A 103,965-nucleotide genomic window follows, 5' to 3' on the forward strand; every position below is an offset into this window, starting at 1 on the left:
CCTTTCTACTGACCTGACCCTCATAAATGTAATTGGCAGGGTTACAATTTGTTTTGTCCGTTCACAAGCCTGTCATTGGCCAAATAGCACATATTCTATGTGTGAAAGTAAAGATATTTTTGTAGAAAGACCAACACTTGGAGTAGGGTTTTTGTTTTTCTTTTATATTAAGCATTTCTGAAGAAGTATTCAAATCTTTTACCTAGGTAAAAGTACCAGTACGACAATGTAAAAATACTCTATTACAAGTAAAAGCCCTTCATCCCAAATCCTACTTAAGTAAAAGTGCAGAAGTATTAGCAGTAAAATATACTTAAAGAGTCAAAAATAAATGTATTCATTCTGCTGTAAAATGAACCCCATGACTGATATATTATTATATTTGATATAATTAGATTGTTAATACTGATGTACTAATACGTAAAGACCATTTTCTATAATCTTAGGGGTTTTTTTGTAAATTATTGACACCTCTTTGGCCTAGTTATTTAAATGAAACCACCAAAGAAATAACTATTTGGTGGAACTGCTAACAATTCAGAGACATCTGAAACCTGATAAGAGGCCCCAACTACACATTGCTTTTATTTAAAGCGTCACAAGCCAAAACGGTTCAATCTGTAACTATGTATTGCATTTTATAAGCTTATTATAGTCCTTTGTTTGTTCGTTTTTAATCTGAAAAGTGACCAAATAGTTCTCAAATGAATGTAGTTGAGTAAAAAAGATACAATATTTCCTTCTGAAATGTAGTAGAGTAGAAGTATAAAGTATCATGAAATGAAAATACTCAAGTTAAGTTCAAGTACCTCAAAATTCAAAACTGTACTAAAATACAGTACTTGAGAAAATGTACTTAGTTACTTTTCACCACTACAGGCCAGATGTTCAGCTGTAGACTGACACTGGCCTGTCAAAAGCAGGCGGTCCTTTGCTGCATTCAGGGATCGTCGTAAATTGGAAAAACTTTAGACGAGTGGGCCTTTCATTGATACTTTTTTTGTTCTTATTTGAACAGACTTCTTAAAAATGTCTAAATGGGATTGTGGTGTTTTATTTCTTATCTTTAAATTCCTAAGCGAGTGCGTTTGTTTGTTGTAACAGTTGTAAACAACACAAAATCCAATTTACGAAATCTAATCTGACAAGTGTTCCTTATTTACTTAAACTGCTAAACAATAACATCTAAAGGAAAAAATATAATTTAACCGCCTCTAGTTGCAAGGGGTTATCTATTTCTATCACATTTCAATCACCTTTGTTGGGCAGCTGACTTGCGCTGAAATTGTAGTTTCTATATTTCCAACAGGCGTGAATGTAGCATTAGCTAGCTCTTCGCCTCTCTTCAAAGATGCAGCAGTGACTGCTGGCTGGGTTCAGTACGAGCTGTTGACCTGCTCTGGGATGTGTGTGACCGTGTCCGAGCGACTTTTAACATGTGAAAAGAAGAAACTAAGCGGAGTAAACACATTGAGATTCTCAGCAAGAAACTACGGAGAAAAGTTTTACTTCTGAACAGAGTCGTTGGAAGGAAAAGAAGTTGGCGACTTCGGTACGTGAACTGCTTTTTTGACAACTTCACCATATCCAAGCTAACACAATTTAGCTAACAAGTTATATATCATAAGGATTTATCTTCTGGGGTTATTCTGTCGATATTAATGGTGTGTTTGTTAGAGATGATGAGAAACACTGGATTTTTTTAACCTTGTTCCCTCCACTTGGGTTGTCGTTAAAAAAGTGAAGAAAATTTATCGTTACCAGTTTGCCGTTGCTCAATTTCAGCAAAACAAATTGATTACGCTCAGAGTCACAGTGTGTGAACGTTACTCAACATCTGCATGCGTGTATTTTTCTCTTATGAATTTAGCCCCTCAGGAGTCATGATGTACTCGTGTAAAAACACTGCACCACATTCCTCCAGCTCCTCCGCATTTGACGTGCATTGCTTGCAGACATTGCATAAAGATTTTAGGTACATTTTGTGTGTAATGTAATTTCACAATAACCAAGCTTAGAAGCCCTAGAGGGGGGCGGGAGTTTCAGTAAGATAAGGGATGTTTGTCTTTCAGTTGAGTGAACTTTGATCAGCTGCTTGAATCTGGTATATATATTTTTTCTTTTTTTAGGGAATGAGATTTTTCCACTTAAGCATTAACTTGTGAGAAAAACTCACCTCCACGCTGCAGTTGAATCATCTGCTATTTCCTCTTTCCCTGCATCCCAATTCCCCCCCTACGGTGCCCCTACTTGGCCCCAACAAACCTAATTGTTTTTTCTAATGAGCACCCCAGTGAGACACAGTGAGGTTTTAAATTCAGGCTGTTCATAGGTCATTGACTTTCCCCACCAGCTGTTAAAGAAGAATGGAGCCAAATCAATCAGTTACCAGTGAAAAGTTCCATCTTTTGCTTATTTGACCTCACTTGACCTCTTAGACAATAACGTCTCAACTTCATTTAAGATAAATGTTGCCTCGATACGATTAACAGCGCTGTCTTCCAGGTGGTCCAGACAGGAAACTGCCCAAGTGTGTCTTGGATCTCAGAGTTGGCACTTAATTCTCTTCTTCCCGAGTCTTGGTATGCTGCATCTGTGATTAAAATTACGAAAGCTGCAGAATTCAAAAGTGGTTTCAACTATAATTTTGACAACCTGCGTCTGAGCTTTTCATAAGTCACCTTCTGTATTATTGGTGTTTATTTGACGCTGCTTTGAAGACAGTTCAGGATCTCACGAGACCCCGAAGCTTTTGCAAGTTCCAGCTAGGGTTACACTGTTAGAATTAAAGGTCGACTTTAAACTAGACCTGACAACATGGTGTATGTCTGAAGGTGGAGAGTGTGTGTCATACGTAATTAAGCATTCCAGACACCCGAGGGAGGTCAAACTCTGTGGTTTTGTTGTTATGACGTCGACAAACCCCCACGAGTGCACGAGGGAGCTGGTTGCCCTGAAGATGTGGTGTAATGCACCTTTAAATGGGCACCGTCCAATTCTATTTATTTCTAAACTTGCTGTCTAATTTTAACCAGCAGCCCCGTCCTCTTCCTCCCTAACACTGGAGGACATAATGGAGGACTGCTTACCCTCTTGTCGTCTACCATTTATAGTTTTTAAGAAATGGAAGTCTTCATTTGTCATTTGCCAATTAAGATGGCGCTTGCCAACTTCACTTGCCAGGTATGCATTTCAAAGTCTGCATTCTGCGGTTGTAGGTCGTCAGTGGGGAGGTGAAAATTGCTATTTCTCCTTTTTCACCACAGCGGGGAATGATTATTCTCCCATTAAGGGCTATTTTGGCTGGGTAGTACGTGCACCATATGGGCAAAGCTCTTCACAGTGCTCTGTGGGTGTTCATCGGGATGGATCACTTATCGCCACATCTAAGCAGCATGCTCAAAAATGTAGTGGGCTAAAATAAGAGGCTCATATGCTGTCGTGTCTGTGGGAAGTCACTGGTTAGGGCTGCGCTTTTGTAGATTTTTTTGTGGATTTGATTGAGGTGAAGAGAGACTGTCAGGGTTTATTGTTTACCCCAGTGAATGAAGAGCTGTTAGTCTCTTAAGGCCTGTGTGTCGGGGGACAAACTGCAGGAGTAATGTGGGAAAGAGGGCACTCACAGAAAGGCTGTTTGTCAGGGGGTATTTTCTGCCGGGGTAGACGGGGTAAGAGGGTAAGAGAGAGGTCATGCAAGATAAACATAGCACCAATGCTGAAATAATAAAGACTCTCTGTCTCAGTTAACCAGTAGGACCCTGGACCTCTGCTTGCAATGCCAGGTTGGATTTTTATTTGTTCTGAATGTAAACATCCGTCCTGACTGGTGGCGTCTCAAAGAAACTCGCACCACCATGTCTGACTGACGACATCTCAGGGGACTTATGTCATACTTCCACATTCTCTCGGGCCTTGTTGGGGCAGACGGTGAATTGCGACTGAATGCGGTAGGTCTCCGACTGTGAGAGAGCGGGGCAGCAGGAATTTTCTAAAACTATTTTTAGCTTCTCCTCCCATCAACTTGTTTTGCACAAGGAAAAATCAGTTTTTGTTGTTAATTGTTGCACAAAAGGCTGATTAAGTTCCTTTTTGTATTCAGATGCTGGTCCAGCCTATATGTCATCAGTTGCCTGCGCTGTCAATTGGCCTGTGGATTGGCAGCAATCTTGGTATCCAATTAGGGCTGCAATTAACAATTATTGTCATTATCCCTTTGATCTTCCACTTATTTTCTTGATTATTTGATGTATCCTTTAATCTATGAAATGGTGAAAAATGCTAATCACAATTTCCTGGAGCCCAAGATGATGCCATCAAATTGTTTGTTTTGTCCAAAAAACCACGCAAGAAACTTAAAGAAGTTTACTATTACATAAGACAAAGTTGAGCAGAAAATACTCACAATTGAGAAGCTGCAACTAGGAAATATGTGGGGTTATTTGCTTGAAAAATAACTCAAACTATTAATCAGTTATCAAAATCTTCAGCTCTACATACAATAAATGTTTTTTTGATTGGATGTCCTGTCACTTCCTTAATGTCTTGTCTGTGCCCTCTGTAACCCTTCCTGAGGAGACGGAGAAAGTGACAGCAGAAGTTTCATTTTCCTCTGGCTTCCTCTCTAGACATGTTCGCTGGTCTCACTTCTCTCATAATCTTGACAGGCTGTCAATGGTGAAAAATACTCTAGATAGTCATCACCCCCCAGGGACCTTTTTTTTTCTTTAACACATCAGGCTTGAGGTCTTAGTTCAAGGTATACGTTTGTCTGCGGGCAAGTGAGGCTTTTAACACATTTGTGGTGATGACTCAGTATAAATGACCTCTTTATTTGCATGAGTGCTGTATCTTGGCCAGCATCTGTCCCCCTTAATCATCTGTTTTGTTGTGCTTTAAAGAAAGGAATTCAGGCTTTGACCGCGTGGATCAGTGTAAAGCCTGGCGATTAGAGGAACAAGGAAGTTTATCAGCCCATCTGAAGAAGTGATCCATTGCAGGTCTTTCTTTTAATAACCATCAGATTGGCTCTTGTAGCATCTGTCTTCCATTAAGGGGCAAATTGCGGATTCCCATGTAGGGAGGTTCATGCTGCGGGTAATGCAGTCATCAGCTGTGGGAACCAAATGCTCTCCATTTGTGTGAAAGGGCAGCTAATTCAAGCACAGGTGGCCAGCTTAGCATGAATGTTAGCCTGTATGTAGTGTTTTCTCTAGGATTTGAAATTAGGCCATGCCCCCTCCCTATGAAAACAATGATTTGGATTTGCCATATGTCAGCAAACAGGAGGTGGAAGTTAATGAATTACGATTGTTGAATTCTGTCCAGATGCGTTAAGATTGTAGGTTACACTGACTAACCGTGTCCAGTAAGGCGTTTTTCACTTTCTCCACCCACACCATCTTACTACACCTACAGACAGCCTTTGATAAGACACTGGAAAAACAGTTTTAAAACCCAGACATCTACAGTATATCTAGGTTTTGAGCCCAGTAATTCTAGTCTAGCCTCTTGTTGACCGAAGACAGATTAGCAGAGTTTTGGTCTGGTCATTAAGTGGGGTTAGCTCAGAGGTCATAGTAGGTTGGATTATCAGAGGATTTTATTAGTTCACTGTTCACCGAGACAAGTTCAAAGCCTGCCCCTCAACATGAACACCACTCCTACAGGTTAGGCAAACTAACCCACCACTTCAAACTCAATCGGCCGAGTTTGGTCAAAGACTGTCTGAGGGGGCTTCATTCGTGAAGAATGTCATTGTAGCAGTGCTGCATTGACTGAGCATAAATCAGCATGTCTTACAGCGTTTGTTATCCTTTTTTCCTCTCAAAGATGCAACAAGATTATTGAGCAACAGACACATTATATGGATAAAAGTTCAGTTTTTATTCTCTGGTCACTGACTTGTATTTTTAATTGAAATATTTTCCAATCTGGGTCAAACATAGTTGGTATATGTGTCCAAAAGTGAACATACATTTCATTTTAGGGTAAAAGAATTGATCCTTTTATTCATTTGTTGTGCTTTGCAGTAGGGTGATCAAAAACAGTTTAAAAGCTGCTGAATTATTTTTGTCCAGTAAGCTTTACTTTAGTCCAGGCTGCAGCTGCACGGACCCTACAGTCAAGCAGTAATCTTAATGTGCAGATCCAGCGCTGTGACTTTTCTCCTTGCATTCCTGCACATCTTAATTGGCGAACCTCCGGGCAGTGGGATCGGTTTGGCCTCGGCTGGCCTGGCTGTCAGCTCGGCACAGTGGCCAGCAAATGCACAAGGAACAATGCCCATCCTAATCCCTCAATAATTCCTGCTCCTCTGATCTAGCTGGCCCAAGAATGTGATGTTTAAAAGGCCAGAGGCTCACCAGGAATCACAGGGAGCCAAGTTCTCATGCACAGTCTTCCATGATGATTTGCTGTAAAGAGCCAGAGAGGCAGTGATGTGAGAAACTGGCAGCACAGTGGCTCCGAAGGGACACACCTCATCATTAAGAGCACCACTGCCTGGCATGAAAGATTAGAAAAATACATGCCACCAGGGGTGAACCTGTAATCTCAGTGGACGGTTTTACTGATAATGAGAGACTTGTTTTGATGTAACAGAGATATTTGTAACACTTAACTATTTGTTTCAAACTGGTCAGAATTATATCAAATTTATTTGTTTGTGGTGGGCTCCTTTGTTTCATTCTTTAGTTATTTTACATTCAAGCATTCATAATATCATATTTGTGTTGGTGACTTTTTTGTGGAGCACTTTGAAACGCTGGTTTTACGGTACTTTACAATTATAGAAGAGATACTCAATATGATTGTGGTTCAAAACGCACTCACAGAGGTTCTCAAACCCTCTCGCATTTGCTTTGTAGCGTCCATTCATCTCCCACTCCTGCCCTTTCCCTACCGATTAGCATGAGCTCATATCACAGTCGCCCCTACATACCTCAACCCCGGCTACACTATACATTACCAAGTGGCTGACATGAGCTAACCCAGAGCAGCGAGCAGGGGAATGGGAAGAATTTCCCTCTTACAGTAAGACATGATTAGACTGTGGCTTGTTTGCCTCACTGCAGTGAGCCAAGCCAGTGGAGAAGGCATGGGTTACTTGACAAAATAATAAAAGACTAACTTACAGTCAAAGCTAAACTTAGAGGGTTTTATAATAAGAACACTCCAAGAAGGATCAACATTTCTATGCTTTGTGTTTTTTCTTTTGTCAGCTCCAGAGGCCAGAGTGCCATGCCAGAGGGGTCCCATTCTGCTCTCCACCAGGGCCCAATGGGGGAAGGTAAGATCAATGCAGTTATATTCGGTATGACCCATTCTCTTATGATTGCTACCTATGGATTGACCAGTCTTACAATATGGAGCTTTAATATGTCAGTTTATTCCTACTGGTATATTTGGTTACCCAGGGCAGTGTTCTAACATAACACAGAGGAAGCAAATGGAAAAAATGCTGGAAATGGAAGAAAAGAGGAAATGTAGGGGCTTTGAGAGGCCGAGCTGAGAGAGCAATGAACTCCCCTCCTACAGTCCCGGCTGGCAGAGAGGTTCTTTGTGTGGCTGTGGAGCTCGGCCAACCCCCTTCATACAGCTGAAACTTCTGTACGCTCACACATATCAAACCAGAGTCTGTCAGAATCACCGACAGCTAAGATGGTTAGTCTAGCCAGCGGTGCTGACCTTGTATGCTGGGGGCCACTCAAATTACATATTATTTTAGTGTTCATTATCTTCAGTCACAGAGCCACAGCATTGACACAGGGCCTCTTTGTATCTGTTTGCCTGTTCTGTCCCTCAACCCCCCCCCCCCCCCCCCCCCAACGCCTCCTCTCCTCTCTACTGAACACATTTGGCACTTGGCTTCCACTTTGGCTAAAGAATACCAATGTGTCAGTGGTTCCCTTTTTCTTCTGCGCCTGTCCTTTTGGTTCAGCCTTGGCCAGAGGAGGCTTTTGGCCTGAGGAGACGTGTGCCGCCTTCATGAAAATTTCTCTCTTCATTTCCTCAAAAGGCCACTCTGCACCGACTACACATACTCACAGTTCATATTGCAGCTTAGATGTCTAGCATGAAATCACCTTGGCATGACAGAACACCCACTTGAAGTTGAAACATTTCCAGGTGGATTTTTGTTTGCGGACCAGTCGGAGTTAAAGCGTGACTGACCTAGTTCCCCAGATGTGGATGGTTAGATGGTAATTAAGGGGCAGGGCAGCTGGTAATGCGCTATCTGTGTGAGGTGATGATTGGATGTGGTTAACAGACAGGAGGAATGCACACGGTGAAAGGAAACCCCCCAGTCTGTCTGGTCAAGGTAAACAACAAAAACGTTGTGGTGACCATCCAGCTCCAACTGCTCCGAAGGGTCAAAGGGTTATGAAATGAACAGAAGCTGTTATGATTTCACCACTAGTAGGCTTGGTATGGCACCGGCATAAAGGCAAATATTTCGGCTATGCTCCAAGGTGCACCCAGATGTTCTTTTTAGTATTTGTTCACAGTGCTTTGCTTTGAATCCTTTTTCCAGACGAACTGGATGACAAAAACCCACATAAGAGTCCTCATAATTTCCACCGAAACTTCCTGAACTTTCATCACCATGGTGGAATGTGAACCAGCAATCATTGTATCCCGTATATGAAATATCTCCCGAAAAGCTAGTGTACGTCCAGCCTGTCAATCCAGAGGACCGTGGCTCAGGCCTGAGGCAGCATGGAGCAGCTCTCTCAAAGATAAGGACTCCCTCTGACCTACTTAACCCCTGGCAGGAATGTAGCTGTGTGTGCAGAATGTACAGCTTTAAAGGGGTTCTGGGGGGACGGACGGATCATCTCCATTCTCTGCAGCTTTTCCAGACCAGTGGGCATAGGGTTGTGGACATAGATAGATGATGGCAGGGATGGCTGCGTCTCTGAGTGGGCTTGTTAATGGAGCTCCTGGACTAGAACTCTTTCACCGCTTAATTGCCTGTGGTGTTAAATCACAGGCAGCCTCAGGTGAACCTGCAACAACTCCTGTTCAGCAAAGTTTTGAAGTCATGCACAGAAACCCAATGAAACTTCAGGCAGCCCCTTGTTCTGTACTCTAACTACTGTTTCATATGTTTATGTAAATCATTACACAACATAACCACCATTGTAATGGCTTTTATACAGCCCCACATTCACTGTATTTCATTTCATTGTTTGGCTCAGACTCCCGTACTCCTCACAAAATAATTTATTTCAGTGTAAATCATTTTACAGCCCCCTACAATAGCATTCCTCCTATAGAGCTCTTCCGCTAGATTACCCACATTAGTTACAGGCTTTCTGTTTTGAGTGTTCCTGTTAGATGGCCTCTTAGAAACTCATTTAAATCTATAAAACTCCTTATCAACTTCCTCCGTAACACTTAGCACTCAGCTGAGGTTTGATAAGCAAGCGTGCAGCGCGTTCAAAGATTTTTATCTGTTTGCAGATATGGTGTTAAAGTACAGTAATGGCTCAGTCATGTTTAATGTAGTGTATTCAATACTTTTTCTTGTGATTTATTATAGCATGAAAAAAAAAAACAAAGCTGCTCTGTATTCAGTAATGTATGCAAAAAACAGATAAAAGTCCCAAAGCAAGATGTCAAATTCCTCATTTGACTGCCGTGTATAGAAAGTGTGAATGTCTGAACCGCAAGAAAAACAGCATCACACCCTTTATAACGTAGCATGTGATAAACAGCTTGATGTGAAGTAAATGGAGTCCTCCCTGACCTCCTCCCCTCCACACTTCACACAGCTGTCCTGCCACCAGCCTGCGTGGACTCTGCAGAAAGGCGCTAACAGGACAGCAGTTTGGTTGTAAACTGTCAAACTGGTGGTAGAGTTTACAATGGACTCACACCTCTGGCCTCCGTCAGGTCCAGATGGCGTGTGTTGTCCAGAGGAAATGGTAGCTTTGAATAGATGGAGGGCTTGCTGTGTGTGCTAGTGCCTGAAGGGCTCCTGGAGGGAGGGAGAGGGGGGGGAGGGCTTGTTGATGGTGGAGTCTCCTAAGTGGATCATCACATGCCTATGCACTGAGGTCAGCTGGCACGGCAGGATCCTTTAAGAGCCAGGGGAGGTTTACAGGATTAAATTTGAGCTATTTGATGAGTTTTGAGCTGTTGGTACTTTGAGAAATCTACCTCTTTGAAACATGTCACTCTTAAATGCTGGCATGGTGATATTGTTTCCCTACCTCACATCCTGTTTTTATCTGCATATTATAAGGTTGAATCTACAAACAGAAATGTTTTGGTTTTTTTTCCATTTCATATCAGGCTTTCTGAGAAACTGTAGTAAGATAAGACAGTATTTTGCAATAGTAGCCACCCTTTTACCACATGTTTGTCTGAGCATTTCAGGAATCAAAAAGATCTTTTAAAGTACACAAGTGTCAAAGTGTTTACATATACTTGGTAAATGAGTGAAAGCGCAGTTAGTTTCACTTTTGAACACTAGAATTCCCCTAAAATTTCCCAGCACAACATTTTGACCTTGACTGTCACTGTGGAATGCAGGTTCAGTTTGCATGTGTGAACTCAGCCTCTGTCATCCAAAGCCATATATTTACCGACTTTCTGGCTAATTATTAACTCAGCATTAAAAGCTCCTTGTGAAGCCAAAGGCAGGTGTAAATCAAACAAAATCTTTTATATGTAAAAGGCTGTTGAAGGCAGAAACTCCTTGATGTGACCTAAATTCTTCTCTCCATCAAGGCATAAGAAATCAATCCAGTCTCAGTGTCTAATTGTTCTGACTCATGCTGTTTGATAATGGTCTGTGAAGACCCCTGGAGGCACCCTCTAGGCTTGTGCCTCCTGCCCTCCTGTGGGGCAGCCATTCACCGTTGCCAGGTGGGGAGGAGTTTTTCCCATGGGGATCAGTACATGACTACCTCCCCTGTCTCCCAACACCCACTGGGGGAGGAGCTGAATGCCAGAAGTTGTGGAGGGGTGTTGAAGAAGGAAGTTCTGAGTGGATCTTGAGGGGCGGAAGGGCTTTATTAAGATGTAGCGCAAAACATCATTCTCTCTTTATCCCCTAAGGAAAACAGGGTCACACACTGTGCCCTTGGCTCTGAAAGATAAGTTAGCAGATTAGCAGTCGCCTCAAGAGCCAGTTTGATGTTGTGTTTTTGTTTCTTCCTTGCTTGTGAGTGAACATACTTAATCAGCCAACGAGGAAGTAAGATTTTCCACCTTGTTACATGGTTTAATATGGGAGGTAAAAGTTGTCTTTATGGCCAGTGGGAATCTCCACAAAATAATTACTCTTTTCGCAAGCACAGTAAAGGAAAACAGATGGAAAGACAGCAAGAATGTGCTCCAAACTCTTTTTTTTTTTTTTTTAAGGAAGTTATGTTGCAAGAAAAGTTGTAAACTTAACTGAAAACACTTTGGGTTGTGTAGACTCATCCCAAATTACTGGCACTTGAAAAAGTCAATTGTGTCTTAAAGGTATAAAGATATGAAAAGACAAGTACCAGGAAATAAGGGATCAAACAATATTTCACATTTTTATTGTCAGTGGTCATGCGGTTGCATGTGAGATCAAGGTGTTCTTAGGAGTTGTATCACAAGGGGGACTTTAAATGTGATTCATTGTCCGCTGGATTCAAATTCATCACCATTTGGTACATGAGTCACTATGAATCAAGCAGGAGCGGCTGTGTGACGGGCTACTAACAGAGCACGCAGGGGCTTGTTCTTTGTCAGTGGGGTGTTCTTGTCTCTGATGCTGTCACTCTTACTCTTATTGCTTGTTTTCTGTGCTTAACGCTAACGCAAATGACAGACTTGCCATTGGCAGCGTCGCAGTGAATACTTAGAGGAGCCAAGCTGCTTCAGAGATGTGTCTGTTACCCACTATCCGTTTTTCAGTGGTAAGAGAAAGTCCTTTCTGATGCTGCCTTTATGCAGCTTTAGGGTGAGGATTTGCATGCTGAACATTGATATAGGCTGTGTTGTTCCTGTTTCTTTTCCCCTAATTTGGTTAGAAAGCAAAAGGCCACAGGCCAGACAGGAAAACACAGCGGAACTTTAGCACAAAGTCTGGATTATTGATATTTATAGGCAAATATTGAATGAAGTTTGACTGAGGGTTGTAGTAAGTTCAGTAAAAAATAATCATCAAGGTGTGTCTCACTGGGAGACAGCGCCTCTTTTCGCATGTAGTGCTCACTCATCATTCATCATATTAAAAGTGTAGTTATAGGAGTCGGAGGGATTATAGACAGGCTAAAAGGAACATATTGAAAAATCATCCTGGACTTTGACACCTTCTCCTTTGGTGGATGAATCTCATCACTGCCGTCTTCTAAGGTATGCAACGATCGGTACATTAGAACATGTATCAGTTACAACAATCAACAATTATATGTTGTTTTACTTTATAGAAATATTTTAAACATATAATTAATACAACTTGACAGGGATTATTATAGTCTGTTGTTTACGCTTGTAACAGCGTCTATTGTGCTCTTTGGAACCTGCACTATAATCTTTTGGCTGACGTAATTATTACTCTTGTTTGTGTCTACTTTGTTTCCTAATACCTTAAGATAGTAGACAATGTGTTACCATATTTCCATCCTGTCATGAGTGCAAAACAGACACGTGATAAGACAGGTACGTGGACAAGGCAGTTTTAAACGATGGAAAAAAGAAGACTTGAGTCCGTCCTTGGTAGGATTTGCATGGTTATCTGCATAGAGGCTGGTTTGCATGAACTGATGAGAAAATGCGAGTCACATCATCACAGGATTTTGCAAGCAACAACTAACGTCATAGCTTATATGCTGTGGCTTATCGTGTCCTCAGAGGACGTGGTAATATTTAGCTGGAAATAGTTGTTGCTCTGGTTTGCCAGATCATGTCAGTGGACGCTCTGGTTGGAATATTAGCGAGTCCTTCTTAGATGTGTCTGTCATTAATCAAGCACGCTAAGATTGTTTTTACACAAGCCAGAAGGTTTTCTATATAAAGGAATGCTTTGTGTCCCACACGCCAACAAACTCAGACAGATAGAGATCATTTCTGTCATTCGTGTGACTGTTGCCTTTTAGAAAAGTTAATAACCAGGTGCTCGGGGTATTCATTTCAGTGTTTCTGTTCACCTCTTCCACCACCTTATTAGGCACTTCATGTCATTCATATAAACATGATGTCAGAGGCAGAATAGTTTCATGAATTGTCTGCATTGTTAAGCTCAGACCGAAACAGCAAAAAGCGTAGACTTTACATTAGTAGCTCTAGACTGATTAGTCATCGAGCCCTTCGGACGGTGAGTGAATGTCCTGACTGTTTTCAGCGATGAAACAGACACGATGAAACATTCACTCTCAATCACCTGTCATAATCCTCACACTCACTTGCTTCTCATCAAGTGAACGGTCCTGGACAAAGATCTTGTTTTGTTCATTGTTCAAAATCACTTTCCATTAACTTTAACTTTACATGGTAACTTGGTAACTGGTCGTATTAGTGCGCGGTGGAACTGCATTAAAGCAAACTACTGTCCAGGGGATTTGGGTTCAGGGAAGCAACAAAAGAAAGAGGAAGGTCATGCCTGTAGCATTAACACACCTTTGTCTGTAAATGTTAACCTCGGCTTAACAGCCAGGAAACTGGAATTCAAAGAATTACAATGAGGGGTTGGGAGGTTTTTTGGGGGGGAATTTCAAGCATTTTTCTTTTAGTAACAACATTAGTAATCTGTTCACATACAAGCAACTGATCAAATGTTCACATAGACTCTACACACTATGTGAACAGTATTGCTGGTGTGTTTGTTGAGCCTAAGTGGACTTTGAAAAACTGCTGTAAGTTGTTGAAGTTAGAGGGCTGTCTGAAATGCAGTCCAAATACTATACTATCTCTGTAGCCCTGATTTTGTTAATGATTATGTCTGTGAGTTAACAACTGTACCGATGCAGTGCTGAAACAAAGGAGAGTGTTGTGTTTTGTTGAGGTTGTATACTTTGTGAAGTCGTGGTGTGTGAATGAATGTGGAAGCCCATGGCTTGGCTTAAATGGAAATTTTGCTCTGGACCATATACTTAACCGTCTTCGCAACCATGCTGTGTAAGTTATGATTTAACAGGTCAGTCCACTGAGCTGTTGTTGTCAATAAGTGCAAATATGCTAAAAATTCTGAACTATATACAGTACCAGTCAAAGGTTTTGACAAACCTTCCCATTCACTTGATTGAAAAAGTGTGTCCTAACTTTTGAATGGTACTATAGATGTGAAGGCATCATTCCCTCACATATGACCTGTATGAACGTTTTGTAGCAGTCTTCTCATAACAAATGTTATAAATTAATTCAGAACGTGAAGCACAGACTTTCTTCACACCAGAATGACTTTTACCTGCATGTGTTAAATCTCTCTGATGATTACCTTTATGACATACCATATTTAGCTGTTGACAGTGTGTGGATTTATGCGCGTTTTCCAAAGATCTCCTGTTTCAAACAGTTATCACTTTTTAAACACAAAAGTGTGTTTGCTGATGTTATATATGATCGTTTTGCAGAAAACAGATGGTTTAAACTATTCTACACTGCTCACTGCTCCTGTTACGGTGGTTTCTTTTTATAGACCTTTCCCTGCAGTTATTGCCAAAACATCATTGGCATTTGTGCTTTAAAGGGTGAATTCCACGAACTATTTTTCCTTCCAATAAAGTTAATGGCAACAAATTTGCTGTTAAAGCGGTCAGAAAGCTGTACTTATCTTTGATCCATTTGAGTTGCTGGAGAGAAAAACTATGTATGCATGTATGTTTATTCTTTCTCAATAATTACTCTCCATTATGGCAACAAGAAAATTGCAAGATCAACAATATTGAACATAGAAATCCACCCTATAGATATATATCACATTAAAATATGACAGTGACAAAGAACACCGTTCATACTATGTATGGATATATACTGTGCATGGAACAAAACACCAGAAATACAATTTAATCATTATTTTTCAAGTGAAATCTTGTTTTACTGTATATTTTAAACTAAAGTTAAAGATAAATGTGATACCAGGCAGTTTGCATTTCTCCACATCTGACAACAGGGTGGCACAGTAATGGCTATGGCCTTGCCACTGTGGCTACAGATCCCTCAGAGATTAGTGATAAATGTTTGCAGATGCTGAAGAGACACTGTGGCACCGAGCATGACCAGACACTCTGCTTTTACACCGTCTGTAAGATAATGGTTGCTTATTATTTAGTATATCGAGAGGACTGCAGTATAACTGATGCGCATTTGATTGTCTGTAAATGCTTGATAAAGTGGAGTCATAGAGGATGTAGACTACACTGCAGATCATGAGTCATCTTTGTCCCGAGTGACTGGAAGGATGGAAACACTTTGCACCGGATTGCATCGGGAGCAGGGCTTATCGTAGACCTGCATGTTGACCAGGTCATTTGCATTCCTCTGCACGGTCTGTTTCAACAAAGTCAGTAGTGAGTGGTCCATCATGGCTGTTTTCCCCTTAAACATGTGGTGTGTGATACCAGCCACAGATAATGCATGCCTGCAGAGGCCATATCTGAAGTGACCAATCAAAGCTGAGCTTGTGATGGAGTCAAGTATGTGCTCAAATCTTGCAAGATAAGTCAAATGTTACTTCTACACTACTACTGTGCACTCTTTAGTACAGTTCAGGTAGATCTGCCCTATTCTAGCACTTCTGAATTTAATTCTGAACACAGATAAGCTATATAAACTAGAAAATTGTGAAAATGTGCAAGCACTGTGTTGATTTTGGGCTACTCCTCATTGTGCTGTTCCTCCCTTTCCCTTTGACTTGGCATGGACTGCAGTTTGCAGCACAGCAGCTTTGTTATAAAGGGATATTGGGTGGGAGGAAGAGAAAGGAGGAAGGGAGTTTCACACACCAGACACGGTGCAGGTCAAAACCAAAAGTAAAGACAGAAGTGGCAAAGGAAGCAGATGCCTCATTTTAATTCATTGTGGTGTAGTGAGAGTAATAGCCCACCACTACACTCCTTTTACACCATCAACCCTGTGATTTGTCACGGAGCGTAAACAGAGTTTTCTCTAGTGGTCAGCTCCTGCTTGCCAGCTCATCCGTTTCTCCCAGTGAGGTTTAGCATGGGAACTGTGTTGTTGGGACGGCTTGGTGTGGATTGTGGAGCAAGCAGTGCAGCGTGAACGAGGCTCTCATGAGCTCAGTACTGACTCATGGAAAGTTAAAGGATGCCAGAAGGTGGGTGGGTGTATGTGTGTGTGTGTGTGTCTGAATAAACTGGAAGGCAGTTTGATTCTTCATGTGAAGCCCATCATCCAGCTGCCTGTCGCACTTTTTTCAAGGCTTCATAAATCACAGACTTCAGGCACTTCCCAGGCTCTCATGAAATATTTTGCTTGTTTAGCATAATTTATTCCAAGGAGAACAGTAAAAGGTTATATGTTCTCTATAAAACTGTATATGGGAGATAAGTCAAGTGAGTATGCTGGTTAAAAGTGAATCCATCAGCCTCTAACAGACTGCTGAAATACCTTTTCTCTACAGCATCAGGTTTGTGTTATCGGCTGTGGGCTGCTGACCAATGATGCAAATCTAATGATGAACATATTTAAGCTTAAGCTTGTCAACACCGGAGTAGGGGAGTGTATTTCAAACTCATGATATAAACTACATCTGTAGGCTATCAACACCAAATTATGCTCTCCATCCCCACTTGGCAATATCACTTACCTGAGTCATTTCATTAATGTTTTGCTTTATGATGGTTTGTGCCTCATACAACCACATTTATTAGCCTGAAGTCAAATTACACGACAAAGCCTCATTTCTTCAGCTTGGCAAAATGGGTTTGACCCTTTTTGCCCTCCGAATATTTCAGGAAATGGAGTTCTACACACAGTGGCCACTCAGTGGCCCATTCTCACACCGCCATGACTTCATATATTTAGGAAACTTTTGTGAGGAAAATTCCCCATCTGGCCAGGAAGGATGTGAAACTGAATATGGATGCCATTTCTCTTAAATTCAAACGTAGCCCAATAAAGACATATAAACAAACCTCCTGGTCCCTTTCCCCCCCTTTTTTTTCTTCTCATCAGTTTTCCCTCTCTCTGTTTTTCCAAGGTTAGTCCTTCAACAGTCAGGAGAACAAGAGGAAATGGCTGGATTTTCCATAGAATATGCAGTGTTGTAATTGGGCAATGTCGGTAATGATTTGAGCAAGGCTTTTTACCGTAAACCACTCCTCGCTGCCTCAGGCTGGGAGTAGAAATGCAGAGACTTGTGTTTTATTGATTTCTGAATAGTGGTCTGTTCAATGTAGCTAGAACGTTTACAGAATTATATTTATCTGACTTTCCAGACCACTGACTATATAAAATTGAAATTTAACCAATAAAAATAGCAGATGTTTTAAAGTGAAACTCAAACCAAACTGTATCTTTTGAAATATGAAACACTCAACCTCTTAAGGCTTGAAAGGTTGCCATAATAAGTGTGTAGTGTCTCTTTTACAGAAGTCAGTTGGATACACTGTTTTACTGCTTATGTCTCAAATCCTGACACCTGTCCTCTGTCTGTGTCCCTCTCACCTGTCCCAGAATCTCCTCAGTTGTCCTCGCCCCTCTTCGCCACTGAACATGACCGGGCAAACGTTGACTTGGGACCAGACTGCTACAGCCAGCTATGTGTGGAGCCACTGGACGGAGAGGGTGAACGTCCAGTGAGCCTGGTGTCCACCCTGTCCTCTGGCTCATCCCGTGATAGTCGCAGCCTTTTTGGGAGCACCGTTGCCCTTCCTTCCTCCAGCACCCCACCCGTACCGTGCGAGGAGGACATAGACTTGGTGCTCAGCCCAGCCGTAGAGCAGGCAGGGGACCACAGTCCCACCCTCACAGGCTCCAGAGGTCACTGGCGGGAACAGCTGGAGCCCAGGGTGATCAGCAACCAGTGGAACAACAACAACGCCACCTCCAACAAGAAAGCAAGTGATAAAATACTTCAAACCCCTGCCTCTCCTGTCGTCACGGACACCATGGCACCCAACCCGAAGCTGACCTATGTGGACCGTGTTGTCATGGAGATCATTGAGACAGAGCGCATGTATGTCAAGGACCTGCGCAGCATCGTGGAGGTGAGGGTTATGCTGACTGTACTCAGATTGAATTTTCTGTTACAGTGACTGTTTTTCACTTTCAGCCAAGTATTCACTGCCAGCCAACCGTTTGATAATATAGAGGGTAAATCATCAGTATTCTGTGTATTTAAAGCACATGTTTGGCTTGGATTAATATGAAACTATGACTTAATGTCTGCAGCACACTGCAGAGGTGATTTACTGAATTTGGCTAGCCAGGAGCCAAAATAGAGGAACTGGACTCAACGGCTGTTGAGACCAAATAATGTCTCCTCTATTCCAAGCAGCTGTCTGTGGCCACAAATGATTTTGGTACTTGTAAAATATCCAATCATTTTTTCTTTTTCTTTACCAGGTTCCTTTCAGATCTCCTGCTTTCTAAACAAATAAGTCAGTTTACAAAAATGCATGTCTCACATCTGGCAGTTGTATGTATTGTTTATAGATTTCTAGCTCATACAGATCAAGGCTGTCGAGCAGTTTATGATCTGGTCGTAGTGTTGTATATAAACCATTTTGTATATTTACAGTGCACTGAAAGTTTACAGCCTGTAGTATAAGATCACAGATTGTGCTCATATCTGGAGTTCAAACACAGAGTCATATCTGGGACACAGCGCAGGTCTTCCGTGGCCTTGTGATCTTAGTCAAAGATCGTAGAAATCTCATCTTAGAGATGTAAAGCATGGAAAGTGGGCCAGGGATGATATCACCACTCAACAGACCACTTTTCTACCTTTTGTAGTCTGGAAACAACTTCCAGACAAAGAAACCTCCTTGGCTCTCAATCTTCCTCGGTCTTGCATAGAAACAGGAGTACTCTGCTGTCAAACAGTCGCCGCTGCGCTGATGGTAATGTCTTTAACACGTGAGGCATTTCTGAAACAGACTGGCAGTAAACCAGCTAGCACCTCTCCTCACCTTGTCTCTGACTGTGCTGGCGTCTGGCAGTTGCTGCGGGAGGGAGCGCACCCCTCGCCTCAGCTTGAATAACGGCTTGCTCCTGACAAACACTTCCAGGACTTCTAAGTATTTCAGTTGACAGGCGCAGCAGCCCTGCTTGGTCTGGCCCCGGTCATACAGGCCCTGCAGCGAGCTCCAGACTAGCCTGAGCTCTCAGGCCCTCCCAGCCAACACAAACACGTCCATCTTTGCGCCAACTGGAGAAATAACACAGATGAAAGGATAGCAATGGGGTTTTTCCATAGAATACCGTGTGGGAACTTGGTTTACTACAGATATATCTCTTATCCTTTTGTGATTACACTATGGCTTCAATAACATTGATTCCATATGACTTACTTTAATGTCACACCAGGGCTTGAATCTGACAAAGGTGTGTGAAAATGTTTCTTCAGTAAACTAATTCAAAGTTTCAAAGTGATATTGACACTGAGCCCACAAGCAGCTGTTGAGGCTGTGTCCATCCTTGCCTTTGGATGTATTTTATCACTCACTCGCAGATCTCTCACTCTCAACTGTCTGTCCATGGAATAAAGTTTTGAGAACAGCTGTTCGACCCAGTTGGTCTCACATGTCTAAAAACATCCCCAACACCTGGCCTGAACACACCCACAACAATCATACTCAACATTGTTAAAGCAAGAATGTGGTCTGTGCTTATGAGCTCAGAAAGAGCTTGCTGTATAATTCTTAAATCTTTTTAAGAATTTTTGATTTGTCCGCTTTGTCCCAAAACAGTCCTGCTTATTTTTTCATAAAGCACAGCTTGTAGCGCCATAAGCTAGGAGACTCCACACACAGCAGTATATCTCTCACGCTATGCTATAGGTCACGTGTATATGGTGTTAACACTTGTGGTTAGTTTTTCTATAGGAGACTATGAGACGCCCTGCTGACTGCAAGTCAGCATTGCTCTCACTGCACTGGAATTCTCCATCCATCCACGACCGGCTACAGTTCATTCACTAGTGCGACGTGATGACTCTACTCTTAATCTGGTGTCCTGTTAAGTGTGTGTGTGTGTGTGTGTGTTTGCACCACATCGTTAGGACAGATGGGTGTGTATACAAGCTGTTTACTGGTATGCTCTTTATTTAGTCGCTGCGTGTGTGCGAGTTTGTCTCTCGTCAACATACTCCTCTACTTGTGTGGAGTTGTTTGTGTAACACATGAGTGTGTAATTGGGCATGAGGGATGGTGATCATCCAGATGTTGGCATATTCGGCTTCTGTTTTTAAGATATTTTTATCTGCTTCAGTGTACTCCCGAGGCCCAAGGGTAGCCGGGTCCTGGGAGGGGAACAAACTGGTGATGTTTATGGTCTGGGTACAACAGAACCTCTTCCAGAAACACACACACACTGACCATTAGTCAATGGAACAAATCCTTAAAAGGGTTCTTTAAAGATCACATCACTTACATGTGAATTAATGATGCTTCTTTTTAAAATCAGAAAAGCCTTGAAATCCTGATACACTTGACTATTTATGTACATTAAATGAAAAAGATGTCATACACTGTAGCAATCAGTTGGACAAACCAAATGTCTTTGATGATTGTTCATCAAAGAGTATATAAGGAGGACACAAGTGGAGAAATGTCTCTCTATTATTATACTCTTTCTGTTGGTAAGAATGTGCGAGTGCTTGTGTTACACATGTCACCACATATTGAAATGAGCTGTCTGTTTTTTAACTCAATTTTTAACTCAATCACTACTGTTTTTCCAGGACTATTTGGCTCACATTATCGATATGAGTAACCTTCCCATACGGCCAGAGCAAGTGTGTGCTCTGTTTGGAAACATAGAGGATATTTATGAGTTCAACAGGTGAGTTTTTTTTTTTTTTTTAAAGATATTTTTACTTAAGAACAACTTAAGCTACTGATTATACTTGAAGAGACACTGATTCATGGTAGCCTGGCACGGCAGAGAAGACAGGCATTGAAAAATTATGACTTCCTCATATACTTACTTTGGGCGAGGAATACTTTCACACACTTTGAAGTGTTGAAAATAAGATATGAGGAATGTTATGAATGCAAGACGCGTATTTCACTCGTTGCTGATACTTCCCCCAGTGATTCAAAACGGATACAGTGAGTAATAAAGAGCAACACACACTACAATAAACACACTTTTTGCACATATCTGAAAGCCATGGAGCTTTACATTTAATCATCTTATGTCAGCAAGTGCTCATTGCTGACCACGCTGCTTGCCAAAACACACATTAACATTCCTCTCTCCTCTCACAGTGAGGACTCTGCCTGGTAATGCCAAGGCTATCATACAGCACTGACGCCCATATAGGGAAGATTTGATTCTTATTACTTTTTAATAAAATTCTAACCAGCTGTACAAGAGCGATAGAAAGTTTTTTACAGATTTTGGATCCAAAGGGCTTCTAGTGCTATTTTGAGCAAAGGGATTACATCACAGTTAGAGGGTTGTGCTCTTTTTAAGTAATGCTTAGAAATCAAGATAGCCTTTTTCAAGCTTTAATCAAGCCTTTTTTCATGTCACATTTGGGTCATGGCATGCTCGTGTCAGCCTGTGAACAGGTGCCACATGTTTACTTAATTTTGCAACACAGGTGTGCCAGTTTGCAGGAGGCTGCCCAGGGGAAAGCATATTTTTGCTGTGTGAGAGAGATAAGTCTCTCTACAGTGTTTTAAAAGCTATGTGGTCATTTTTTCACCCTTCCAGGGATCACATAGACCATCTATTGTACACACTGTACGGTACAGTATGTACAGTAGATGACTTGCTAACAGTATGTTACTATGCTGTAATTCAAACCCTTGCAGAACCAACATTAACTGATGATTAACTGATGACCTGCTTTGCTTTTATCCAGGAGTTTCTGTTCTTTATAACACTTAATCCTCTCCAAACCTTAAATATTGTTAACCAAGTAATCATGTGGTATGAAAAAATATTGACACTGTGTCCAATTTGAGCTTCAAGATTTTTGTCATTGTACCATAAACATGTTGACACAGTTGCTTGTAGTCAAGCGTCATAGATCGCGTCTTTGATCTGACTCATGGAACATGGTGTGATGAATTGTGTTTGATTGTCATAACTTGATCTGTTTTGTTAACGATAGCTTTCGTGCCAAGAACTATTTTTCCACATATCCAGCCCTCATTTACACGGTGATGTCACACTGTGTAAAACGGTAGAATGCCGTACAAATGTCAGGATTCGCTTTCCCAAGCAGAGAACAAAGCTTGTATTTGATGGGACTATAAGCATGTATACTTCCAAGTCAAATGCATGTTTGTCATGCTCAGCCTTGACATGCAAGAGGGCTCATTTTTAACATGTATGTATGCTGCCCTCTAGTGGTGATGTTTCTTAACAAGGGTCAAATCTCACTCAAAGCAAAAATAGTCAATAGCAAATAATAATCAGTTTCAAAGTATTAGTGTTGATTTATTTATAGTAGCCACCAATCATTATTCCCTCCTTCTTTTCTTCCTTCCTCCCTTTGTGGTTCATTTCTGTTTTTGCTTTCTTTCCTAGATGTTACTTTTAGATTAACACGTCTATTAACATTCAACTTTCTCTTTTTTTTTGTTAGTGAACTACTGCAGTCCTTGGACATGTGTGAGAATGACCCTGTGGCTATCGCCCGGTGTTTTGTAGATAAGGTGAGTATAGCCATCTTCCTCACAGCAGTATCAGCTCCTCAAGGAAATAAACAGTAGTGATGTTTTGTCTTCCTTTTGTTTCCCCAGAGTGAATACTTTGAAATCTACACCCAGTACTGCACCAACTATCCAAAGTAAGTAGCTAGGAAATATCCTTTTTAAAGGTGGAGTGTGTAGGATTTAGTAGCATATAACAGTGAGGTTGCAGATTGCAACAAACTGATTACCCCTCCCCTTCCAAGCGTGAAGGAGAAGCTATGGTGGCTGTGAAAAAAAAACACGGAAGGCCCTCTCTAGAGCCAGTGCCTGGTTTGTCCATTCTGGGCTACTGTAGAAACATGGTGGTGCAACATGGCAGGCTCTTTATGTAGATATAGAGGGCTCATTCTAAGGTAACGAAAACACAACAATTCTTATTTTCAGGTGATTAAACACTAATTAAAACATTCTTGTGAATATTATTTTCCATTTCTGCCAAGTTTGTTCCGCTAGATGCCACTAAATTCTACACACTACTCCTTTAAGTATCCTTTTGTTGATGACACCAGATGCGACGTGTCCTTAAATGTCATTCTCTGCTCCTCCAGCTCAGTGGCAGCACTGACCGACTGCATGAGGAGTAAAACTTTGGCCAAGTTCTTTAGGGATCGTCAGGCTGCTCTGAAGCGTTCTCTCCCTTTGGGCTCCTACCTGCTCAAGCCAGTCCAGAGGATCCTGAAGTATCACCTGCTGCTTCAGGTACAGAATGCCCTCAGTGGTCATTTTGCTTTTTATGCTTTTTTATGCCTAAAGGCTTAAAAACTATTTAGTATTTTACAAGGCAAAAGTACAGAAAAATCAGAAAAAAGACTGTTTTAGACTCATCTTTGTTTTATTGTGCCTGATCTCTTTTTAAAGGAAATTGCAAAGCACTTTGACCCATATGAGGAAGGATATGACGTGGTTCAAGAAGCCATAGACACTATGACAGGAGTGGCCTGGTACATCAACGATATGAAGAGGAAACATGAGCACGCAGTCCGAGTGCAGGTCAGTTGGAATTACCATACAAACACACATACATGCAGTGTTTGGATATGGTACATAGACAGTGAAGATGTATTTGCATGCAGTATTCTCCCTCTTTTTCCCCCTTCTCTCTCTTCACAGTCAGACGTATTCATTCTTTTTGTTTATTTTACTTCTGTGGTCCTCTGAAACACTCTCAGTGCCACTATAACTCTTCCTGCTCCCATGGGAGCCTAGAGGGCCCAAAGTAATTTCTTTCATTTATTATTCCACATATTTGTTTCTCTTAATGAAGCAGCCCTGTGTGACTTCCATCATGTGTAAATATATATTTTAAAACTCCAAATCTCTGAGCAGATATTGTCTAAAGCAAATCCATGAACCCTCACAATTTGTCACAATTTGACATTGACCTGTAAGCCTTCTATCAAGTCTAGTTGAGTGTTAAAGTGAAGACTACGGCATTTTAATGATTTCCTTGGTTTGAGTCATTGAGTGGCTTTTTCACCTCTCTGATTTTCTTTGTAGGGATGTTTTATAAGGATTAAAAATAAAAGTTGACACTGAGCTGCATTTTCTTTCACGCCGAAGGAACACGGCTGACAGTGTGTTTGGGGGGGGTTTGTGCTTTCATGTGCATCTGCAGGAGATACAGTCTCTTCTGATCAACTGGAAGGGTCCTGACCTGACCACCTATGGAGAGCTGGTGCTGGAGGGCACCTTTCATGTCCTACGGGCAAAGAACACCCGTACCCTCTTCCTCTTCGAAAAGATGCTCCTCATTACCAAGAAAAGAGGGGAACACTATGTCTACAAGATCCACATCTCAGTATGGTTTTTGACATTTTTTTATTGATCAGTGATTTGATAGTTTAAAAAAAAATGTAACGTGGAAAAATGATGACATCTGTGTGTAACAGAAAACCGAATAAGATCATATTTCCTGTCACATTACATGAGATTTATATTATAAAGACACATTTTTTAATAAGCAAATTAATAGCTTACTCAGCTGGGTTTAACCTCCACTGCATCACTGCGTTCATTGTGATTTCAGTGCTCCACCCTAATGCTACTTGACAGTGCAAAGGATCCCCTGCTCTTCAGTGTCATCCATTTCAAGCATCCCAAGCAACCCCATACAGCGCAGGTAAATGTGAACTGTAGTACACCAGTAACTGTCAACCCTTTTCACCCCTGCAGCACAGTTACACAACACATAATATTGCATTTCAGTCAATGAGTTCAGGATTATCACAAAACAGTCATTTTTTTCAAACACTTCAGAGCCGCTGGCTCTGACTGTATAATGTCTCTATTCTGTATGCATGTGTGTATTTGATGTATCTTTATTAGCATGAATGACTCTTTCTAAATGACAAGAGCTTGTTGTTCCAGGCCAAGTCAGTAGAAGAGAAGCGTCTCTGGGCCCATCACATTAAGAGGCTCATTCTTGAGAACCACAACACCATAGTCCCACCGAAGGTAAACAACATCGTCGCCTCACACAGGATTTCTCTCTCCTTAGATACTGAAGAATCACCTTGTATTAAAACACACTCTCTCTCTTTAAAGGCAAAAGACGCCATCCTGGACAATTCTAACTGTAAGTGTTACAAATGGAGTAACTTTTGTTATGCTGGGACCAATTTAACTGTTGCCATAGCAACCGAAGATGCTGCTCACCAAAGAGAGGGTGGTTCATTTTGAGAGGAAAATATGGAATGCCGTTAAAATAACCAGGCGTAGCCGCCCATATCCTATGTAGAGAAAATTGTTTTTGTAATTGGGATTCTGAGTGTAATGACATATCTTCTCACTGCCTAGATCCTGGGAAGTACCACTATAGTCCTGAGAGGCTGAAGAGAGCCGAGTCCTGTCAAGCTGAAGACTTCCATCACGCAGGACGAAATGGGAGGAGGAGATCAGGTAAAAGAACCACCCCTACTGCATTTTGTATCCATAAACTCACAAACAAACATTTCTGTCTGTATCTATTTGTAATAGTAATAGGGTTTCATGTTTAAAAAAATGTTTGTAAAAGAAAAGCATTGTTGATCTCCCCATTTTCAATTTCTCTCTTTTTAGAGCCAGCAAAACAAATCATAAGGAGCACAAAAGGTTGGTACATTGTTGTCACATCGGATTTTGGCAGACGAAAGGGCAGATTCATTAACAGTGGGTCAGTTAGATCCACATTCTGGGCACCGACCAGTCGCCCAGCAGCCCCACAGCCCCCCCTTCCCCAAGTTTATTTTCTATCTGTCGAATAAGAGCTTGACATGTCTCCATCTCGCTTCTACTTTGTTCTCCCACAAAGACACCTGGAAAACAGATCAAAAGACACACACACTCACACTCACACCCATAATGAAGTTAATTATATGCCACATTGGTCGAAAGCTTTGTCATACACAAGCTCTTTTCAGTAGTCAAATTCAACCTTGCCTTCAGATCTGGGCGTCTCCCCGCTCTCATCTATTCTAATTGGCCATTATGAAAGAGAAAACCTCAAGAGAGAAAACCAGTGTAATGAAGAAGCAATTTTCATGTCAACCTTCCCATCATGGTGAGGGAGTAGGTCATCACATCCTGGCTAATTGCATCATGTCCAGTTTGAGTCTGTGAGAGGAAGATGTTTCTAATTGGTATTTATCTAATCACAAGGCCTCCCTTAAGTCTGGGCCAGACTAACTGCTGCCCCAATCACTCTAGAGGTAGAGATTGTGTCCTGACCGTAATTGTACAAGATGCATGTGGTACTCAGGTTATTTTGTCATACAATGTTTGACTTGAGCGTGCTTTGTTTTTTCAAGGTTATTGACTCTCATTCATTCTTTTATCTCCTCCACTTCTTTATCTTTCTACTCCATTCAGCTGTTTTGAAGGTAAGTATGAAATCCAAATGTAGTCCTTTTTTTGAAACCTTGATAAGCTTTTTCATTTTGTTGTAGAAAAGCAGTTTATTTAGGTCACTGTGCTGTGGTGAGATATGGTTTGCCCGGTTTTGACTCAGCAGTTCAAACTTTCCATTCTAAATGCAAAAGAACTCCAATCAAAAAATGAAAAAAGTGCAAAACTAATCTTCACAGAACATACTTTGACTTGCCTTGGATTACAAAAACCATATCTCACCCAAAGCTAAAGCAGCTTTATGAGTATTCCATCCCATTTACAGCCTTGCAATCACAAGATGGCTCTAGCACTGGCCTTGCAATAACAAACCACATGTCTATGACTTCACGCTACAGCATGCAGACAGTGAGGGTGCACTGCTGGGGGATAGGTGCTCCCTTCAGCCAGCCACTAGTGTCAGTACGTTGGCCTCCAGTCTAGGCGAGCCCCAGGCTGAGAGGCCATGTGTGGAGGATCTAATTCCCAGAAGGGACTCTCTGGAGAAGCTAAGTCCTACTGACAGTGACCCGAAACTGGGCTCTTCACCCAGTGAGGGGGGGCTGGAGCTGCAGAAGTCAGAGGAGGAGGAGGAGGGAGAGATTTACAAGGAAGATATACTGATGGGAGAAGACCAGGTAGCCGACTTTGCCAGCTCAGTGCTGGCAGCCATCTCCTGCTGGCACTATAGAGCCAGGGCTTTGCTTTCTACTCACTTCACAACGGTGAGGGTTTCTGCCACCCACGGGTTTCCCATTTCCTGCTCTATTCCACCGGCTTACCTATACTCTCTGACACTCTTTCTCCCACGCTGGCTCTCATCCCTCTCCCTCTGCTTCTTCATAAACAGAACCAACTAACACCTGCTACCTTTTGCACTGTGCACATTAAATGCCTCTATTCGTACTCATGCTATTGAAGTGCATGGATTGAAGTTCTCCCGGACTGCTAACAGTGAACTCTAAAACCGCATGGGTGAAACCTAAAAGTTATACTTGCGTGTCTTTGCTTGTGTTGGTTTTTTCTTTGGAGTTGAAGGTCATCCCACTGTGCATGAACTATTGTATGTTTTCCTCATCTGTGTAATTACAGTGTGCTGTGTTTCATAATTTTATTTTTTTTTGGGCGGACATGATTGATCATGAAGCTTATGCTGTTTAAACCATGCCTGGATTTGCATTACAACCAGTGGCTTAATGTGTCCTGTTAAATGCTGTTTGACTTCAAAGGTTAATGAAGCCATCTAATTAAATGATCATTATAATAGCAAGAGCTTTGCTCTTTGATAATCATATTACCTAATCATATTTTCCCTTTTGAATTTTCATAATTAGAAAGTCTTTGTTAGGTTAATTGTTATACCCCTATTGTTTCTGAATATGTATGAATACATGTCATTTCAATTGGAAGACTTTCATTATACCCATTGTAGTGGGTTTTTCAAGGATGACTTGAATACACATTAAGTATCTAGTAAATGTTTGTCCACTTTGACGGATACTTCTGCTGCATGCTGCGTCACAGTGTGGTCTCTAGGAGCATGTAGAATAAAAACTCATTTTCATGCCATGTTTTGCTTTTTCAGGATGATCAGAGCAGAGATGCAGCTGAACTGCAAACTACACCAGGAGAGGAGGCGGAAACTCAAAGCCATGAGGAAAAACATGGGGATGTGTCTATGACAGAAACTCTCAGCACACAGGTACATTTGTACAAACAATCTTTCAGCCTCATTTCCAGGCTTTATTGGCTCGTCTGTGAGGGTACATGTGACTTGTATTCACTGTGTCAGAGAATGCCCATCTATCCTCATACCTGATTGCTTTGTTTGTTACTAAACCTATTTTCTAAGCTTTGTATGTGTTTGTTGTAATCTCTCTGTGTATGAGAGCAAGCTGGTTCAATACTACAATAGATAGTAAAGTATTGTAAATAAGTTTCCTACCTAATAGGTGCCCTTTGCCATGAGCACAGCATTTCTCTGAGGCCATTTAAATCATAGCAGGAGCTGTGTTAGTACCTTCAGTATATTTGTAGTCCCATAAGTTAAAATTACACACACACACACACACACACACACACACACTATTATCCAGTGGTCAGCACTCCCACTGAGAAAGGCAACATTTGATTTAGGAGCCAGGTGCAGCTCTTACCTGATTCTTATGATAACTTAGTGAAACAGCTTTTGTACTGAGCAGAGCACACAGCAGGTTATTATTCTTCTTAACCTTATCTCAACCCCACAGCTCCAAACTGCACACTTTGCAAATGCAGGCAACACCTGGAAACAAATTTAGATTAATGGCAGACTACGTTGACATCAGCACTATGAACATGTAAGAGCCGCAGACATTGCCATGTTCACCATTTAACTCGCCATGGGTAACAAAAATGGTCCAGTAAGGAATTATTAGCAACCAAGCTGCAAATGCAATCACAGTGTCTTCACTTTTTTACCAAGCCTTGGTATTGTACATGAAATGGATAGGTGCAATAAAGCTCAAGTGGGCCTCATAATATAAAACACATGCATCATAAATTGTGGATGCTTTAGATTAAACTGCCTAGTTGACTTTGAAAGGGTCTATTAAGTTAATGGCAAATGGAGAGTGCTCGCCATCATAATGTCTCTTTTACTCATTACGTCCCACTTTGCAAACACTCCTATCATGTTTCAGGTCAATGTGGAGGAGCTGTGCCCTCTAGACTGTGTCCCTCAAGCAAAGAGCAGCGATCAGCTGGAAATGCATTACTCCCAATGCCTTGAGTCTCCTGTCTCCCCTTCCCAAATGCAAGAAGCATTAACCCCAGAACCCATGGATAACTCTAGAGGAACTGGAGAGGAAGAGGAGGAAGGAGGGAGTGATTCTTCGGGTCTCCATGTGGAGGAGACGAGTGTACTGACGAATGGGGAGCTCTCAGAGGAAGAAGAGGAAGTGTTGTCAGACAATAAAAGCATCCTACCTTCCTCTGTGTTGGACCAGGCAAGTGTGATTGCGGAGCGCTTCATTAGCAGCCTGTCCAGACGGAGCAGTCTGGTTTCAGAGGACCTGGGTTCCCTGGCCTGCCCTTCACCCCTAACAGATGATGAAGCCTTCAAAAGCCCTTCGGCAAGCATGGACTTGGAAAAAGAGTCCCAAGTGTTGGCCAGCTCTTCCCCAGAGCCACACATGACCTCAGAGGTGAATCTGTCAACACCTGCGCATGAACCTGCACTCACCGCACTCATCGAAGGGGAGCGCAGGTCCACACTCTCTAAACAGGATCGTCTTCTCATCCACAAGATCAGAAGATACTATGAGTATGCTGAGCACCAAGATGCTAACTTTAGCATCAAGCGCAGGGAAAGTCTCTCCTATATTCCAGCAGGTCTGGTCAGGCACCTGAGCCGACAGCTCAACAGTATTCCTCAGGAGCAGGCTGTCCCTGCCAGCCGGAAAGGCCTCTCTCGTAACCGGCCCACTTCCTGGTCTGTGTTTGACCTTCCTGGTTTAGAAAAGCGTCAAAAGACTGAAAAGAATCAAAAGACTGTACCACAGAGATCAGTGGAAGCCAAAGGAAGATCTCAGAGTTTCACTGATTCCTCTACCACAGATGAAGAGTTCAGACCCTCATCAGAGATGCTCAAGGTTTGGCAAGACATGGAATTGGAGGAGGAGGGCCAGAAAGACCAGCAGATTGTAGAGGAGAAAGTGAATGACTCAACATTACAAGTGACACAGTATATAAGCTTAGACACTAAAGATGTTAAAACCAGTAAGCAACCGCCTCAGATTTTAGAAGAGTGCGAAATAAGCACTGCCTTAGATGGTTCCCCCATCTCATCACCCACCACAAACTTTCCAGCAGTGGAAGGGGGATCTGGTCAGGACTCTAAGCTATGTAAAAGTCCCATGTCTCAAGATGAGAATCAAGACACCCATGGTCAACTGCCAAAGATTATTAGCCTCAGAACAAGTGTGGATGAAGAGCAGATCCTACAAGACATGGGAAAGATGAAAAACAAGGTGTTCCAGCTGGCACGTCAGTACAGCCAGCGCATCAAAAATAACAGACCTATGATCTGGCAGAAGAACCGAGAAATGGCAAGTCAACAAGGATTCAAGAATATGCCTGCTGTCCATGAGGAGAAGATACAAATGAGGAAAAAGGGTAAATAAAAAGAAAACGATGCCATATTGCTTTCTTTTGTAGTAACCTACCACTTTAACTAAGGTATGGAGAAAAATGAAAATCATTTTCTGTATGTCTGTCTGGGTTTTTTTGTATGTATGCAGGTAAACCCAACCTGAGATTGGTCTTGAACACTTGTGATCAGACGGTCATCCATGAACTGCGTTCCCCAAGTCCAGTCCAGACCCCCAGCTCTGGAGCCAGCTCCCAGAGCACAGTAACTGGCCCACAAAGCACAGAGTCAGACACCTTCCACTGGCCTGATGTACAGGAGCTGCGCACCAAGTACACCCCCTTCAAGCTGGAGACGGAGGCCTCCCATTCCGCAAAAGTAGACCACAGCTGCATAGTACCAAATGGGACGCTGGAATGCTGTACGAACAGGTGTAATGGTTGCTCACACAGGTACAGCAGCTCCTCAGACCTTCACAAAGCACTGACAGACAGTCCTACAACACAATCTCCTACAGTAGAAGACTGGACCCAGCCCCAGTCCCGAACTCGGCTTCAGCCCCTGCTGTGCAGGTGGAGCTCCTTGGACCACATGCTTGGGTCTCTTCCTCTCCACGAAGTACAGAACCTGCAGGACCCTGTGAGGAGCTGCTACACCTCCAGTCAGGTGTCTCTAATAACAAGAGAAACCAGCAAACTCCAAGACGGAGACCACCTCCTCCAGGAGGGCCTAGACTGTCCCACAAAGCCTGCTGTCCTGACTTCAGGGAAAGTGTCAGAAAGTAATCTAGTGAAGAGCTTACGGGAGAAGTTCCAGAGTTTAAGCACAAGCTCGTGAACATGTGAATTTTGTAAATTTTTATTATCAGGAAGTATCACGTTGAAAATGTACCTGCCAGTTATCTGATCCTTCTCAAAATCCCCTTCATGCACATCCTGTTTTTTCTTCCTAAAATGCAAATTGCAATTTGTTGTCTGCACAATGTTTTCAGTATAGGGGACACCGGGTGATGATTTGCGTATTTGCCACAAATGAAACATAAAAGGGATATTAGTGGTCATTGGTTCAGGCCATGAGGGGGAAGCGTTTTGTCTTTAAAAAGGTGTATTGCAATATTTGTACATTGGGTATTTTTCTGCACTGTACAATACAAAGTTGATGTAAATGTGTAAATAGTCCCGTTATCAACTGCAGATGAGGTCCTACTTTATTATTATATGCATCTATTTGGTTCCCACCCAGTCTTGCTATAATGACTATAGCACTGTTATCATTTAACCATGTAAACTGTCAGCTGTAGTTTCACAGGAAAGCAAAAAGGATCAAAACAAAACAGACTACTTCTACCGCCATGATGACAGCAGTCTCATCGACGAGAGAGCTCTACTCTCAGCAGAGGTTCTGATCGTATACCAAAGATTTTCCTTTTAACATTTGTTCACTATTAATACAAGTGGTCACAGCAATAATTTGCTTCCGCACCATCTGTTGCTGCTTCTATAACTTTTCACACATCACTGGAGCTTTATTTTTCTCAATATGTTGTATATTTTTCTTTAATAATATTTATGAAACTGTATATTTGGGAGAGATTGGCCTCATGTAAATACTGAGCAATAGCAACCTGTTTTTACTTTTCCATTCCAGAAAATATATTGTTTCATACTTGAAGTTGACCGTATTTTCAATAAAAACAGAAATGTTAAGTGTCCGCAGGTGCCCTGTTTACTCTGTCATGCATTAATGTACATGCATGTATTATGACTTTAACATCACTTGAAAAAAAAAACATCTTCAACTTTAATAATCCACTGGATAAGTGGAAGGAAGAATGCTTTCACATCTGTCTAAGACAGTTGTCTTGATTTTAGAGGATTGAATGTAGGAATAAAGGAGAATCAGACTTTTTTATTGCAGTGTGCTGTACATGACCTGTTAAGAATGTGTCTTCTTGCCATGATGCTGTTCTGTGAAGTGACAGGAAGACTTAAGCTAGTAGACAAGGCTATAAATAGGATTTTAGAAATACTGACCTCATGAGCCCCAGTCCCCAAATGTGGGAAAAATATTCTGATACATCTTTTGTAGGCAAAACCTTTAACACTGATGCTCTGAGCAGTTTGTTCTATTTTGTGAAGGAGTCAACCCATGTTTATATTCTTAAAAGCAAGGTAGCTTATTTAATAGGGACAGTGAACATTGCTGTAAATGCACTGAAATGAGTTCATTTGTGAATCTGGCCCAGAAAAATAGCCAGCCCTCTTTCTGTAGCAATATATTTTTTGTTGTTAAATTTCAGTATATTGAGTTTATTAGCCCTGGTTGCTAAGAAAATATAAAAAAAGCACAATTCCCAGACAAAAAAGGGGGACATGATGACCCTCAATGTCTTCAGCTCATATTAGCAGACCAACTAAACTGAGACAAAGCTCTGAACAGAAAATGATAGTTGCACCACATAAAACTCATTCCGGGGGACATGCTTATAAAATTAGAATATATTGTGTATAAATTGCATTTTTAATGAGGTTTGAATGATTTGATCAGCGCCCTTTAATCTGAACTCACCAATATAGAGAATAGAAACAGTGACAGTACTATTAGGTGGGCGCATGTGTGTGTCTTTATTAATCTGTGTTAGCTATCTTCTATTTAAAATGACTGCACAGCCGAGCCTCTGAGCCTCAGGATACCACGCGCCTGATGAATCCACGCGCGCTGTTTGGCTCTGAAGTGTATCATTTGTGCGTCAAAGCAGCAGGATACAGACAAACCTGCAGCGGATGTCAGCGGGGACTTCCTTCACCGTAAAAGCGTGTTTAGTGCTCAGCAGCCGCCGCAATATGCGCTCGTCACTGAGGGATTTTACTTTGAACTAACGACCGGAAGCTGCATGTTGTCTTTTTGTTTTTTGATTTGACGCTAATCGTACATACCAACCGGAGGAGAGTAGTTAAATCAGCAACTGGAGTCGGGCATTAACACCAGATACCAGTAACACCATATTTTCTCCGTCACATCATCATTTAACTCCCCGTTTTTATTATTATTTTTTATTTCTGGATTGGTGCAAAAACACATCCTCGCCTCATTTTTTTCATGAAGAATGGGCTGCGCAATATCTGGTCTAGCAGCAAAATCAGAGTTTGGAGAGAGGATTACAGATGATGGTGCTGCTGTGCATCTCAGCGAGTATCACATTCAGATGATCAAGGAGTCATGGAAAGTTATCCGGGACGATATTGCGAAAGTTGGGATTATTATGTTCGTCAGGTGAGATACTTGAACCTTCTCTATACTTCTCAAGTGTTTGATGCATGAATAAGGAAAGCAAATAAATATTCTTATAGTTGGCTGATAAGCAGCATCAAAAATGTTAAATAACTGAACGTTATATTGATAATAAATTCACACATTAGAATTATAAGATCACACTGAGTAGCATTTATAAAGAATGCATGAATTTACACGGATATTTAAGGTTTAAGACATAATTCTGTGCATATAAAATAAGTAGAGGAAGAAGTTTTCTAAATGTAGCCTAAATGTTTTGGTTGTTGCAGCTGAAATGAATCCAGAGCATAAAAACATACAAACGAATATACAAATGAATTTACAATCTACATATCACATTTGCTGCCTCATACACTTGAACGTGAAGCGCAACAAAGCAGCAAAATGTTTCAGTTCAGCCTTTTAAAACAGCTTTATGGTGAAACCTGTGCACCGTGTGATGGATGACCTGCTGGCCCAAGAGGAAGAGGTCTTGCAGATTACATGATGCCTGACCTTTTCATACATGCCAGAAACTGAACATCCAGCATCCCCCTCACCTCCACTGTGACCCTCTGCTCTGCCTTATGACCCACAGCTTGGAGCTGAATACCCCTCCTCCCTTCTAATCACTTCATATCACATCTTAACAGCATTATATAATAATAAACAGCTCCAGGTCTGCCATATTACTATACAATTAAAGGCATCAGCCATCAGGAAAATGCATTTTATCAATTATGATGATGACCAGCGTCCGGGAAAACATATTTTGCCCTTTAGCAGGGAGGATACACAAATGAGAATATATGGTGATAAAGACTGACGGACATTCAGGCTGCTGGATCAAGAATAAAGAGACTACCGGGCACATGGTTAGAAGCCCAATTAATGCCATGTGTCCCCAGGGTGACCTGAACAGTTGAAGGGATTGACCTTAGCGTGTTAGCCTGGAAATACACGGGCGTCTTGTGGGTCATGGCCCCCCAGGATCCCTGGGCTGTCAGGACTCGTATCTCATGACTGAACGGTAGTTGTTACAGTAAAACAGTAAACAGCAAAGGGAAACACCTGTTTTTCAGCATGTGCTCGATCTGAATTTAACAGGCTCCATTTATCCTTGTTCTTCATATATACAATAAGACACTCTAAAGACTTAGGTGGGCTCTATTGATGAGTGCCAAATTAGCTATGAATAAAACCTCTGAGCAGCACCAATTAAAATTCCACTTGAGCAATATAGTGCTACATTGTCTGCATATAGTGCTACATTGTCTGCATATGTTATGCATGCTTGCATTTGCGCCCATGTCTAGAGCACACACAATGGAATAACACCATCTCTCTCAATGTTTTGCTGGTATGTTGATAGTGGCGGGGGGAACAAGAACAGCCAATTTCCCCTGTTGTCTCATCAATGGCGCTGGTGAGCACGGGCCTATGAATAGTGAGAAAGGATATTTCACAGTCATTTGGACAAGATGAAGGTTATGGCTTCTCTCTGAAAAGTAAGACATTCCTTACAAAAAAAATACTACTTTCACCGAAGGGCAAACACATTCAGTTTATGTTGTTCAATCTGGCGCAAAGTCAGAATACTTTAAAATAAATAGAGCTTGAATATTTGTCATTTTATGAAACGATAAGCACAGTACATGCCTGCCACCTTATTATCTGCTTGTCAAAGGGCACAGAGCTACTGATGTTTTTCACAACCGCCATTAGAAAGACCACCACTTCTCTAACACCTCTCCCAACACCTCTATTTGTCTGTCTATCTATCAAGGGGGGGGGGGCAACATGTTATAGACATGTAATGCATTTATTCATGAGGATTATGCTCCTTTATGTGTTGCAGGTTTAAAAACACTTGCAACCAGTACTAGAGTCCGTGTGGGGAAAAGAGAATAAACAGGAAATAGAGAAAAACAACATTGTTTGACCTGCCACACCCATAAGTATTTTAAATGATAATTATTATTAATGCCTAATCATGACTGTCTGTGTTATATCATTGTAACCTACATACATATATCAAATCTCAGCGGTTTAAATTGCATCTATTATCTCCCACAGTAACAATAAAATCAGTGCTGTTAACAGCTGCTCTCAGCTCAAGTCCTTGTTTAAATCAAGTTTGAATTATAAACCTACATACCCATGTTTTCCAAGTCCACCTCACAACCTCTGATGATCATTATCCTTTATTTCCTGTCATTTTTCCTCCGACACCAACTTCTTACTGAAAAAGCAGAATTACTATACACATTGCATCTCAGTGTGAGCATAATACAACTGATACTTGTTGCGTGACTAATCACAGGTACCCCAGCTGGAGACTGGAAGGCTCGCTGATTGGATGGCAGCACGCTTAAACTCTCTGGTTAAGGAAATTGATTGAGGTTAAATCAGAAAAGGGAAACACCCGCGTTGTGTGAGCCTAGCAGGAGCAGTGTCTCTATTTGACTAAGATTTCCTCCCAGGCTCTGACAGGGCAGGCCAGCTCATCACAGCTCAGAGTGAAAATGAGGGTGGCTAACAAACTCACAGATTCACTGTGGCCTGTTACTGATTGCAGCCGTTGGGTGTAAAACCGGAGTGGAAGGCAGCAATGATAACAGGAATCAGGATATGATCAGAAAGGCACAATCAGATCTCTATTCAAAGTGTGGAGTGGAGAGAATGACTGGGGGGATGAGAGAGAAGCCCTTAATCGTTATGTTGATGAGCTGAAACTCACACATTCACACTCACAGGATTACAGTAGTGTGACTGTCTTCGCTTAGACTCTCGGGGTTATGTCATGTTAGTTAGGAAACTCAGGGGGAGGTTTGTTTTGGTGTGGGAATGAGTATGACAGGCTGCTCTTCATGAGCGGGCGCTCTCAGAGGCTCATGGATGGCTGCTTATACTGTTGTCTTGGTAACAGGTTGTTTGAGACCCATCCCGAATGCAAGGACGTCTTCTTCCTGTTCAGAGACGTGGAGGACCTGGAGAGGCTGAGGACCAGCCGGGAACTCAGGGCACATGGCCTACGGTCAGTCGGAGACTCTGCACACATCAGCATCATCCAGGAGAGCATCTTTAATATCCACTATCGTCTAGCTCAACATTCATTCATCAGCTTCTGTCATGATGCAAAATTTTGATTTTGATTATTATATATTTTCTTTTTGTCAACAAATCCCATGACAACCTTCAATGCATGAATCCATCTCTCAATACTTCCTACCATGTCTGTGGCATTCAGTTGCCCATTGTTTCCTACTGAAGGAGAAAATCTTTCAAAACAGCTCACATATATGTATAGTTTCATTTTTAAATAAGGTGTAATAATTTCCTAAAACAACTGGGCACTGTAGTTTCTAGCAAACGTTACTCAAGCAAATGTATGTTGCGGACTAATACAAATTTGGTGCTCTTGTGCAGTGATTCCCAACCTTGTTTGTATGATGTAGCCAAACGGCTCTATCAGATGAGCTTGAGAACTCCTTCATCGACACCTAACATTAGTTATCACTATTAATAATATAAAGGTGGATTTTGTTACCACACAACAGTGATCCTGGCATTGTTAATGCTAACATTTGGGCTATTCTCTCAAAATCAAAACACAATTTCTGTTTTTTCAAATCATCAGAACTACACCACGAACTTTCCAGGTTGCCCCCTGGCAAGTACCCACTAAAATACAAGTGGTTAGGAATCACTGCTCTCATGTTACCCAGTGCAACGCTGTGGCCCTTTGATGTGTTTTTAATCATTTTTGGACAACAATGGAGGTGTATGGCATAAAGGAATAAGTTAAATCAGTGGCTATAGGGAATACTTGTTCGTAGGATCAATTTATTGTGTTTTGGTTTTTCATTGGATTTGAATAATGTAGAATATCATTAGCCTCATCCTTTAAGATAATTTCATCTCTCTCCAGGCACCACCTTTCACTTAAGTCACTGGAACAACAATATATGATAAAACTATATTGCATATAGCGTAGTGCAAGAGACACAAATCATAAGATAAGTGGCAGAGAAGAACACCTCATGTAGTCAGATCATTATAACGTTGCTTCCCACTCCACTGCAGATGGAGCCTGTGGCATCCATCACAAGCACTTGTGCGTTGTTTCCCAGTATGCATCAGGCCTCTCTGTGTTCCTCTACACACGAGGCCAAGCCAGCCAATTACTGCCTGAGGACCTGAAGGTACAGAGGCTAGCATGGCATTGTAAATTCAGTGATAAGGCCAAATGGCCCTTCAGCCGCACTCAGGGACATTAGTACAAATGTCCACGGTGGCAGTGAGACAGAGGTAGAGAGAGAGCTAAACCAACTCTAACCCTTTGTTCCATATTCATCTTCAAAACTGTCACGCACATACACACGCTGCAGTGATGCCAGACACACCTGCAAGCAACAAAGGAAATTGATCCTGTGGTGTTTTATCTAGGGAGAAAAATGTTTTTTTTTTTTTTTTTTGGGGGGGGGGGCGACAAAGTATTGCGTAATCAGTTGGTTTTTGTATCAAGTGTGAGCTAGATTGATAGATGCACAATCAATTTAATTTATTTTTCTTGGCATTTGCTGAAACTGAAAATGTCAGCAGCCTTTCAACACAGAGGAGTGTCACACTTATCTACAGCGGAGGTGTATCAGTTGATAATCGCCTACTGCTAATTCACGATTAACTGGTGGATCAATCAGGCTGGATAGCTCATCCTCAGTCTCTTTTTCCACTTCTTTCAGGGTGATGTCTTTTATCGAGAAAAGCGTGGCTAGACTGGACCAGATGGAGAGATTGGAGGCTCTGGCTCTGGAGCTCGGAAAAAGCCATTATCATTACAACGCCCCACCTAAGTACTACAGTGTAAGACCCTGATGATCCCAGCAGTGCTGAGCTGCTGTCTGTTTTTGTGATGCTGCTTTGATTATAACAGAGTACACATGTTCTAATTTCAACTGATACTGCAGCTCTTTATTAGTCTCACCATTATACCGAGACCCCTAAAATCAATGCAGCTGAATGAACTGACCCGCTCCCAAAAACTGTAAAATGGAAACGCACCTACTCTTGCAAATAACAGTAATAACAAAGGAGTGACATGTCAACTGGATACTAGCCTAGTTACTGAGGCGTGAGCACGTCAGTAAGTATCTCAAATAATTATTTTCCAGTATGTCGGAGCAGAATTCATCTGTGCTGTGCAGCCCATCCTGAAGGAGAGATGGACAGCTGAGTTGGAGGAGGCATGGAAGGTAAGGAGTGTCATTCAGCCTGTGTGTTTCCTTATTTGGGTGTTAGTCAGAGACACTTGGTAAGTGAAATAGGCTCGATGTGTGCAACCATCACGTCAGCAGGGATCACATCAGCGTCATGGTTCTGAACATCTCTGTGGCCTCGGCCGACATAACCAACCATGTCATGGTAGTCAACACTCCAGTTAGGCTAAATTTTGGTGAGGAAAAAACAGGCATGGCCATTTTGCTAATCCCATGCAGTTTTGGGAAATAACCATGCAGTTTTTTGCATGTGTTATTTTCACCTATTTTAAAAATGGTGTATTTGAATATTTCCGCATACTGGTATGACTATTAAGCTGACACTCTTGTGGATTCAGTGAGCCCAACTGTATTCATATGTGATGATGTTCAGTCTCCAATAGTAGCCATTTCATTGCAGTGAGACCATTTTTTGAAACTTCACTGTATAAATTGACCTACTGTGACCTCTAAGATAATCACAGCCTCATGAAACTTTACAACCACAAACTAGAGACCGAGGGCATTCAGAGGATATATAGCTTTCCTAGGTATATTGACAATGGGGGGGTTTCTGAGCAGTTTCCAGAATAGAAGTACTCGTAATCCAATCACCGAAAAATGCAATTCTTACAGAAATCTTCAAATGTCAACAGTATTTGATACCACAGCATTTTATTTTGTCCACCATTTTTATCAACTCCTGAGTGGTCAAAAATGGTTCAATTTTGCACCAAATCTGTATAACAAATGGTATCAACCCAAAAATTGCTGCAACAATTTATGAGACATAATTGAGAATGGGAATGGCCATCATATTATGTATGTTCTAAGCACTTATACACTCTAAACTTTCAAAATTTGAATAAGCACTTAACCAAAACATATTTATTACAGATTTATGACTAGAAAACCTTGACACACAGTGTTGACCTGCATCTCAAATGAATCCTCAGGTTCCCAGCTTTCAGATGGTGAAAGCAGTGGGTCTCTAAGGGTTAATGCGCCATGTAACGTCAAGATGGAAACCAGTGCAACACAAGCTTGACTGATGGGAAAATTTACATCTCACTGAACCATACATGAGCATATTGAGAAAATGGGACATGGCTCTGTCACATCATGTTATATCACACCAACATCCCTTGTGTTATTAATATAAAGACACTTGAAAATAATGCTGTTGCTACTCTGGATTTATACACAAGATAACATCCCTACCCCTTCAGTCCATAGAGTAGATAATAGCTTTTAAATGGATTCTGACAGTGGACAACATCAGGGTTACATCATTTTAAGGGGTTATAAGAAATTATCTATTTGTCGCATCTGATAAAAAAAACAACAACACATGTATAAGAGTAAATAATTTTTTGTTTTGCAATTATTTGCACTTTTTTGACTCTGTTTATTTGTAGCATCATCTTATATGAAAGAAAATATGATATAAATTTACGGATGCATTTCTGTATGTCTTTAAATGGATGGCCCTCTGCTGCTCTCTTGTGGTTGAAAGAGTGTCCTTCACCTGTGGAGAGCCCTGACCTAGTCCAATGTGTACTGTTTGTGATCCAGACTATGTTCCAGTACGTGACCAACCTAATGAAGCAGGGATACCAGGAGGAGAGCAACCGACAGCGGCAGCTAGCGGTGTCCCCGAAGGAAAGACCAGACAAGAAGAACACGGCGCTATGAGATGCTTCTTTCAACCACAACTCAAGACTGTTTTTACAAGTACAGCACAGAAATGTGTTCATGTATATAATGTACCTACTGTCTCGTTTTCTACATTGCTCATATATACCACACCCATTGTTTGCTATTTTACCAGAATGACAAAAATAATGCCGTGACTTTTAACAAAGCACTTTATTTCTGAACTTAAATTCCGCTGCAGTCCTCTCCCATGAGGTCAGCATGACATTACAAATGTTGACAAAATATGCTGCCTTGTAATCATGAACAGAAATGTAATTAGACTTACAGCCAATACTTTGTCTCTGTATTCATAACTCAAACATGCCTTTCAGTAAATCTACAACTTTTACCATTTTTTGTGCTGTTTATCTCAATCGTGACATTTAGAAATTGTATCTCATTCACTTTCAAATGAACTGAAGCCACACTAACTGAAGCTATACATTTTATACATTTTATTGGTGTTTAACAATTTCAGACCACCGGTTTTGACAGCTTGGTATGGACAAGGGGAAACATATCATTTATTGTACATCATAGGGTAAAATAAAAAACATAAAATAAAGTTTTATCCCTAATATTGAGCAAAGTTAAGAGAGAAAATGGTTAAAAATATATCAAACAAGATATGATTTAGTTCTGTTTCCAAGCACCTTTGCTGAAATTTCAACACTTATGCAAAAAAAAAAAAAAAAGGAAAATTAAACATCCCTCCTAACACAGTATATTTGAAACAAGCCAACAAAACTCACTGGTCAGCCGTAAATATAACATAAATAGGGACTCTAACAATTAAATAGTATGAAAGGCAGTTAATCATTGCACTCCATGGATTTGGCTCCAGAGGCGACGCAGTTGTTGACAACCTGTTTCCGAAGCAGAAGTGGTGGAGATTCAATAAAGTTGGCTTGCTTCGTGCTGCGTGGGATACAAGAAATCCTCAGGTTTTCTGTTCCAAATCACCGATGGTACCGAGCGGCCAGGGAGGAGACATTACCATGCAAACAATGGCAAAATATCAAAGCAGTCACCGGGTGGATGAACAGTGATTCTGAGGCCTCAGGTGAACTGGGTTGGGTGGGGTGAGGGAGGGGATGGCTGGGTGGGACTGCAGACCGAGTGAAGCCCTCTCTCCCATTCCCTCAGATGGTACTGGCCAGTTTAGGTATCCATGGTTATGTTAAGAGTCTATTGCTCATTGGGTGGCTTTGGTTTTCTTGCTTTTGCTTTTCTTATCTTTCTTCTTAAGTCCGTCCATGTGGGCTCTAAGGAGGTTGGAATATGCCTGTGAAGAGGAGTTTATGTTAAGTCACAAACAGCTCACTGATCAAAGAAACAAAGAAATCTTTCAGGAACATCAAGTAGACCTAATCAAGAGAATATGCATACAGTGGCCCAGGCTAATAAAAATCAACCTACCATCTGAAACTTGATTACTTCTTTGGTGCTGACCTAAAAGAAAATGCAAGAGAAGAGAATTCAGCATTAACAGCGTGTCAAAAATATTAACAGGAAAACAACAGAAGTCTTTAAAACCCAACATAAAACTCACCACTGTGCTAATTTTCTTCTTGCCATCAGACGCTCTGATGAGACATTTGTTGTCTGCTGGCTCAAACGACTCTGAGTGGCCCTTTCTGGGCACCGGCTTGGTCCTCCCGTCATCTGAGAGAGGAAACACACATGGTGTTACACATCGCCTTACCACTTGATTTAAACTTGAGGATCTCTATCAAAACTCAGGGAGCAGCCTACTTACATTTCTTTAGTGTGATGACAACACTGCCAGAGGTTCTGCACTTCTGGAACAGCCGTGTGAGCTCTGTGAGGAACTGGAGGACGAACAAACACTGATCTTAATGCTCCAACAATCACACTTCATATACTGCAGAAGACCTCTGTACTAAGATTTGACGCATCTAACACACTTTTTCCACAAACACTGGTTGATTATACACCAAGATCCCAGTTTAAATACACTTAATGCAATCTAACATAAGATCCCTTCAATGAATCCATCCCCCATGAAGGTTATAATGATCTTTTTTCCTGTTAAAACTGTTGAAGAGAGGTATTGATTTTACTTAATGGTCATTAGGAGGCTGTAGTTTGTTGGTGGTTGAGTTGAATTGTATTGAGTTACACTGAAGGGTGTTTCTAATATTTATAGTCTACCATAGTTGATGTTAATGGCCTGGTCAAGGTAATAAAACAATGCAGGCTGTTGTATTAAACTGCATTCATTTTGACAGTAGCTGGTTGCTGTAATGTTAAGGATGACCTGGCAGTTTACCTGCATTTTTAAATAAATCAAGTGCCTCAGTTACAAAGGTACACGATGATGTCAATGTTAGTCTACAGTTTTAACTGTTAAAAATAAATTACTAGTAATTGATAACTTGTTAAGTTACTGTTGCTAAGTTTGACTACTAACTAGGTTTTATTGGTGTCCATTTACGAGATGTCTAGCTTTAGCGTTAAGTCTCCTGATTTTAACAAAACATTTAACCATTTCTGCAAGTCTTTACATTGCAAAAGCCACTTTATGGCTATCAAAATGCCCGAAATTTCTCAAACTGAGCACAGCTTTAGCAGTGTTAGCAGGCTAGCTCATGAGTCCGTTTGACGACTAACGTTAGCTTACCTAACGTTGAGCTAATTCACACACGGACAGCTTCAGCTTTATAATCGACAACGACAACACGAAAATTACTCGTAAAGACATTTTTGTCCTTACCGAATCGTTTTCAAGCAGCACCATGGTTGTGAGTTCAATTCAGCTGTAGCTTTAGTTAATTAGTTAGCTCACCGGCCGCTGTGAAGCACACGTACTACACAGCCGGGAGCTCCGCCCTGCGCCCGCACTGCGGGGGCCCAGCTGTCGGCACACCGCCGCCTACCGTCGGGGAGGGGGACGACACCCACAGACCCTGACTACTGAAGGGAAAATCCCTCATTCATTATATATGATGGGAAATCCGTCATAAAATATTGTTCAGCGTTTCATTTTCAGTATTTTTGCACAGTTAATTCAACTTAAATAAATAAACAATATGCTGTACCGGCCGGAAACCTAAGTGTTAATTCTCACCAGGTGACGCAGACAAGATGTTGGGTGTGGTTTTGGGTTTTTTTTAACTGTTTTTTTTTTTTTTTTTTTTTTTTTTTTTTTTTGTAATGAGTTTTTTTATTGGTGAAAATGCAGGTAGAGTACAAGTAGGCCTACTGTGTATTTAACAGTTTTTTCAACAACACTGAAAGAAAACACAAACAACAAAATAGGAGAAAAAACATACAATGCGCGTTCCTGTATTTGGTTTGGTTCCTTAGTGAGGTAAAGTAAAGTAAAGTAAAACAGCGACTGAGTATCAGCCATCACATTTGAGTTGAGGTAAGACATCTATGAAGGGTCCCCAGATCTTCCTAAACATTGTGGGTCTTTTACTTACATTGTAGAGGATCTTCTCTGGAGTACAGTATGATGTTAATTCATTGATCCAGTATCTTCGTGAGGGAGGGAGGTCAGATTTCCAGTTTACTCAAATGCATTTTTTCCAGCTATACTGGAAAGTAAAATGAAGTGCTTAATAGAACATATTAGACGTTTTGACAGCTTTCTTATCAAACCCTTTTCACAGCAGACATGTTGACCTGTCAAAGCAAAGCAAGAAAAGCACAGGTGTAAATAATATTATTTGACATTATGTAACATGTCAGTGTGTGATGTACTATTTATTTTTTTTTAAAAAAAGGGGGTTTGGTATTTGCATATTTTGATTTGTATGTATGGTAGTTTGCAAACAAAACAAAACAAAACAAAAAAAACATTAATTACACACATTTCTTTTTGCTTATTTTATCAAACTGAACTGACATGTCTGTAACAACACATGTCCTGTTTGATGAACACAGTGGAGTCTGGCACTTTCTGATTAATGTTATCTACAGTACTGTAAAGTGTAGCCAAAGCCACAGTCACAGTCATATCCATAACCACATATCATGCTGGTCAGAGGACTGTAACAGCTGTTGTAGCTCTCTGCCTTTCTCCTTTTTACTTTTAGTTTGTTACAGTGAATTAGTGACTGAGTCTTTGGTTTGTTTGCAAAAAAATGTCACAAATGCTTCCATATACCTAATAATTATAAAACATGTTTAATAATCATACATCCAGACAATCAGCTTAACACTGTCAGTGATAAAACAATAAAGCAAAGTACAAGTGCATTACATTGGGTAGTCAGACAACTGAGGATGACACAGCTGGTGTGATGTTTTTGCCCTTTTGATACCACAGTTTCATTCATAAAGAACTTCATCCTCACTTCCAGTTATTTAGTAGTAAAACCTTGGCTTAATCAACAAAAAATCCATATCAATTTCTGATTTTCACATATGGATAATATAATAACCTCAATTATGGTTTAACTATATTTACATTCTATCGTCTTGATAGTGAACAGTCTGGGTTGTCACCCAGGTCATCAAGGTGCACTGCAAACTCAGAGTGCCAGTCCCGGTCAAACACCGCCCTGAGCTGGCTCTGTAGGGCCTCGGTCTTCCAAACAGGGTGTGGAGCACGCTGGGAAATCACCAGACCGACTCCAGCTGTAGTCAGAAAGTAGTCCCCAGACCAGTTGGAGGTACCTGCGTAACAATCAATCAATCATTAACTGATTCACATGCAACAAAGGGCCCTCTAGATACTTAGATGTTACCTACTTGCAACAATAAATATGCATAAATACTAATCCTGATGTAATCTGTTACTCACCAATGTAGGCTTCTTTATCAGTCACCATGTATTTATTGTGGTTGACTCGGCTATATGGAATATCAGACTGGTTTCCCACAGGCACTATGTACAATTTCTGTAAAGAGAATGATACATGAACACAAAAAAATGACAAATCATTGGGGCGAAGATGTTTGTTTCCATCTATTTAATTTTGTGTCTTACTATTTGAATGTTGATATGCTGCTGAGGGCTGTCCATCGAGGCCAGGGACTGAAGGAAGGGCAGCATTGCTGGATCAGAGTCCCGGCCGCAGCTGATAAGCATCCGGATCTTCACCCTCCTCTCGAATGCAGCTGTCCTGATGGCATCGTCGATGATCGGCCAGTATCTGTTCAATCAAAAGTTATCCAGAGTGAGAAAAATAAAGCAAAAAGAGGTGCATATATGTAGCTCGATGGAAACAAATGCTTTCTTTTGTGAATCAGGTTCACCTCTGAGGCTTTTCAAAGCGTGTGGTGGGGAAATATTCCATGACGGCTACATCAACAAAGTGTTGAGCCTCTGAGATGATGGAGAGAATTGCCTCCAGGTCCTGAGTCCTCGATTGAGGACAGAATGATGGTGGAGAACCCTTGTATAAAACACAAATATGGAATAACACCATCAAAAACAAACATATTTCACATATAACGCCTGATTTTTCAAAGATAGTCCTGACTGTGAGTGTATAACACTCACTGGCCTATAAATAGAGACAATAGCCTGTAAAAAGGGAACTGAGACTGAAACTTAAGGAACTCACTGCGAGGTAGAGTCTGCTGGAGACATTATCAGCTTTCACCAGCAGGGGGTGATCTTTGTTGATGGCAGTGTCGTACTCTGGAGGCCAGGGCTGTGGCAGGGAACTATTGGACTTTCCCATCACCCAGTAAGACTGAAAGATCTTATGCAGGTCCGTTGCCAGACTGGAGCAGTTGTAGATGACCACTCCCAGTTCTTTCACCTGCACAGTCAAATGTGAACGTTCAGATTGTGAGGTCAGTGTTTTCAAGTTCAAAACATGCACTTACACTTGTAGATTTTATGGTGTTACCTGTGTGAGAGCCCTCCAGTCCATGTTGGGGCTGCCAATAAACACATGTTTTCTGTCAACGATCCAGAACTTGCTGTGAAGGACACCCTTTGCCAGGCGCCCAAAGTCCACCGCCCTCACCTGAACTCCTGCAGACAACCAGAAAGAGAAACTAGAGTGTCACTGCTAATGAAAACACAAGAAAGTGAATGTAGAGAATGAGAACAAGAGAGTCTGTTCCAAACCTTTCTGTTTTAAGATCTCTAAATCGGTGGAGTTTGTTCTCACGGTGGGAACACTGATAACCACTCGGACAGAGACGTTCCTGGAGGGCAATGTTTCAAGTTGCTCCAAGATATCCCTTCCCTGCCAAGAGTAGACTAAGAGTATTATAGAGCTTTTCATCAACACAACATATTTAACGAAGATTTGTTGGGGAGGTGCAGATGCTCAGGGGCAATATTATCAGGTGTCTTTCTCTTTTTAAAAACTTACAGGTATGTCAGAGGAAGAGTTAACGTTGATGTCTTCCCCAGTTAAAGTCCAGTAGAAAGAGGACACTTCCACTTGGTCCGTTGCCATGGAGATAAGGTCTTTCCAGACTTCTTCCAAAGGGATCCCAAGCGTTACATTGGCTTTATATTTCATATGTTGAGGAATGCTCTCCACGAGGGTCATACTATGGGATAAACAAAGACATCTGTTGAGTGACTTCTCTGGGAAATGAAACTCAGAACATAATGATGTAATTTTGAGAAACAATTTGGACAATTCAGAAAAAGCTGAATCATTCAGTCAATAGAGGAAGATGGGACTACTGTGTGGTTTCCTATTTCACTTCAAAATGATTGGTTAATAAGAGTACAATCTTGACCACGATGCATTTATTAAACTGATCATGTATAGTTGAAAAGGAAAAACCAGTAGCTTATTATCATATTTGACTGCATTCAGAATAAAACTTTTTAATATTTTAATAAAGGTTGTATGACAGACATGATATATATATATATACAAATACAACAGGTTTGTTTAAACATAAAAATTTTCATGACCATGACCCATATCCATAATCAGTTGAGTCTCAAATTCCTGCAGTTGACAAAGTAACATAATGTTTAACTGTAAATCAAACATATCACAGTCACATGTCACAGTTGATCAGGCACAACAATAGTAGCTGCTGGGTATGTGACATTAAGAAGGATTAAACAGGAAATGTAGGCCCACATGCACTTTAAATATTGTTACACACGTTGTCTTTTACTGATCTGAAGCCAACTTATTGGCAACTTAAGTAATGCTTTGTTTATTTATTTATACTAGATTTTGTTTATTTTTTATTTAACCATTATAATTAACATTAACATAACATTTAATCAGGAAAGTCTCTTCAAGATAACAGCAGCAATAACAGTTACAGACAAACAAGACACAGATAACACAAGCTTCGCTGCAAAATCTGAATTATACAGGAATGCGATTATAAAATCATGAATACAATTTCTGAACATGACAGTAATAACAATTACAACCACACAAAAGACTAAATCCCAGAAACAACCTACATGGCACCTAAAGACAATCCAAGAGCAGCCAGAAGAAAGAGCCCACAGTTTCTATGTGTTGCCTTTGAATCTGTACCATTAATTGTGTAGAAAGGAATAACAATAAACTACTAATAAACTCATCTATCCATGTGTCAGAAACTGATTAATACCTGCACTGGTCTGTAGTGAAATTGTCCCCACCAGCGTCGCCGGGGAGTGTTTCATGATCTTTGGGGGCCGGTGGTCTCTTCAGCACAGCGATGGCAAGCAGGATCCCCAGGACCGTCAGACAGCCCAAAACCACAGCTAATGTCACACAGCTGGTCGACCTCTAACAACAACCAAGTTGGATATAAAAACAAGTCCCAAGAGTAAGAGAACGCACAAAACAGCGTGAATAGCGTAGTGTATGTTTGATGAAGTCCTACCCCTTTGTTTGAGACATAACTGTCAGGAAGGCTTCTATACGTAGAGGTCATGTTCCCTTTCGAGCACTGCTCGCCTATTAAAAGTTAAAAAGCAGGAAATAATTCCTTTGGACAGTAAATAGAGAGCTTGAGATCTGTTCTGGCAGCTTAGAATAACAGAACTTATCATTTTAAATTTAAATGTTTTAAAGTAAGTTTAGTTTTCAAAGTATTGAAAGCAAAAGCAACTCACCCGAAGCAGACACTCGTCCACTAGAAAGAGCTCACAACAAGCGTGCTTCCCCTCCAGCTTTCACCCAAAACTGAACTGAAGTGATATTTCTGTTGTTGAATAGATCACAGTGCAGTTCCTCTTTTTAGTTTCATTTCTGGTTTTGGGACATACAATTACTTTAGAGACAATATTGTAGTTAGTGAGTACAGGATATGACAAAAATTCAAACAAAACAGCTTTGCAAATCAAATTTATTTGAAAAAACAAAACATGAAATCATCACCTAACAAATTACACACACAACCAAACAAAGACCAACTAACAAGACAACAAGATGACAATATAACTTGACATGAAAGAAGTGAAACTGAAATTGAATATTAAAAATGGGACACAAATTTGACACACTAGAGTTAAATTTAATCTCTCTGACTTTCTGTAGCTTTGACTTAGATGGAGTAAAGCAAAAAAAAAAAAAAAAAAAGGGAAATACTATCCCCATAGAAGACGAATAGCAGCAACACTTCGAGCAACAGGGACAAACATTCAATTTTTGCTTGTAAACAACCACTGTGCTTGGCTGCGTGAGACATTATCCCACACAGCTCTGTGGCACTTAGAGGAACTTCCCGATTACAATCAGATGTACAACCTGGCCTGGGAAGAAGGGGGAAAAAAAAAAACTTGCTGGTCCACTGCTTCAGCCTAAACAGCATCAAATGTTTACAATCTTTCACAGGAGAGTAAAGGCTTTCAGATTGCAGCATATAAGGGTTTAGGGGATAATGTACTACATTAGTGCAAAAGATTGAGAGGTAATCTGTAGGACATATAGATTATCTTTAGATATTTACATACTGACATCAAGATTTACAAATTTCACACCTCAATGGTAAATTTACATGACTTCTCCTGTCATGTGAGGACCCATCGGAAGTGACCTCATGACTCGAGAGGAAATATCAACGCTTACACAGTGCTGATAGCTCTTAGTGTATAACAACAATCACATGGATAGTTAAGGTGTGGTGTGATGTGCTCAGTAGCAAAACACTGTGTCACTGCTGAACACAGATAAAGGAGTCTCATTCCTGTCAGTCGTTTTATGATTGTCTGTAGCCAAACCTCAGAGAACAAACAAACAAAAAAAACAAGTTTAAGCCATTTGTGTTTGACACAAATAAAAACACAAAAGTAGAGGGGTCAGGAGGAATTGACTGAAAAACTCACTAGTAGTAGTGTTTTATAGCCACTTGCATTTCTGGTTGCCAGGTGACTGAACTATGGACTGAGCCCCTGCTTCTACTCAGACCGCACATTCCTGAGGGATTTTCACCTCCAGCTGGACAAAATAGATGGTGTCAATGTAATGAGAAGAACGGAACTGAACAAAGTCGCTACACTGAGAAATGTTACCAGAATAAATACACACAATTGTGAATACAACATTACTTGGTCTGGCACTTTAGTCTCCCAAATCTCTCCCTAAGTCATCTTGTCTCAATTACAAAATACCACAGCGCCTCACGAAAGACCCCTAATAAATACTTTTTACATTCTTTGCTAAATCTGGTGTACAATGAAGAAAGTGGCAAACATGAAAACAAACAAAAAAAAAAAAGGAAATGCAACAGAGTTACTGAGAATACACAGTACACCAACAACTGCAAGCTGTTACTGCAGTTCCTTCTACTTAGAACAAATATCTATTTATAACTCATATTTTTTCAGAAATGTAGTTTATCACTGAACACAGACATGTTTATAAGATTTCCCTGAGTTGATTATGCTCAGGCTGGTTTTCCATTAAACCAATTAATTTCATTAAGCTTTTCAAAATCAGAAATGTTGGTCATATCATTGGCAAATAACGAGGTTGATGTCGAACACACGGAGAATCAAGTATAGTTCTGAGGTCTGTTAGATGTGAAATAGATTTATTAAAGTATTATGGTTCTCCCACCTCATATGAGGGCCTCACAATGAGTATATTTTAAGGGCTTCAAGTGCAGGTTTGCCTTTGTATTACACCGCTGAGTACAGTGTAGGTGTGTAGTGCTCATAGTGCAGCAGTGTGTTTGGATACGCAGGAGTCGTTTCACTTCCCCCCCTCCTCAGTTTCACTTTCTGCATAATGGTCCAGCAGCTGCGTTTGTAGCAGAAGTTCAGGACTGGTAGAACCTGTGTGTTTGTCTCAGACCTCAAACCAGATATCCCTCTCTGAGATCATCTGGTGTCACAGCTGCTCTCCTGACACTCTCGCCGGGCCTCTGGCCGCCACCTCGTTTAGAGGCGGAGTGGATTGTTCGCCAGTCTCGCGAGGACGGTGTTCTAGAGGGCCGAACTCCAGACGAGGAAGAGACAGCAGATGCTGAGGCCTTGGTCTCCTCAGACTGCCCACTGGGCTCCACGACTGTGTTAATGACTAGAAAGAAAAAGAAAATGTAGTTGTTAGCTGATTTTTTGGGTTCACAACAAAGTATTATGAAGATGATAAACATTTATCACGTGTACTGTCTGTAATTGGTCGGAGTGACTTACCTTCAAGTTGTCTCTGAACTCTCCTGAGTTCTTTCAAAATAGATGTGATTTCCTGAAATACAGATGTCTGACTTAGCTCAAACACACAACATTTATTGGAATATATTTAGCTTGAAAATGTACAAAAAGTCATCACCAACCTTGTTGGAGGTTTTGACAACTGGGACGTCATTGTCAGAATTAACTTTGGACTCAATTTCTTCCCAAACATCCATCCTGTCTTGGAACAGTACCCTGCACACACAATGCCAAATGCAGTTCTTAGACTTACAGTGGTCCTTAAAGGGGAAATTCACATTTTTGTGTCCAAAACATTGTTGCTTTAGCCTGGAAAGCAGAGTGCAAGAACCTCTTGGAACTTTTTAATTGTGGTGACTTTCTAAAACTAAATCCAATCAAGTTATGTGATGATGTTTATTTTTCTTCTTTGACATCCTGTTGTTTTTTAATTAAATAAAGGTGGGAAACATAATCTTAGAACAGAAACTTTCAGGCCCCAATGTTTATTCTGCATCTAATCTACTCAAAAGATTGAATCTCTCTCCTCTCAGACCCACACAGACTATAACGCTGTGTGTTGACTCCCTCAGTTACACTAATTTATAAAGATTATTGGCTCTGCAGTCTGGCTGTCAGAAAGGATCAATAAAGTTTTTCATCAAATCCTGACTAAACATGTGAAGGAAGGATGTTTACATAAGTGTGTGTGAGGTCTGTTTTCTAAACATCTTACTTAATTTTCCCAGCAAGTTGCTCAGTGTTCTCTCTGATGGCCATGATGATCTGAGACACTGGATTCAGCATCAGATTGTCCACAATGACCTGAAGGAAAAATAAAACACTTAATGACGATCTCCGAGTGCTAGCATAAGAGGTTTTAAACATGAGGTTGTGTCAGACCTCTTCTCTGTTCCGAGCTCGATGCCTGGAGGCCTGTTCATGGTCACTCGAGTTCTGGTCAGTGTCCATTGCTGATGCAGAACTTGGTGGGACTCTCTGGTAGTTTAATCCAGCCTCTGGAATACGTTGAACCAGCTGCAACACAATTAGACTTCAGAAATTAGTCTTCTATACTGACCTCTACATAACTGCACCAGATCTGGGAGGGCAAAGTAGTAGTAATGTACTAAATAAGAACCTGCAACAACAGCACTGAGAGATACATCCTTTCTCAACAAAAAAGTGTGGTTCATGTTAAGAAGGAAAAAAAAGAATCATCAGATATAGATTTGGTGCTTCTGTGTTGTAGATTAAGCAGCGACGGACCTCAGAATAATGTTTTATGTACCTGTTCATGAGCGGTCACTGTGGAGACAGGTGTGCTGCTCTCTGCTGCAGAGTTCTGTGGGTCACCATCACCTGCCACATCATGGATCTCTCTGGCCAAGATAGCTAGGTCTTTAGCCAGGTCTTGACTCAACCTACCACAGAGGAAACACATGTTATAAGTGATGGCCAAAAAGAAAAAAAAAAAAAAGAATGACATATTTTACTGAGTCAAAGTCAAACCCTGCTTTCTTTAGACATTTACACAGATGTTCCATGACAGTAACAGAATAAAAAGACCAAAAAGTTCCAGGAGAGGTTGCAGCTTCTGTCACTCAGATAATCAACGCTTTAAAAGTATTCTAACGTCATGTCACCACACACACACCCACACACAACAATTCCAGTAATGCTGATGTCTTCTTTGGCAAGAAGTTATAAGCACTTTAATCAGAGGGTGCTGGTTTTCACTTTGCTGCTGCAGTAATATGTGATGATTCTGCCCATCCAATATTCCAGTAATAAACTTAATGGCAGTAAGTCTGTCATGGCAATTTGACTGTTCAATTTTGACACACATGAGTCCTTAATGGGAAAATGCTGTCAAATAAATGCTAATGGCTGCATGAAAGTTTAAGTGAGGCTCTAGTAAACACAGTGATGTAACCGTCTGTAATCTAAATATGTCTCTTGTCTTACCGTGCAATCTCAGCACTGTGGGAGGACCAATTGTGGAAGGCGTCTCCCTCATGGTTCTCGTCCTCAGAGTCTCTGCTGCGGGGTTTTGGACGGAGTGCAACCACCGGCTGGGGCCGAGGATGACTGCGTGGGCTATGGGAAGCTGAGGAAGGTTGGGAGCGTTTGTGTTTAGGAGTGCTCTGGTTTGAGTCGTACTCCTCGTCTGAGGTAGAGGTATAGTCAGAGCCTTTCTGTCGTCTCCTGGAGCCTTGGCAGCGTGAATTGGTTTGAGTCAAAGAGGATGAGGATAGAGAAGTGAGGAAAACAGGAGAGACAGAGATACCATCAAAGTACACCGCCAAGAAAAAGACCAGTTTTTCCACATGTAGTCACAACGATTCCCACAACAAGAGACAGAAAAGATGCTGTGGAAGTGCTCATTTCTACAGCAGAATCAAAATGGCTCAAGTATTTTTAACTTATTTGTTGTATTTTTTCATATAAATTTTTCTTTTTTAAAAACTCAAAATGAGCATGTTAACTTCCACAGCACAGTGGCTGAGTACCAGACAAGAACCATATTGACAACAGTGATATGCACCATTAAGCACATTATGCCAAGTACGGGCTTATATTGTTATCATCATGGCCACAATATCCTCATATAGCATGATTGAAAATAAAGGTGAGACTGTATATTGCTATACGCTGTATGAGAACACTGTGCAGATGAACAAAAATCTAATTTTATCGAAAGTATAGTAGTATGAATGTAGGTGTTATTGGGTTAGAGTTAGTAAAAACACTGAGTCAGTTCCCTTCCCATATAAAAGTTAAACGAAAAAAATCTGCTACAGTACAGAGCTTAAGTGTCATTTGTTAAGAAATACAATAGAGGCCTATGAATGTATCAAACCAATTCACCACTGTGATTGATTGACAGACCTTGTAACGCTTCAATCCAGGTATGAAGTCATTTCTTTTCTAGGAAACCGGTTTGACTAAGACACGAGTAAATGGTTACAGCAGTCTGAATATTTTACACTCAGTGAAACAGGTATGTGTGTGTGTGTGTGTCTGCATTACTCACTTGCTGTGCTACTGGCATATTTGGCACTGCTGGAACGTCCGCGAGTAATTGGTGTCTTGCTGAGCGCTGCTTTCTGCGGTCTTTCTGCAGGTTTCGGCCCCGGAGCAGAGGCCCTGCGAACCGAGCTGCTGCCAGACTCTGCGCTGCGGTTGGAGAATCCTGTGCTCTTGCCTGTCCACTGTGAGGTGGAAGAGGCCTCAGTGTCGCTGGGTGTGTTGAACGAGCTTGTCCGCTTACGAGGCATCGCCAGCATATCCAACCTGGAGAGTTTCTTGGGTTCCTGGGGCTGCTTAGCTGGAATGTTGTCTGCCTCCTGTGACAGCCTGTCTGTCTCGGTGCCCTCGTTGTCTGAAGCCTCGCCAAGGCGTGCCCGTCGAAGCATGGACGCCCTGGTGGGTCTTGGGGCTGACAAGCTGTTGGCACGACTTAAGGCCTGGGATCCTCTGGAGCTCTTAGCGTCCTCCTTTTGAAGGGGCACAGTGTATTTCTTGCGGGTCTGGCGGGTGTTTGACTCTTGATCAGAGTAAGGTACACTGGAGCTCTGAGGGTCGTCACTTAGGTCTGTGGAGCCACGTTTCCCAATACTACGTCTAAGTCCAACTGGTCTCCTCACAGACTCAGTTTTATTATTGCTGTCTGTTCCCTGAGAGCGCCGCTTTTCTGACAGGCGCTCAGAAGTAGAGGACTGGTGATTTGACTCCTGGCTAGCTATACTGGCTGAAGACTTCTCCCTGTGGAAGCCACTATTAGAGGGTTTTTTAGTCAGTGTGTTTGGCCTGGTCTTATTGCTATGCTGGCTGACTGTGCTGGAGGTATCGACATCAGACTCCCCAGAGAGAGAGTCCATCATAGGAGACGGAGTGGTTTCTGATTGTCCTGCTTGGAGTTTGGCCTCCAGAGCAGCCAAAACATCCTCTGTTTGTTTGAGGTAAGATTGAGTGTCCTGACTGCAGGATCCCTGGAATAATTCGGGGTCTGGGTCTCTTTGAGGAGGCTCGCTGGAGATGTTGGGCAATTTGGCATTGCTTGGCCGCTCCTTGGTGAAGCTCTCTTGTCTGATTAATGGGGATACTGTACCTTCTTTTAAGTCGGGGCTCTGTGTCCCCTGGCCCAGAATAGGAGCTGACATGCTGGGCTTGACTTTCCCAGAGTCCTGGTTACCTCTCTGTTTGGTCAGAGTGGCCGTTGAGAAGGTTTTGGTTGGATGTTTTCTCTCAGTCTTAGGAGTGTTCGGTTTTGAGCCTCCACGTTCTGGTCGGGACACAGGCTCCTCTGACCCGATGTAGAATGATGTAGACTTGGCCGGGAGTTTGGGCTTGTCCTCATTTTTCTTCTCTTCTGTGTCTGACAGCGTTCTCCTCTGTTCTATGATGGAACCATCATCTGATTTACTGGCATCACTCAGACTGTCAGGCTCTACGTCATCCTGCACTGATAACTTATGACTGCCTTCCTGAGACCTTGGGGCGACCAAGCTATTCTCTCCTACATCAAAGGTTGAATGTGGGTCATAATGAACATGAATGCTGGGAGCTGGAATGTCATTCTTCTCCCCCAGCGGTACCTGGGGCAGGATGCGGCGAGCTCTTGAGCCTTCAGAGTCGCCGCTGTCATGACTTCTGCTGAGCGTTGCCTTGTGGATGATTGTACCTCGTGCTGAAATGAAACAGTTTTAATGCATATTAACCACACATACTGAAACGGAATATCATTCATATTCATCAGGGCATCTCATTATCATTTCAAATAGACTCATGTCTCGTCAGGTGGCTTACCCCCTCCTGACAGCTCCATCTGGGAAGGGGTGTCAAAGAGGCCAGACGAAGGGCCAGATTCCGTGTAGCTGTCTGCCAAGCTGGCCCAGCAAGACATCCACTTAGGAGCCCCCTGTAACACTGCACCTGCTCGCTGAACCTGCATGAGAAAACATAGAACTTATTCAGTATCCATAAAAAAGATAACAAATTATTGAAGAAAGTACAGTTGATAATTATATGATTCCCTTAGTAGGAAACACATTTAATATGATGAACAGAAGAAGATACATAGGTAAGTATGTAGTACAAGTTCCACAAAAACATTGATTTTGTTTTTTCTTTACATTTGGTTAGAGGAAAAACCAAAACAATGAAGAACCCAGAATCTGTGAGATGAGGCAAATCTAGAAATCAAAAGAGAGATACACCAAAAAAGAGAGGAAACACCAAGAAGGCAAATCAAGACAGCAATGCAAGCTGATTTACCCATTTAAATGTTTATAGCTTACTGACCCAACATATCCATTAATCGCCTTAAGAACTGATGTAAAAATGATTGATTATTCAATCAATTTATTGATCCCATCCTGTAGGAAGGTTTACCTTTACCAGACTCTGTCCCTGTTCTGGAGTTGGCCTCACCTCCCCACAGCTACTCTGCCTATGCTGCTCCCTGCCCTGACCAATAACAGGCCTAAATGTTGCTGATGTTTCTGCTTCAGTCTGGTTGGTTCGCTCTGGGCTCTCAAGAACACCAAACACCTGTCAGGAATAAAGCATTGCAAGTGGATAAGTGCAGGAATGGAGTGATTGGGACCGCCAATTTCCATGGCTCATTCTGAAAGGGACTTTGTCCCAAGAGATAGATGAAACTGATGAATTGCAAAACCAACATGTTCTGATTGTGTCACAGTAACGATTCACAAAGAAAAAGAGAACATTACATGTAGAAAGAAACTTGCCTGATCGATCTTGTTCCGTGCCTCTTCTAGCTCTTTATCTTGGATATCAGCTTCAATGGTGTAGGTTCCTGCGTCACTCAGACTGTCTTCCTCTTCGTTTCTGGGGCCACCATGGGGACTCTTGACTTCTGCACTCTGAGATGCCATTGGCATCATGGGAGCCTTGAGGGGAACAGGCTGGTGGATAGGGGAGGATGTCTGGGGCTGATAGGGAGCATTAGATGGAGGAGGGCTAGGTGACCTCTGATCAGACTGTGATGCTACCTTTGTCCCTGTTTGGGCTTTTGTTGGGGGACTAGATGTATTTTTCTCCCAGCTGGCAGTAGAGGCCTGCTTTGCTTGTTTGAGCAATTCGGCAGTAAATTCCTGGCCAAGTTTGGATCTCCGTCCCACGCTGCTAAAAGGCCTAACAGAAACAGAGGATGAAGAGCGAGAGGAAAAGTTTGTGCTGATCCGGTCCTCTGTCTTCTCCCTTCTTAGAGAGCCAGCTCTTTGGGGACCTGTGGAAGCAGAGCCCTTTAGGGGGACAGTGTATCGTTGGGTTGGGGGAGTGGCGGAGGCTGGACACGGGACATGTCTCTCCCCATTTGGGCTCGAGGTTTTCCTTGCCTTCTCCAGCTGGACCCTGGGGCCTGATGGCTCAGGTGGGGTAGTGTTACCAGTGAAGGACTGGGAACGCTTCTTTCTTGAGTTATCATCAAAGAACTCAATGACAAAGGCTTGTTGAGGATCAGCCTTGCCAAGACTGGAAAGGGACTGAGACTCTGTAGGAGAATAGGACAAAGGCTCCTCAGAGTCAGGGGAGGTGAAGCGTTGTGGCGGGGAGGCTCTCAGGGGTTGTGGAGACACCTTGGACCCAATCTGAGGTTCTGACTGCAGAATATCTTTTCCATTGGTTGCAGGATCCCCTGAATCACTGTGAGTGCCATCCTCGCCGTGGTTTACTGATGATGGAAGGACAACAAGTTAGCTTGAGAGTTGGCAAATTATTGCTATTAAAGTCTTGGTAAACATAAACAGAAGGACTCACCCTTGGTAGTCTTTAGAAGTGACGGGTCACTGTTGGTGCTATACATGTCTTCAGCCTTTGACCTCCTCCTTATCATGCTAGCATTGCTTTGGACCAGCCAATCAGCAACTTTGCTTTCTGCTGACATCACCTCAGTGGGTGTGGTAACAACATCTGTGGAAGGCAGCTTGCGCTGCTGGCGGAAAGAGAACTTGGTCACGTGGTCCTTGATCTTCATTTTGCCTGGCATGCAGTCATCAAATTCAATGGTGAAGGAGGCATGGCTTTGGACCACGGGAGGTGTGGGGGTAGAGGGGACAGACTCAGAGGGATCTGTAGTGTCCTTAGTTGGAACCTCATGAACCTGCGACTCCTGTTTCTTGGGAGATCGCTGCTGGAGCTCCTTTGTTGGGATCTCAAAGTAGCTGGGCTCTCTGCGGTAGGAGAAGATGGACTTGGCCTGACTGTCAGACAGAGAACCGTTGACCTCATATCTGGATACATCTTTAGCAGGCTCTGTTAGCAATAAAGAATGATGAGATTACAGCAAATCATTACAGCAAGCATCAGTGATGGTTCAACATACTGTAATCTACGACTACAGACAGAATACTAATCTGATATTAATTATAGAAGCATATGTATGTGATATGCTATTTTGTTTCAAGTTCTTAAAACTCAAACTTCAGAAGTAAAGAAACTGATTGAGATGATTGGAATGTCACAGTTACATAATCCCTGAAATTGGGAGCCACAAATAACATGAAGATTCCAGCTGTAAGGCTGAGAAAACAAATCAGTCACTTGCTCTTTGGGTGCCAGTTGGATGTGGCCAAATATCACTTTAGGAGCTCAGAGTCCAGTGGAGGGAAGCTGTGCTGGAATAATCTGTTTCAGCCTGGGCAACATGAGGCAAACAATCACCCTTCCTCCCCCCTCCAGCAGCTTAGAGGGTCATAATCCATCACGAGGCAGACAGGGACTGCCCACTGGCCTGGCATGGTATGATCTGGCTAACAGTCCACAACTGGCAGCCAGAGACCTGCCTTGGGCTTTACACCATCCATCTCTCAATGACCCACAAAGGGCATCAGATAGCAATGGCATAGAAAAGCATGTCATTTCAAATTATGATCCAATTCACACATGTGGGAATATCCAATCAATTAGAGTACAAATAACTGTTTTGCTTTAAAGATATAAACGCTAATAAATTAAGCCATAATTAAATCAGTGGCTTGTATATATATTCATAAAAATATAAGACACATTCTCTGACCTGGGGACTCCCGTTCTGGCGATTTTCCACCTCTGATCTGCTTTTTGTTGGCTGGGTCCTCATCCTCCCCCCACCAGGACGGTTGGCCGTACAGAGGAGTAGGCTTGGATATCGGAGAATCTGTGGCAGCTAAAAGACAAACGCACAAACACAGGCACAAACACAGACATACACACACCATTAGCCACATGGCTACATTCAGGCACAGGGAGTAAAGGTAAAAGACAAAGAACTGAAGTTTTTCAGTCTCTTGTATTAATGAGGTTACATGTTTGTGTTTGTCACGTGATAAAACAATGTTGTGTCTGGGTTTAGTCTTGCAACAACAAAATGTTGCACAATATTGGAGCTCAGAAGGAAATAGTGTTACACTACCCGCAGCCTTTGGTTTTTTAGAATTCCAACATTTTGCCATTACATGAAGAGAGTAGGGCCATGATGTGATACCAACTGTATCACGCAAACCACCAAAACATAATCCTTTTCATGTGAGTGGGGACGAAACTAATCCTAATCTTCAAAGGAAAACAAAAAAAACAATACATGATATAGGATAACCACTACTACTATGGCAACGCTTCTTGCAGATAATGATTATTATTGCTTGCATACTGACCTACGTATTTACTCTATAAAAGTAAAATCAGTGGAATGAGGGGTTATTGCTCTCATGCCATAGCTGAACTGGTGTTAAGCCGCTAGCTTGCCAGTCCACACATGCCAGCCAGCCTATATGGCATTAATCAGATAATCTAGATACTGGTTGTCATCCTGATAGATAGGCTAAACAAGTGCTCTGGGGTTTAATATGGAGGCTACACAATTCCAAGCATCAGAAGCACTTCACCGCTGTTGCCTTGGACACACACAATAAGGCATCAACACAGTGACGAGGGAAACAGAAGGGCATGTTACCAATTCCTTTCCCCTTGAACAATCCTCCACTTTTAGCTAAAGAAAACATGGTTGAGTGTCACAACTCAAATGAACTGAGCAAAGTGCTGAGCTATGTTAGGTTTATTATTTTAAAACAAGGAGCAAAGACAACTGAAAGCACACGAGAGCAAGGAAAAATGATGTAAAAACAAAGACTGTTGGTAACTGCAGTACTAACTGCAGTTGGTGGTTTGTCAGCTTTAATTTCTTATTCATCCTGAATATGTTGTCTAATAGAAAGTTAATATTCTCAAATAAACACTAGTGTCAACCTTTTATACAGTCTATGGTGCCAACCCAGGTAAACAACCTTCCAATGTACTTTTTCAAGGTTTTTTAGTTAATGTTTTACATTAGCTTAGTTTGGAAACTTGGACAACATAGTAAGTCACTCAATGGGCAATGAGTTAAAAAAGATTAAGCATTAAGACATTTTAAATCTTGTAGTACTCATGTACTGTATCGAGGAACTGTGAACTATCCCTTTTATGCTACTATAGTGAATACTGAGTAGCCAAAGTCTTGTCAGAGTAAAGTAGAACTGACTGAGTCACACACTGTACAAGTGAAGTGTCCTGCCCTGCAGACAGCTGGAGAATTGGACACACTCCACATCCTGTACAGCTGCAGGGGAAAACAGGCAAGAGCAGACAGAGAAGATATTCACAGCTCTCTTAGCACTCAAGCAAGGGACAGAATTGTATAAGAGTTGAGTAGTTAAAAGAAAACACAAACAAAAATCAATATGAAACATCCAATCCATGGTAGACAAAACAAGAAAACACGTTACATCAAGGCCTCCAGTCAAACAAATTCAGCCAAAGAGAAACCATTTGCATGAAGTCAACAGAGATATGCATACACAGGCTGGTTGTGTAGCAAAGTGCAGGACATTTCCTTTCTCACTATGAAGAAAATAGCAATAGACTTTTCGACATGTTCCCTTGAATAAACAAACTAAAAGAGAACAAAGATTGTTGTTGTGAGGGACGGTGTGTATCTTTAGTTATCTGCAAGAATAATCTGACACACTGTAAAAGTGTGAAACAAGTGCAGCTTTATTTTTATAACACTATGAATTATGGCTGAACAAGTCATCGGAATTTTATGGTAATTGCAATATGACCTGCTGCAATTTATCAAATTGCAGGAGCTGCGAAATGTGTGTCAAAATACCATTTTAAATTAAATATTGTCATGCTGCAGAGATGTCTTGGCCTACACATCATATTCTACAGACATAAGAAAACATCTTTGTATAGTACAGATCCTGCAAAAATCACACCATTATCATTTTAATAAGTTCTTCAGTGAAAATGAGAATAATGATGTAAAAATGATCATTCCCTGTACTATCACAAATCATATCGCAATTGCAATATCAGTCAAAATAGATATTTTTAGATACTTTTTCCAAAATCATTCAGCCCTACTATGAAATACTGTCCTTATCTTCTTGAGACTAGTTTAGTTATCTCATTGGTGAACTGGGTCACAACAACACAGGGCAAGGCTGCTGTCACACTACAGTCAGTAACTGCACGTCCCCTAGTAAACCTGGTTCGGGTGAATATGTTCAGCGAGGAGTTTGCAGTCACAGGTTTACAGGATCTCTGTGGTTAGCTTATAGCTGCAGGAGATACAGCCACACTCCCGTCCTAGCAGGAGCCGTCTTACTAACATACGGCTTACTAAATGTTCTGCACTTCAATGACACATTTGTAAGGCACTTTGAGGGATATGAGCCCGGTGCTGGAAAAGTCCTATTTTAAGCGCTAGTTGTAGTTTTCCCTCAAAGCTCACAGGGGCGATTATGGCGCAGAAAGCACGAGAATTGCTAAATCAACAACAGCTGGAATGGGTTTTGTCAGTGTGAATGAACTTCATTCACACGGCGCTTCTCTTGAACTAACAATTCTCTGACTGTTCTACTGATGACTACTGTAAATCAGGATTTGCCTAGTGCAGCTCAGGGCAGAGAGGGCATGAGAGCCACTGAGAATATTAGCAGCAACAAATCCAAAAGGTACCAACTTGGCACCGAAAACTTAAACACCTTTCTTCTTCTTCACGTGTTGAACTATCATGGGTGTGTTTGGCAGCACCCCACTTCTTGTCAGCAGGCAGGCATGGCTGACAGAGATAAGACTGCTTGTCCTTCACTTTCCACCACTTAAGTCATCTGGCAAGCCTTTACTCATGTACACTCGTTCTCCCAACTCCTGGATGTCAAGTTCTATTTCTTTACCTACACCATGGGATTGTAGCTTCAGCCTCTCAGCTCACAGGGCAACGTAATCTCACACCAGGGAAGCTCTTAATAAAAGAAGCCAAAGCAGCCTTATCAGGGGATCTACAGCCAAAGTCAGGCAGCACATGTGGACCCAAAGACTTCCTCTTCCTCATGTGTGTGTGTGTGAACATGGTATTCAAATCCACTTAAGTTCAAACAATTCTTCTCAGGCAGCAAGAACAATTAACCTACTTCTGTTGTCATAAAACCTGCTGCCTTCCTGGTAATATCGGCTATGATGGAGTATGTGTGGACTGAGTTGTTTACCTGTTAGTGATTGGGCTCTTCGCTCAGCCCTGTCCGGTAGCTTGACATTTGAGACAGCATCTTTGCTCTTCTCTGAGCTCTGGAGCTGCTGTGCTTCCTTCACCTTGGCCTCCAGGGCTTTTATACTAAGCTGCAACTGGCTGGTGTACTTCTCATGCTGCACACAGAGACAGGAGGGAAACAGGATTAGATAAACCGTCTGCCAACAATCAGTACAGATGTAACTGTCCTCACACATATACAATGTAAGGAAGAACATCCTCCGGGGACTTCTCCTCAGCGTTAGCTCCTGTTTCTTATTGTTAACTATGGATACGCTTTACAAAATGGATTCATTTACCAGTTTCAACAGGTAGAAATGAATGTTTACACTTAATTACAATTTGCATCTTTTTACATTAAAATAACAGATCGACAGGTAATTATACATTATCAGTGTATACCTTGTCTACATGGAATGGGCTTTTAAACACTACGTGACCTTTTGTAGTGCCTATCATTTCCTCTAAGTGTAGCTGGCAGTTAGCTACTTAGCAAAGGACAAAGGCAAAGCATTATAAAAGATCACCAAAGGTATTATAAATAGGCAGCAAACAAGGCCTGTTCCAACTCTTAATCAGTTATCAAATTTGTTTCAAGGCAAAGAGCTGATGAGTAATAACTGTTGGCACAGGAACCAACTGAGTGAGAGGAGGGTGTGATTAACAAAACACTTGATGCTTTAAGTTGAACGGTTGCACAAAGTTATTGCAGATTTTAGTGGTGAAATGATTAGTCAATTATTTGTCGACAGACAGAATATTATTGAATCAACTCACTGTTTAAATAATCAGTAAAACACCAAACATTTCCTTGTTACAGCTTCTTATGTGCACTTTCTTTTCTGTTGGTTTCATTGTAAATTGAAAGAACTAGAGTAAGATTAAGGATATTATGATGGACTCCAATAATTTAACAGAAATAAGGATCTGTAATAGGACTTTGTAATAATTTCTGATGAATTGTGGGATAAGTGATCATTTATAAAAAATTATTAACACATTCAGTGATGATGAAAACAACACTGTACAGGTACTGTCAAGCACTTCTCCCAAAAGGCTTTTCAGCACTGCTAGCCTTAAATAGGCCTACAAGGTATTACTTACTTTAAGAGCTTCTTCTGGGACTTTGTGTTGACTCTTCTCCAGGATATATACATGAGCATGTGCAGGAGAAGTTAAAGTACAAACACACACAAAACAATATGATTGATATATATATAAATAAATAAAAAATAAGTAACTTCGATTCATGTCTAGTTTCCACCTTGCCTCCTGAGGAGGTCAAAAGTACTTTCTTCTACTTTTTGCAAGAAAGAGGGAAACAGATAAGCAGTAAGGTCCTGTTGCAATTCAAACAAGCTCATATCTTCAGCGACCCACTCCTTGAAACGTGTAACATCACATGCCACATGCTGTGTGTTCAGCTCTGCTAACAAACATTCCTTAATGCCTCTGCACTCTAAACAGCTTTCCCACCCTGTTATCTAAACTAAATTTCACCATTCATGGGTTTTCTGCTCTGGGGGTCAAAGCGTCCACAGTTGACCATAATCTGAAACCCCTGACTGAAAAACCACAGGGGATTAACATGCCGATGGAGCCAAAGACCACAGAGGGAAAAGAATATGTAAAATATTTGTGACTGAGCAGCTGCCTACTGCTAGCTTTCACTGTGGGTTGCTAATCACCGACTTAAACTGAATAGCAGAAAGTATGTGCTGCATGAATTACACACATCCAATGACAAATCGGATGCAACTAAAACATATCAGCAATATAAAAAGGATATCATAACCGAAGCGAATGACATCTGAGAGCTTGAGGGTGATGTATGTCTGGTCTGGGATTCTGAGGTCATTCACAAAAGTCTGCAAAACAGAGAAAAATAACATGAAAGCTCACATTTTCACTAGTTATCAATGAAGTAAAGGTGTTGACTCACAGGTGACAGGCTCTCTAATTCCTTGTGGCATGTATCCAGATACCGTAAGGTGCTTTGCAGCTGGCCCTTTTTTTGGCCCATTGAAAGTTAATCCACCAGCACATTAAAACTCTGATGAGATTATGTCGTTATGCAATGGCTGTCTCGACTTTTGTAGAATGCTTAACGGCCAGGTGGATGTGTAGAGAGAAACAGACAAATAAATACACACAAATTCACATGCAACAGTACTTAAGCTGTTGATCCATTCATTTATCTTCTGCATAAACTAACAACCGGTGAGACAGAGGTTTCAGAGTTTATCTTCAGATCACTAAATGTGAAGAGAGACCAGCTGACAGTGCGCAGAGGAGAGAATGGGAGAGCAGGCCTTCTTCAAGCCAGAATAAATGTAGATAATTAGGGGGGGAAACTCAGCCATGTTGAATTTCTGTTACAGGTCTTCGCACTGTTCTGCTCTGATTAGTTTGGCTGCTGTCATAAAGGCTAAAAGAAACCGAGAACAATGAACGGTTTCTCCCACTGCTCGACTCTGGATTTTATTGGGATAATGGTGCAATGAAGTGGCAACAGAGCGGTGAAGGGAGAGAGAGAGGGGGGCTACAGAGTGAGAGAGGGAGAATAGGAGGAAAAAAAGGGGATTCTGGCCAACAGGAAAATCCAGTCTCCTGATTACCTCTGTTCTACCAACCGTCTCTGGCACACAGAGACGTATTTTGTACGGGGGGAATTGTTGTGGACTTGAGGCTGGAGCCTTCAGGGAGCCCAGCGGCTGGCTCCTTTATCACTCCGGGCCCAGGGAGGTTGTCTGACTCTAGAGATGGACTCACTCACCCCATTCAAACTGCCAAGGTCCTTCACCATGTGCTCGTCTGTGTTTGGGTCGTAGTTGATCACAGCGTGCTGTTTGTCCACACTTCGAGACTGCAAAGTAAAGAGAAAGTAAAGAAAAGGTTGACATCATTCCTACAGTATGATTCTAATCTAGCAGCAGTCTTTTGTTCAGGGGTTGAGAGTGGATACAAACTCTTCAAAAAATTCCTCCTTACAATAGTTTGTCCTTATCTTCTGCTGTTCTTGTGTACATGGTCAACCTGCCATTAACCAGGGGGGAAATGTGCTTACTTCTAAATATGCTTTCATCAATTAGGTACAAACTGAGTGATTGATTCAGACTGACTCACTCTCCCTTCTCTCTGCTCATTAACCACTCTGAGCCTTATTGTCACAAAAATCACAAAGGTTTTGAGGATGACTGCCAAACTCATTTACAAAATTACCACCATCCCTCAACAGTCCATTTATAGGGATGTAATAAACTCTTACACACCAGCCACAAGCTGAAATAAACAGCGTTCAGAGGCTGTGTGTACGGCCTGTGCCTGTGTTGTCCTATCCACTCAGTGCACTTTCAAATAACTTCTTGTAAACACTGCACCGCCTGAAATGGTGTGTTAATCAATCAGTCTACCTGTTTGATTAGGTTAACTGTGCAGCAGCACTAACAACTGTACATTCCTGACTCAACAACCCCTGGCTGTTTGACAACAATTTGCTTCACTTTGCCCCCCTTATCAAAGAGAAAACGTTAGCTCTGGCGCTAGGAAACAATAAATACACAACTGAACAAGAGACAAAACACAGACACTAATAATGTAGAAGACATACAGTCTAATTACTGGTCACGGAGAAACAGACATTCATCAGGGACCAGTTGTCATGGAAAGTCCAAACATTCAAGTCAAGGCCCTCAGCAATGCTATTTTATGACTTCACTACACTCAATCTCTGCTTTTCAAGCCAAGCAGGATTGTCACAGACAGAGTTACAGACATTCAACTGTAGTAAGGAAGGGAGGGAGGGAGGGGGGGGGGGGGGGGGGGGGAATGCACTGAGCTATAAACAAAAAAAAAACAACAAAAGATTAAAGGGTTAAAGACAGTTTGTGGCAGAAACTGATTGTGTGCTAAGTAAGGAAACAGTTCTGAACACATAAGCAGAGCAACAGAAAGTCTGCATCATCTCAGACTGGGAGAAGCTGAGGTTTTTCCAGGATCCGGCGACGCCTAAATGTGGACACGAGCAACTTTTCAATCTGACCAACCTCTGTGGTTGGCAGGGCTTTTCTGAGCATAACATACTGACTGAGGGAAGTATAAACAACTTCTTCTGAGGCAACATTCCTCTTTCACTGCTCTAAATACAGAGAGAAGAAAATGGGAGGGAGAATATTATACAAAAACCACAAAGAAATTGTGTTTTTTTTTTTCTTTTTAAACAGACACAGCATGGAAAAAACAACCCAGCGTTGTAAGTCACTGTTTGAAAGGCTATCTTTGGAAACTTGAAGGCGCTGTCACCAGGTTACGCACACAAAGCGTCGATAGGAACCTCCCGCTGCTGTTTCACATACTTATGTGACGTGCTGTCCTGTCAGACATCAGTGAGGGGTCATAAAACTCCTGAGCATTTTTGACAGATTATAGTGAACAGCAGTCAGGATTCACATGAGACACTCTGCTGGTGTTTGCTGTGTCAACACACACTTCTTCTCTTCAGTGTCATCAAGTGAGCGAGCGCACACACACTTTTAAAAAAGTACCACGCCTCACACACACCTGCAGCATTAACTCGCAATCGTCCCGGCCGACAAAGATCATCTCCCGTGGCAACCGGTGGCGTGTGCCAGAGCTGCTGACCAGAAACCATGATGTCACACTCATGTTGGGGCCACGAGTCAGGAACTTCTTTGCATCCTGAGAGGACGATAATAATAACAAAAAAGAAGAAGAGGAAAAGAAAAAAAAAACATTTAAAAAGGAAAAATTGACCAGGATGACATTTCACTCACAGTAAAGGAAAGTTGAGGTGGCATTCAAGAGGCATGATAATGATTCAACACCTGTGTTGCTGAACAATGGGTGTCTCTCTTCTAAAAACATGCTTCAATATACAGATTACTGAGGGGAAGTTACCATCTCACCTGAACTACACCTGTTTATTCAACCATTTCTTGTCTGGCTGTTTAACTCCTGAAGTAATGCAATGAAATAACCTCTCTGAGCATATTTTGAGTGCTGGTGAGTCAGCCAGGTTAGGGTCAGACAGGTTTCCTGTACATGTATTTATAGCATATTCAAACAATGCAGACGATTAAATGAGGAATAGACTTGAATAGGAATGTAGACTTTTTTATTAATAATGTCTGTATAATTAAGCATGCTGGGTAACCTGTTGCAATGTGGCGCTTTGGAGTATCGTTAGCTAACAACACTTCCTGTAACACTGAATAACTTAACACTGTTGCCATAGGAATATTAGCCAGATATCGCTTATTATATCTTAAATTAAAACATATTTATGTTCTCGTAATAGCAGCACAAGTATTGTTTTAAATTAATCAGGAGACTGCGGTGACAGTGAGGTTGTTTAGCTAACGTTAGTGAGCCTCCGGCTAGACTGAAACAAGCTTTTTCCAATGATTTGCTCCCACCAAGGACGTACGTTACCTTTAATGCCTTCTCCGTCTTACTCCTAAGTGAAGCCAGTGTTTAACCCCTGAGAGCTGCTGAAATTCGACGACCGACTAGTTTCTGAACGCAACAAGGGCAGCAGGTAACACTGGACAGGTAAATGTCGAGCACACCCTCTTCTTCCTCGGGGAATGTCAGCCGGGCGAAACTCTCCAACGCCTCTTCTCCCGACACGGTGACGTAGCTGACGAGTCCCATCAAAACGCATTACGAGCTCGAGCTGAGAGGTGCCGCGGAAGGAAGAGCTCTCACTCTGTTTGTTTTCCGGATAAAGAAAGCCTCTCATGGTGAGCAGCACGCCCTCTAGTTGAATTTTAACAACAATATTTCGCTTTTTAGAAAGTAATATCTTTGTACATTTATTTAAACCTATTCGTCACCGTACAGTTAAGAGTTAACCGCTCAGAACATGTTGAGTGTATGTGGATTTTTAATCAAAATTGGTGTTACGTTTGGGCATTTAAAATGTATAATTATTATCCTGTTTAATTTAATTTAATCAGCAAGGGGCTTGTGTTGTCATATGATAAACTTTATTGGCTATAAGGAGATACAGGCTGCTGTCAAGCACTATCAAACCATCTGCCATTGACAAACTCTGACAACTTTCTGTTTACACTCACTCACACAAAATACAATTGTACTACCTCAACAGTTGTATGGTCAATCACTGGATCACCTGATCCTCTTGCACTACTGCATTCTGTCTATTCTGTATTTATGTTTTGTGGAACATTAGTCAGTTTTATATGTTATATCTTTTGAACAATCCATTTTCATGAATGCTGCTACAGTTTTTCAGTCCCCATACCAAAGCAACCTTGCACACTAGACTCTTTTCATTATCTATTTAAAAAAAAAAAAAACTTTTTTCTATTTTTTTAACCCTTAATTTTGATTCTAACTGATTTGATACATGTGCATTTACACTACCTTTTCACCAACACCGGGGAACGCAATTTAATTTCCTCATAGTAGCATTTGATACTGAAAAGTATAAATGTAACTGTCCTTGAATCCTTGAATCCTCTACACTGGAAAATAAAAATAAAAACATCCCTCTATATGTTATATGTCTTATATCTTGGGTCATAAAACAGTCTTATGAGATTTGACCTCAATATAAAATAAAAGGTAGAAGCTAATATGGTGAATAGAAATACATGAATGTTACCAATCAACAAATAGTATTCTTCTACTAGCTAATTATGTTCAGGGAGAGATATTTATTATTGATACTTAGATATTTAATTATTTATTCTTTTTTTAATTTAGATTTTCAATTATTTTATTATTTAAATGATCACATTAAAATCCACCCACAAGAAGTTAGACAAACATATTGCTGAGAATGAGGCAATGCTATTTCTTTTTATTTCTCTTTGCCATTGAGTGCTTTTCAGTTTTTCTGTGTAACTAGATCACATCATCTGATGTATTCAATCCAAAGACCAACACAAAAATAACTAACTAAGTTAACTATTATACAGTAGAGATTATATAACTTGTTCCCTTCAGATGCGGCATGAATGTATTTTTTCTTGATTCTTTCTAATATTAATAATCTCATCTGATGTTTTGCTAGTTAATAAATGTAACATTATTTTAAATGATGGCATATTTGTACTTCAATTTTTCATTCATTATGAATATAATTCTTTATTTAGTTTACTTACTTCATTGCCTATCTACGAATATATGACCCACCTGATCAGTAGGATAACGGTTTTGTAGGGCTGCCCAGTAGGAATTTATGACATCACTAAGTAGATTAAAAATTGGAGGTGTTGAACTCATTAACACGTTTATAAAACAAATACACTAAAGGGCCATGTTTGCAGATCACACCAGACTTTTCACCACCGGGTGATTCATCTTCTTTATAAACGATCTTTGGCTCTATTCACGGGGACAGGACTTTGTTGATCCGGCTGTGTTTCACGTTGGCACAGTGAGTCAGAAAAACATCCCAGGTACAGGTGAACAGTCAGTAAAAAGATTAATGCGTGGCAACGAGCTCAAACTGTTCAGATGAGTTACTGCACCGCGTCAGGCTGTAAATGGAATAATGTTGACTCGTTGTTGAAAAGTTAAATTTGTGTCACTAATTATTACAGTTTACCGTGAAATTGTCTAACGCAATTCAAATCCAACTTTGAAGTAGTCAGTCTACGTCATTCTTTGCTCCCGATTACAACTTAACAAAACATCTGGCGATGTTCATGTGTGAAAGTTGTTTTACATCTACTCAGTAACCGCTGGGTGGCGCTTTAGCATCATCTCCCTCTAACATTACATTTATGTCACAGGAAAATTAAAATAAGGGAATTTTTTTATGAAGTGACCATGGAACAATATTAATAATTCATTCATTCAATTGAACTCACGCTGATATTTTTCTCTAAGTGAGTTGGTAGTAAGTCTGTAAGGCCAAGCATCTCTACTATATAAACATATAAATAATCTGTGCATATATTACATAAATACATTACAATCTATACACTGATGTATATTCATATTATAATTATTATATTATTATACAGAGTGAGTAAAGTAAACTTATACTGTGTTCAGGTGAGTTTTTTCCCTCCACTACACCTCTGCTCTAGTGTTGTCAGGGGGTTTCTAGTAAATAGGATGATGTTTCTAAGTGCTCTGACCTCTGTAACACTAAACCCCCCCACCCTCATAAAAACAAACCTGCTCTTTCACCAAATCATGACACCACTTCCTCTTACCAAGCTCCATCAACAACAACAAGACTTTTGTCATGGAAAACATTCCACAAGTAATAGTGAGAAAATCACAGGTAAAAACAATTAAATGAACGACAGCTGCATTCCATGTAGCTGCTTCAGGTTCACTTGAATAGAACGCAGCTATTGTTAACGTTATAAGTGACACCTGTGCTTTTTCCTATTATTATGACATAGACACAGGCATTTACTTTTTAAGGTTACATCACCTTGAACTGCATATTGTTTTAAAATGGAAGAAATTGACCTGCATGACACCACATTGAGTGAGTTTATGATCCAGGTAACAGTTCATGATTCATCCTCTCCTCATGCTTTTACTGTCTCCTACAGTTCAAGCGAGTGTCTGCTGTGTAGCTGATCTTGCAGTCTCACCTCTGTAACATTAGGGAACAAAAAAAACAACATCTGTGGTGGCAAATAATAAAATAGTTTACTTTTAAGGTCATTTCTCTTTATTTTGAGTTGCAGGCCCTTTTTCGTAAGTCATATCTCGTGTCTCTCAAAACCTAAAAATCCTCTTATTTGTCTGCTTCTCTACAACCTTTATGACTTTTGTAGATTCAATACGTTAAATCATTATACTGGCTTTAACTGGACTCACCTACCTTTAAACAAGAGTAACACTGCCTGGTATTTCATACATTCAGAGTATGTGAGTACCAGCCTCTCTGTATTTTGTCATCATACTGTAACAGGAAATACTTGTGTCTCTAGTACAAAGCAGAGAAGAGCTCTGTCTTGCAGTGTGTGCATGAGTGACATGTTCCTCACACAGCACAACACTACATCACCCAAGGGAGACCCGTGGCAGAGCTTGCAGCCGCAGCACGGTGTGTTTCGGGCAGTGCAGCTGGAGTCAGGTGAGGGATGGTTGTCAGGTGAGCGCCACACTGGGCCAAACCTCGGTCTCGCTGTGTGGCGCTGTGCATTGCAGCTGGCCAAAGACAGACTGTGAGCCCTGGCTGTCAACATCTGCTCCAGAGACTGTACCATCTGCCCGAGGCCCAGGGGGAGCATCTTCCCCGTCTCAGACCAGCTGCGGAGCCCCAGACATGGACCTGAGCAGTCCTGCGGAGGCAGAGAACACAGCCAAGACACAGTCAGAGCTGCTGAGTGCTGGAACATTTGTCTCACAAACTTAGCCATGTTTTGTCTGTGGGGTGTGATCACAGTGAGGTTTAGATAAACACAATTCCTGCTCGTATTGATTCATTTTTTTTTTTTTTACTATTTAGCGGCAGATAGTAAAAGAAAAAACTACTAATGTAGCTGTTGCACCTTAAAGGAATTTCAGGTGCAAACGGAAAGACAAGGATGATCATTTGTGTGGAAAAACAACATAACTGCACCAGAAAAGGATGAAAAAATTAATAATTTTCTTTTCCTGGAAAACTCATCTCAACATTTTAATTTCTGCAAATGTCTAGACACAGTAATCAATATCTCACACTGCTTTTAATATGGCAGAATATTAGATTCATTACTTTGACTTCTGGACTCTTTACAACACATCAAAGCGCTCATTTGTGTGTCTTCAAGGGCAGGACTGTAATATTTCATAGTGAAAGATGAGTCTGCACAGCTTATTGTTAAGACCTTTTTATTTCATCAATTTGAAAGAAACAAGTAAAAACAGTGTACAAAGTTTATATTATTTGTTTACTAAAGCTGGTGTCCTCAGTCTCAGGAATATGGGAGGGCAGGTACAAAAAAAAAAGTTGAAATAAAAAACAAAAAGTACAAAATGAATTTCCCTATTTTCAGAAGGTGACAGCAAAGGGTGAGTGTGCATAGGAATAAGTAACAATCAGATTTTTTTTTTAAAAAATGAACAAAAGGTTTGCAAAACGATTGAAGTGAAAACAATACCATAAAAACCATTACATTCAATAACGTATGATGCACTTCTGAAAAGTGATTATCTGTCATCTTAAAAACACAGAGGCATTTTGGAAACCTCTTAGCACACTTTGAAATAAGAGTTTCGGTTCCCATGAGTCTCAGTTCAGCCTCAACCGTCTGTAAAAGGGGAGTAATCATACAAACAAGCAATTCTTATTTTATTTGTATCCACAACATTTGAATTTACATCATAAAAGACGCTAATTTAATCTTTACCAACCATAAAATACAAATAAGAGTCCAAATACAATCATTTTGGGGCAGCAAAGTGCATATCATTGGCACAGTAAAACTCATTTTAGTCAATGCTGGTCTCATATAAATAACTAAGAAGCTCGTGAAGGGACACAAGTCCCCCTAAAGTAGCAAATCAAAGATGACACTTTGTGTGTTTTCCCCTGAAGCCCAGTTTGCTTGCAAAGTTTTCCTAAAGAAATGTATTATGTTAAAGTGACCTCATTGAGGCTGCAGTGAATGCACTGGGTGGAAAACACCCAATACTGTACATAGAGGAAAAACCCTAAGAGGAGAGAAGAGTTTCTGAAGGGTCAGAGAGGACTGGGGTGCCTGACTGATCAAGATCAGAGGGAAACCAGGAGGTGTTTGCAGCACAGCATCGAGAAAGGAAGGCATCAGGAACTATAAGCACTTACTTCAGGGGGGGGTCTGGAGGAGCTATTTATTATCTGAACAGAAAACCGGGTTTCTCTCAGTGACTCCGATGTGCAAACAGGAATCCACTGCAAGCCAGCTTTTACTTTAATGATTAATCACTCTGCATTCTTTGCATGTCTGCCATTCCTCACATCAGGCTGTATTGCACAATTGATTCATCAGACTCATCATGGTGTTGCATGATAATATAACAAACCGACTGGTGTCAATTTTGCATCAGGGTTATAAGAAAAAAAAGTCATACAAATCCTGTCCAGAAGATGGCATTTCAGTCTTAGGAGAATCAACCATGTGTTACAACACGTAAATATGCAGAAAGATTGACTTTATTTGATATGGTACATTCACTTTTGAAGCCAAAAAAAAAAATGTCTTGAAGACTTGATCTGAATGGTATTTGAATTGTTCAGACATGGTTTTATCACCCAATCAACAAACAACACACTCTCCTCTCACATGATATTTTGGTCCACAGTATGCCTACTTCTATTTGAAATGGTTGATTCATATTCTATTATATATTTTCAATACAAAATGGCCCTTTTCGAAATTCATAGCAGTGGCCTAATTTGTGCATAACATAACTACATTTCCCCATTCATTATGGTGTACGGATGCCTGCTCGGTATACAACGTAACGACCAGGAAATGCAGGGTAGTGTTAACTCTCTCCGTGGTCAGTCTTCAAAGGCCAACACAGAACAACCACAGTTATCTTTGTTTTTGTCTTGTATTTCCTCCTTCCAGTAAAACACAACTTGCAGATTGTAATGTTGCGTCCACCAACGGCATCTGCAGACAATGCTGGGAGGACGGGGGGGGGGACATGGCCCCCCCCCTCCCCCGGGTCTTTTGAGAGTGCAGTCGGGTGGGGAGAAGGGAGATGGTGGGACCAGAGGAATGTATGAGAGTCGTTTAGGCTGTCCCACTGGCAGAGTAGGAGAACTGGGGGAAGTGGGGTCTTCGCTCACTGTCGAAGGACTCCATGCTGTCATCTGGGGATGGAGGGCAAAGACTTGGTTAGTTGAAATGTAGAAGTTATGGATGGACGATATGACGATAAATATACACACCGTGTGAGATGATATAAATTCGTCTATCATCAGAGAATTTGCCAAAGCATGATATCTCACTCTTTAAAATCTCTGGGTGTGGACAATCGATGTGACTTAGTTCCTTGATTTTCTCAGTTAATTTCCAGATAACCTACTATGCTATGGTATTATAATTTATAAAATTATATGTACACTGGGATTTACCAGATTATATCAACATCCCGCACTCCTAGTAGAGGTACATATTACTTTAACTATTCCTAGAGATAGGAGATACAATGTTATATTACTAGATATCGTCTTAAATTAAGTTAAACAATTGTCTGAGCTTGTTAAACTGTCTTTGCTGAGTAAAATAAAGAGTGAATTCTCTACCTGCATGACCATCACATCCACATTATTAATAATAGTCTCTAAAACCTCTTGTGTGTATCAATTGAAAGCACCAAAGTGCACCAAAATATTCAATAAAAATCATTTTATTCCAATATACTGTGACTTATCTCAGTATATTTTCTTTGTAGTGTATAATCTCTGCATTAATATCGGCTGTCATTAACATGCATATGATGACTTTGTGAGGTACGATCCTGTGTTTTTATGGCATTGGCTCTCCAGAAGAGGGCAGACTGTTCTCAAGGGAGCCAGGTATGCCTGCAGAATAGTTTATTTACTCACATTATTAATGAACTTGCCAAAACTAACTCATGTCTCATCCCAGGAATGCAGTACAAAATTTAATATAAAAAAAGGAAAAACACCTAACCTCTTCAGTTTACAAGTAAACTTATGGGGAATTCACTCAAAGGTCAGACAGCTTAACATAAAATGAAACTTAAAACAATGATGATCCCATGTCTGCTCTCATTTTGAGTGAATTGAAAGTTTAATTTCTCGTGCTTAATGAAGTCTCGCGGGGTGGATGAGAATTTATCATACGAGTTAGGAGACAGTTCATCTCCTCTCCCACAGTGCTCATCACATTCAAACACAGGACCATTAAGCTCCATGTTATAGGGAACAGTCTGATGATTTGAGTTATTACATATATGCAAGGCCCTATTAGATATATGGTATGTAAGAGTGTGTGAGTGTGTGAGCGTGTATGGTAAGATGCTACCTTGTCCGGGTGGCGTAATAGTGATGGTCTGTGCTGTGAACTCCTCGTCAAAATATCGTGTGTCTGTCTCCGAGGTAACTTGGGGCTTAAACGGTGGGACCAGCTGTTTGAGGGGAAGAGACACAAACATATCAGCACATCAGCGTCAACAGTCAGTTTGGTAACAGTTGTCAGTCTGATGACAATCTACATCTTTTCTAGATGCTGGTGCTTCAATTGACGTAACTTTATTGATCCCTGGGAGGGGAGTGGAGGGACTATCCGAGTTCGGTGTCATTTCAGTGATGACAATGCACTAAGAATGAGGAAGAACATTGTGTACAAGAACAGTGTGAGCATCTTAGAAACTGACCTTCTTCTCATAAACGTCTTGCCATTCAATCCCGGCAAAGAACTTGTGCTGCATGATTTCCTTGGCATCGTCAGGACCGCCACCTAACCTGGAAGATCAACACAAAATGTGTTATGACAAGATAAATATCAATAAATATGCAAATTTCGAACTGCTGATCATTTTCTTGTCACACTGAATCAATCAATTTGCACTTTTCCACCTCTGCATTGGGTCTTTCTTGAGAAGGCCAGAGAGCAGCGAGCGTGCCTCGGGACCGAGTGTCCGGGGGAAGCGGATGTCTTCCATGAGGATGAGCTCAAACAACTTCTCGTGGTCCTGGTTGTAGAAGGGCAGTCTGCCGCACATCATCTCGTACATCACCACTCCCAGACCCCACCAGTCCACAGCACGGCCATAGTCGTTGTCTTCTAGCACCTAGGGGGTTGGCAGTGGGGTGAAAGTTTATTTAATGCAACTGTTGGGATATTCGCGAGGGTGTATAGTATGTAGATCTTACAGTTTTCACACATATTGCCTTAATATATAGTACAAAAAAAACCTAATGAGCCCCATTACATTTATGTTTGGACATCAGAAGGTTGTGAAGACAGCAGGTCTTTCGGCTGAATATACAAACCCTAAAGCAACTGGTTTGCCCCCATCACCCCGCCCCCACCAAAATCACCTGCTCTCCCCCCTGGTTTGGGATTTTGAGGCAGCCCCAGCCAACACTGACTCACATCTCACATTAGGAGCAAGGATAGTGTTTCCCCTGGAGCCCTGCATATTTAATCACCACAGGGCCTTCCACACATACACAAACACACACATACAGATCAACAAGCAGCAGAGGTGTGGGTCGCTTAAATAAGCAAAACGTGGAGCAACAAACACAAACCAGGGTCTTACAAACAGACTGTTCAATGAACACAACCATACAACCATCACAGGGATGGAAATATTTGCTAATTTATTATTTCCATAAGATTACTTTTCTCAACAGTTCTTAATGAGACAAACTCCTTCAGTGTTGTGCTTACTGAACAGCGCAACCTGTTGCATGACTAATGTGCTGCTGAGCGGAGTTGTTCCAAGGTCTCTAGGGACATGTACTGGATTCTACCTCTCCAGGCGGATGTTGAAGGTGAAATCAAGACAAGGAGAACAGTCTGTTCTCTTAAACAAGCAGCGTGATGCTAGGCAATTCAGACCTAAGAATAGCAACTTCGGTAAAAGACATGGGTGGATTAATAGAATTAGATATGGACACAACAGCGCACAGGCCAGGAGAGAGGGTCCTGGAAAACAGATGGACGGATGTGTCCGTAAAAGGAACAAAACTACTGTGTGTGTGCGTGCGCGCAGCCGTGTATGTGTCTGTGGGCACGCCGTGCCGCCTGGCGCTGCAGTGAGTGGTGAGCATCGAGGAGGAGGACTGAGAGGGCAGGGGGAGTAACGTGAAGCCGGTGTGGGGCTAGGATTACTGGGCCGTCTCTATTTCCAGCGCTGCTGTCGTGTGATTCACACCGTGCGACAGCTGGGCCCGCAGCTGCCCCATATATGTAGAAGAGCGCCACAGCTGTGAAGCTGCCAGGAGCGCAGGAGCCAAGCTCATCCCTCATATACGTAACCAGGACTGCTTGTCTGCCTGCTTGGGCCCCAGCCCCAAACTAATACTATTACACTGCCCCAAAGGAGCAGAAACAGGGGGTGGAGAAAGTGAGGGGATGGAGGATAAAAGGCACAAACACTTGCTGCTGTTCCAGGACTCTACTCTGTATAGTGGAGGTTTTTTTTGCTCACAAACTTCTGCTCTGACAGCCATTAATCTTCTAAACTCGTGAATCCAGATCAGTTTCAGTGGCTAGATTAAACCTGTCCACATTTTTCTTAGTAGATATTCCCTAAAAGCCAATTCCCTCAGTCAATGGTTTTCTTTTTGTAACTAATTAATAAAAGTGACAAAGAGAATTTGTCCCGCTCCTTACTTCAGAGACAAACTGGTCAGGCTTTACAGATTGGGTCTCTCCCTCCTCTCCCTCCCCTGTGCTCGGGGTGGAATATTCCCAGACGTTACAGCATTCCTGTGCAGCTCACACAACAAGGTCATTGTTTACTGCAGAACAACCTGTAACACTGCCTGGCCCGCACTCCATAGAGACGCTCGCCAGCGACCCTGTTGCCATGGTAACGCCCCCTGATGTCTCCCTGCTTTCCGCCGCTGAGGCTGGAGCTGTCATACACTGTGCCTCTCTGTGGAGGAGAGAGCCGGTCCGGGGAGAGTTTGGGATGGACAGGTGGGGCTCGTAGGAATTTTAAAAAACTGATAAGCAAATGTATAGATAATATACAGTTTATACAGGTGCGAGGGAGTAAATATTCAGATACTAGACCAGCCCGGGCTTTTGCCTTGATGTCTTGATGCTCATGGTTAGAGGGAGGTTTGGTCTGACTGATGAAAATGACAGGTATGTGTTCCATTGCGGCAGCCTGAAAGACTGTGGGATTGCGTGCTCACACCGCCTCTGGCTCTGCCCAGGTCAGCCGAGGCATCCCAGCAGCCGTGAGTCTGTGGCTCTCCTGGTTCCACACAACAGCTGTAGCCAATGTGGTCTTTTTTTTTTTTTTTTTTTTTTCCAGGGGTGGAAGCTCACGTTTCCTGAAGTGCTGTCAGCCAATCACCCCTCCTCCTCCCCTAACCAGAAAATTCCAAATGGAGGCTAAAAACAACGATACGACAACTGTGTCAACATGGACACCCTTCTCCCGGAAAACATTTTTACGGCAACAGGCAAGGGGCTAGAGCAAACACTCGTGTTCTTACTCTCACATAAACACCGCCCACACACACACACAATGCAATATCAAGTTACACAGCCCAGTCCAACACTTGTCATACCTGCACGCAATGGGGAGTAGCCACACCCCTCTTCATACAGCAAATATGAGAGCAGGCTGCCCTGCCCTGGGCACACGGCACACTCATTAACTCACAGACTTCAGCTGGAGATTAGAAAGGCATTTTGGGACAGCTGCCCTTTCTTCCACATGCTTCTTATTCACTGATGTCCAACAACACACGCTGCATTTTTCTTTGGAATCTACTCATGTCTCATGTGGACTAGCATTCATTATTGGGCTCCACATTACTCCAATCAAAATGATCTCACTTTATTTTTTGTTTACTTTTGTTACACTCCATCACAGTCAACAAAGATTTGAGCTCTCGATAAAAACATCTATCCAATAGGTAACATACAGACAGGTGAAGAATTAAAGAAGAGACTTCAATCCAGATTCTTCCATACAGTGAATGAGTTCATAAAAAAAAAGACATCATTATCTCAGGTAGAGTGAATCACTGTTGTTACCTCAGGTGCCAGGTACTCTGGTGTCCCACAGAAGGTTTTCATGGTGGCGCCATCTTTGATCCCTTCCTTACACAGGCCGAAGTCTGTGATCTTTATGTGTCCATCTTTATCCAGCATGAGGTTTTCCAGCTGAGGAAGAAACAGAAAGAAGAAGCATCTTAACTTAATTGTACACCTGTAATTGTACAAAGTTACAGGAATCAGTGTTGACGTAACAACTACTTTTGAAAATCTGTTTCTGTCAGCCATTATTGCATTTTCTCTTTTTCAATATGGCAACTTTTTCCACTTCAGCCCAGTGAAATTATGGCCTTTTTTCATTCTGGCATTTAAACTGAAGTTTTATTATGCACAAATTGAAAATGTGCATAAACACAAGTGGACAGAAACGTACCTTGTGCTAAAATGCACAGGTTAAATGACCTAAAGGCCTGAAGGATGTGCATGATGCAGTGTCATGACTTGAGGTTGCATGGCCTATTAATATCTGTGTGTCCTCTCTCTCTCTCTCTCTCTCAGTTAAAGTCACCTGGCAGCTGTAGCTCACACGTGGCCAGCAGTGCCCGGCCAGAGTCAGCACATCCTCCAATCCTGCTACCCTGGCATTTTCAGGAGAACCCTAGCAGGCTGGGAGCCTGCCTCATAAACCCAAGGGAGGGAGCGAGGGAGGAAGGGAGGGAGGGAGGGAGGGAAAGGAGGGAGAGAAGACAGTGCTGTGCTGACCTGGCTGGTATAGTTTTATCAGCTGGAAGTAGTAGGGCTACAGATGCCAATTGCTGCACTGATAACCCCCCAAAGCCCTCCTACATCCAGACATGGGTGTAGGAGGAGTATACATCACTGATCTCATCTTTAGAGTATTAAAATTTTGTTCAGCTTTTGAACTCAAACATTGAAAAAGAAGCAGCTGAGACTTTGCAACTTCTTTATTTTAGGATGATGCTGGACATTATCTCTCTGGTGCTGTACTGCCTGCACATAAAATGACATCAATCACAAACAAAGTGTACAAATATAGCGACTGAGAACACATATGCGTTCTAAAATAGGAAGCGGCGGCTATCTGTTCAAATTGGACTGGTGGTTATTTCTGTCTAGCTGCAGTAAGCGTATGGACCGAGCCTCCAGCTGCAGTGAGATCTGGAGACTGATCTGGGGGTAGGCGGATCAATAGGCCCCAGCCACTGCCACCACTCTGGATGGAGGCAAATCCTATTTATATCTTGCCGGGGGAGAAATGAAGGGAAGGGGGGAAAGGAGAAAGACAGAGGAGTGAGGCTGACAGTGAGTATCAGAGAGAGAAATCACGTTTCCCCACCTACCTTTAGATCTCGATAGACCACGTTTCTTTCGGCATGCAGGTAGTCAAGAGCTGACACTATCTCTGCACCGTAGAACCGTGCCCGCTCCTCTGAGAATACCCGGTCCCTTGACAAATGGAAGAAAAGCTGAGGGGAAACAGGGGAGATTGACAGTGAGGGGGCAGAGGACAGATGAAGAGAGAGTTGGTGAGTCCAGGGAAAATAGAAACAGTTTAAGTTCACAAGTATTCTGCCACAGCCACAGGTGAACATTTACTGATGATTAAGATGGTTTACCTCACCGCCGTTTGCATACTCCATGACAAAGCACAAGCGGTCATGTGTCTGGAAGGAGTATTTCAGGCCCTGCACACAAAGAACAAAAATGCTCAAAGCAGAACTTGATGATGTTTCTAGCTAAGTCAAGGGGAAGCTGGCATTTAAACAGCTCGTTGTAAAGTGAAACATAACAACAAAGAGTAGTGCAATAGTGCAAAAGTGCAGCATTGCCCCATAAGCAACATTTTAAAACAAAAGTCTGATAAGAATAGAATTAGAAAAACTACAGCGTAGTATTTCCAGTGTGTTGAAGCTTTTTAACAACAAACATTGGTTCCATTCATTGCACTGAGCACATCGCATTATGTGTTGCTCCCACCCACCACTTATTTTGAAGGAGCTTTTCGATGGAGCCCATCTCAGACTTATAGAGAAAGGGTTAACTGATAGAAAGGACGTCCAGTGTTGCTATAAAAAGGCCTGGCTCGACTGCAGCCTTTGTAAGAACAGCTCTTCAAAACATTCCTGGTAAAAATGCCCCTGTTTTCTGAATGGATGCTGCTGGGTTGGATTGAAGGGGCTACTGAGGATCTCTGCGAGTTAAAATAAGGTTTGGTATAGGTATATGGAGGGGATCCTTACTGTCAAGAACGGATGCTTTGAATTCTGGAGGACTCTGTTCTCTGTGAGTGTGTGCGCCACTTCATCCTGAAGAAGAAGGAAAAAAAAGCCACAAAGAGTGTTTGTGCAACTCTCACAATGCCTAACCATTTAGATATCAGTCATTGCTCCACTGCCCTCCCCCCAGAGTGTTTTCTCCCCTTTACTTGCTCACTGGCAACCACTCACTTTTGCTACGATCACCTCCTTTTTCAGGATCTTCATGGCGTAGTAGCGTCCTGTGGCCTTCTCCTTTACCAGGATAACTTTGCCAAAAGTGCCTTTTCCCAGGAGTTTGAGGTATTCAAAGTCGTGCATAGTCTGGAGAGCCAGAGGAGAGAAGGTGGCGTCTGGTTACAAACAGAAGCATTAACAAACTCATGCTTTAACTAGCCAGGACACACAATCCCACTGACAACAGCACAGAAGCATTTAAGGCACTATTTTGCGCACCATGCAATTTCCACTCCACTAATGGTTTGGCCTATATGTGGTTGTGTCTCAGTTAACCTTTGACCCTGATGCTAAGGAGAATGTTGGAAATGGTTGTGTGGAGGACATCCAATCCGGTGGCCTTGGACCTTTATGTCATGACACATGTGGGGGTTGTGAAACCCAGCGGACATGCAATCTGGTGCTAAGCCACCCACGACTGATGTTTGGAAAGTAAAAAGAAATTGGGCAGAGGTGAAGGAAGGTGGGCTTAAGTGGTGTAAGAGCAAAAAAAGACAAGGCAGAGTTGAGGAATAAGATACACTTTGGGTGAGAAGGAATAAAGGTGGTTGAGTTGAAAGTTTATGTTAATGGTCACTGACATGTGTCAATATACACAGAAGAGTGTAAATGGGCCGTACCACTTTTTGCCTGGGTTTGGTCAGGTAGACCTCCATGTCCATGGGGTCCGGAGAGGAGTCCATCATCTCCTCCTCTTGTTTCTGCAGGCCTTCAGCCACTGCCTGGATGGCTTTAGTCCATTCTTCCCTGAGGGAGGCACAGGCAGCATAAAGATTACATCAGCCCATTTACCATCATGCAAGCCCAGCAGCCCAATCACATAATTGTCTTCTTATCAACAGGAAGGCAATTTCAAGTGTGAGTTCTGCCAATAGCCAGTGGACCTTGTGCGAGAGCATAACAATGATTAAATGTGTATAATTGTGTGTGTGTCTACATGCTAGAAAAACAGAGCTCTTGAACTGCTAAACTGCTTTCTAGCAACAGGCAAATTCTCTGCATGTAAATGATTTGTCTTTTACTGCTCTGCAAGTTAAGAGGTGTGTGCTTCTCGCTTGCCTCTCCTCGGGGGTCTCCACGTGGAAGGTACGCTCGATGACAGTGGTCCACTGCAGGCAGCGAATGATAAATGTGTTGGACTTGGGCCGTTCCGTCTTCATCAGCTGGCACTCTGACCACAGCCAGGGAGGGAGGGGAGATAGACGGAGAGAAGGGCCAGTGTGTAGGGGAGCAGAGGGGAGAGACAGACCCACAGTTATAGCCATTTATCTTTATCGCCACCCTAACAGACACTGTTGGCCAATTTGGAGAAGAACAGGTGCACTTTGGTAGAGGAAAACAACTCTGATCTTTAACTTGACAGCCCCAAACTTAACATTTGCTGATATGGGTTTTGATAATAGTTTGAAATCTGTGTAGTATCAAATAAAACAGGATTCTTTACAATTAGGCAATGAATAAATACACCTATTATTTAATTCAGTCCAATTTACAAATTTGCAAAGATTTGCTTTTTTCAAATATACTTTACTGCAAAATCTTGCCACGCTTTGAAAATGACTGAAACACATTTTTCACAAAGCACTGAAATTAAAGATTTTTATAAAGCAAATCCTCTTTTCTCAATTTTCTTAAATTCTCACACTTTTCCAGCAAATGATTGTCTTGTAAGCAGTTTGCAAAACAATTACTCACATCAGTCTAATAACGGAATTTAGAAAGCAGAGATTTCCATCTGCACCTCCTTGGCATTAACATCTGTTACCAAATGAAACATGTCAGCAAATATGTCAGAAAGTGACACAAAATGGCCTCTGCCTGATAGATGGAGGGCAGGGGAGTGGACCACCACTGAGATCCAACATGGCTCCATCGGGGTGAATATGTAATCCAGCTGCAGCAGCCTCGTCAGCAGCGACACACCATGTGTCCTCTGCGGTGGGGTCGCAGCGGTGACAAAAACCAAAGCCACTGCTGATGGAGACAGCGCCTCATAAATACTTGAAATCAGGCGACTAATAGCCACAATAACTCGAGAGTGTCGGAGAGGAAACATTTTGTTAAACAAACAGTATGCTCTCTAATTGCTGTGTTCAGTCATTCGCACAGCTTATCACAGCAACTTTCTCTGATGTGAAGATGGAGTGGGCTGCGCTGCTCTGGGCATTTTCTGTTGTTATTTTCAGGGAGCCGGGAAGGATGCATACAGAGAGGAGGCGTCCAATGTATTAATGTCAGGAGCCAGACATCTTGCGTGCGTGTTCAGCTTGCTTTTTGCCTTGGAGCGGTGCCCCTATTGAAAGAAACTTGCAGAGATGCTGCTGAGATGATACTACAGCCAAATTGCTAATGTTTCTATTCATAATCATTTAAAAAGTGACATGCAATGATAAAGAGATGCGCTATCATATTATTAGAGACTACTCTCTTTCATACCTTTACCTAATAGGCACTTGGACAAAGTTTTTAAGAACATTTTTTCCTGTTAATAATTACTTTTCAAAGCGGGTATACAGCTGAGGTAAATGTAAAACAAGTATGTGAACATATTGGTTATAACAATGCAAGTAAAAACAGGAAAGCAGCAAACAAAACCAGTAAAAAATAGCTGCCAAGAAACAGAGGGGAAAAAATGTAGTGGTTTCTCTGAAGCAGATACTCACGTGCTACAGAGAAGTTATTTAAGGGGGTTTCCAGCTGGTCAACATCTTGCGGTCGCTCTTTGTAGCCAATGAATGTACCATCACTCTTCAGGAGAAAATACCTTGGCCTCCAGGTCTTGATGTATTCTCCTGATATGAGAAAGAGATTGAAGGGGATTGTTGAATAACAGGAGAGAAAATTAAACAACTTGTGACTAAAGACTTTCAGAGTTTCTGCTCAAAAAACAATTCATGATGCACGTTGAGAGAACGTGCTTCCACGCTCAAAATGCCGACCAGTGCACAACCATTTTGTTTACATTGTGGCTTCGTGATTAATGACAGAACTATGTCGTCCTCTCTCTTTCTGTTTAAATTCCCAGAGGTGCAACCCATTTCCTGCAATCTAATTACTATGCTGTTCACTAGGGCTCCCTAAAATGACCATCTTGTCACCGTCTTTCTTTTAGTGTAGGTCAGCTGCAGGACAAATGGTGGTTTTAGTAGGAGTCAGGACCCTTTCCCCCTGCCCCGTCTGTCCCCTTTCCAGCAGTGATTTGCACTCTAGATAGATTCTCAGGGAACATTCAAACTGTCTAAAAACTTTCTCCCACCATTTCCTTGAGCTGGCAAGTTCAAGTTTAGAATCTGAGTCTAGTCTGTAAATGCAGTTTAACATATCATCAACCGCAGCCACTTTTTTTTTTTGTCTCTTTGCTATCAATCTTTTTGTAACACCAGCATCGTGTCTGCCCAAACCTCAATCTGATTTTCAAATAAAAACCTCCCACAATTCCCATTTTCTAGACAACACCCATAACCTCAGGCCATGCATGTCCATCCCATTCACTTAGACACACTAGCATCACACAAATGAATCTCTCGTAGGCAGACAAAACTCAATTTATTCCGGTGATGCTTCAGGAAATGTTGTGCCAGATGTTTTGCAGACGGGGGGAAAAAAATAGCTTACATACCATAACAAGGCAGTGGCACACAGTGGAGTGGGACTTGAATATTTATACAGGAAAAATGTAATTTATTTTTAATTACGGAGCCGCATATTAACCCCATGCAGAGCCGTAGCAAGCTGTCCTTAATTGCCCCATTTCCTCCAACACAGAAGTGTGGTGTGCATGTGTGAGACACAGAGGATGTGTGTGTGTGTGTGTGTGTTTGTGTCTGTAGGGGAGGGATAGGAGATCTGTCAATATGAGCTTCTGTTACCCTCTTTCAAACACACACTTCTGACTGATGAAACTGATCAGTTTGAGACGATGCAGAACAAACGGCAACTTGTAATGTCGCCTCTGTTTAGTGTGTGTCCTTATAAAATATTTAAGGAGAGGAAAATAATTTACTCTGACTGAACGTCACTTGTCGAGATTTGTCACTTTTGACACCTCGAAATTATGAACTTCCTCTTGTCGCTTCTTTTCAACATTTTTTGAGAAAGTGACGACACGAGCAGCCAACCCTAATAGGACATCCTCCATATGGCTTTTCTCTGTCGAGATAAAAGGAGGGGAGGAAAGGACAAGGACACTTTAGAAAAGTACAACCATTCTAGCAAAGTTGATCACATACAGCAGGATGAAAGCCTTGTAAAACACTCTTTACATCACCTTCTAGCAGAGTATAAAGTCATTAAACCCAAAGCAAACACCCAAGTGTAAAAACACCTGATTTACCGCGACTGGCAAGGTGGTGGCACCAATCACCACTCTAGAGGAAACATCTGCCCCAGAGCACAATATACTTTAGTCTTCAATCCACAGCAGATGTCCAATACCTTATTACATTTTTCATCATGGCACCGGAGGAGATTTTTCATCCAGTTTTCTGCAGAGTAAGTGTTTTCACACCAAACATATCTCATTTAGAAATTAGCTCGACTTTGTCAGACATCAGATTGCCTTTTCTCACAGCCTTCCGACAAAGCCACTCATATTAGATGTGCTGTCCTAATTGAAATACACACCGGCAGGAATCCGTTTGGTGGATTTCCCTCATGCCTGTTTCAATGTAACGCAATTACTGTGATGAGTCGTTTGTCTGTTTTAAACTACAAGCTTCACCAATCAACTTCCACATCAGTCACCCATGTGTGTGCTGATCTCCAGAGAATGCACATGCGTAGTGTTATTTATCACAAGCCTTCAAGACAACCAGACTTCCTTACTTCGGCACCTTGGCGCTTGCGGACATGGATAGCATAAAAATCTAAATCATCAAAGCGCAAAAGAGTACATGTATTCATACAAGTATCAGCTGGGAATTAAACCTAGAGCCCGTTCAACACAAACATTAGTTGCCTTAATCTTTCACACTGCGGCCAGAAAGTCTCCTGAGCCCTCCGCACCGAGCCTTGTTTTCCTCAGCTGGGCCCCAGCTGGTGCCTCTCTCTGTGGTCAGGTTTTGGCTGACCCATATCCCCCAGCTATAGTCCATGCCAGCCCACACTGAGGACAGTATGTGCACAATGCAGAGCCAACATAATGAGCTCCCTACCTGACACCGTGACACCAGATGAAGGCACAACGTCCACGCTTGTCTGGCCGGTGGAGTCTAAACTTTCAGTTTAGAAGTTTTGGTTTGGCAGCTGGAATGCAGCAAATCACATCCAGACTGAGTAGAGTCCTTACTTACACTATAGAATTCAGATCCTGATGGGCAGAGGCAGGTGTTTATGTTTACGCATGTATGTGCTTGTGTGTAAATAAATTTCTTTGTGTGCACTGCCTGTAGGCACTGAAGGTTATTTGTGTGTAATGAGTGACAACAACATTCAGTTTGGAAGGCTCTCAGCTCTTCCTGCCAGCCCCCTAGTGACGCACAGCACCCACCAGAAGTAGCATGGGTGGTCATACATGATGCAGCGTTGCATGGCTTGGCGTGCATCAGCTAGACATTCTCCAACACTGAGGTGGGCTCGGTCACATGGATGTCAGACAGATGACGATGCGAGCTCACCATTCTTAGTCACTAGACTCCTCTGACCACTGTCACTGTACCTGAATTATGTAATTGTGATAGAAAGGGCATTATGACAAAGGCCCCATACAGCACACAAGGAGGTAAACAAGCTCATGAAGGAATGTGACACTGAGGGTCTAAACCCCGCCTGTGATTAGTGAAACAGCTACTTTGATACTGTGACTACAAAAACTGAAACAAAAAAATCACAATTCCCACATGAGGATATAGAAAAGAAAAACAGTTTGTGCAAGGTTTTCATCATCTTTTTCGACACAGACACACGTCTTTGACATCAATAGAATGTCGGAGGGATGTGGCACCAAGAAAAGCCACCTATTGAGAAACTCCACATTAGCAAACCAAATCTTTGACTTGAACACGTTCTTTCTAGACAGGAGGACACAGCAACTTCCTCGTCTCTAACCACACAAACCTGGTCACATGACAACAGTGGAAGCAGCCATATCCGGTTGTCTGTGTATGTGTATATCTTCGCCACTCTGCAGTGCAACCCCCCGCAAACAGTCTGCATAAACAACAAAGATGACCCTTGTCAGCTTCCTATTTACACCCATTTCCTCTTCTACTCTTATTCAGTTCTACTTTCCGCAGCGTGGCTTACTTATGCACTGACATGATGTGACAGTGAAAATAACAGTTATGCTTTTTGCATTTTTTATTGTTGACTCGCACACACATTTAGGTGAGTAAATGTAGAAAAAGGACTACATTGCTACATTTACTAGGCAAAAGGAGTGTTATGCAACTATAATAGAGACCAGCAAAATAAATCAAGACCAAATATTTTCACTTATTTAATATTATCTAAAATTTCTGATGCTAGCTTTCAAAATTGTATGCTTGACTTCAATGCTTTGCAGAGTAGACCATAAATACATCCTGTGTACAGTGAGAAACACAGTGTAGACTGCTGACAAAGGACAATGGGCCTCATAACAACACAGGAGAGCCTTCTGCTTTTAAGTCAGTTCATCATCACAGCGTTCCTGTAAACTAAACCTGTTTGATGTCAAAGTGTTCTCCAAAACAGGAAACTGGCCAATAGACAGACTGACCACAACCTAGATAAGATAAAACCTGCTTCAAGTGTCTGACTGTAAATGCCGAGACAGACAGACACACTTAGCTATGGAGGAAACACACTAAATGCTGTGCCCCAGAATCAAAGCTGTTCTAATAAAAGTACAGTGTGACAGCAGACATGTGGCTGAACTCAATGAAATTGGGGGGAAGGACAGAGGAATAGGAAGACTGATTTGACACCAGATGAGAGATGAGAGAACTAGAGGGGATGAGAAAGCTACGCAGTGTGCAAAGAGTTGTGCTGAGCAGAGTGGTAGTGAGACAGATCACTACATATGTTCCCCACATATGTAGGACTGCGAGTGGGGGGTGTGAGCACAAGTGAAGTGTGTATGATCCATGTGCACTGTGTGTATGTGTGTGCATGGGAGGAGCTGTCAGGGCCTGATAGAGTGTCTTTACATGACAAGCAGCTGCTGAGGTCTGGGATGCGCGCTGGGCAAAGTGGAAAATAATGAACGAAGAACCGCTGCCAAACACAACAGAATTCATCTTTATTTGCCAACTGCTGCATGGCCCTGTGTGCGGACAGCTCCAGGCTGCCACTGCCACGCCCTCTATACCCCAAACACACACACACACACACACACGCACGCACACATCAAGGTACAAGGGGGGAAGAACAGGTTCCGCCACAGCTGCACATGATGGAGCATTGTCTTGTTTGCTTATGTGTGCATGTGTGACAAATCATAAGTACTGTATAAAGTCTGCGCATAACGGTTTGCGATCCAACAAGGTACCCCATCAGAGTTTGCATGAGGACAGAGGTAAACCTGTATCACAAGACATCTCTTAATTAAAGTTAATTCAAGTGAATCGTTCTACTCCAGATGCTGGACTAAGAGAATGCAATTTCACAAATCTAAAAGTTTCACCTGATCCTTTAAGTGAGAAAAAAAAAGAGGGATTAAAGGGATTAAAATTTACAATAGTGCTTCCTTTCGATGCTGAAGCCATTTGCAAGTCAACTTGGATTAAAAGGCCTTAACAGTAAGGGCTGGCCATTGAGGGGTCAATAAATAAAAAAGGGAAAAATGTGGACAGCTTTAGACACAAGAAGCAGAGAGAGAAAGAGGACAGAGAGTGACAGAGGTTAGTGGCTGATTCCGAGGAGCGTCCTGTTCTGTTCGTCTCTACATGACAACGACAGGAATGCTGAGGTCCCAGCTGCTGTGGCTTGTTGGCTTTTAATAAGGCGCATCAAGCAGCATTCATCGTGCCGCCCCCAAAAAGAGAGGCCACAGTGTCCTTACAATGTGTCCAAACTAACAGCTCTGCTGTATATCATCTCTTTCTCTCGCCCCTTGTTCTATCTCGTCTTTTTTACTTCTTTGAGGGGTTTTAATAAAAAATCCAAAACAATAATCTTAAAACAGAGAGGCCCACCTTAGTCATCTGGCATGAGATAAACCATACACACACACACACACTCACACTGTATGTAGGTGAATACGCACATACACACCACAGGGTGAGAGGAACCAAGAGAGCGTCAGACAAAATGCGCCTCTCAGTGCCCACACCCAGTGGTTGGACTTCCTGAGGGGGCTGCTGTTGGGTTTTGTCCCCGTCTGGCCATTCATGGCTTGGGGATGAGAGGAAGGGAGCCAGTGGTAACTGCATGAACTGTGCATGTGTGTATGTGTGTGTGTTTGAGTGGTGAGAATCGGATGAGAGGGGGGGTAGGCGGAGGTTGAGGATTAGGGAATTAGAACTCCAAAGCGAGGGAGGAGGGGGGAGGGGGCTGCGCCTTTTGTTGGTTTTTCCTCAGCCGCCCCCGCCATCCCTTCGGCCCTTTTCTGCCGGGTTCTGCCTGTAGGCTGCAGCTGCGGCCTGCCACCCTGTGCCCTGCATCTCAATGAGCCACGGGCCGCCGGCTCCAGAGGAGAGGGGGCTCCCTGATGCAGGGGTCACCACTGAGCCCCAGCAACCGCAAACTCCGCCTCCACCATCCTCCTCCACAGAGCTCTGAGCTGGGCCTCTCGTGCTGCCCGGACACCCATCTACCCATTTGCCCATCTCACCGTGTCCATATAAGGCAGCACCAGGCTCACATGCCATCCTAAACTGTCCAGGAGTTTGGTCTCCTTCATTTTTTTCCCCCCTTCTCTTTATGTCTTCCTGACATCCCCCCCTCCTTCCCAAACCTCTTTTGTTGGCCTTTCTCTCTCCCATGCAGCTGGATAGGGGGATCCATTGCCAGGGCATTGGCAGCAGCATCAACAGGTTGTGGGGAAGGGCCACCCCGGCCTCCAATGTAGCCCTCTCTGTCTCTTCCCCTTATCCCTCTCTCTTTCTCTCTGTCACTGCGGTTGCTGCTGCTACCCCAACAGGGGAAAAAAAAAAAAGCAAGGGGGGTGGGGGGCGCAATGGAGGCTGCCCCTCTTTCTCACGCTTGTAAGAAAGCCCTCACTTCTTCTCCGTGGTGAGTGACACCTGCTGATTACCATAGAGACACTGTGGGAAGTTCCCCCCTGCCACACTGGGGCTGAGATTTGCCCCCTCTCCCTGGGTAAACAAGCAGTCCATGGATTAGTTAACTGGGTTACTGCATGGCAAACAAATAAACACACATTATTTAGAGCAAATTAGTGCCAATGAACTCTCAATGACACTGTAGGATCTAAAACTCTCAAACGAACAAGGAATAAACTCCACAGCATCCGTTTTTTTACAGTGACAGGTACTCTCCAGCTGTTGATACGATCAACATCAACTTCCTTCTAAAAGTGCGCTAAAACTTCTTGTACTGGCATACATTTAACCTCTGAATATTTTGCAAAATATGTTCCCTGTGCCAGAATAAGCTGATGTGGAGGATGCACATGCCCACATATCTGAGCATACAGTCAACTCTTAGTCTGCAGACAGCTGAGCATCCCCTTCATCTCTCTGTCTCCCCTACCCTCCCTAAACTGGAGAGAGGTGCCAGTGATGTGATTGATGTCAGAGACTGGGAGCTTTTCGCTGGTCCATAGCCGCTTCCGCCATGGGTCTGAGTTGTCAGCAGGGTCATTATCCTAGCAACAGGGTGGTGGGGTGGTGGGCGGGTAGCATGCGCTGGAAGTGGGGGAGGACTGAGAGGCGTTGAGCTGGAGGGGGCAGGCAGAGGCAAAGAAGAAAAGGGGGGGTGTTAATAGAGACTAAGAGAAGAGGAAGAATGTGGGAGTAAGAATGAAAGAGAACAAGAGGAAGGACAGAGATGAAGACAGCAAGGAAACGACAGAGACAAAAAGGAAGGAGAGCAACAGAGACAGAAAGCGCTGCCGAGCACCACAGTTGTGGTGAGCAGGCGGACTCTGCACAGCAAAGTAAGCACACAGCGGGCTTGCCGTGAGAGGAGGCGAGTGGTGGAGGTGCCACCTCCTCTCAGCCTCCTGGTTCCCCCCACCATGCCAGCCAGCCTGCCTGCCGACAGCTGCACCCCAGTAATTTACTTCTCTCCACCACATTTAGCAGGAAAACTGCTTCCCATTACCCAGAGCAGGGGGTCCGTGCTGACGGCCAGACACCCGGCCAGAGCGCTGGCTTCCCGGTGTGACACCCTCTGCTGCTGGACTCTGCCTACAGGGGCTCTGCTCCCAGATCTGTCTGGCACTTCAACTTCCACTGCTGTTGATCAGTTGGGTTGTGTCTCAGTACTTAACCACCAATGTTGGAAAGTTATTTGCAAAAAGTTATTAAAAAATAACACATGGTATGATGATTGCTTTCAGTCAAACTAATAAATTCCCAACACCAAATGATATCTAACTCCCTGTTTGCCATCTATAAAAATCCATTTTCTCTCTCTCAGCTTAGTTTTTTAAATTGTTTTCCTATTGATATTCTTTAACTGACTTTATCTGACTTTATCTGACAGGTGAAAGACAGGAAACATGGGTAGAGAGATGGGTAGGGCATGTAACAGGAGGTCCACAGCCGTGGATGTTGCGGTTATGTGGTATGTGTCTTAACCAGTAGGCCCGGAAGGGTGGCCTAACATCAGTAACTCTTTGATTCTATTTCTTTATATACTAGCGTCTTAAGTGCTTTTAAATTGAACTTTGCTATATAAATTATACAAGCCTACAATATAAAATCTACAACTCTGCAAATTGCTGATAAGACATCTGCTAAATTGATGGGTTTTTTTAGACTTGATTATCAGTTCTTTAATGTTTAGTGGCCATTATTCGGTTAAAAAAATGCTGCAAACAGCACTGAACTTACAACAAAAGGATACAAAAATATAATTACGTATATAACTGACGTATAAATTAATGTAGTCACACTTCTAAATTTGACCAATAAAACACTGCAAAACTTTGTTAATAATTTAAAAAGTAATTCCAAAACTGTAAGACATCATCCACAAGCTTCAAGATGACAAACAGAATAATTTTGGGATGCATTTAAAATGATTTGCTTATTTTTATGTGCACTTGAGACTTTTGCACTTTAGACTGTAAATGCCTCGCAAAGTAGGTGAAACTATTAGCAAATTGCATGAGCTATTGTTCCAGTCCTGCAGTACGTAATGTGTGTGTTGCTGCAGTGTGTGGCCCATGACAGCCATAATGAGGGGATGTGTAGAAGCCTGGGCGAGCCTAGCAGCAGAGCTGGCAGCCAGTCAAAATCCTGAAGTCCTGAGACAGTCAGCATTGCAGCATCATGAGACATTCTTAATCAGGTGGGTCTGCTCCTTTGAAGAGCTTTTAACAGTGCAGGAACACCACATTCCCTTGCTGAGCTCTTACAGTGAAAACTAATACAAATGTGGAAAATGCTGGCTCAATTGTTGCAAGGCCTGCTCACCAGATGCACAAGGCACAGATATTCAAAAGATGAAAAAAAAAAAAAAAAAAAAAGAAAGTTTCAGCTACACTGACTACTGTGTCTGGTGTTTCACAAAACCCGTGCATTCTTTTCTCCTCTTTCCCTCCCTCCCATTCCGTCTCTGAGTCTCATGCACTTTCCTGGACCACCAACAAGGTCTCGCTTGGAGGAGCAGCTCATGGGTGTCCTTCAGCCGCATGACCAGCAAAGGACCCAATCAGCTGATGAGCTCCAAACCAAACCATGAGAGGGTCTCTGTGGCACGTCGCACACAACATCCATCCACTCTCCTGAGGCCGACTGGGTCACTGAGCAATGTTCTGGGAACATCACAAAGACGCTGCACAACTTCTGTCTCTCTCTCTCTCTCTCTCTGCCTGCCCCTCACTATCTTCCCCTCACTGTCTCTACTGGTGTGCTCTCTTGCTTTCCCTCTCTCTCTCTCGCTCCAACCCTCCTCTCATGAGACGGAGCCAGCTGAGCGTGCTACCCAAATCCAACAGTTGTTGCGGCCTTCGTTAGCCTAACGAGGGGGCCGGCTCTTTATACTTGTCAGGGAGCAAATGAGTCAAACAAACAAGGGCCAGGGAAGAGGGGAGGACAAGCGAGCGCTGTTCTGTCGAGCTTCACTGGGTTCTTGGCCGCAGCACTTCCCTGGAAACTAGGGAACCCACAATCTGCCTCTTTGATGTCTGATGATGCTCTGGCTTTGATGGAAACTTTGGAAAAACACACTTGCAAAAAGAAATAACATGCTGCTCGGTCTCTGTGGCCACTAGAGGCCGTAGGCACATTCAAAGTGTGTGGGTGCACTCTGTGAAAGATCTAAAAGGGAAGTATCATTTGGGGACGCATAACAACTGGTTATGATAGTAACAACAAAGTTACAGAGTTTTTGCAAGCTTGTACTTGCGATGCGGTCTGTGCATAAGAGCACTGGGTAATGTCCTGCTGGCGATGTAACTTCTAAACAAATATGCTTCACACTATCCCCACATTCACACATTTGCATACGTATGTCCAGACTACTCTACTCTCGTACTCTCCTATTCGACTGCTTTGTCTTGCATTCCAACGCTGTCCTTCCAAAAAACAGATATCCGAGATAACAACCACAACAACACATCCCAGGCGGTGTCCACAATCCAGACGCTTTACTACAGCGCAAGGCTTAAGGAGAAAGTATGAAGGTGTGTCCTTCAGAATGAGATCATCTCACTGAGTGCAGCCTGTCTGGAACAAATGTACAGAGCACTCCAAGGCTGAGAATCTGGAGCTCTAATGACAGATTAGCTCTACTGGGGGTTTTACAAGGTACTAAGGCACAATGCTTGTTCCACTTTCTTTCAGGAGCCTTTCACATATGCATGCTGAACATGACTAATCAGACAGGAATCAAAGAGCGAGAGTGAGTGGCGTGGATGTGTTTAGTTGAAGTGCCAGAGCTGCAGTGCTCTGTGCATGTGACTAGCCCACCATGAAATCCATTCATCATGTAGAACCATTAAATAGGCATTACTGGAGGATGAGGCCACACTTAAACTGTACCTGCTTTTGTTAAGACCCATAAGAACACATTTCGGTGCTAGACCGGGTCCACGGAACACACACAAAATGTTGATGGAAATATGAAGGGCTATCTTTTGTAAAACATTAAATTGGTGTTTTGAGTGCACACATGGGAGTAATGAGCATGCTGAACACACTTGGAAGTGGTATAAGCCATTTATTATTACGCCCACATAGAGATGTGAGTCACTTGGGTGGCGCCACCACACAAAAAAACTCTACTCAAGGTGCAACATGGAAGGATAGTGGTTGAATGGGGGCTGCCTGGCTGAGGTGATGGACAGAGAGACAGGGCCACTGCAGGTTCACCTTCTGTGCAGTGGCTCTGGGGCAAAGACTGCATGACAGTGACGCGACACTAAAAGCTTTCCTGTCAAGGAGGCAGGCGGACGCCCTCCAATCAAAACACAGAGGCACTGGGTGACATTTCACAGGGCACAGCTGCTGGGCTGCGACAAGCATGCCAACTCACTATTCCTGAAGGGTTGTTTGTTTAGTGTGTGTGTCACAACTAGAAGGGTGTCACTGCTAGAACTGTGTGCATGCATGTGTGAACGTATGTGCACATTCACCGCCGTACAACCTGACTGTTTTCTTGCGAGTCACTATTTGACCGCTCTTATAGTTATATTTTACACTAGCTGTCTATCAGAATCTTCTTTGCTGATCAGCACTGTAGAAGGTGTGGAAAAATGAACCTGGGCCAGTTTTGTGATACAGATGATACGCAGAGAACTGAATCTGATACCAAAAATAAATGAGTATACAAATTTACAGACTGAGAATGAATGACAATTCAGCCTTAATGTTTGATGTCGTGCTAAACAAATTTTACATGTTCCCTTCCAAAGAAAGGATGTTCCTGTTCTCGTTTTTCCCTGAACATACACAATAACACAATCTGACCCTAAAAGCATCTGACACATAACAGAAATATAATTCATGATGTGAACTTTGCTTGTAGATTTTCTATGAAGAGCAGCGGGGAATCATGAATGAATGAAATATAAATTTCTACATACGTTTTTTGTTACCTACTTCCTAACTTTGCAGCATTGATTTATACTCAAGAGAGCTAATGAAAAACTAATAGCAGCTAGCGTTTTATCCTTACGGGAAGGACCAGGGTGTGTCCGCCTGAGACCAACTGAGCCGAACCAGGCTGACCCTTTTTCTAAAACAGCAGTCTGTTGTGCTCTTAGCCCAAGCCTTGAGGAGGGGGAGCGCGGGCTTACACACCACAGCGGCACTCTGTTCCCCCCAGAGTCCCAGAAGCTCTCCTAGTGACCTGCTCCCATCACCTTATCCCCTGACTCAGAGTCTTAGTTTCCCCTCTTCCAGTAAAAGCTAGGTTCCTTGGCACAGGGCCCCAGATCCTTCAGTGGATTTGGAGAGGTTTCTTATCCTATTTTGACCCTGGTGGTGGTGGTGGTGGAGTGGGGCTCAGTGAGGCAGCCGCAGTTCGAAGGCAGAGTTAGTATGCACACATAAAGCGCTCAAAGCCAGCAGGTATGTGAGGAATGCCTCTTCGTCCAAACAACAGGACTCACGCCTGACACAGAGCCACGCCACGCCACGCCACACAGCGCTGTCAGAGCAGCTAAATGGGGCCCGCTGGGGACTCTGCAACTGGATGGCTCTTTATATTAGATTTTGCGTATGCCTCGTTTAAATAGATTAACCCCGTAATCAATCACCTTAAATAATTTGTTATTCAGTTCAGGCATTTCGTACAACTGCAAACTCATGCTAATTCAAGTATCTCAATTGAAGGTAATGCAGATTTGTGAAATATTTGAACTTTTAAAGTGAAAAATGTAAATTATTGGTTATTTATCTAGCATACTTTACTTTATTATTATATTCCTTGTTTATATACTACATGAAAACCGCCATGTGCCTGTATTCCATTAAACAAAGTACAGTTTGTTTTGCAGTCAAAATGCATTTCCCTTGTGTGTATCGACAAGGGATTTTGAAATCTTTTGCATAATGAACATATTTTAGGGCCTTTGCATATTTTGTGCTCTGCGCCAGCTTGGTTAACCCATAAGTTTGCACAGTTGGGGTTTCTAGTATACGAGGTGATGATGACGGTACTACATCTTGATTGAATTGTAAACAATACATAAAAGAAACCATGGAACATAACTGATGAGGGAAAATAGTCAGTAATTACCTCAAGTTCAAGCACAGAAAAGCTTCAAGTGCACTTACATTGAAATACAAATAAAACTCTTTACAACTGACATTAAATCTAAGTTTATAGCAAAAGCTTTATGCGTGCATTTACCTCTTTTATGCAGCCATCCCTCCTTGACGATCACCACATTGGTCATGTTGGTGGGCAGGATGGAGGATCCAGGATTCCCACAGGGAGAGTCACCACTTTGTTTCCCAAGTTTCCTTCACTCAGCCCTGTGCGGGAGCCTGGAGACGGGGTCCTGGGGTTTACAGCCGCCTTCTCAATTGTGGTTACCTATTAGTCGAAGAAGAGTAAAAATTAGCCCCGTATTGAGGTGAAAGATTTTTTTTTTTCCACTTGTCTGAATATTAACCCTCAGGTCAACACAGCGGAGAGGTGGTGGAATCCAGAAGATCTTGGTATTTTATGGCCCAGTTAGTGGAGGATATATGCTTAAACCAAGGTACTGTCCCTTTCAAACACTGCTAGGTGTCTAAGTCTCCTATATTGGAATGTTGCACAAACAAAACCATTCCTGATTGATTAAGTGTTTTTTCTACTAATGACCAGAACAGCAGTGAGTTATAAAATGATGACAATTCTCACATAGGCTGCATAAATAAGAGATTTTAATACTTAATTTGCAGATTCATGGCTTGTTCTCCTTATGATTTAGCCAAAGCTAAGTTTTTAATTAAACCACATTTGTCATATGCTTCTATGTCAATTTTGTAACTATATATTTTTTAAATTATTATCCTGTAAGCAGTTGGTAAAGAAAGTACAAAATTTGAGAGATCCTTGTTCAGTCGTTTGACGATTGCAATGTTTTGGTTCGTTCTGTGCTTGGGTTGTGAGTTTCTGAGGGGGGTGGCAGGGATTATTATCCCACTTGCACATTTATGTTTTGGATAAAACCGGATGACAAACTTAAAAAGGGTTTGACAACAAAATTGTTTTTTTTAAACACTTCGTTCTGAACAGAGCATCACTCTAGTGTACCTTTGTCTGCCACCGGGAAGTCCAACATGAAGCGTGTGCTTGGAGCAAAATTACTCATCGATCATTAAATTCTCTATATTATACATTTATGATGTTTCGCACTTTATCACAGAAAACATGTAGAATCCAGCAGGCTCAGCAAACACACAGACATCATTTCTAAAATGGTTTTCACATCTCTTATAACTTGAAATTGACTCATTTGCATAACTTTGCTAAAGTCATCTATTTAATGAATCTTATTTCCTTGCACAAAAGAAGTCATTACATGTAAAATTCACCACAGATTATTACACTGCTATCTTGCAGCATAACAGTTGTGGTATTTTTTCTAGTTTAAATACAAAATAAATGTGTTTATCACGTTTAAATACCACATCACATCATGAAGCTTGTGTGACATGATCAAGAGCTCCAAGCTACTAAATGAACCTAGAGATGAGATCATTTTATCAACTGATCAAGTTTATCTTACATCACCTGAATCAAATCTCTAATGGCTACTGAAATGTTTTTTATCTTCTACAATTCCATAACAACTGGCCAAACCCAGTCTTCTGATGAAGATCAATCTCATATGACTGAAAGCTCCAGAATAGCTACCATATGGACTTTGAGGTTTATTGCTTTGTCGATAAACAAAATACACTTCCGATGAGAAAGCGCGCTGGTCACAGTGAGGATGAATACCGCTTGTTAATCTGTCAAAGAATGTAGATAACGCTTCTGTTCTGCTTCTGTGAGTGTTGTTGCTGTTATTCACACCTGACCTGTGGTGGAAGCATACAGAAATGTTACTAGGCCTGACCTGACCAGAAAAAAAAAATATTGACACATTCGACACATTTACAGTGTCAAGTGCAGTACAGAAACTAAACATGTGCAACAACTATCAAGATCAAGCTACAGCAATAGTCTGACCTGCTCAGACTCAGGTATGACTGTACAGTGAATGAGGAGACAGAATTAAACTAACTACCTAACAAACTGCATCATAGATTTGTCAGTTACTTAGCAACTGCACGTTAAAAACATGGAGGCTATCATAACAAAAACACTTGACCTTTTGATTCAATCAGTACTTCTGTATTCTATAAAGACAGCTTTGAATGCAAAGCTTTGAAGCAAAAGAATGATCAATTGCCATACTTGTTCACAAAAATGTCACATACTGCGCCAGGCAATATCTGACCCTCGACTGAAATCAATTTGCCTGCTGCTGCGCCGTCAGAGTAAAGCCATCAAAAGAGAGCTCTGTTTGAGTGGCCTCATCCAGCTTACTGGTGGGGACAACAACAGGAAGTGGATGTGACTATTGACAGACTACGAGTTATATCAGTACAGCCCCAGGCTCAAACACATGTGTCAGTGAATGTGTGATCAACACGCCCTTTTACTGCCATTCTGCTCACTTCCATCAATGAGCAAAAGTGAGTTTATGAAAGCAGGGTTTATTTTTGCTCTGTGTTTTTGTTTATTGCTCTGGGGTTGTGGTGCTTGTGTCACACAGTCGATGTTGGAAGGATCTTGGAGAGGGATTTGAAAAAGCACAGTGAGTGCAATTCAAACTAGAGATCACACAAACCGTTGGATCCCTTCGGCATCTTGGTGTGTACTCTGTGACACAGGCACGCACACATTATACATACACATTGGGGATACATCACACAAACAAACTTGAGCGCACACACCACAGCCAAAAAAGCAACACATGCACAAGACCGGCTCTGGAGCCACAACAGAGCGCTGCTGTTTTAATGGGAGCGACCTGTTGCTACTGCGGCCTGTGTGGAAAAGCTGGGCTGCTGCCAGCGCTGCAGCCAGCAGCCACTGAATGAACCCAGTACCCTGACAGCGGGTCACATGGTCCTCAGGCCTCTGGGCCACCGCCTGCCTGCCTGCCTGCCTGCCTGCCTGCCTGCCTGCCTGCCTGCCTGCCTGCCTGCCTGCCCGCCTGCCCTGCTGTCAGTGCAGCTTTCAATCATTCATCTTTCTGGCTCTAAGTCCGGGGGCCACCTCATTCAATGCAAATCAGTGTCATGCAGCAAAGACGCCACACACCGAGCCTGTCACTGGGCCAGAGAGGACAGTCCCATGTGTTTATGGCAGGAAGCAGAAAATCAGGCCGACATCACCACACTACTTCCTTCATCATAGATCGATAGATACAAGTCTGTTATTGCTCCATTTTCTGTTGCAGCTTGAGTAAACAAGAGAGTCAGCAGCTGGTTTACGGTTACAAAGGTATGACATTTCACTCAAATATTTAAAACGATTCAAAGAAATGAGAACATCAAACATGCTCACCTGTCGCAGGAAAACAGCTCCCAAAGCGTCACTTAGCTTGTGCTAAAAATGCCACGATGAAACCAATGCTGGTCTGATATACAACACTGTGCCAAGTTCCTCTTTCAAGTTCCCTGAAAAGACATCACTAATGATAAGAATATTGTAGGTAGGTGTAGTTGACTATCAAACCACAGCTACTGCAGCTTTGAAAGTCAAGTAGACTTTAATCCTGGTATGACATGAACAGCAACCACTATGACGATGTTAATGTGCTGTAATGTGTTCGTTCTTACGCAGGTTCAGACAAACCAACAAAAACTGATTTATATACTTTTTCAGTCCATTCAAAAATGATCCTACTTGTTGCAAATCAAATGACCTGGCTGCTAACGTGAGCAACAAGATAAACAAAAAAGCATTTTTTCGGCTGCAATGTTCTCAGTTTTGTGACACAAACTGAGAAGAGTACCATCATGTGATGCTGACAGTGGGCTACCATCATAAGAAGCGTATCCTTCTCAGTGATAATACATTAACTCCTGTGGCGCAGTGCTTGGGGGACGGGCACAATAAGTCTGACTGTGTACAGGGACAAAATTTCAAACAACATTCCTCAGATTCTGCATGCAACTGGTGGCACATTTGCGTCAACGGGGCTGCAAGGAGATTGGGTGGGAGGTGACTGGTATTTTCTAAATAGAACAGGGAGAGCCAAGCAGTCAGTGGCTGCATCATTACGCCAGCTTGTTGCGTCTTCCTCTGGTCACATGCCATGTCCCCCCTGCATACACACAGCGGACAGACGTAGTCTCATGACCGACAAAATCATTTTGACACTAAAGGCGTATCAATATGCCTGGGGACAATGTACTCTTGGGAGGACTGTGCAAGCACATGTGAACCCTGGCGAACAGTAATATCTGCAATGTCAGTAATATCAGCAATGTGAGGTTTTAGGTTAAGTTGCTCATTAAAAAGCTTTGAATCTTACATGTCCTTTAAACTTTTCCATGTCAACTCCCACCACATCAATATTGCTTTACATCACTCCCATTTTGGATGAGATCCCTTCAAAAAAAAAAAAAATAAACCCACATGACAAAATTCCTGTAGTTAACACTGATTTAGTATAGACATGCATATCTGTCATCACTGTAGGTGGCATTATAACAGTGAGGACAGTGAAACTTACCACCATGTTACAGCTAACCACATGCATTCTCCAGTTGAACTGATTACAGGGGAGGAAAATCAGAAAATAACACTACAACACCCTGTTCTTAGGAGGTCCTGGGGCCCCATTTTGAGAAGCAACACAGGGGGGACAACTAGTCACAGCAAAGATGTGCCACATTTTACCATTAAAAGTGAGTGCCACAGTGTAACAGCAGAATAGCAACAAGCCAGGGAAGCTAATGACTAAAACTATTGTCTGGCAATAAATAGCTCACTCAAACACGTAAACAAACGCAGTGGTAGTTCATAACAATGAATGAGCTGCTCTCTTGTTGAGCTCATTTGTTTTCATTTGCCTCCTGGGCCACAAAGTACAAGCAAAAACAACTTTCTCGTAGAGGTGAAGCGTTTAAAGTAACATGACTGCAGATACTTTGGCCTGAGGGCTGTGTCTCAAAAGTGGTCATTGTCAAAAAATGAATGGAGAGAGATTCACTGTTGTTTGTGGGGGAGAAAAAAAAACACACAACAGCGCGTTGTAATTCACTTCAAAACGCGTATGTGCCCTTGACTTTAGTGCTAAGTAACTTCTACAGCAGACTGGAGCTAGGAAAGTACCTCATTTCAGGTTTGCATTTAGCGATAGAAAGGATATGGGGCCTAGCAGGGCAGCTTGGGTGAGAATAACCGCATCCCATGTAAGTACAATGGGGACCTACCCTGTCTAGCTGTCGACCTCTTGTAGTTAACCATGCGAAGGAAACGCGGACATTTACCTGGACAGGAATTCAACAATGTGTCCGTCTCATTATAGTGAGCTGTTTCGGCGGTATATAACGTTGATAAGTCCTTCAACAATCTGGACAAAAGTGCTCTCATTGACTCCGTTTCTCTTGCCTTTCTTCCACTACACCTCCCAAACGCGCTGTCTGCAATGCCTCTGTGGCAGCCTGCTCTCCCGGGTCCTAAAGCCGACCGCTTTATGATTCACAGGAGGAGTAGGAGGTTGTCAGCGGTCCCATTGAAAAAAAATCCTGCAGTGTTTCTGTAGGGGCTTATTCTGCATGGCCTTGTTGAACTCTGCGGTGCTCTGTCTGTGGCGGCGGTGGTTTCCAAAATGGGGTCCAGGGACCTACAGAGGCCTCCGTGAGGCATCCAGGGGATCCTCGATGCAACGAGGGATATCACTGATTTGTGTTTTCATTTTGGTTCTCGGCCACCTACTGCACAATGGGCTGTAACTAATTATTATTTTCATTGTCAGTTATTCTGCGGATAATTTTCTTGATTAACTAATTAATCATTGGTTTATAAAATGTCAGAAAATGGTCAACATGGACAATTTCTAAGTGCCCAAGTTGATATTCATATTCTCCGTTTTCTTTGATCAACAGTCCAGAACATAAAGATATTCAGTTTACTAAGAAACCTATTACTAACTAGGAAAACCAACAAATATTTGTGGAGCTGGAACCACATTTGAGCATTTTTATTTTTAAAATGGACTCAAACAATTATCAAAATAAATTTTCTGTCAATCGACTAATCATAGACAGTTTTTTAAGACTCTTTAAAGTCATATTACAACAAAATCTTATCAAATGTCATTTAATTATGTAAAAATAGTGATGTAAAAATACTCCAAGCAATAAAAAAGCTCACATTTGTACTAACATATCAAAAGGAATAGTGCTTTTGAAGAGTGGTTGGTCCCCTTTGAGAATGTTAAATTATTTATGTATTAAGATGTATGATGTTGCAGCTGAACCCTGTGGCAAATTACTTGTTGTTTTGTACATCAACAGAGCAGTATGAGATATTGCATAAGCTTAAGCATATTTGGACTCTTTATTTGCAAAGTAACTAGTAATTA

At 42.1% G+C, this 103,965-nt stretch overlaps 6 protein-coding genes across 13 annotated transcripts; 2 read left to right on the forward strand and 4 right to left on the reverse strand.

Annotated features, from left to right (window-relative positions):
* Window positions 1-1,339: 1,339 nt before the first annotated feature.
* On the forward strand, window positions 1,340-32,521 carry LOC122998065 (pleckstrin homology domain-containing family G member 3). Of its 4 annotated transcripts, none has more exons than XM_044374645.1 (19): window positions 1,340-1,552; window positions 7,221-7,288; window positions 17,623-18,155; window positions 20,852-20,952; window positions 22,712-22,781; window positions 22,869-22,915; window positions 23,369-23,519; window positions 23,679-23,810; window positions 24,436-24,618; window positions 24,847-24,939; window positions 25,188-25,274; window positions 25,365-25,395; window positions 25,617-25,718; window positions 25,878-25,910; window positions 26,667-26,677; window positions 27,041-27,406; window positions 28,267-28,383; window positions 29,363-30,836; window positions 30,962-32,521. In XM_044374645.1, exons 2-19 carry the CDS (start codon window positions 7,240-7,242, stop codon window positions 31,645-31,647), a joined length of 4,266 nt encoding a protein of 1,421 aa, XP_044230580.1. In that variant the 5' UTR covers window positions 1,340-1,552; window positions 7,221-7,239; the 3' UTR covers window positions 31,648-32,521. The 4 variants fall into 4 exon arrangements, with proteins under 4 accessions (XP_044230580.1, XP_044230578.1, XP_044230579.1 ...); XM_044374643.1 differs by lacking the exon at window positions 1,340-1,552 and adding an exon at window positions 3,068-3,183; XM_044374644.1 differs by lacking the exon at window positions 1,340-1,552 and adding an exon at window positions 3,068-3,183 and having other exon boundaries at window positions 27,041-27,319.
* A 1,213-nt stretch (window positions 32,522-33,734) lies between these two features.
* Window positions 33,735-41,769, forward strand: xgb (x globin). Its single transcript, XM_044375831.1, has 5 exons — window positions 33,735-34,083; window positions 37,013-37,120; window positions 38,829-38,949; window positions 39,258-39,338; window positions 40,917-41,769. The coding sequence occupies exons 1-5, from the start codon at window positions 33,917-33,919 to the stop codon at window positions 41,034-41,036; spliced, it is 597 nt and encodes a 198-aa protein (XP_044231766.1). The 5' UTR covers window positions 33,735-33,916; the 3' UTR covers window positions 41,037-41,769.
* On the reverse strand, window positions 41,472-43,910 carry srp14 (signal recognition particle 14). The gene is made up of 5 exons (XM_044375832.1): window positions 43,777-43,910; window positions 42,799-42,871; window positions 42,592-42,704; window positions 42,459-42,491; window positions 41,472-42,324 (listed from the first exon to the last, which is right to left on the reverse strand). Exons 1-5 carry the CDS (start codon window positions 43,798-43,800, stop codon window positions 42,235-42,237), a joined length of 333 nt encoding a protein of 110 aa, XP_044231767.1. The 5' UTR covers window positions 43,801-43,910; the 3' UTR covers window positions 41,472-42,234.
* A 1,261-nt stretch (window positions 43,911-45,171) lies between these two features.
* Window positions 45,172-49,167, reverse strand: LOC122998054 (5'-3' exonuclease PLD4). The gene is made up of 11 exons (XM_044374609.1): window positions 49,060-49,167; window positions 48,828-48,901; window positions 48,570-48,730; window positions 47,345-47,528; window positions 47,095-47,215; window positions 46,871-46,998; window positions 46,580-46,780; window positions 46,269-46,408; window positions 46,000-46,165; window positions 45,814-45,910; window positions 45,172-45,686 (listed from the first exon to the last, which is right to left on the reverse strand). Exons 2-11 carry the CDS (start codon window positions 48,876-48,878, stop codon window positions 45,481-45,483), a joined length of 1,455 nt encoding a protein of 484 aa, XP_044230544.1. The 5' UTR covers window positions 48,879-48,901; window positions 49,060-49,167; the 3' UTR covers window positions 45,172-45,480.
* Window positions 49,168-49,278: 111 nt separating this feature from the next.
* cep170ba (centrosomal protein 170Ba) lies at window positions 49,279-68,856 on the reverse strand. 3 transcript variants are annotated; one of them, XM_044374607.1, is made up of 19 exons: window positions 68,612-68,856; window positions 67,721-67,858; window positions 65,937-66,026; window positions 64,950-65,028; window positions 64,265-64,323; window positions 63,120-63,276; window positions 59,624-59,752; window positions 58,366-58,860; window positions 57,336-58,279; window positions 57,016-57,135; window positions 56,392-56,530; window positions 54,617-56,272; window positions 53,548-53,794; window positions 52,871-53,003; window positions 52,483-52,617; window positions 52,316-52,404; window positions 51,723-51,816; window positions 51,583-51,634; window positions 49,279-51,466 (listed from the first exon to the last, which is right to left on the reverse strand). In XM_044374607.1, exons 2-19 carry the CDS (start codon window positions 67,823-67,825, stop codon window positions 51,243-51,245), a joined length of 4,947 nt encoding a protein of 1,648 aa, XP_044230542.1. In that variant the 5' UTR covers window positions 67,826-67,858; window positions 68,612-68,856; the 3' UTR covers window positions 49,279-51,242. The 3 variants fall into 3 exon arrangements, with proteins under 3 accessions (XP_044230542.1, XP_044230541.1, XP_044230543.1); XM_044374606.1 differs by having other exon boundaries at window positions 56,977-57,135; XM_044374608.1 differs by lacking the exon at window positions 57,016-57,135.
* Window positions 68,857-74,275: 5,419 nt separating this feature from the next.
* akt1 (v-akt murine thymoma viral oncogene homolog 1) lies at window positions 74,276-103,224 on the reverse strand. 3 transcript variants are annotated; one of them, XM_044374927.1, is made up of 15 exons: window positions 102,869-103,224; window positions 100,935-101,047; window positions 97,734-97,919; window positions 84,989-85,117; window positions 83,385-83,496; window positions 82,946-83,072; window positions 82,281-82,412; window positions 82,074-82,139; window positions 81,450-81,518; window positions 81,174-81,299; window positions 79,852-79,980; window positions 76,701-76,915; window positions 76,499-76,586; window positions 76,147-76,249; window positions 74,276-74,966 (listed from the first exon to the last, which is right to left on the reverse strand). In XM_044374927.1, exons 3-15 carry the CDS (start codon window positions 97,777-97,779, stop codon window positions 74,887-74,889), a joined length of 1,422 nt encoding a protein of 473 aa, XP_044230862.1. In that variant the 5' UTR covers window positions 97,780-97,919; window positions 100,935-101,047; window positions 102,869-103,224; the 3' UTR covers window positions 74,276-74,886. The 3 variants fall into 3 exon arrangements, with proteins under 3 accessions (XP_044230862.1, XP_044230861.1, XP_044230863.1); XM_044374926.1 differs by lacking the exon at window positions 100,935-101,047; XM_044374928.1 differs by lacking the exon at window positions 100,935-101,047 and having other exon boundaries at window positions 102,812-103,224.
* Window positions 103,225-103,965: the final 741 nt, after the last annotated feature.

Source organism: Thunnus albacares, chromosome 15, assembly GCF_914725855.1.
Source record: "Thunnus albacares chromosome 15, fThuAlb1.1, whole genome shotgun sequence".
NCBI classification, from domain to species: Eukaryota; Metazoa; Chordata; class Actinopteri; order Scombriformes; family Scombridae; genus Thunnus; species Thunnus albacares.

Excerpts from the sequence above, each read along its gene's own strand:
- LOC122998065 (XM_044374643.1), top strand. The coding sequence starts at position 3,074 with ATGGAGGACTGCTTACCCTCTTGTCGTCTACCATTTATAGTTTTTAAG. Across the intron at positions 7,289-17,622 it reads CCAGGGCCCAATGGGGGAAG|AATCTCCTCAGTTGTCCTCG; the intron begins GTAAGATCAATG and ends CACCTGTCCCAG. Across the intron at positions 18,156-20,851 it reads ACCTGCGCAGCATCGTGGAG|GACTATTTGGCTCACATTAT; the intron begins GTGAGGGTTATG and ends CTGTTTTTCCAG.
- xgb (XM_044375831.1), top strand. The coding sequence starts at position 33,917 with ATGGGCTGCGCAATATCTGGTCTAGCAGCAAAATCAGAGTTTGGAGAG. Across the intron at positions 34,084-37,012 it reads GGGATTATTATGTTCGTCAG|GTTGTTTGAGACCCATCCCG; the intron begins GTGAGATACTTG and ends TCTTGGTAACAG. Across the intron at positions 38,950-39,257 it reads CCCCACCTAAGTACTACAGT|TATGTCGGAGCAGAATTCAT; the intron begins GTAAGACCCTGA and ends ATTATTTTCCAG.
- srp14 (XM_044375832.1), bottom strand. The coding sequence starts at position 43,800 with ATGGTGCTGCTTGAAAACGATTCG. Across the intron at positions 42,492-42,591 it reads AGAAGAAAATTAGCACAGTG|GTCAGCACCAAAGAAGTAAT; the intron begins GTGAGTTTTATG and ends ATTTTCTTTTAG. Across the intron at positions 42,325-42,458 it reads AAGTAATCAAGTTTCAGATG|GCATATTCCAACCTCCTTAG; the intron begins GTAGGTTGATTT and ends TCCTCTTCACAG.
- LOC122998054 (XM_044374609.1), bottom strand. The coding sequence starts at position 48,878 with ATGACCTCTACGTATAGAAGCCTTCCTGACAGTTATGTCTCAAACAAA. Across the intron at positions 46,781-46,870 it reads ACTGGAGGGCTCTCACACAG|GTGAAAGAACTGGGAGTGGT; the intron begins GTAACACCATAA and ends TTGACTGTGCAG. Across the intron at positions 46,166-46,268 it reads CGCTTTGAAAAGCCTCAGAG|ATACTGGCCGATCATCGACG; the intron begins GTGAACCTGATT and ends TTGATTGAACAG.
- cep170ba (XM_044374606.1), bottom strand. The coding sequence starts at position 67,825 with ATGAGTGTGACATCATGGTTTCTGGTCAGCAGCTCTGGCACACGCCAC. Across the intron at positions 65,029-65,936 it reads ACCTTGGCAGTTTGAATGGG|ACTTTTGTGAATGACCTCAG; the intron begins GTGAGTGAGTCC and ends TCTGTTTTGCAG. Across the intron at positions 52,618-52,870 it reads CAGTGACCGCTCATGAACAG|CTGGTTCAACGTATTCCAGA; the intron begins GTACATAAAACA and ends ATTGTGTTGCAG.
- akt1 (XM_044374926.1), bottom strand. The coding sequence starts at position 97,779 with ATGACCAATGTGGTGATCGTCAAGGAGGGATGGCTGCATAAAAGAG. Across the intron at positions 83,497-84,988 it reads AAATAACTTCTCTGTAGCAC|AGTGCCAGCTGATGAAGACG; the intron begins GTGAGTATCTGC and ends GGCTGTGGTCAG. Across the intron at positions 81,300-81,449 it reads AGTATGCAAACGGCGGTGAG|CTTTTCTTCCATTTGTCAAG; the intron begins GTAAACCATCTT and ends GTTTCCCCTCAG.